The 142,075-nt window shown below is 47.2% G+C and overlaps 5 protein-coding genes and 2 pseudogenes across 8 annotated transcripts in view; 5 read left to right on the top strand and 2 right to left on the bottom strand.

The window, feature by feature from the left end:
- Positions 1-10,260, bottom strand: part of CLSTN3 (calsyntenin 3) — a 30,138-nt gene extending 19,878 nt beyond the window's left edge. The window contains exons 1-8 of the mRNA XM_040235059.1: positions 9,867-10,260; positions 7,343-7,465; positions 6,696-6,891; positions 5,063-5,271; positions 4,657-4,806; positions 4,006-4,191; positions 2,588-2,869; positions 1,684-1,796 (exon numbers count right to left, since the gene is read on the bottom strand). Coding sequence (XP_040090993.1) covers positions 1,684-1,796; positions 2,588-2,869; positions 4,006-4,191; positions 4,657-4,806; positions 5,063-5,271; positions 6,696-6,891; positions 7,343-7,465; positions 9,867-9,930 — 1,323 coding nt within the window. The 5' untranslated portion in view covers positions 9,931-10,260. The remainder of the gene's footprint in view (positions 1-1,683; positions 1,797-2,587; positions 2,870-4,005; positions 4,192-4,656; positions 4,807-5,062; positions 5,272-6,695; positions 6,892-7,342; positions 7,466-9,866) is intronic.
- Positions 10,261-11,255: 995 nt separating this feature from the next.
- Positions 11,256-16,545, top strand: RBP5 (retinol binding protein 5). The gene is made up of 5 exons (XM_040235060.1): positions 11,256-11,451; positions 11,959-12,039; positions 12,344-12,522; positions 15,618-15,719; positions 16,173-16,545. The coding sequence occupies exons 2-5, from the start codon at positions 11,967-11,969 to the stop codon at positions 16,224-16,226; spliced, it is 408 nt and encodes a 135-aa protein (XP_040090994.1). The 5' UTR covers positions 11,256-11,451; positions 11,959-11,966; the 3' UTR covers positions 16,227-16,545.
- A 17,641-nt stretch (positions 16,546-34,186) lies between these two features.
- C1RL (complement C1r subcomponent like) lies at positions 34,187-44,207 on the top strand. Its single transcript, XM_040235058.1, has 6 exons — positions 34,187-34,322; positions 35,206-35,485; positions 39,279-39,465; positions 41,011-41,136; positions 41,271-41,345; positions 42,970-44,207. The coding sequence occupies exons 1-6, from the start codon at positions 34,240-34,242 to the stop codon at positions 43,740-43,742; spliced, it is 1,524 nt and encodes a 507-aa protein (XP_040090992.1). The 5' UTR covers positions 34,187-34,239; the 3' UTR covers positions 43,743-44,207.
- A 4,887-nt stretch (positions 44,208-49,094) lies between these two features.
- C1R (complement C1r) lies at positions 49,095-94,532 on the top strand. Of its 3 annotated transcripts, none has more exons than XM_040235055.1 (11): positions 49,095-49,119; positions 84,487-84,715; positions 86,636-86,828; positions 87,159-87,305; positions 87,397-87,593; positions 88,099-88,246; positions 88,354-88,475; positions 91,068-91,146; positions 91,465-91,620; positions 93,114-93,188; positions 93,646-94,532. In XM_040235055.1, coding segments are annotated over exons 1-11 (2,118 nt in total). In that variant the 5' UTR covers positions 49,095-49,117; the 3' UTR covers positions 94,416-94,532. The 3 variants fall into 3 exon arrangements, with proteins under 3 accessions (XP_040090989.1, XP_040090988.1, XP_040090987.1); XM_040235054.1 differs by lacking the exon at positions 49,095-49,119 and adding an exon at positions 83,597-83,769; XM_040235053.1 differs by lacking the exon at positions 49,095-49,119 and adding an exon at positions 84,311-84,407.
- LOC120858487 lies at positions 51,990-55,210 on the top strand (annotated as a pseudogene).
- A 5,907-nt stretch (positions 94,533-100,439) lies between the features above and the next one.
- LOC120857781 lies at positions 100,440-101,345 on the top strand (annotated as a pseudogene).
- A 15,006-nt stretch (positions 101,346-116,351) lies between these two features.
- Positions 116,352-127,733, bottom strand: C1S (complement C1s). 2 transcript variants are annotated; one of them, XM_040235056.1, is made up of 12 exons: positions 127,533-127,733; positions 126,510-126,664; positions 126,061-126,268; positions 125,720-125,897; positions 123,795-123,920; positions 123,177-123,376; positions 122,831-122,984; positions 121,998-122,113; positions 121,518-121,596; positions 120,693-120,821; positions 119,801-119,875; positions 116,352-117,588 (listed from the first exon to the last, which is right to left on the bottom strand). In XM_040235056.1, the coding sequence occupies exons 2-12, from the start codon at positions 126,548-126,550 to the stop codon at positions 116,789-116,791; spliced, it is 2,106 nt and encodes a 701-aa protein (XP_040090990.1). In that variant the 5' UTR covers positions 126,551-126,664; positions 127,533-127,733; the 3' UTR covers positions 116,352-116,788. The 2 variants fall into 2 exon arrangements, with proteins under 2 accessions (XP_040090990.1, XP_040090991.1); XM_040235057.1 differs by having other exon boundaries at positions 126,510-126,635.
- Between the last annotated feature and the right edge of the window lie 14,342 nt (positions 127,734-142,075).

Here is a 142,075-nt window from a genome sequence, read left to right as displayed (position 1 = left end):
TGCCCAACTCGCCAGCCTCAAATCCAGTGTCTGCCCTTTTCACTGGGTCCTAACCGCCTGGCCCTCTTTCCATGCTTGGAACATGCTGGACACTTTTCTGCCTCAAGACCTTTGCATCTGCTCTTCCCTCTGCCTGGATTCTTCAGGATGAGCATACATTTCGCTTCCATCAGGCCTTCCCTGAACATCCAGTCTGAGATGACTTCCCCTCTCCTTGCCTCCTATTCTCTACCTCAGTTCCTTGCTTCTTCTTTCAGAGCATTAGCACAACTTATCTTTTTTATTATGTCTGAAAAGTAAAAGCGTTAGTTGCTCAGTCATGTCTGACTCTTTACGACCCCATGGACTGTAGCCCACCAGGCTTCCCTGTCCATAGAGTTTTCCAGGCCGGAACACAGGAGTGGGTAGCCATTCCCTTCTCCAAGGGGTCTTCCCCACCTAGGGATCGAACCTGGGTCTCCTGCATTGCAGGTGGATTCTTAACTGTCTAAGCCACCAGGGAAGCTCTTACTACATGTCTTCTTACTTTTAAAAATCTATCTCCCCAACTAAAATGTATACTCAATGAAGGCAGAGATTTCGTTCCATCTTAGATTGCATTGTATCCCCATAACCTAGCAGAATGGCAGGGTACTTGTATTTACTAAATCTTTGTTGAATAAATAAGGATAAATAAAATAAAAATAGGAAGAGGAATGTTACCAATATTAGCAATGTGGGGGAAAGATCATGAAGCAGACGGCAGACTATCTCTTTAAAAGAGTGCCACAGAAAAGAGAAACTTTTGTAGGTAGCCCTCAGTTATTGAGTTTGTGGGTTTTCATTCCCCATTCTCTCTCTTCTACTTCCTGCCTTTTTTCAGCCATTTGCTTACTCAGCCAGTCCACCAGGGCTTACAAGAAAAACAGAAGGAGATGGAAACTCAATGAGTCCCTATGGTCCCTGTGGTCAGCTTGGAGATGAATAAAGAAGAGGCTGCAACTGTTAGCTCAAGAGATTTTTCTTTTTTCTTTTTTTGCTCATTTTATTTATCCTTCATAATCATGAATAATAGTGAGAATTTATATACATATATGTGTTCAATCGCTCAGTTGTGTCTGACTCTTTGTGGCCCCATGGACTGTAGCCTGCCAGGCTCCTCTGCCCACAGAATTTTCCAGGCAAGAATATTGGAATGGGTAGCTGTTCCCTTCTCCAGGGGATCTTCCCAAACCAGGGATCAAACCCAGGTATCCTGCATTGCAGGCAGATTCTTTACCATCTGAGCCACCAGGGAAGCCAAAACCCAATCTGTGTACCCTAGGTTACCTATTTCCTTGATTACAACATGCTAACTGCTTGAAAGTTCAGAATCCACACTGCTAAGTTTCCAGATAAGAAAGAGATGAAATAAAACAAGAGGAGATGGATGGTTGGTTGATTTGGGGCTAGTAGTAATTTGTTCCCTACTTGCTTTTAACCCAGGAGTGCTTTCTGCAAGAGACAAGCTTTCAGAAAAGAGAACCAGAGAATGGAGCTGGGGCGGAGGGCAGGGGGATGTAAGAATAGTCAGGAACTGAAAGTGGAGATTGTAAAAAGGGGCACAGGGCAACCCAGAAAATGCCCAGCCCTGCCCTAGGACCTCTTACCCTGAAAACCAGTTACACCCACCCAGCTTTCCCAGGAGCCTGGCTCCAGCCTCACCTGCTCCAGCTTCCAGAGGAATTTGACTGGCCGGGCACTCTCAAGTAGAGGCCAGTAGAGGAAGGCAATTCTGCAGCCGTGGACAGTCAGTGAGTAGTGAGAGAAGCCGTCCTCTGGGGGCAGAGGATGGGGACAGGAGTCAAACACAGCACTGGAGGCAAGAACAGATTCAAAGTGCCAGAAGGGAGGGCTCCCTGGATTCTCTTTATTCCTTTATTCATTCAGGTTCTCTCTGTCTCTCTCTAATTCTTCAGGATCTGTCACTCTCTCTCCAGCTCTCTCTGAGACTCACACACATACACAGAGTCCAGTGTTGGGGTTTTCTCAGGCACTCTGATTGGCTGAGGGGAGACAGTGACCAGCCTGCTCCTACCCAGATCTTTAATGTTCCTTTGGTTAATACAAACGTCATGGGTAGTGATCCTTTCCAGATCAAGAGAAATGAGCTCCAAGAAGAGGCAGAAATGAAAGAGTAGGTCAAGGCTGAGCCCCCTGGAGAGGGACATCCTCCTGCCATAAAGGGAAGGGGGTCCTGGAGGCTGGAGCTCACGAGCCCTTATAGGAGGAGGCCAGGGTGGTAGTGGAAGGGAAAGCATTACTCAGCCTCTTCCATTCTGATAGGGGGCTTTACAGGGAGCAGACTGGGAGGGGGGGGCCGTCTACTACACAGGGGATGCAAGGCGATCGGGCAGCTACACATGAGAAGGGCGGTGAGCAGTCCCATCACGCAGAGAGCAGTAGGATCTCAGCTCGTCCTGCTTGGACTGTGAAACCCAGCACTGCTATCTTACATACGAAGGGAGAGAGAAATGACCCACCCACAGCCACCGACTGGACAGTGCCAGAGGCCGGACACGGAGCCAGTCCTCTCCACACTCAGACGGGTGCCCCGAGGAAGGCTCACCGTTCTGGACGGTGTTACACACGATGGTTTCCTCTTCCTTCTTGCCCTTGTTGGGAGTGACACCATGCTTCATCCAGAAGGACAGGGTAAAGTGGTCACTGAGGCTATCCGGGGGCCCGGAGCCCAGCCCCGAAGCGCCCCCCAGGGGCACCCGCACTGCCTGGGTGCCGTTGAACCAGTAGATGAGGCTGCTGTCCTGGCTGTAGTGCACCGAGAGGCCTGCCGTCCAGTTGGCATTGGGGCCGGGCATGGGCAGCAGATCCACCTCCCCGGGGGCCGCGCCTGCAGGAGCCCCAGAGGCACACGTGTTGGAGCCGAGAGGCGGCAGATGGGGGACGGGATGCGGGCAGGAAAAGACCCCCTACAGCTACTGTCACCACCTCCTCTGGCCTCTCAGAGATGAGAAAGGAAGGGCTAGGAATAGCTCCCCAGTGACCTCAGCTCCTCCAGCTCTTCATCACTCCCTGCCATTGTTCCGTATTTTATCTGGTGATTTTCTTGGGCCATAATCATGCATCTTTGCCAACCACATGTTTATGTGCTCTTTGGGCCACAAGAGACAACCACATGCCACAACCTCCATAAATACAGTATGTGGTATGCTAAGTCGCTTCAGTTGTATCCAACTCTTTGCAACCCCATGGACTGCAGCCCACCAGGCTCCTCTGTGCATGGGATTCTCCAGGCAAGAATACTGAAGTGGGTTGCCATGCCCTCCTCCAGGGGATCTTCCCCACCCAGGGATCGAACCTGAGTCTCTTTTATGTCTCCTGCTTCGGCAGGTGGGCTCTTTACCACTAGCGCTCCCTGGGAAGCTCTGATATATATACATCTATGGATGGGCTTCCCTAATAGCTCAGTTGGTAAAGAATCTGCCTGCAATGCAGGAGACCCCAGTTTAATTTCTGGGTCAGGAAGATCTACTGGAGAAGGGATAGGCTACCCACTCCAGTATTCTTGGGCTTCCCTTGTGGCTCAGCTGGTAAAGAATCCACCTGCCATGCAGGAGACCTGGGTTCGATCCCTGGGTTGGGAAGATCCCTGGAGAAGGGAAAGGTTACCCACTCCAGTATTCTGGCCTAGAGAATTCCATGGACTGTAAAGTCCATGGGGTTGCAAAGAGTTGGACACAATTGAGCAACTTTCACTCCAATTATGGATGGGCAAAGGAAGGTGTAAAACAGATTCTTTTTGTTTTTGGTGGCACAGCATGGCTTGCAAGATCCTAGTTCCCCAACCAGGGATTGAACCTGCACCCTCTGCAAACAAAAGCATGTAGTCGTAACCACGGCACTGCTAGGGAAGTCCCAAGACAGATTCCTAAGAGAGGTAGAGGAGGGTCAGGAAAAGGCTGGGGGAATGGGCAACGGGCACAGGCAGAGAGGATGGGGGGAGGACCACAAGGGGATCACACCCACCGCAGAGTTTCCGCAGCGCACGCTCTGAGTAGTTGTCACGGTCACAGCCCTTGGCCACATGGCTGGTCTGCAGTTCTATGGTGGCCTGAATGTTCCAGAGAGGTTCATCACAGGTCTCCAGGCGGATACCAGGGAACAGAGCCAAGCTCCCAGCGCCTGGTGCATATTCAATCCTTTTGTTCCAGCCTGCAGGGGTGAGAGGGAGCAGGCAGTGGAGCAGAGCCTGTTAAGGCAGCCCCTCCTACCCATTCTGCTGATGGTCTTGGGTTCCTATGAAAATGGCCAGCCAGGGGAGACAGCTACAAGTCCGCCCCCCAAATGCTGTCATTCAGTTGCTTAGTCGTGTCCACCCCCATGGACTGTAGCACGCCAGGCTTCCCTGTCCCTTACCATCCGCCGGAGTTTGCCCAAGTTCATATCCATTGAATCGATGATGCCATCCAACTGTCTCATCCTCTGTCGTCCCCTTCTCCTCCTACCCTCAATCTTTCCCAGCATCAGGGTCTTTTCCAATAAGTCAACTGTTCACATCAGGTGGCCCCCCAAATATCCCTCCCCAGCTCCTAGCCTGGCCCCTGTGGTTGTCAGAAGGGAGGAAGAGGGAGACCAAGGTGAAGGATGGATCATGGGCCCCAAAGCATAGCTCCTCACCTTGCCAGCTGGGTTTACAGGTGGGCTTCACCTGGATCTCCACCTCGGCATCGTCTGCCGCCCGCTTCTTCCCGCAGTCATAAGCCGTCACCGTGAACTTGTAGAGCTTCTCACCACTGTACTGTAGCTTCTCTGTGTTCTCAATGTTCCCTGGAGTGGGGGACAGAGAGGGTCAGGGGCACTAGAGGAAATCCGGGGGAAGACTCAGGAGCTAACTTTAGGGCAGGTGAATTAGGCAGCAGGAAGCAGGCAGGAAGGAATCTGGGGAAAGAAGTTCCATACCTGGGAAGTAGGGTGAGGAATAAGGAGGTGAGGGGCAGAACAAGTGGAGGGTGCAGCCCCGGGGCATCACGAGGGATGTGGGCACCCAGGACTGAGCAGCTGGGGTGGCAGGGGCTGGACTCACCGTCATTGTCGATGAGGAAGGGGGTGTTGGGCGTGAGGATCTCGTAATAGCAGATCTGGCTGTACTGGGGGGAGCAGTCGCCATCGATGGCCTCCACCCGAAGGATGCGGTCATACAGCTTCCCCTCGGTCACTGCCGCGCGGTACAGCCGCTCCACAAACACCGGGGCAAACTCGTTCACGTCATTGACCCGCACATGTACAGTGGCCCTGCAGGCACCAGAGCAGGAAGAGAAGAAGAAGGAGTCAGCCCCCGATGGGAGTCCACACCGGAAGCCAAGAAGATGGAACCAGTGTGACCCAGATCCTGGTCACGTTCATCCATCCCCCATTCAGGGGTACCAGGTACACAAAGGGAGAGGAACCTCAGGAGAAAGGGTGACTGATGTACAGGGTGAAAATGACCCTGGGGGCCATCAGTGGCTGGTTTTGATGACTTCTGTACAGAATATTAAAGGATAGGATGGCAAGATGCGTGAGACAGGATTCTGAATCCGGTAGCTTGTTTTTTCACGAAGTCAGGTCCAATCAAGGCAGATACAGAGTAAAAGCCAAAATAAAACCAACCATATTCAGGGAAGTGGCTTCCCCAGTGGCTAAGCAGTAAAGAATCTGCCTGCAATGCAAGAGAAGCAGGAGACACAGATTCAATCCCTAGGTCTGGAAGATCCCCTGGAGAAGGGCATGGCAACCCACTCCAATATTCTTGCCTGGAGAACACCATGGACAGAGAAGCCTGGGGGGCTACAGTCCATGAGGTCGCAGAGTCGGACACAACTGAGCAACTGAGCACACACACATATTCAGGGAAGTGGTTTTGTACCAGAGTCTCAAGTCATCTGATGTGTGCAGTGAGCTGTGGCCACTCCCCACTCCGGCCCCCATTGGGCAAGCAGAGGAGGTGGGGGTGGAGCTAAACCCTTCATGCTGAGCCTTGCCCCCAGCCCAGATCCAGGCACCCAAAGCCCAGAGGCAAAGGTCCTATCTCCAAATGGGAAATTGAGTCATCAAGCAAAGCAGTTTATATCCAGCACCTCATAGCGGCCCGGGAGTCCTGACCACCCACCTTCCCACGATTCTCAAGTGAGATGTGAGACAGAGGTAGGAGTCCCGGGTCCCAGCCTCCTTCCTGCCCGCTCTCACCCACTGCTGTGCACGTGCACAGTGCACGTTCTGTGTGTGAGTGTGGTGCACACAGTGCTGGGCTGTGGGAAGGAATCCGGTGTACACTGAGGTGCCATCCTTCTCCTCACTCTCTTAGCATCCTATCTCTGTGCATTGAATCCTTTCCCAGCTGGCAGGCACTGCGGTGCCTGCTTTTGACACAAACCATCTCCTTTCATCTTCACAGTGACCTGAAGAAGCAGGCATCATCATTGCTCCATTTTACAGACAAGGGAAAGCAAACCCAGAAAGTCTAAGAAGTTGTCCACAGTCAAAAGAGACGGAGCCCAGCCTAGTCCCACTGAGCTTCACCACATGCTCCTGTCCCCCTTGGCTGAAGGCTCCTAAACCCCATGAACAGAGAGGGGAGGGATAGATCGTCAAGACAGTGAGGATGGAGAGAAGTGAGGGGCCTCATCGTGGCGGGTGGACCTGCAGCAGAGGGCAGGGCAGGGGCAGGGTGTCCTCACTTGTGGGACTTCTTGGTGTTGGCCCCATCCGGGCCCTCGCCACAGTCGTAGGCCTGGATGGTGAAGGTGTGTTCCTTCTGGGCCTCGCAGTCCACCGGCTCCTTGGCCCGGATCAGCCCTTCTCCTGTCGCCTTGTCCAGGATCACGGCCTCAAAGGGCACCCCGGACCCATGGAGCCGGAAGCCACAGATCTCACCTGGCCGGGGGCAGGGGGGTGGGGGGGTGCAAGGATGAAGTTCCTGCTCCACTTCCAGGGTCTCCTTCCATCGCTCGCCGACCTCCCCTCAGGCCCTCCACTTCACTTCTCCTCCCAGACCCAGTCCTTTTTCTTGTACATGGAAAAGCATTAATTATCGAACATTCACTCCAAACCCAGTTTCCCCCAGCGACAACCTCTGAGCCACCAGCTCTGAAAGCTGGCAAAATCTGGATGTGTTAACCCCTGCCTGCCCACATCCTCCTCTGACTCCCTTTACTGTGCCACTGCTCTTCACCATCACCCGGTTCCCTCCTGGAGCCTCCTTCTTCCACTTTGCCCAAGTCCTCACTGCTCTCCCTCCCAGGATCTCCCCCCTCCTCCCTTGCCCCTGCCCTCCCGCCCACTTCTCTCTGTCCCACCCGCCCTGCCCTGCCCCAGCCCCACTTACCTGCATAGCGCAAGGGAGCATCCTTGTCCAAGGCAAAGAGCGGTGGGTTCAGCAGGACCGTGTTGTCATTCTCCATGACGATGCCTTGGTACTCTGCCTCAATCCATGGCTTGTGCTTGTTGGCTGACCCCACCCCCAGGGAGAGCAGAGGAAGCACCTGTGAGCTGGCCCTCCACAGCCTCACAACCCTTGTTGACCTAGACAGCACACTCCAGGCTCACCACCCGCTTCAGCCCCTGCAGAAGCGCCCGCAGGGGGAAGGGCTGAGGGCAAGAAATCAGCCATGAAAGGAGTCAGAGGTCACTGGATAGACAGTTTCCATGGCAACAGCCTGCCCTGTGGGGAGGAAGAGGTCCTGCCATCTCCCTGGGAAACCTGGTCAGAGGATGGAGACTTTTCTTGGGCATTTCAAGTGTTGGAGTGTGGACGCTGGGCCTCCAGGGAGCAGCAATGGGCCATTAGAGGGCCCTGGGAAAGGGAAGCGATAGATTAAGGGCAGAGTGGAGATTAGGAAAAGACGACTAGATGTTTCCTGAGGTCCTGGTTGTTGATCCTCTCCACCACCACCACCACCACCCCATTTTGGTCCTGTTCCCTTCTCTTCCTGGCTAAGCCCCATCCTCAGGTCATTCTCCCAGAGGAGAGGAAAGAGGAGAGAAGGGAGAAGGGAGATATATAGGACAGAGGGAGGGGGACAGAGAGGGGCAGGGATGGAGCCGAGGAATCAATGCCAAACGACGGTGCCCAGCAGAGCTGGCATCCTCAGGGATTATCGAACTGGCCTAGAAACTCGACAAATCCCCTCCCTGCTTCTCGCCCTCACACCCAAAAGAACACACTCATAATCATAACCAGCTGACTCCTATGTCCCCCAGAAGGCCACCAAACCCCACACGCCCTGAACCTCCTTCTTATAGAGTCATGGCTGAGTCCTAATTCTCGCCTATCCCACCCCTGTTCCCTTCAACCACCGGCCAATCCACGACAGGAGCGCAACCCACTCAGCCTCCATGTCTCCTCAACCACTACCAGACTCAACTCAGTCCCGTCTCCTCCCAGGACCAAGTGCCCACTCGCCACTGCGGGGCTCTGGGGAAGGCTCAGTGGGCTCCATCCCCCTCTACATCACCCCCAACCCCAACTTCCACTGCCTGCTCTATCGAATCCCATCAAGCCAAAGCGCCAAGCTTCCAAAGCACATCCACAAGGGCCCATCATTGAGACCTGAAGACTTATCATCAGAGAGAAACTGAATCACCCAAAGGACACTCATCCCCAGCTTGTCATGGTGAGCGAGAAATCCTGAGTTCCATTCTTTCCTCCAGTGACACCCCCAAAGCCTTCTGGTATCTGGTATGCCTGACCCTTCCTCTCTGAGGACCACCACCACCCCCTTCCCTAGGGGCAGAGGAGAAAGCCACAGATGGTGCCTAGAAGGCAGCACAGGATGTGTCAGGAGGCTAAGAAGCCCACTGAGGTCAGAGACTGAGCTGAAGGTGGAGAGGCTGCACACAGCTCACCACCGCCCCTCGCCCTGCCCCCTCTCCCTGGGTCTCCCCGCTTCCTTCCTCTTGGCCCCTGACTCTCTCCTTGTGTCCATCTCCTCTCACTGACTCTTGGACTCCCTGCCTCCTCCCTCCTGAGCTCTTCCCCTCACCCTCTCCTCACCTGTTCTTCCTGATTTCTCTCCCTTTCCTTTGCCTCCACCTTGACCCTGGTCCAGCCCCTGCTCATCCCCTCCCACACTTCACCTCCCTTCTCCTTCTCCCTTCCCCTCTCCCCACTCATTAGCACCCCGACACACACACACACACACACACACACACACACACACACACACACACCTCTGCCCTTTCCTGCTGTCTTCACCTACCTAAACCCTTGGCCCTCACCCGCTCCCTCTCTCCTGGCCCCTCTAACAGCCTCACCCAGCTAAATTTATCAGCCGTCTGCCAGAGAGGGCAGCTCTGGTAACCCTCAGCCCAGCCGTGTATGCAGGCGGAAGGGGATGGATGCAGAGGAACACGCCAACACATACGTGCTCCGAATTGCTGAACTGTGGGAACAGTTCCTCCCCGGGATGAGACGGAGAGGGACCAGATGGATGTGGCCACACACCCTCAGCGCCGACACACCCCGTGAAACGGGGACCCGCCCAGAGAGGTCCATCACCCCCCTCAGGGACAGGTCCTTCTGAGACCCGAGATCGCTCCAGCAGGGAGCAATGGTGAGGGGGGTGGGGGGTGGAGGAGAAGATACAGACCCCAGGATGGGAATGGGGACCAACCTGGCAGCAACAGAAGCACATGGGTAGAGACGGACCACAGAGGAGGGACCAGAGAGAGGTTCTGGGGATGCCAGCGAGAAGAGAGGGGGACAGGTTTGAGAAAATGGATGGAAAGGGGGATGGTGCGAAGAACCACCTGTCATGTCCCAGGAAGCCTTAAAGGGCGCCTGCCCGCCTCGACCCCCACATCGCGGGGCCTGAGACCCCCTCCCTCTGTGCCCCCACCCCCACACTCACCTTTGTTACAGGAGCTGGAGGGGAGCAGGGAGGCCACCAAGAGGGGAAACAGCAGGGGGGTCATGGCGTGGTGTAGGCAAGGCAGGGCCCCGATTGCTCGCCCCCAGAGCCTGGAGCCCTGCTTGTTCCACCTTGGGCAAGGGATGCAGGGGCTCTCCGAAGAGGGGAGGGGAGAGGGCAGAGAGCAGGGCAGAGACGGAAAGGAGCCTGCCGCCCACCCTAGTCCATAGGGCAGACCCGGGCAGACCCCAACCTGGGCGGCTGAGCAGGGGGGAACCGGCAGTGGCTGCTGCTCCTTCGTTCTGGAGCCGGGCGTCCTCACTCTCTCTCTCTCATTCCCACCCCATCCCCGCTACTGCAGGATGACGTCAGCACGGCCAGGCGAGGATTGACGGGGCCGCTGGCCAATCGAGTGGCTGGGGGGGCCAGGTGCTGCAGGGCGGGAGGGAGCCAATGGGACTGGGGAGCAGGGGCGGGAGGACGTGTTAGGGCTTTTTCCCCTGACTGCAATTTGGGGGAGCAAGGGAACTGCGGGGGCTGGGGAGGAAGCTGGAAAGCCGTAGAGGAGGTGGGGGAAAAGAGGGACAAGGGAGAGGATCGCGCAGCTAGAAGCCCGGGGGTGGGAAGAGGAGACGTCAAACGGAGATGTGAGGGAGGCGAGGAGGGACAAGTATCCACGTCACCTCACCACCACCACCACCACCACCACCAACTCTGCATTAACCTCTTTTCACAGCCCGTTCCATCAGCAGGACCCTGCTGGGTGCCTCCCGGGAACCGCCAAGTAAAACCCACAACCTGAGCCCCAGAGATGCTAGCCTTTCAGGTCCCAGCCCCGAGTCTCTGAGAAAGCCAAGGGGTGGTCAGCAAGTCGGTGGACCGAGCTCTGGGACCCGAGGAAAAGCGAGATGTCTGTGCCCCACCTGCCCCACCCACCCCCACGCACCTGTCGGGACAGTTCACCACCAGGTGGAATTTTTTCCTGCTGTCTACCCTGCCTGCCTCCCTCTCCCCAAATTTCTCATCTTAAACCATGTTGACCCAAACCAGCCTAGTTGGTTCAGAAGCCGGAAAAGTTGGTAGGTCTGAGAGGCAGAGAAGAGTGCGGTGTAGTGTGGTGGGGAGGGGGCAGGGTAGGGCTAGAGCACACCACCTCCGCCTCCAAGGGAATACATCTGGGAAGCATGGACTGTGCAAGGGCTGGGGATGAGGGTAGCTGATGGTGCCATCCACGACTCCAGAGGGAGAGGGGAAATCCCTGGGTCCCAAGCCAAAGAGAGTAGAATTCTCCAGAACAGCCAGCCAAACTCCTCCCTCACCTTCTGCTCCAGACTTTGAACTCAGCAGCTCAGACAGCCCCCTCTGCTGTTTTTCTGCTTTCCTCCTCACGGTCCTGCAGGACAGGGTCCTGAACTCCAACGTCGCGGCCCCAGCTCAGCAGAGCTGTGTGACGAAGCTGTGGGGGCCAGCGCTGGAGGATTTTCTTCACTGGGACTCCTGGCCAGCTGGCTGTCTTCACTTCTTTCCCCACCCCTTCCTCCCCTTCATACCTTTTGGGATCCCTGAGCCAGCCCCAGGATCTCAGGTGAGATATTGTTAGAACTCATCCTTGGGTGAGTCCGAAAGGTCCCTTCCCGCATCCAGTAAGGTCGGCTCCCTCCCCGGGGAGTCTGCCCCCGGGGGGCCTCGAATAGTTTCCAAGCCTTCCACACTTGGGCTGGAAGCCAGAACTGACCTTCAGAAAGGCTCAAGTGTTGCCTGACTGACAGCCCCCAGTCCTGGTCCAGGTTCCTTCCTCAGGAAAAGCCGAGGTCAGGCACAGCCTTGCCAAGTCCCCTGCCCCTCTCTGGGGCTGCGGACACCAGCCTCACGCTCATCGTGGGGGAAGGGGGGAGAAAGTCTGACAGGAACTCTTATTGCAGCAGGGCCCCCAGCGCTATAAAAACCCTGGCAGCTAGGACCTTACACAGGCAGCCTCAGTGTGTGCAGAGCCTGGCTGGGAGACTCCTAGCCCCACCTGTCAGACGACATTCCCTTCATCCTCCCGCAGTCTCTTACATTCTCCTGAAATCTTGACTTCCACCTTGGCCAGACTGGACCATGCCTCCCAACCTCACCGGCTACTATCGCTTTGTCTCCCAGAAGAACTTGGAGGACTACCTGCAAGCTCTGAGTAATGCCCTCACCCCTCTCAACCCTTTCACTCTCCTCTTCCCCTCCCCCTTCCTGCCTCCAATCCATTGAGGGAGGGATGATGCTGGGATCTGGACATCGTAGACAGGCTGGGGGTAGGGAGTGTTGGCACCTGACTTGGGCCCCTTTTCTAGCCAGGGGCATTGCTAGGAGGGAGTAAATCCACAGTCCCAGACCCGGGCAAGGGGATGCTCCCAGTCCTGGGCTGCTGATGCAGGTGGGGAAGCCCCCAGCCCACTAAAAGGACACTCGCTCAGACCCTTGCTCAGAGATGGTCCCCACAGATGTCAACATGGCTCTGCGGAAGATCGCCCTGCTGCTCAAGCCGGACAAGGAGATTGACCAGCAGGGCAACCACATGACGGTGAAGACCCTCAGCACCTTCCGGAACTACGTTCTGGAATTCGAGGTGGGAGTGGAGTTTGAGGAGGACCTGAGGATCGTGGATGGACGCAAATGCCAGGTGTCTTTTCTCAGGCCTGTGTGAAGGGGCTGTGGATGGGGATGGGGGCTCTTAACAACTGGGGGTGAAATAAAATGACCTGTCACAGCAAGAAGAAACGATGACCTCAGCAGCCTGCCCTGGGATAACAGACTGCTGATGTCACCCACCCACCCTCAACTCTCTCCAGCGTCTCCTCTGCCCACTCTGAGCAAGGCTGTGCTCACCCTCTAGCCTGTGGCCCTGTGGACACCACAGTCCCTTCTCTCAGCCTCTGTATCTCTGCTCCTGTGCAGTCCTTTCTGCTTCTTTCGTGTTCCTTTTGGCCTCTGCAGACCCTAGTTCCCCTATTAATCCCTTAAACTGAGATTTTCCCCTAGTATCCTTTTTTTAAATTAGAGGATAATTACTTTACAATATTGTGATGGTTTTTGCCATACATCAACATGAATCGACATTAGGTAAACATATGTCTCCTCCCTCTTGAGCCCCTCTCCCACCTCCCTCACCATCCCACCCCTTTAGATTGTCACAGAGCACTTGCTTTGGGTTCCCTTCATCACACATCAAACTCCCACTGGCTGTCTGTTTTACTTATGGCAATATATATATATTTCAATGCTATTCTCTCAAATCATCCTACCATCTCCTTCCCCCACTGTGTCCAAAATGTCTGTGTCTCCTTTGCTGCCTTGCAAGCAGGATCATCAGTACTATCTTTCTAGGTTCTCTATATATGCATCAATATGCAATATTTGTATTTCTCTTTCTGACTTACTTGACTCTGTGTAACAAGTTCTAGGTTCATCCACCTCATTAGAACGGACTCAAATGTGTTCCTTTTTATAGCGGAGTAATATCCCATTGTGTATATGTACCACCACTTCCCTATCCATTCATCTGTTGATGGCCATCTAGGTTTCTTCTGTTGCCTAGCTATTGCAAATAGTGCTGCAATCCCCTAATATCTTGTCTTGACTTTCTCCCTCTTGTCTATGTACTATCCATAGGCTAAAGCATATACACCCATGTGTTCAGTGAAATCTACAAACTGCTCTAAACCCAAACTCTCCAGTCAGAGGTGCCACCTGAGCTCCAGGGCCAAGTTTCAACTGCCTGCAAAACGTTTCCATCTGCATGCCCCAGGGTCAAACCCAAAGTCATTATCTTCCTACACAGACCTCTTCCTGCCTTTATATTTACTGTCTCCATCAATGGCAACAACCAGCGGGAACAAAGCCTGGGAGTCAGTTATTGCCTTATGTTCCCTTACCTCTGTGTTCCCAACACATGCGTGTACACACACACACACACACACACACACGGATGCATGCACATGTGCACCACATGTAATTAGTCAAGAAGCCTTTATAACTGCTCTGCGCTGTCCAATATGGCAGCTACTAACCATATATAGGTATTTGAAATGTAACTGGTCCAAATTTGACATGGGCTATCGGTATGAAATACACACTGGATTTTTAAGAGAATACCAAACAAGAGTGTAAGACACCTCAGAAATTGTATATTGATTACATGCTGAAATATTATAATATTTTAGGTTGAAACATATATATAATATTACATATGATAAATTATAATATTTTAGGTTGAATAAAATATAATACTAAAATTAATTTCACCTGTTTCTTTTTGCTTTTCTAATGTGGCTACTAGAAATTTTTAAAATTATATATGTGGCTAGCATTTACGACTCACTACATTTCTATTGAGCATCAGTTGTTTACATGGCTTTCATCTGTTTCTTCCTAGCTTTTCTAACACCACCTTATTTCATTTCTCATCTGGTGCCCCAAATTGTTTCCCATTCTTGACTCTCCTCTAATCCACTCTGCCTATCATAACCACAGTACTTTTAAAATGTAAAAGTGACCATGTCACTCCCTGACTTAAACCCTTTCAGACAACCTGCTATGTTCCAGGTAAGGTCCACACGTTCCACACAGCATCCAAGGGCCTCCTCACAAAAACGCTAGGTTAGGGCCCCCTCACAACTATCTACTCTTCTTCCTTACCTCTGTTTCTTTTCTTGCTAGAAAGTTCCCATTATCTCCAATCTAATTAACTCTCTTCCTTGAAGACTCAGCTCTTCCCTCTCTGCTCCCATCACCAGCAGTCTTGTTGGTATCACAGATATAATCACACCTACTGACCTCTCCTCTAACTGATCAAGATCCTGAGCTCCTTGGAAATTCCCTGGCGGTCCAGTGGTTAGGACTCAGAGCTTTCACTGCTGAGGGCCTGGGTTCCATCCATCCCTCGTTGGGGAACTAAGATCCTACAAACCATGTGGTATGGCCAAAAAAGAAAAAAAACAAACAAACACATAAGATTCTGAACTCCTGGTTTGGGTAGGGTCTATCCTGTTGGGGTTTCCCAGGTGGCACTAGTGATAAAGAATCCACCTGCCAAAGCAGGAGACACAAGAGACGGGGGTTCGATCCCTGGGTTGGGAAGATCCCCCAGAGTAGGAAATGGCAACCCACTCCAGTAGTCACGCCTGAAAAGTCCCATGGACAGAGGAGCCTGGTGGGCTACAGCCCATGGGATCACAGAGAGTCGGACATGACTGAGCAACTAAGCACACACAGAGACTATTGGGGTCCAAATAACGCTGCTTGGAATGCCTAGCTCTGGTCCACTCAGCTCTGATTTGGGGAGTTGACCCTTCATTCTCAAGGACATTGCAGCTGCCCTTAAGACTGAGAAAGAGGAGAAAAGAGATTCCCTGGTTGTCTCCCAACCAATCTCCCTTCTTTCCCAAAGTCTCCTCCAGGTCAGCCAGAAGTATCAGAGGACAAATTCTCCATTCTTCGTCACCCAACCCCCAATTTCATCTCCCCCAACCCCGGGATTATCCAGCTTCATCCCCGCTCTACCCAAACGGTCACTGCCACACAGTGTGGGGCCCCTTCCAGTGGCCTTTAGGAGTGGGAGGGGAGGGGAGTTTTGCTGAGTCACTCAGAAGGAAGGGGCTGGAGCAAGACAGCATCTGCTGTGATGCAGGGCGTGGGGCAGCCCAGCAGAGTAAGGCGATGCATTTGGGGTGCCCTGCAACACCCCCCAGTCTTACTTTACTCCTGCTTTCTCCACAGGCCATAGTCACCTGGGAGGAGGAGCAGCTGGTTTGCGTGCAGAAAGGAGAGGTCCCTAACCGGGGCTGGCGACTCTGGCTGGAGGGAGAGATGTTACATCAGGTGAGCGGTGCGGACTGGGAGAGGAGATGCATGAGGGTGTGTCTGGGAGTGGGGCCAGCTAGGACCCATTCCCTTGCCCAAATCAACTAAGTCCACTACTCCAGCCCGCCCCCCGCCAAAGAAGGCAAGTAAGGAAGGAACATGGGAGCCCTGGGAAGAGTGGAGAGGGGAAGAAGTCAAGTGGCCATGGTGGGCCCTGGCTGCAGGTCAGATGCGTGTCCATAAATCATGACCGGAGACATGGAGACTTAGCCACTTCAGCTCCCTGACCAGCTCCCTTCCTTCCTCTGGGGTGGAAAGTTGAGGGTTTGGAAAAAGGATACAGTTCCCCATATATCAAACACTCCAGCTGACATATCCTGAAGGATTCAGCGGAGGTCAAGAAACTTGAGAAAGGGGAGTGAGAAGAAGTAAGAATCTTCTCCATCCTTATTATTCCTACTCTGCCCCCAGGAAGTGACAGCACGGGATGCAGTGTGCCAGTGTGTCTTCAGGAAGGTCAAGTAGCCGGAGAGGAGCTGAGGGCCGCCCTCCCCTCCTGGACCACATGAGTCCCCAGATTCCTCTTGCCTGTGTCCCCTTCAAGCCCCAGACGGTCCCAGGTCAGCAGTCCTTGTCCCAGGCCACTTACCCTGCCTCTGCGTCCCCCCTCCCCCACCCCATGTTAATCTATAACTTGCAGCCCCCGGGCCAAAGTCCTTTCCTTCTCACATTCCACTGCTCAATAGTGACCTCATATCCAGCTCAAGGTCTGGCCTCCTGGAAGAGAGAAACACACAAAGGGAAAGGGCTTTGAGAATAACGGACTTCCACTCTCTTTCATTCATTTGGCCTCTTATTTTCCGTCTAAGAAAGCACTCAGCTTCATGCACTGGAGCATTAGTGGAGACTCCATCCTGGTGGAGCTTTTGAGAAAGTGACTGGACTCTCAAGAATCTAAAAAGGAGCTACTGGGGCTCTTGTCCAGTTCCTTGTCCTTCTTCTTGAGAAATTCCCTGGGCTCAATAGAACCAGGCCCAAGGCATGGCCCCAGCCACACAGAGTTCAACAGACATGTTGACTGACACCTAATGAGCCTTGCCAATCGTGTGCTTGCATCCTACATGTTGGGGAAGAGGATGGGTCAGGGTGAGACCTTTATCTGGTGTCAGGGGAGGCGGAAAGTTTCTAAATAGTGAGCTGGTCTCCATGTCTGCTTTGGGAAGGACAGGCAACAAGAGGGTCAAAAAGGACTGAAAAGGGAAACAGATGAAGGTGTCCACTTAATAATCACAGCCTGAAAGTTCAGAGTTATGTTTTATTTGGTGAGAATTCTTAAGACTTCAGAACCAAAAGACAGCATCTCAAGTGACCCTGAGCGAACTGTTGGGGTATGGGGGTTGTCAGGCAGGTTGTGAAGAAGTTTTGCAACAAGGGGCAGGTAGTCTGAACATCAAAAGATTATTGTTAATTAAGGAAAACCAAATATCTCAAGTTAAGGAATTTAGCGCTTTTTTATGTATGGAGAGCCAATCAGTCCATCCTAAAGGAGATCAGTCCTGGGTGTTCATTGGAAAGACTGATGCTAAAGCTGAAACTCCAATACTTTGGCCACCTCATGTGAAGAGTTGACTCATTGGAAAAGACTCTGATGCTGGGAGGGATTGGGGGCAGGAGGAGAAGGGGATGACAGAGGATGAGATGGCTGGATGGCATCACTGACTCTATGGACGTGAGTTTGAGTGAACTCTGGGAGATGGTGATGGACAGGGAGGCCTGGCATGCTGCGATTCATGGGGTCACAAAGAGTCGGACACAACTGAGCGACTGAACTGAGCTGAACTGACTGATGTATGGGAAGATGCAAGAGCCTGGGCTTACTGAAAGCATTCCTTTCATATGCTCCTCAGCTATCTGGGGGCAGCAGCCTGCAATTTGATTTGATTTTCACATCCTTAGTTCCTCAACTGATGGGCCGTAGGGAGTGGCTGCAGCCTGACAGCTGCTGGATTGCAGGCATTGTTCTTCCTGGGTGCCCTCTGGGCTCAGAAATTCACATTTGGAGGGCCGGACTCGATGTTGGCCGTGACATCCTTGTTTAATGATATGGCTGGGCTTCCCAGGTGGCATGGTAGTAAAGAATCCACCTGCCAAAGCAGCAGCTGTAGGAGACCCAGGTTCAATCCCTGGGTCAGGAAGACCCCCTGGAGATAAGAATGGCAACCACCCCAGTATTCTTCCTGGAGAATCCCCATGGACAGAGGAGCCTGGTGGGCTGCAGTCCATGGGGTGGCAAAGAGTCGGACACGACTGAGCAGGCGTGCACTACGACTCCATTTCTCAGAGGGTTCAAGGCCTAGGACCTGAAAGATGAAGGACATGAGGGTGTGAAGGCAATAGTAGGTGTGAAGGCAACAGGCCTCAAAGACCCTCTGCCTACAGTCCAGCAAGGCTGGGGACAGAAGGTAAGAAGGACAACTGAAGGCAGCATGGCTCCTCCCATAGGGGCCCAGAATCGCTGCCCTGAAAAACAGCCCAGAAGGGTAGGGCCTGTCCAGAGGCCAGGCCAGCTGCAGCCTCTGGTCACCTCCCTACCTACAGAGGCCTTGGCTCTTTCAGAATAAAAGTCCCGTGGGGCAAGAGCACAGAGAGAGGGCTCAGGTGGGGTGGGGACAGTGCCTGGCTGGGGGAGGGGAGGGGATTTCTGGAAAGTCCCTGGCCGGTGCTCACTGGATGCACACCCCTGCCTCCTCTTCCTGCAATGACTGGGTCCCTGAACATTTGAGATGGTCTCTGGGGCTCCGGCCACAAACTAGGATTGCAGCACTCAACCCCCGCACCAGCCTGGAACAAATTTGGAAAAGACAAGGACAAACTCAGGGTGGACCTGAGCCGTTTCTTCCCTGCACAGCCTCTTTGCAGGGCCCCCAACAGAGGGGGGAGGGGAGAGCCCTCCAAGAACTGGGGACCCTACCTGTCCCTTCTGGGCGCAGGGAAGCCATGGGGAAAATGCTCTGGGTGTGTGTATTCACCAGGTCCTGGCCACTCAGAGCTCACAGCGCCTGTCCAGGCCTCTATGCACAGGACTGCCCACTGTGCTCTGCATGTCGGTCCCTGGCTGGGGTCTCTCAAGAGGGCCTGACCCGGCAGCACGTTGGCCTCCCCTGTGACCACTGGACCCCAGCAGAAGCAGCCTTGTCCCCCAAGACTCCTATGATGCGAGCACCCACACCCTCCCCACCGCGGATCTGCAGCCTCCCCTGGACCCCTTCCCTCCAGGAGCCAGAATTCAACAAGAGGCCTCCAGACCCCAAAGGAACACAGAGTCGGACACAACAGAGTCCGACTGAGTATGGACTGAGCTGCCTGCCTGGAGTCCCTCCCAGTAGAAGTGGACCCACCCAGATTAGGGCTGCTATTTCCCCTGTGGGCAGCAGGGGGCGCTGCTTGCTGCAGTGGGAGCCAGTTACCCACCAAATTCAGTCCCTCCTCCAACACCCCGTTGGATAGACACTCCATCCTTGCTCTGGCCAGACAGACAGACACACACACACACACAGTCCAGTTCTCAGCCCACATGGGCTCACTATGCCAAGCCCCTACCCCTCATTCAAATCAGGCTGAACCACTCATTTTCAGATGGAGGAGTTAGTCACCAGGGCGCTGATGGGTGAGTGAAGAAAAGGCAAGGGTTGGGGTGCAGGTAAAACAGCTATGGACAAGTTGTCCCACCCCAGCCTTTCCAGGATCACAAAGTTGTGGATCCCAAGATCAGCTTTAATTTTGTTGACTAGAGTCTTAGCCCCTAGGGAAATGATCAGGGATCAAGGATGTTTATCTCCATGTGACAGAGAGTGACTGCACCCTTCTAACCCAGCCCCATGCCAGGCCCCTGACCCCTCCGCATCCACCAGGCCTGAACACAAGCAACTTTCCAGGCCTGAACCCCAAATGATTCTCTGTGCTGTGCTTAGTCATTCAGTTGTGTCTGACTCTTTGCAACCCCATGGACTATAGCCTGCCAGGCTCTCTGTCCGTGGGAATTCTCCCAGCAAGAATACTGGAGTGGGTTGCCTTGCCATCTTCCAAGGGATCTTCCTAACCCAGGGATCGAACCCAGGAATTGGGTAGCCTATCCCTTCTCCAGGGGATCTTCCTGACCCAGGAATCGAACCAGGGTCTCCTGCATTGCAAGTAGATTCTTTACCAGCTGAGTTATCCTAAGTCAGTCCAGATCCCTCTGCTCAGAAGAAACTGACCAACTGGGACAAGAGGTCAGGAGTGGGCATGTGCCCTGAAGCAGACAATGCCATGTTGCCCAAGAAATCAGACTCTACCTTCTGGTTGGGGCTCCACAGGGGGCAAGAATGACAAAGTCTAAGCTGTGTATCCCTCAAGCTGCCCCCTCACCTTAGCCACCATCTCCATGCAGCTACCCCATGTGCCCAGACTTGCAGGTTGAAAGAGCAGCAGGAAAGTCCCCACCTGCAGAACACAAAGGCATCCCAACCAGGAGCTGATCCTGTAACTCAGCGGGACCCCTACTTCATCAGGGGACCCTTAGAGGCCACTGCAAACCCTGGAGTTCCAAAAGAGCGAGCAGAGTCCTAGCCCGATTCCCTCCCCTCAAATGTTGTCCTCTGCAGGAAGGGGGCTCCAGCCATCCCTCCATTTGTGCTGGGCCTACCCAGTCCTTCTGGCAGGCAGATGAGCCACGAATATGTGTATTCCATCTCGAGGGCAGAGGCGGGGGGCGGGGGGATGGCTGCGAGGCTCTTCATTGTGGCAGGGGCTTTTCTGTATCTTCTGCATGTTTCCCTGAGGCGTGTAGGATCTTAGTTCCATGACCAGAGATCGAAACCACATCTCCTGCATTGGAAGACAGATTCTCAACAGCTGGATCACCAGGGAACTCCCATCTGTGTAGCCTGTCATCCACATTCTAGAGGATTGTTGGAAGCCAGCCCTTCTCTCTTCCATATTCTGGGCAAGACAAACCTAAAAACACGGCTTTCCAAGGTGTTGTCACTGCCTCACTGTGTGACCTTGGGCAAACTATTTCACTGCTGAGCCTTGGTCTCTTCACAGGACCTGTCCACTCAGCTTCCATGCTCTGTAACATCTACCATCCTGCCTTCCACACCCACCTCTCCCCTTGGCTTCCTCTCTCCTCCCAGCAGTTTGCAGACAGACCTTGCCCACTGCTGTCTTTGACCCACCTGTGAAGAACCTGTTGTCATTCTTAATGTGTGAGGTCCAAGATGGAGAGAGAACCCCAACAAGGGGAGGGCAGCTAGGTCACAGAGCACTCCCCCACTCCTCTAGGGAGGGCTCCCCTGCCTCTGCTGCCACTCCCTTCCTTTCTTTGTGAGCAGCATAAATGTGACAAGGGGCACTGTTTCAAATAAGGGTTTGTTAAAGTCTTGGAGAAAACAAAAGGAGCTAGAACAGAGAGTATGACGGAAGTGGATCATCTGAGGTCCAAGTGCAGCCTTGCCCACAAACTCCTTATTGTCAAAGGAAGGGATGGTGCTGGCTGCAGCAGAACCGCCTGCCCATTAGCAACCCAGGCACATACACACTATGTTTAAAGAGTCCTTCACTAAAGGACTTTATTTCAGGCTTGAGAGTCAGCACAAAGCCCCCGAGGGGGTAAGAGCTTTGGAACTGAAACCTCCAGCTTCTGAACTCGTCTCTTTGGACAATCTGCTGGCGGGGAACCGCAGTCCTAGATTCTCACTATGTTTACCCTCCCAAGGTTGGAAAGGGCGTCCTGTCTGGGGCTCCTCTTTCCTTACCCATCCCTCTCCTTTTCTTGGTGCTTTTTAACCCTTGGCTGTCTTCCCAAATCCCCACCTCTTCTCATGTTTGGTCCCCTGTAGGTCATACTTTGATCTCTGCAGTCCTTGATGGGGTGGATGAAGGAGTGTTTTGGTTGTTAGGGGTGAGGAGGAGGGGGTCAGAGCCTGCAAGGCACTCAGACTTCAGGTTGCTGCTGCTGCTGCTGCTAAGTCGTTTCAGTTGTGTCCAACTCTGTGCGACCCCATAGACAGCAGCCCACCAAGCTCACCCACCCCTGGGATTCTCCAGGCAAGAACACTGGAGTGGGTTGCCATTTCCTTCTCCAATGCATGAAAGTGAAAAATGAAGGTGAAGTCGCTGAGTCGTGTCCGATGTCAGGTTACTGCATCTAAAATACAACCATATCTAGCAAAAATGACATCCTGCTAGGTGATCCTCTGCATTTATTTTACTAAAATAAGCTGTCTACTTCTGGACTTCCCTGGTGGTCCAATGGTTGAGAATCTGCCTGCCAATGCAGGGGACACAGGTTCAATCCCTGGGCAGGGAGTATTCCACTTGCCGCAGGGCAACTAACCCCATGCTCCCCAACTACTAACACCCACACGTCGTAGAGCCCGTTCTCTGCAGCAGGAGAAGCCACTGCAAGCAGAAGCCCAAGCGTTACAAAGAAGAGTGGGCCTCTGGCACCATAACTAGAGGAAGCCCCCATGCAGCGATGAGACCCAGCACAGCCAAAGTTAATTAATTAATTAATTTTGAAAAAAGAAACAGCATAAAATAAAATAATCTGTCTACTTGTGTGATAGCCAGCCCCCAATCTGGCCCCCAAGGATCCCTGCTTCTCGGAATTCCCTTCCTGGAGTTGTCTCTTCCCACATTGTATTGGAGTTGGTCTGTGGGCCCAATATAACATGGCAACAGGGATACTCTGTTACTTCCAAGGCCAGATTATAAAAGACATTTCAGATTTTCTGTAAGACATTGTGCCTATAGCTAACCCTTGTACACTTAAAATTTTGTTAAGAGAGTACATCTAAGGTCAGAAGCTCTTCCGTAATAATTTTTTTTTTTTAATTTAAGCCATTTGGGCCCCACTTTGCTCTTTCTCAGGCTTCCCTGGTGGCTCAGTGGTAAAGAATTTGCCTGCAATGTAGGAGATTCATGTTCAGTCCCTAGATCAAGACAATCCCCTGGAGGAGGGAATGGCTACCCACCCCAGTATTCTTGCCTGAAGAATCCCATGACAGAGGAGCCTGATGTGCTGCAATCCATGGGGTCACAAAGAGTCAGACACAACTTAGCAACTGAACAACAACAATGCATGTGGCTTTGTTCTGTATTTTCCAAGTCTCCTAGGAATGTGCTCTCATACTTTCATAATTTAAAAAAAATTGTTTTTAATTTTTAAAGAATTAGGGGAAGATGATTTAGGGCAATAAAAACCTGTCCATCCACAAGAAGCTATGGCTCCATATCCATGTCATAGGCCCTTCCATCCTAGCCCTAAGCTCAGACACCTGAGCACCCAGAACCAGGGCCCGCATCTCAGTGTCCAGTCCTCAGAAGTCTAAAAAGAGTGGAGGTAGGTGGCCTGCCTGTCTAAAAAGACAGGCAGGTGGCCTCTGGTCTTCCTCTTAGAGGCCCACCTGCTGGACCACTATCTGAGAACCCACCTCTTTCTGAGGTGATTGTTACAAAGAACATCCAGCGTCTTCAGGTGACACCCCGCCCCTTTGACAGGTGTGTGGCCTTACTCCCTCTGTGGTTTCAACAGTGCGGCACAGTCCACCTTAGTAAGTCTCACGTCATTAGAAAGCGTGCCCGTCCAGAGGCAGGGAGGGGGTCTCAGCTAGAGTCACTTCTGTGCTGGTGGGGAGCTGACTGACAAATTCTGCAGAGGACAGAGAGGCAGGGACCCGAAGACCAGGAGCAATGTGGGTGGGGGTGGGGTGGGGTGGTATCCACACAGACAAGTCAGGGAAGAGCCGTACCTGCACCTGGACTCTCGGGATACCTCGCCGAGTAGGGAATCTCTGGGATCCTCCCCAGCCCCCGGGGGCCAGCACAGTGATCCTAGAGCCGGATGCTTCTTTGCTGAAAAGAGGGAGGGTGAGATGGAGAAACATGGGCAGGAGAAGACTCAAAGCAGATGCCAGTGGGTTTAACCAAATCTGATGACAGGAAAGAGGAGGCCACGAGGGAAGGTGTCTTAATGGCTCTGTGTCCCTGTATTCTCTCCAAAGGTCGGAGACTACAGGCAGCCCCCTGGCCAGACACACTGCAACTTCTGAACACTCACCAGGCCAGATCCACCACAGTGCCAGAGCCCTGCCACCAAATAAAGACCAGAGTGGATATTAGCCAGGCCACCAGGTGAGGACCTGCCAAGCCATCTCGAGGACACCATCCATCCACAAGACTGCTCTCTCTAACAAAGGGCAAGGTACCCAGCAGTGGAAGGGGAAAAGTGGAAGCTGTGACAGATTTTATTTTCTTGGGCTCCAAAATCACCACGGACCATCACTGCAGCCATGAAATTAAAGATGCTTTCTCCTTGGAAGAAAAGCTATGACAAACCTAGACAGCATATTAAAAAGCTGAGACATCACTTTGCTGACAAAGGTCCATCTAGTCAAAGCTATGGTTTTTCCAGTAGTCATGTATGGATATGAGAGTTGGACCATAAAAAAAGCTGAGCACAGAAAAATTGATGCTTTTGAACTGGAATGTTGGAGAAGACTGTTGAGAGTCCCTTGGACTGACTGCAAGGAGATCAAAGCAGTCAATCCTAAAGGAAATCAGTCCTGAATATTCATTGGAAGGACTGATGCTGAAGCTGAAGCTCCAGTTCTTTGGCTACCTGATGCAAAGAGCCAACTCACTGGAAAAGACGCTGATACTGGGAAAGGTTGAAGGCAAGAGGAGAAGCAGGCGGCAGAGGATGAGATGGTTAGATAGCATCACTGATGCAATGCACATGAATTTGAGCAAATTCTGAGAGACAGCGGAGGACAGAGGAACCTGGAGTGCTGCAGTCAATGAGGTTGCAAAGAGTTAGACACAACAACAACAACACAGCATCAAGGGGTGAGGTCACACGACAAAGGCCGGAACTCTCGCCTCGGATCACTGAAGGGCGTGGGGTTACACTGGAGGTGAGCCTCCCTCCCTCGCTGGATCAGAACAGGAAGGATGCTCAGGCACCTTCTCCCTGACCATCCGCCCCCACTGCCAAGCCCAGCTCCTGGACGCCCCTGTCTACCATCTCCCTTCCTCCCTGGGCACCTGCCTTGAAAACTCCAACACCTACCTGGCGCCTGCTCTCCCGCTCTGCCCCTCAGCAGGAGCTCACCCACATATATAGATGGTACCTCTGCGGGCCTGTAATGAAGAAGGTGCCCTGATAATGAAAGAGCTTGGTCTCCATCTTGAGGATCAGAGAGAAAAGTCATTGAAAAGTTTTAAACTGGGGAGGAGTGTAATCAGTGGATACTGTAGACAGACAGCCGACAGAATAGGGACAAGAGGGGCAAGGCTAGTGGCAGACCTGCCTTTCAGATTGTTTCATGAGTGTGTGCGTGTGTGTGTGCACAAGCGTGCTAAGTCACTTCAGTCATGTCCAAGTCTTTGCAACCCTATAGACTATAGCCCTGGAGAAGGCGATGGCACCCCACTCCAGTACTCTTGCCTGGAAAATCCCATGGACGGAGGAGCCTGGTAGGCTGCAGTCCATGGGGTCACTAAGAGTCAGACACAACTGAGGGACTTCACTTTCACTTTTCACTTTCATGCATTGGAGAAGGAAATGGCAACCCACTCCAGTATTTTTGCCTGGAGAATCCCAGGGATGGTGGGCTGCCATCTATGGGGTCGCACACAGTCGGATACGACTGAAGCGACCTAGCAGCAGCAGTAGCAGACTATAGCCCACCAGACTCCTCTGTCCATGGGATTCTCCAGGCAAGAATCCTGGAGTAGGTTGTCATGACCTCCTCCAGGGGATCTTTCTGACCCAGGGTTCAAACTCTCATTTCTTTAAGTCTTCTGCATTGGCAGGTTGGTTCTTTACCACTAGCACCACCTGGAAAGCTCTCAGATTGACTCAATCCCGCGCAAATACCCTCAGGCTATGGAAGTTAGCTTGAAACCAGAAATGACTCGGGGTAGGGGAGCAAGGACAGACCCAAATCCAACAGAGCCACTCTTTTTTAAAATGTTGTTTTTTAATTGAAGAATAATTTCTTTACAATGTTGGTTTCATTTCTGCTAATCAACATGAATTAGTGTACATATGTCTTTCTGCTTTATTGACCATGCCAAAGCCTTTGACTGTGTGGGTCACAATAAACTGTGGAAAATTCTGAAAGAGGTGGGGATACCCATCTCTTTGGGAATACCACATGACCTGCCTCTTGAGAAATCTCTATGCAGGTCAGGAAGCAACAGTTAGAACTGGACATGGAACAACAGATTGGTTCCAAACAGGGAAAGGAATACATCAAGGCTGATATTGTCACCTTGCTTATTTAACATATATGCAGAGTACATCATGAGAAATGCTGGACTGGATGAACACAAGCTGGAATCAAGATTGCCAGGAGAAATATCAATAACCTCAGATATGCAGATGACACCACCCTATGGCAGAAAGTGAAAAAGAACTAAAGAGCCTCTTGATGAAAGTGAAAGAAGAGAGTGAAAAAGTTGACTTAAAGCTCAACATTCAGAAAACTAAGATCGTGGCACCTGGTCCCATCACTTCATGGAAAATAGATGGGGAAACAGTGGAAACAGTGTCAGACTTTATTTGGGGGGGGTGGGGCTCTAAAATCACTGCAGATGGTGACTGCACCCATGAAATTAAAAGATGCTTGCTCCTTGGCAGGAAAGTTATGGCCAGCCTAGACAGCATATTAAAAAGCAGAGACATTATTTTGCCCACAAAGGTCCATCTAGTCAAGGCTATGGCTTTTTCAGTAGTCATGTATGGATGTGAAAGTTGGACTATAAAGAAAGCTGAGCACAGAGGAATTGATGCTTTTGAACTGTGGTGTTGGAGAAGACTCTTGAGAATCCCTTGGACTTCAAGGAAATCCAACCAGTCCATCATAAAGGAGATCAGTCTAAGTGTTCATTGGAAGGACTGATGTTGAAGCTGAAACTCCATTACTTTGGCCATCTGATGCAAAGAGCTGACTCATTTGAAAAGACCCTGATATTGGGAAAGATTGAGGGCAGGAGGAGAAGGGGATGACAGAGGATAGATGGTTGGATGGCATCACCAACTCAATGGACATGAGTTTGGGTAAACTCCAGGAGTTGGTGATGGACAGGGAGCCCTCTTGTGCTACAGTCCATGGGGTCACAAAGAGTTGGACACAGCTGAGCAACTGAACTGAACTGTACACATGTCCCCTCCCTTTTGGACCTACCTCTCACCTTCCACTTCCCACCCTATCCCATCCCTCTAGATTATTACAGAGCTTCGTTTAAGTTCCCTGAGTCATACAGCAAATTCCCATTGGCTATCTATGTTATACACGATAGAGTATATGCTTCCACACTGCTCTCTCCATTCATCTCATCCTCTCCTTCTTCCCCCCAACCCTTGTCCATAAATCAGTTCGCCATCTCCAGCAGAGTCACTCTTACCTCTAAATCCCTGGTCTGCCCACATCTATACTGACCATTAAGGACAGAAGCCCAGGATCCCTGACTCAGGCCTCCTTAGCCCCATTTGCCCTCCACCTCACTCCTGTGCCTCTCCTCACCTGACTCTGGGCATGGAACCTGTCCTGACCCAGGGCGAGCTGTCTAAAGAGAGGAAACTGCCCCACCCTTTCAGCCCAGGGTCTTCTGAGGTTGTTTGGAGTCCAAGAGACAGCAAACTCCTCTTTAAATTCTGAGGTCTAATGAAGGCTGCAGAAAAACCTTCCTGATCTGGAAAACCCAGGACCCCACCTCCACCTGCCACCCTGCCATCCCTGCCCCCATGGGCCCTTCCCCACACAGGATAGCAGGTGGCAGCACGAACGGGAATTGCAAAAATAAAACCAAAGGACTTCCCTGGTGGTCTAGTGGTTAGGAATCCACCTGCCAATGCAGGAGACACAGGTTCAATCCCTGATCCAGGAAGATCCCACATGCTTCGGAGCAATTAGGCCCCTGTGCCACAACTACTGAGCCTGTGCTCTAGAGCCCATGCTCTGCAACAAGAGAAGCTACTGCAAGGAGAAGCCCGTGCACTATTACAAAGAACCAGCACAGCCAAAAATGAGTAAATTTATTTATTTACTTAAAAAAATAAAAGCAAAAATAAAAATCCAAACTGAAAATGAGTCTCTGTACTTAGTGCCCTGGTAGCCATGTTCTCCCCCTGCTCTGTCTCCATCTCCCACCACAGCTTTAAAGACTGCCCCCTCCCTACCTCAGCCCTCTGCCTTCCTCAGTTAATGAGAAACACAACTCAGTAGACCCAGAAGCTGGCTCAGAAGGTGTAAGTGAGAACTGGAGATAAGGGCAGAGTAAAGACAGCAGGATACGGATTTGCCTTGAGATATAAACTCCCAGGAGCTTCCCTGGTGGTCTCAGCAATAAAGAATCTGCCTGCAATGTGGGAAACCCAGGTTCTACCCCTGGGTCTGGAAGAACTCCTGGAAGAGGGCATGGCAATCCACTCCAGGATTCTTGCCTGGAGAAATCTAGAAGAGCCTGGCAGATACAGTCCATGGGGTCGCAAAGAGTAGGACACGACTGAAGCAGCTGAGCACACCGCATGAGCTTCTGAAAGGATCTGTGTGGCCTGAGCAAGTTCTTCTCCATTAATCCCATGGATTCAAGATACCCCCAGAGCCAAGGTCTATCATTGTCTTCAGGATCCACGGCCTCATTCTTCTACTCTCATCTGGCTTAGAAAGGGCTGTCTGGTCACAATGATCATTTTTGTTGTCTAGTCGTTCAGTCATGTCGGAATCTTTGCAATCCCATGGACTACCACACTCCAGGCTTCCCTGTCCATCACCAACTCCCGCAGCTTGCTCAAACTCATGCCCATTGGGTCAGTGATGCCATCCAACCATCTCATCTTCTGTCACTCCCTTCTTCTCCTGCCCTCAATCTTTCCCAGCATCAGGGTCTTTTCCAGTGAGTCAGCTCTTCGCATCAGGTGGCCAAAGTATTGGAGCTTCAGCTTCAGCATCAGTCCTTCCATAATTACCAAGTCCTTTTGTAATTATCAAAGTCATTTAGTAACATTACAAGAATTTCACTAAACAGAGTAACATTTTTTACTATTCTCTAATATACTGTTCCTGTATATTAGAGGGTATTTATTTTAGACTGTTTCTGTGTTTTCTATTTTTGTAGACATAGTGTCCTTAGAGTTTCATTGTTTATTTTCTTTATTCAGTTCTCCTTCTGAGGGTGGGGGCCTCCACAGAGCAAATGTGCTTCTACTCTTTAGAGGCTCACATTTGACTAAGGGAAGGGAGACAGAATAGATGATTGAAAGACAAGAAGTTAATAGTCTGCCTGGGACTAAATCTGTTTTAGGATTGAAAGCCCCATGTCCCAGACAAACCAGGATGATTTCTAATAGGTCAGCCTACTAGAAGCAAGTCCTCCCAAATTAAATGGAGTTAAGAGTTCAGAATTTCATTTCAATCCATAGATTGGCCTCAGCTCTACCTCTTTGCCTTCTTTTTTTTTTAATCTTATTTTTAAATTTACTTTTAGTGATTGCTCTAGGCAACTTTCCTCAAACTCTGTACCCTTGAAAAGTACTGAGATCATTTCGTCTTTCTTCTGCATTATTCATTCTGCTATTCAGGGCCTTTAACTCAGCTTCTGTCTCGGCAAATGAATTTTCTAATTTTTCTTTACTCCTCCTTATAGTTTCTAGTTTCTTTTTGCAGTATTAGCATTCCTTGTCAATAGCCTTTCTTAATTTCTTCAGAGATTGGCACAACACTATAAATCAGCTATGCACCAACTTGCTTCAGCTGTGTCCGACTCTTCGCAACGCCATGGACTATAGCCCGCCAGGCTCCTCTGTCCGTGGAATTCTCTGGGCAAGAATACTGAAGTGAGTTGCCATTCCCTACTCCAGGGGATCCTCCCAACCCAGGGATCGAACCCAGGTCTCCCGAGTTGCAGGCTGATTCTTTACCCCCTGAGCCATCAGAGTACCGTCTCTCCTGATCTGTCCTCCGGTAGCTCACTCACCTTGATTCCTGCCCATAACCCTACAAACTGGAGCATCTCTCCTACAGCAGCTCTGCTCATGACAGAGTCTTGAAGTTTTCTTTTATCTGAAAATGCTTTCATTTCATCTTCAATCTTGAAGAATATTTTCGCTGGCAAAGTAACTCGGAGCTGAGGACTTTTTTTCTTTGGTGTTCTGAAGATGCTGCAACGCTGCTTGCTTCTATATGGTTTTTGATGAGAAAGCAGTGACATTGAGAATGTTGTTCTCTGTTTTCAGCATGTCCTTTATCTCTGTCCAGCCTCTTTCAAGATTCCCTTGTTATCTTTGGTTTTTAGCAGTTTGACTCTGATGTTCCTTTTTGTTTATTTTCAATTCTGCTTGGAGTTTATGAAGTTTCTTGAACCTGAAGATATATGCCTTTCACAAAAGCTGGAAAGTTCCAGCCATTATTCCTTTGAATATTTTTGCTGCCTCACTCTCTCTCTCTCCTCTCCTTCTGGGACTCCAAGAATACATACCTTAGAGAGTTGTTTTAATATCACCCCCCTGAGTTTCTGCTCAGTTTGAAAGATTTTTCCCTCTCTGTCCTTCAGATTGGTTAATTTCTATTTATCTATCTTCAAGGTCACTGACTCTTCTACCATCTCCATCCTTCTATTAAGCCAGTGATTTTTTTAAAATTTCATATCCTGCCTCTCTGTGGCTCTATATTTTAAGTTTCTGTTTCTCCACTTGTGTTCCTGTCTTTTTTCTTTCAAAGGAGCATAGCTTGCTACCCGATGGACTGTAGCTTTGCATCTCTGTGTGCTGAAGTCCTTGGGCTCTGACTCCACCATCTGGGTCATCTCAGGGGCTGGTCTGTTGTCTTTCTCTAGAGTGTGGTTTGTGTTTTCCTGTTTCTTCTTATTTGGAGTAATTTTGGATTATATCCTGGACATTATAAAGTCTGTGGGTTCAGTGATGTTCCTCCAAAAATTATTGATTTTTTTTTTTCAAGTAGGCAGTTATCTTGGTTCACTCAACCTGTAGACTGTCTTGAGATGAGCAATAGCCCAAATTTAAGTCATCTTCTTTTAGTCCTAGCTGGGTTGCCTGGAGTCTGCCCCCAAGCAGCCATTGTTGAGGGGAATGATGAAGAAATATCTGAGACACTCAAGTAGGTTATAGCCGGATTATGAGGCAAGAATCACACAGTGAGAGAATGATGCACTTGAGCTTGGAGCTCAGGAAGGTGGGTCAGGCTCAATGCTATGGCCCCCACCTCTTATCCTCACACGGCCTGTGCCCACATGCAGGTCGAGGTGAGCAAAAGCACCTGGTGGTGCAGAAATTAAGAAAGGCATGCTTGCTCTCCCTAAGACCTGCTCCCTTTCCCAAGGCTCCCTACCTCCCCACTCCCAGCCCTGAGGACCCTCCACGCCTAAATCTCTGCCATAATCAGTGGGGCAGCTACTTCTGCTTCTTCTGCCCAGCTTACAAACTGCAGAGCAACAGCTGCTTCTATCTCCCTGCCAGCTGGAGAGGAGGCCCCAAAGAGGGGAGGTGATCCTGAAAGCAGGACTGGGGAACTGCTGACCCCCAACAGCCCACACGGGCCTGCCTCACTAGCCCCCCTAGTCCCACAAGGGCCTGCAGTCACCAGCTGAGGCTCCTTCTCAGTCCCCAGTCCCTGGTGGCTTTCTCCCCTGACCCCAACACATACTACCGCTGTACCATCCAGGTGGGCCCTGGTCAGGTTCTCCTGTGCAAAGGGTCAGATTCACCAAAATGGGGACTGTGTCCAGGCCCTGGGCCTCTCCAGACTCCAGCTGCAGGAGGGGTCACTCCCCTTCACCCTCTTGATCCTCTGCCCTCTTTCCCACCCAGTCTCCACCCAGCACTTTACCCCCTGTCAATTTAGAGTGCCCAGTTGTCCTGGTTCATCCAGAATTTCTCCAATTTTAAAACTGAGAGCCCTACATCCCAAGAAGGCTTTTAGTCCCATGCACATTGGTGTCCTGCCCGCTTTGGGGTTTTCTTTTCAAGGGCCTCCTCCTCCTCTCCTCCAGAATGTCTCCAGGAACGATGGGCTAACCAAGGAACTCAACTAAATCCTGCTCTTAGGAAGGGAGCACAAGCTTAGGAGCAGAGTGCAAGCCAGCCCACACAGACTGCCCAAGGGGACAGGGACTGACGCTCCGAAGGAAGACTAGAGGAGGACCCCCAACCCCCATGGGAGCCTCAGCTGGTTTCCTCCCACCAGATGGGTCATGGGCCGGCACTGTTGTTCATACCTGTGGATGTCTCTGGCTTCCCAGGTGCTCCTTGTGACCCTAAGAGTTATATATCAGTAAAAGGGCAGGTTTCAGGACTTCCCTGGTCCTCCAGCAGTTAAGACTCTGAGCTTCCAACCCAGGAAGGTCGGGATTCAATCCTTGGTTGGGGAACTAAGATCTTGCATGCTGCAAAGTGAAAAAATAGAATAAAAATAAACCATCTCCAATATTTACCCCTGAGTCAGACAGCAGTAGTATCTACTCTAGAGACTTTTTTAAGGTCATGCTGACAATCACTATATTTCCAGGAACTTTCCACTGTACCTGTTCCTTGAGCCTTCCCCAGACACAGTCCCACGGCCTCATTTGGGCCAAGTCCTCACACTCTGCTTGAAGGACCCTTCTCCCACCTGAAGATGGAAAACACAATGTGTCTGATATCCATTTAATTTTCTCTTTTCCTTTGAACATGTTAAGCTGCCTTTTTTCCTCCTTTAAATACTCTATAATGAAATGCTAGTACTTGGTTTTAGAAAACAAGCCCACAAATGCTCATGAAATAAATCTCAGGAAGATGAGAGTATAATCCTTCTCATCCTGGAGTTGCAGAAAATCAGACATGATTCTTCTTCACAGAGTTGATCCTGATAAAGGGGTGAATCGAGAACATTCAGTGAAGATAGGTAATCCTGTTCTCTGTTATACTTCTGTCATCTTTGGGAGTGTAACTTGTATGGAGGAATCTTTTTAAGATATTCAGACTTCAGAGATGGTTGCTATAGGAGCAGTACAATGGCATTTATAAACTTTAAAAGGTGGCAACTCAGGAATTCTCTGGAAATCCAATGGTTAGGATGCCAAGCTTCCACTGCCTGGGATACAGGTTCAAGCCTTGGTTGGGGAACTAAGATCCTGTCTGCTGTGTAGCACAGCCCCAAAACAAACAAACAAAAGGCTGCAACTCTAGTCAGTCATTAATAACTTATTCCTCTGAAAATGATATTTAAATTAACTCCTTCAGGAATTTCCCTGGTGGTTCAGAGGTTAAGACTTCACTTTCCAATGCAGGGGGTGCACGTTCAACCCGTGATCCAGAAGCTAAGGTCCCACATACTTTGCAGCCAAAAAACCAAAACGTAAAACAGAAAAGTGAAAGTGGAAGTCACTCAGTCGTGTCCAATTCTTTGTGACCCCATGGATTATACAGTCCATGGAATTCTCCAGGCCAGAATCCCAGAGTGGGTAGCTTTCCCCTTCTCCAGGGGATCTTCACAACTCAGGGATCAAACCCAGGTCTCCTACATTGCAGGCAGATTCTTTACTAGTTGAGTCATAAACAGAAGCAATATTGTAACAAATTCAATAAAGACTTTTTAAATGGTCCATAAAATAATAGTAAATTAACTAATTAACCTCTTCCCTTTCCAGAAAGCATAAGTACTTGTGAGACTGTGGTTTATTTGTTAGACCAGACAGATACCTTTGGGACTTTCTTCTCCTTTCTAGCATAAAGGTAAAATTCCATTACCCTGCTTGACTTTTTTTCCCCCCCCCAAAGTTTTTAAGAGCTTTGGAGCCTGCAAGTACTTGAATTAACAGGAGGAATCCCTGTGCTGTGACCTACCAGGAGAGACAGGAATCAGCTTTATGGCACTCGCTGGGGGTTCAGACAGGGCAGCCCTTTGTCCACAGACCCGCCCCACCCCCAACACCTGCCTACAGAAACTTTGGCCTGAAACTGACCCTGCCCTGCGTCAGCCTGAGCCTGCCGGACAAGCAGCGTCAGGGGCCTGTGGGCGGGATTCAAGGACTGCCTGAGTGCGGCCCACAGCCATGTTTGGGGAGGCGGGAGGTATGGTGGTCACAAAGTTCGATGCGTACAAGAGGCTGGTTACAGAATGAGCAGGAGGTCCGGGAGGGAGAAGTTTTGCTGATTAAAGGCGAAAGGCTAACTCAGAAGGAGCCATCCTACCGAGTGTGAGGCACGGACACAGTGAAAATTAAACAGTGCGAAAAAGACAAGTGAGTGCACCCACCCACCCCTGATGGCCTCTCCGGGCCAGGGCGGTTGTGGAGCTGTTTTTCCTCTGCTTTGGGGTAGGTGAGCTCTTCTTGAATCAGACAGAAGGTGGCGCTCAACCCAGAGAATTAGAGAAAAGGGAACCGAGGAGGATTACTCAATTCATTTCCAGTAACTTCTCCCTCCTCCCCCACAGGGCCTTCTCCAGCCGCACTTCCTGTTCCCTGGCTCCTGCCAAGTCCTCTCAGGGCTCAAATGTCGGGTTCCAGATGCCTGGTCTCAGAGCTGTGGGAACTGTCTCTGGGGAAGCCTCACTCCACCCGCTGCCCAGGCAACATGTGAGTGTGCCTGGAGGGGCTGGAGAGGCTGGGGAGGCTGAGGAGGCTGGAGAGCCTGAGGAGGCTGGAGAGGCTGGAGAGGCTGGAGGCTGGAGAGCCTGAGGAGGCTGTGGAGGGAGAGGCTGAGGAGGCTGGAGAGGCAGAGGAGGCTGAGGAGGCTGTGGAGGGAGAGGCTGGAGAGGCAGAGGAGGCTGGAGAGGCTGAGACTGGAGAGGCAGAGGAGGCTGGAGAGGCTGAGGAGGCTGGAGAGGCAGAGGAGGCTGGAGAGGCTGAGGAGACTGGGGAGGCTGGAGAGGCAGAGGAGGCTGGAGAGGCTGAGGAGGCTGGAGAGGCTGAGGAGGCTGGAGAGGCTGAGGAGACTGGGGAGGCTGGGGAGGCTGGAGAGGCTGTGACTGGAGAGGCAGAGGAGGCTGGAGAGGCTGAAGAGGCTGGAGAGGCAGAGGAGGCTGGGGAGGCTGGAGAGGCTGAGGAGTTTGGAGACATGGGAAAGGCACCCCAGGACATGTGCACGCTCACATACACACACACACACACACACACACACACATACACACACACACACACACATAGCCTCCAGCAACCTTCCCTGAGGTGTGCTGGCTCAAGCTCCAGCCAGGACACTATCATATTTAAATGTCTCTCGCTTGTAACCTCCAGGCTCATCAGATGCCAGGGTGGGCTGGGGTTGACTGAAGCAGACAGAAAGCAACCCCTGCTTGGATGGGCCTCTCCAGGGAGGTGGGTAGTGGTGGAAAACCCACAGTCCAAGCACAGGCTGACCAGGCGGCTGAAGGAATTGGGGCAGGAGGAGCCGTAAGAATGTGGACAGAGGTGCCCAGGCCTCTCAGCTCTTAGCAACGACTGCCCCCTCATGTCTCTGCAGGCCGCAGGCCACAAGCACGCAGCCCCATCTGCCCTGGCCCACTCCCAGGTGGTGGTTCCTCCTCTGGGGAGTCCTCCAGGCTTTTCCCGTGCAGGGCTCCATGGTGCTCCTGGCCCAGTGGCTACCCCAGAAGCTGACGTCCCCTGGGTACCCGGAGCCGTACGTCAAAGGCCAGGAGAGCTGCACGGACATCGAGGCTCCAGAGGGCTATGCTGTGAGGCTCCTGTTCCAGGACTTTGACCTGGAGCCGTCCCCGGACTGTGAGCAGGACTCCGTCACAGTGAGCTGGGAGGGGTTCTGGAGGGACTCAGTGTGGGGAGGGCCCCTGCTGGAGGCCCAGGGCAGCGGGAGGGGGCCAGGGCCTGAAACTCGAGGCTTACCCAGGAGGCCGGGTCTCCCAGCTAAGGCCCCATGCTTACCTGTGCACCCAGCCATCTGGGCCCCACCAACGAGAGAGAAGGCCACAGGTCAGGAAGCCTCACCAAGGGACACACACACACTGCAAATCCCTAGAGTCGAAAGCAAGAACTCACACGTCAGTCATTAAAAGTGCATCATCAAGCATGTTGTGTGCCTGCACTGTTGGGCTCAGGAGCTGGATGTTCAGTTCAGTTAAATTGCTCAGTCACATCGGACTCTGTGACCCCATGGACTGCAGCATGCCAGGCCTCCCTGACCATCACCAACTCCCTCAGCTTGCTCAAACTCATGTCCATTGAGTCAGTGATCCCATCCAACCATCTCATCCTCTATTGTCCCCTTCTCCTCCTGCCTTCAATCTTTCCCAGAATCAGCATCTTATCCAATGAGTCAGTTCTTCACATCAGGTGGCCAAAGTATTAGAGCTTCATCATCAGTCCTTCCAATGAATATTCAGGTTTGATTTCAGTTAGGATTGACTGGTTTGATCTCCTTTCAGTCCAAGGGACTCTCAAGAGTCTTCTCCAACACCACAGTTCAAAAGCATCAATTCTTCGGTGCTCAGCCTTTCTTTACTGTCCAACTCTCACATCCATACATGACTACTGGAAAAAATCATAGCTTTGACTAGACAGATCTTTGTTGGCAAGATAATGTCTCAGCTTTTTAATATGCTGTCTAGGTTGGTCATAGCTTTTCTTCCAAGGAGCAAGCATCTTTTAATTTCACAGCTGCAGTCACCATCTGCAGCCCAAGAAAATAAAATCTGTCACTGTTTCCATTGTTTCCCCATCTATTTGCCATGAAATGGTGGGACCAGATGCCATGATCTTAGTTTTTTGAATGTTGAGTTTTAAGACAGATTTTTCACTCTCCTCTTTCACTTTCATCAAAAGGTTCTTTGTTCCTCTTCACTTTCTGCCATAAGGGTGGTGTCATCTGCATATCAGAGGTTATTGATATTTCTCCTGGCAATCTTGATTCCAGCTTGTGCTTCATCCAGCCCAGCATTTCATATGATGTACTCTTAGAAGTTAAATAAGCAGGGTGACAATATACAGCCTTGACTTACTCCTTTCCCAGTTTGGAACCAGTCCGTTGTTCTATGTCCAGTTCTAACTGTTCCTTCTTGACCTCCGTACAGGTTTCTCAGGAGGCAGGTAAGGTGGTCTGGTATTCTCATTGGTTTAAGAATGTTCCACAGTTTGTTGTGATCCACAGAGTCAAAGACTTTGGTGTAGTCAATAAAGCAGAAGTAGATGGTTTTCTGGAATTCTCTTACTTTTTCTATGATCCAACAGATGTTGGCAATTTGATCTCTGATTCCTCTGCCTTTTCTAACTCTACCTTGAACATCTGGAGGTTCTCAGTTCACATACTGTTGATGCCTCAGTTCAGTTCAGTCGCTCAGTCGTGTCTGACTCTTTGTGACCCCATGAATCGCAGCACGCCAGGCCTCCCTGTCCATCACCAACTCCCAGAGTTCACTCAGACTCACCTCCAGCCAGTCGGTGATGCCATCCAGCCATCTCATCCTCTGTCATCCCCTTCTCCTCCTGCCCCCAATCCCTCCCAGCATCAGGGTCTTTTCCAATGAGTCAACTCTTCGCATGAGGTGGCCAAAGTACTGGAGTTTCAGCTTTAGCATCAGTCCTTCCAATGAACACCCAGGACTGATCTCCTTTATGATGGACTGGTTGGATCTCCTTGCAGTCCAAGGGACTCTCAAGAGTCTTCTCCAACACCACAGTTCAAAAGCATAAGTTCTTCAGTGCTCGGCTTTGTTCACAGTCCAACTCTCACATCCATACATGACTACTGGAAAAACCATAGCCTTGACTAGAAGGACCTTTGTTGGCAAGGTAATATCTCTGCTTTTCAATATGCTATCTAGGTTGGTCATAACTTTCCTTCCAAGAAGTAAGCATCTTTTAATTTCATGGCTGCAATCACTATCTGCAGGTTTTGGAGCCCCAAAAAACAAAGTCTGCCACTGTTTCCACATCTGTTTGCCATGAAGTGATGGAACCAGATACCATGATCTTAGTTTTCTGAATGTTGACCTTTAAGCCAAATTTTTCACTCTCCTCTTTCACTTTCATCAAGAGGCTTTTTAGTTCCTCTTCACTTTCTGCCATAAGGGTGGTGTCATCTGCATATCTGAGGTTATTGATATTTCTCCTGGCAATCTTGATTCCAGCTTGTGCTTCTTCCAGCCCAGTGTTTCTCATGATGTACTCTGTATATAAGTTAAATAAGCAGGGTGACAGTATACAGCCTTGATGTACTCCTTTCCCGATTTGGAACCAGTCTGTTGTTCCATGTCCAGTTCTAACTGTTGCTGCCTGACCTGCCTATAAGTTTCTCAAGAGGCAGATCAGGTGGTCTGGTATTCCCATCTCTTTCAGAATTTTCCACAGTTTATTCTGATCCACACAGTCAAAGGCTTTGGCATAGTCAATAAAGCAGAAATAGATGTTTTTCTGGAACTCTATTGCTTTTTCCATGATCCAGCAGATGTTGGCAATTTGATCTCTGGTTCCTCTGCCTTTTCTAAAACCAGCTTGAACATCAGGAAGTTCACAGTTCACGTACTGCTGAAGCCTGGCTTGGATAATTTTGAGCATTACTTTACTAGCGTGTGAGATGAGTGCAATTGTGCAGTCGTTTGAGCATTCTTTGGCATTGCCTTTTTTTGGGATTGGAATGAAAACTGACCTTTTCCAGTCCTGTGGCCACTGCTGAGTTTTCCAAATTGGCTAGCATATTGAGTGCAGCACTTTCACAGCATCATCTTTCAGGATTTAAAATAGCTTAACTGGAATTCCATTACTTCCGCTAGCTTTGTTCATAGTGATGCTTTCTAAGGCCCACTTGACTTCACATTGCAGGATGTCTTGGTCTAGGTGAGCGATCACACCATCATGGTTATCTGGGTCATGAAGATCTTTTTTGTATATTTCTTCTTTGCATTCTTTCCACCTCATCTTAATATCTTCTGCTTCTGTTAGGTCCATACCATTTCTTTCCTTTATCGAGTTCGTCTTTCCATGAACTGTTCCCTTGGTATCTCTAATTTTCTTGAAGAAATCTCTAGTCTTTCCCATTCTATTGTTTTCCTCTATTTCTTTGCATTCTTCACTTAGGAAGGCTGTCTTATCTCTCCTTGCTATTCTTTGAAACTCTGCACTCAGATGGGTATATCTTTCCTTTTCTCCTTTGCCTTTCACGTCTCTTCTTTTCTCAGCTATTTGTAAGGCCTCCTCAGACAACCATTTTGCCTTTTTGCATTTCTTTTTCTTGGGAATGATTTTGATCACAGCCTCCGGTACAATGTTATGAACTTCCATCCATAGCATTGTACAATCCAGTTATTGAGTTTCCATTTCAATTCTTGAAATAAGGTGGGCTGTATGATGTAACTATGGCAAGCTAAAGAAATCGGCTAGGTATCTGGTCCTGGATTGAAGAAACTTGGGAATCAGAAATGGAACAGGAACTGAGTTAAGGAAGTTTCCAGGAGGTGACACAGCTTCCAAACCCCAACAGTGTGCAGAACCTTCAAGGCGGGGCTGGGGTCCACACTCTGACATGACCCTATGACCACGGGTGGTCAGGTTCACCCCACACCTGCCTACCCCCTCCCCTTGCAGATCACAGCCAGTGGGATGGATCTCGGCAAGTTCTGCGGGCAGCAGGGCTCCCTGCTGGGCAGGCCCCCTGGTCAGAGGGAGTTTGTGTCCTCGGGGAACAGTTTGCGGCTGACTTTCAGTGCACCGGCCTCTGAAGACAAGACCCCAGGCCTCCACAAGGGCTTCCTGGCCCTCTACCAAGCCGTGGGTGAGGGTGCCCCCAGGGTGCAGGGAGGGAAGTCCCCACCCACAGCCCTGGCCCCGGTATCTTTTTTTTTTTGGCCGTGCTGGGTCTTCACTGATGCATGCCAATTTTCTCTAGTTGCAGTGAGGGGGGCTACTCTCTAGTTGCGGTGCTCGGGCTTCTTGCTGCAGTGGCTTCTCTTATTGAGGAACATGGGCTCAAGAGTTGTGATGCACGGACTTAGTTGCTCCGTGGTATGTGGGATCTTCCTCGACCAGGGATCAAACTCATGTTGCCTGCATTGTAAGGCAGATTCTTAACCACTGGAACACTAGGGAAGCCCTCCCTGGTATCTTGAAGTGACCAGTGGAAGCTGAGACTGGGGGTTTGGGACACTGGGGCTTAGCCCCTTGCTGCCCAGCCTGCCCTCTGGTGAGTAGCCTGGTACCTGGGGCACCAGCTCAGCTCCACTGTTTCCATGCAGATTGACAGGCCCAGTGCTGGCAGATCATCTCATGTTTTAACAGAAGCTGAAAATTCAGATTTTTAAGTGAAATTCTAGATTTACAAATGGTAACCCCAGGCTTTTTGAAAGATAAGACATGCTCTTGAGTAAAATTTTCAATAAAAGTAATCTTCCTCTGATCTCTGGCCCTTAGTCCCTGGCTCCCTTGCCCAAAAATGACCCTGTTCTGTTTCCTGGGTATTCTTCCAAAGGAATTCTAGGCTGCTCGAATACAAATACTGTGGTGTGTGTGTGTGTGTGTTGCATACTAGTCACGATGTTTTAAATTTGCCCTTTTTCATTCAATTATATATATATATATATATGCCATACCTTGTAGCTTGCGGGATCTTAGCTCCCTGACCAGAGATCAAACTCAGGCCCTGGCAGTGAAAGTGCTGAGTCCGAGCCACTGCACCACCAGGGTTTAGGCAATTAACATTGCCTGATTGTTTTTAAAGACCATACAATATTCCTTCATTGATGCATCATAGTATATTTAATCAGTCTTTCACTGATAGATAGTTAGATCCTACAAACAGTACTGCTCTAAATACCTTCATATATACATCATTGAGTACATGCATGAGGATAAATTCCTAGAAATAAAAAATTGAAAAATGTGTGCAATTTTAATTTTTATATTGCTAAATTTCCCTACAAAAGTTTTACTAATTTACATTCCCACTAACCACATATGAAAAATGTCTGTTTCCCCTTCCTTAATTTCACAGTTATTTTCAAACTTTTTTAGCATTAACAATCTGATTGGTGAAAAACAATTCAAATAATTGAAATGTTTAAAAAAAGAAAAGACTGTGCTGGGAATCCGCTGTGGTCCAGTGGTAAGGACTCGATGCCTTCACTGTCAAGGACCTGGGTTTAATCCCTGGTCAGGGAACTAAGATCCTCCAAGGTGTGATGCAATGCCAAATAAATTAAAAAATAAAAATTTCCAAAAGACTGTGCAGGTCAAACTGAATATAGCCACAGACCAGATTCAATCCCTGGGTTGCCAGTTTGCAATTCTGTTCTCCGTACTAATGACCACTGTTTTCCTATAGCTGTGAATTATACTCAGCCCATCAACCAGGCCACTGGGGGCCCCAAGGCCATCCACAGACCTGGAGACAACCCCACTGAGATCCAGAGCTGCTGCCAGGAGCCCTATTACGAGGCCAAGCCCTCAGGTGAGTCCCCAGCTGCTGAGGATTCAGCTCCTACCTGTCTTACCCCCCCCAACCCCCGAGAGACCTGAGGCCTCTTCCAGCCCCTACCTCCCAGCTCTGAGCCTATTCTCTGCCTCCCTCATTTCACTCCTCAGGAACACTCACCTGCACTGCCCAGGTGCCCTGGAAGCAGACCCAGGAAAGGGAGGAGGCTCCCCGCTGTGTGCCTGGTGAGTAGGCACCTGTGGTGCCATGAAGACAGCCGCTTCCCAGAAGGGCCTCAGCTGCATTTGAGCCTGTGGGTGCCAGACGGCCTTAGAATAGAAAGGGGGAAGGAAAGGCAGAAAGTGAGGAAGGAAAGGGGAACCAAGAAGGCCCAGAAAAGGAGAAGCAAGAAACTCACCCTTTCTTCTTGAGGGTCAAGGGATAACCCAGAAAGGAAAAGCCATAAATAAGCTAATCAGATGGAAAATAAAAGAGGAAGAGAAACAGATGAGCTGAAATAAGAGAAAACCCTCTATTGACATGGTCTGCTTTAAGGATACACAGACAGGCTCTCTTCCCCCAAATATCTCCCTACCTTGATGCAGTAGTGCCTGAAAGCCTAGCATTGTTTTAAAGCATTTTTGTGTGTGTGTAATGTAAAGTTCATATAACAGAAAAATCACTAAAGTGCACAATTCAGTCATTTTTAGCATGTTCATGATTTGTGCAACCATTAGCACTTATTCTAGAACATTTCCATCATCCCCAAAAGAGACTCCAGCTCTACCTTCTCCCAGTCCTCTGGCCACCGCTAACCACTTTCTATCTCTGTGGACTTGCCTGTTCTGGACATGGCGTCTCAAGGGAATCCTGTCATGGCTTTTGTGCCTGGCTTCTCTCAGTTAGTGTGGTGCTTTCCAGGTTTACCCGCGCTGTAGCACGTGTCAGTACCCGTTCCTCCTCATGGCTGAATAGAATTCCACTGTGCAGACAAATCACTTTGTTTATCCATTCAGCAGTGGGTTGGCGTTTGGGTCATTTACACTTTTCTGCCTTTTATGGGTATTGCCACAGTGAGAACACCTTTAGTTCTCTTGGGTATAGGCCTAGCAGTGGCATTCCTGGCTCACACACTAACTCTGTGTTTACCTTTTTGAGGAATTGCCACACAGTCTTCCACAGCAGTTGAACCATTTTACATTCCTACTAGCAACAGAGGACGGTTCAAATCTAGCATTGTTGGCTGGTCATCTATTTTGTTTTGTTTTTAATTTTTTGACTCATTCAGCTTGTGGGATCTTAGTTCAATGACCAGGGACTGAATGGAATTACCATGGCAGTGAATGCACAGAGGCCTAACCAGTGGACCACCAGGGAATTCCCTCAGACCCACCATTTTTGAAACTCAGTCAAACATTGCCTTTCTAACCCAATCTTAGTACCTTTGTCAGGTTTTACTCCAGAGCCACAGAAAGCTGCAGGGGCAGCCTGACCTCGTGCTCCGGGAGGGGCAGATGTCAAAAATACAGAAATGACACACAAACAGACAGGAGACAGCACAGACAAATGCTGCTTGCTGCACGATACTGTTCAAAGAAGGTGGCAGGAAGTCTAAAAAAGTGGCTTAGGAAAAAAGGGGTGCAACTGGTTAAGAATCTGCACTTCCACTACAGAGAGCACGGGTTCAATCCCTGGTCAGGGAACTAAGATCCTACATGCCTGCATGGTGCAGCCAGATAAGTAAATAAGTAAAGGTGAAAATTAAAAAGCAGCTTTAAAAATGGCTGAGGAGGAAGAGGAGGTTGCAGAAGCAGGTTTTCAATAAGCATCTCTTGATACACCACTGACTTTACCCCTCCTCTCTCTCAGTCTGTGGACGGCCAGTGGTCCCCATCTCCCAGACCCGGGAGTCCCTTGGCGCCTCCAGAGCTGAGCTGGGCAGCTTCCCCTGGCAGGCCCTCACCAGCATCTATGGCAGGGGCGGCGGGGCCCTGCTGGGCGACCGCTGGGTTCTCACCGCAGCCCACACCATCCACCCCAAGGACAGCATCTTGCTTGGGAGGAACCGGAGAGCCCAGGTATTCCTGGGCTACACAGACACAGACCAGATGCTGGAGCTGGGCGGCCACCCCGTGCGCCGCGTGGTCGTGCACCCGGACTACCACCAGGATGAGCCCCACGACTTCCACGGAGACATCGCACTCCTGGAGCTGGAGCACAGCGTCCCCCTGAGCCCCCACCTCCTCCCAGTCTGCCTGCCGGACCGTGAGGCCCTGTACCGGCCCGGCCGGTGGGGCTATGTCAGCGGCTTCGGCGTGGAGATGGGCTGGCTGAGCACCAAGCTCAAGTACTCGCGGCTGCCCGTGGCCCCGAGGGCGGCCTGCGAGGCCTGGCTCCGGGAGAGGCAGAGGCCCGAGGCATTCACCAATGGCATGTTCTGCGCCGGGGACCAGACGCGGCCGCAGAGCGTCTGCCAGGGGGACAGCGGCGGCGCCTTCGTGGTGTGGGACGATCGCGCCCGGCGCTGGGTGGCCACGGGCATCGTGTCCTGGGGCGTCGGGTGTGGCGAGGGGTACGGCTTCTACACCAAAGTGCTCGACTACGTGGACTGGATCCGGCGAGTGATGGGTGAGAAGGACTGACCCCGAGGGGCTGGGCTGGGTGCCCACTGTGGAGCCCAGACGGGAGAGGACTGGGTTCAGGACTGAGCCTTGGGCGTGGGCGGGTGGAGGCAGGGAGACCTAATTAGGCCACAGAGCCAGAGAAATCCTTGCCTCCCACAGCCCCTCCTCCTCACCCTCCATCTTTCCAGGGCACTTGTGCCACACCCGGGAAGCCCCATTAACCTCTGCTCTGAACACCATCTCCTGCAGACACAGCTGCTTCTGTACTCTCTTAGGGGACAGTCGCCTTCTCACCCCCTGTTGAAGTGCTGTGAAGGAGTAGTCTCAATTCATTTCATTTCTGGAACATTCCAAAGCCCCTGTAGTCCACCTTCAAATACTCAAACTCTTGGCTTCACCAAGCACAACCCATGGCTGCATTTGGAGTCGTGGCTCTTTTTGTTGTTTTAAATCAGAGAAAAAAACGACGACGACAACCAGGCACTTCCTGTGTTACTTCACTGACTCCTCATACCAACTTTGCAAAGGTTGAGTTGTTATCCGCTGCTTTACCAAGAAGGAAACTGAAGCTCAGGGAGATAAGGGACTTTTGCAAACCCCACAGCTGATACAGGACAGCGAAGACATGTGCTTTTCAGCACACCTCAACACCTCTAGGTGTCCTGAAGACCTGCTGTATCCCCCACTCCCCAGTCCTCACATCCTTTCAGGCACTCCCTTGGTGAAGATCACAATAGGTGCTCACACCTTCCTGCTGGCCCCGCTATTGCAGACTCCTCTGTGAGCCCAGCCTGGGGTGGACATTCCTGTAGGTGTTCCCAGCGCTGCTGGACTACCTCGGCCCTGTCCCCACCATCAAGCACTGCTCCACCTGAAAAGACCAACTCTTTAATTTTAGTAAGGACTTGAGCTGATGCTTTTTTTCATCTTAAAGAGATGAGAATACCAGACAACTTGACCTGCCTCCTGAGAAATCTGTATTCAGGTCAGGAAACAACAGTTAGAACTGGACATGGAACAACAGACTGGTTCCAAATAGGAAAAGGAGTACGTCAAGGCTGTATATTGTCACCCTGCTTATTTAACTTATATGCAGAGTACATCATGAGAAATGCTGAACTGGATGAAGCACAAGCTGGAATCAAGATTGCTGGGAGAAATATCAATAATCCAGAAATGCAGATGACACCACCCTTATGGTAGAAAGCGAAGAAGAACTAAAGAGCCTCCTGATGAAAGTGAAAGAGGAGAGTGGGAAAAGTTGGCTTAAAACTCAACATTCAGAAAACTAAGACCATGGCATCTGGTCCCATCACTTCATGGCAAATAGATGGGGAAACAATGGAAACAGTGAGAGACTTTATTTTGGGGGGCTTCAAAATCACTGCAGATGGTGACTGCAGCCATGAAATTAACAGATGCTTGCTCCTTGGAAGAAAAGTTATGACCAACCTAGATAGCATATTCAAAAGCAGAGACATTACTTTGCCAACAAAGGTCCATCTAGTCAAAGCTGTGGTTTTTCCAGTAGTCCTGTATGGATGTGAGAGTTGGACTATAAAGAAAGCTGAGCGCCAAAGAATCGATGCTTTTGAACTGTGATGTTGGAGAAGACTTGAGAGTTCCTTGGACTGCAAGGAGATCCAACCAGTCCATCCTAAAGGGAATCAATCCTGAATATTCATTGGAAGGACTGATGCTGAAACTCCAATACTTTGACCACCTGATGTGAAGAACTGACTCATTGGAAAATACCCTGATGCTGGGAAAGATCGAAGGTGGGAAGAGAAGGAGACAACAGAGGATGAGATGGTTGGATGGCATCACTGACTCAATGGACATGAGTTTGAGTAAGCTCCAGGAGTTGGTGATGGTCAGGGAGGCCTGGCATGCTGCAGTCCATAGGGTCACAAAGAGTTGGACACGACTGAGCAACTGAACTGAGCTGATGCACAGTAAAAGAAGCAAATAAAATGCAGTTTTTCACATGGAAATAGAAAATGAATACTGTAAAACATAAGAGGGCAAATTTGCTAGCCTTCAAGGTCAAGTTAGCTATATGGTTAAAGGTTGAATTTATCTTTGAAAAATATCAGAATTCAGAGTTATACATACATGTGGTTAGTTCCATTTTTAAACCTATGGATAGTATAAAATATTCAAAATATTAAACTGAGTTACTTTTAGTGATTGTGGCAGTTTTGTTTTCCCTTATTCTCCACTATTTGCTAAATTTTATTTAATGAGCACATGTTACTTTTATTTATCTTACTTGTTTTTATTATTGGAAACATGATATGAGTTTTTCCCCCTACCAAGTCAATGTTAGAATATGTAGGAATATATCTTTTGCCTTGGTAGGGGGAAACTCATACCACATTTTCAATAATAAAAACAAGTAAGATAAATAAAAGTAACATGTACTCATTAAATAAAATTTAGCAAATAGTGGAGTCTATACTTCTGTATCTATATATCTATATCTAGACATATCTAGATATGTCTAGAGGTAGATATAGGTACAGGTATATAGATATAAATATACCCACAGAGGGATAACATCTATTAACTTAAGAGAGAAATGTTTTTCTCCTCAGAATCAAATCTTAAAAGGCATGATCAATATAACAATGTCTTAAGTACTGGTTCCAAAACAAGTGCCTGAGCAATCGTCATTCTTTCTGTCCAGCGTGTAAGTCAGGGGTATAACACAGAATATGAAGGAAGTGAATGTTAGTTGTTCAGTCCTGTCTGACTCTTTGCTACACTATGAACTGCAGCCTGCCAGGGTCCTCTGTCCATGGAATTCTCTGGGCAAGGATACTGGAGTGGGTTGCCATTTCCTTCTCCAGGGGATCTTCTTGACCCTGGAATAGAACCCTGGTCTCCTGCACTGTGGGCAGATTCTTTACCATTTGATCCACCAGGAAACCCCAACACTATGTATAAGTCAAGGTTGTTGTGGGTGGTTGGGCAGAGTGGGGGTCAGGCTGGGGCTGAGCTAATGAGGTCCAGTCATGCTACATGCTATCAGGACAGAACTCAGAACCTCTAGGACAGATGGGAGAGCTCCTGCCAAGACTTACCTTCTTGGACCACCTCTTCGACCAGTACGTCTTCCAGCCTACCATCATGGTAAACACACAGCACACACACAGACACACTGCCGTCCAGATACTAATGTGAAATTTACTAGACCAGATGCACCTTCTTTCTTTTTCAAGATCTTTTTTTATTTAGACCATTATTAAAGTCTATTGAATTGGTTACAATATTGCTTCTGTTTTATATTTTTATTTTTTATTTTTTCACCACAAGGCATGTGAGATTCTAGCTCCCCAACCAGGGATCAAACCCTCGCCCCCTGCATTGGAAGGCTAATTCTTAACCACTGGACCCCCAGGGAAGTCCCGAGATGCCCCTTCTTTTTGCCCTCACCCCCTCCTCCCTATCTTCTGTCCTTCCTCAGCTGACAAGGGCACAGATCATGTCGTGCGTCATGTCACGGATCAGCCCTGCCAGCAGATTCACTCCTTGGCTCTGACATACAAGCCTGCTGGGGAAACCCTCCAACCTGGATCCACCTGGCCTCTTCAGTGCTCCTGCTCTCAGACTACTTTCAGTGATGACCTGCTCACTGCCTCACAGGGAGCTGCCCCAGGGCCTGGGAATGCACCTGGCACGTTAAATAGATAGCTTCCGGGCAGGTGGAGAGATGGAGGAACTCATCCAATAGGGAGAACAAGCAGGGTAGACCACAGAGGCCTGAGAACTCAGAGGCTGCTCTGGATCTGAGCCTCCCGGGGGAACACATTGTCGTGGGGTTTCTGAGCCCTGGAGAGAAGGCTTTCCTAAAGAGCAGATGTTTAATACAGAACATGATGGCCTGAAGGATGGAAGATACAAGAGCCCTTTCTCCTTCTGGGGGCCTGACTTCTGCTGGGAAAATACCAAGTCACTGGTGGTCCACAGCCACCCTGTTTGCCCAGCCCCAGGCGCCATAACCCTCATGGGCTCACACTCTGGACCAGATGCTAAGGATAAGATGTCTCCGTCCTGTCCTCAACTGCCCTTGTTCCTCTAAGGAACAAGTTCATTGGCAGGCCTGAGTCCACTGAGGAGGGAGGAAGGGTTGTTTTGTTTTGTTTTGTTGCTCCACTGCGTGTGGGATATTAGTTCTCCAACCAGGAATCAAACCTATGCTCCTTGTATGGGAAGCTGGGAGTCCTAACACCTGGACCACCAGGGAAGTCCTGGGAGGGTCTTAAAACAGACCCTAGTGGTGCTTTGCAGTCACAGCAACCCCCACGCTCTACTTTTTAAAATTTCTTCATTAGCAGCACCACATGGCATGTGGTATCATAGTTCCCTGACCAGATATCATACCCACACACTGTGCATTGGATACATGATGTTTTAACCACTAGACCATCAGGTAAGTTCCCTCTGTGTGTCACTGATGAGGGAAGCAGGGTGGGTCCCCAGGGCAACCAAGCTTCTCTCTCCTCTGCGTCCTCCTACACTTCCCATCTCTGATCTTGATCCTGTTCCATTATTCCGGGCATTCCTGGACCAGAGCTGCTGGCTGACTAAGGACAGGGAGAACAGGTTAATGGAGACAGAAGGCCAGGAAAAAAAAAAAAAACCCTTAACTGTGATTTCTAGTGCCCTTTGGATAGGAACCCTGAACACACAGCTGCAGTCCCCAGGAAGGGCCCTGAGGAAGGGGGCATTCCCGTCAGATTTAGAAAGTGGCATCTGGGCCTCAAACCCAAGGCTTTTCTGTTCCTAAAAATGCAGAATCTGTCTGCAATGTAGGAGAGCCCACTTCGATTCCTGGGTCGGGAAGATCCACTGGAGAAGGGATAGGCTACCCGCTCCAGTATTCTTCAGCTTCCCCTGTGGCTCAGCTAGTAAAGAATCCGCCTGCAATGCAGGAGTCCTGAGTTCGATCCCTGGGTTGTGAAGATCCCCTGGAGAAGGGAAAGGCTGCCCTCTCCAGTATTCAGGCCTGGAGAATTCCATGGACTGTTTAGTCCATGGGATCCCAAAGAGGCGGACACGCCTGAGCGACTTTCACTGCTGCTACTAAAAATGGAGAACCATCTCTAGCCCTTATCCATGTGGGCCAGCAGGTGGGAGCACCATCAGATATTTCACAACCAAAACTAAATTAAACTGGAAACAGAATTTTTTTTTTCTGGTTTTGCTTATGCAAATAGCTCATTCCCTACAACCTTCCTCCTGGGAATGGTTTCCCGGAATGGTCACCACCTCCCCTCCACAGTCCCTCCCAACCCCTTCCCTCCTCTACATGACCCTGCTCTCCCTGGTCACAGAGTGGATGAAGACCTTGTCATGAGAGTTAGAGATCCAACAACAGGCCTTAAGAAATGTAAGCCTGAGGGGGACCAAGGAGGGAGGGAAACACAAAAGGGGATGATCCTGGACACGGGGGCCCCTGTGCCCAGACTTACTGAGAGAGGTGGGAGCACTCTCCCCGTCCCCATATACCATATCCCTCCAGGGTGCACACACAGGAACACACTCAAACACATGCCCCATCCCTCCTCCTGGGGAGAAAGGAGACTCAGACCCAGGAGGTGAGGCCACACTGCCTTCCTCCTCCAGCTCCTAGGGAGCAGCGACGTGGAGAGTCCCTCAGCCTGGAGGGTCAGTCTCCGTGCCTTAGACCCTCTTCCATAGGTGGTCTCTCCCAGAGGCCTTGCTGAGCATGTGGGAGCCATTTCAGAGACCATGACTGGAAACCCTCACCCTCAGTTAACTGGTCCCAAGCCACGCGATTCCTGGAAGGGAGCAGAGTGATGCAACAGGGCAGGGAGGAGGCTGGAGAGAGAGGTGGGCGGAGCGTGATGACCTCTGGAGGACACTGGCTGCGGGGAGGAGCACCCAGTGCAGCAGCTGCAGAGACCAGCCTCCCCCGTGCACCCTCTCCACCCACCCTAGGACATCTCCCTGAGGTCTAGAATGGACCGAGAGGAAAATGACCAGCGGTACGGCAATCCCACCCCTACCAGACAGCAAGGGTCTGCACCCCTCCCGCCCTACAGGCCAGACCTGGCAGGTGGCTCTTATACCTCCTGCTGCCGGTCCTGTTCTACCGGGTGGAAGGCGCCACCTCCACCCCTCAGAAGCTCTATGGGGAAGTGACATCCCCTCAGTTCCCCAGGTTTTGAGAGGACCACTGTGGTCACAGTACCCACAGGGTACAGGGTGAAACTCACTTTCTGGCAGTTTGACCTGGATCCTTCGGAAGGTTGTTTCTATGACTATGTCAATGTAGGGGGCAGTTGAGGGAGGTGGGCAGAGGGAGAACTGAGTGTCTCTGGAACCTGGGGACCCGGGTTCTGACCGGCCTGGATAGGACACCCTGCCTGGGGACACAGCCCCAAGCTGGTGAAAGCTGATGGCCAGGTGGGGCTCTGGAAGTCCAGGGGTGTTGAGGATGGGAGGCCACTGGTCTGAGAGACCCTCGTGGAGCACAGAGGGGAGAAACAGAGAGGGAGGGGACAGGCCCTGCTCTTGGGGAATGCACTGTCCACAGGAGTCAGAAAAACCTTCCCTGTCTGCTTACCTACCTGGATTTTGGAAACTTCCATGCCTCAGTTTCCCTGTTGCCATGGAGAGTGTTACTGTGGCTGCCTCCTCACCAGGAACACAGGGACGTGGGGAAGCGGCTTGTGTGTGGTGGTGGCTCAAGGGTGGTCTGCAGCCAGGACAGTGGGCTCAGTCCCCTCTCCTCTGTCACGACCGAGGCCCCATCCCAGTCCCTCTTTCTACATCCGATAAGCTGAGATTCCTGGAGCCTTCCCCAGTGGTCCAGTGGTCCAGTGGCTAAGACTCTGTGCTGCCAAGGCAGGGGGCCCAGGTTTGATTCCTGGGGAACTTAGGTGGGGAACTAGGATTCCACATGCACAGCCTAAAAATAAAATAAAAAATTTTGATTCAGGATCCAGATAGAGCCTACACACAACCCATAAATACTATTTCCAGGAGATCCCCTGCAGGGTATAAAAGAATACCGTGAAAATGCCGTATCTTCCCAGCCCAGAGGACTTGAGATGTCAGCAGTACTGGTAGGGAGGGTCCTGGTAGCAGGCAAAGTGGGGATGAGATAGGAGGAGGGATGTCTTCTGTTTTGCAAGAGTTAAGGAATCTGTGAAGGAAGAGGTAAGGAGAGCTCAGTGATGCTTGCTAAGCTGGCAGGTCCCAGATGCTCACACTCAGCTGAATATCAGGAGTCATGGCTGGACAGGAATGGGTTGACCAAAACAAGGTGGAAGGACAGGAGGTTAAGCAGACCATCCAGGCTCTAGGGATGAAGGAATGATAGAAACCAGGAAGAGGTAACCAGGATTCCAGTGGGAGATGGCCACAGGAGGAGGTGGGGGGTAAAGAAAGGTCTGACACACGTTGTTCAGTCACTAAGTCCTATCTGACTCTTTGCAAACCCATGGACTGCAGCACGCCAGGCCTCCCTGTCCTTCACTGTCTCCTAGAGTTTGCTCAAACTCATGTCCATTGAGTCGGTGATGCTATCCAACCATCATTCATCTGTCATCCCCTTCTCCTGCCCTCAATCTTTCCCAGCATCAGGGTCTTTTCCAATGAGTCAGCTCTTCGCATCAGGTGGCCAAAGTATTGGAGATTCAGCTTCAACCTGCCTTTCCAATGAATATTCAGGGTTGATTTCCTTTAGGATTGACTGGTTTGATCTATCTGTTGTCCAGGGGATTCTCAAGAGTCTTCTCCAGCATCATGATTTGAAGGCATCAATTTTTCAGCACTCAGCCTTCGTTATGGTCCAGCTCTCACATCCATACGTGAATACTGGAAACACCAAATCTCTGACTACTTTGTCAGCAAAGTGATGTCTCGGCTTTTTAATATGCTGCCTAGGTTTGTCACAGATGGGGGACATAAAAGGGAGGGCCGATGTCCCAGGCACGGGATAATGTGCAAGGTCAGCCAATAGGGATGCAGGACAGAGGAAAGGCCCATGGGGAAGTTGCAAGAGACAGAGCCCATCAGGTAGAGAGCAGTTGGAGGCTGTCCAGAAGGGGGCGGGATCACTTCTGTGGTTCAGGAGAAGTGACCCTCACTGACCTTCATAATGTTCCATGTGGGGCGTGTTCCTTCAATAGCTTGTCCCTCTGTCCCTCCCCCACAGATCTCTGCTAATAAGAAGACCCTAGGGACGTTCTGTGGGCAGCTGGGCTCTCCCCTGGGCAACCCCCTGGAAGGATGGAATTCGTGTCCCAAGGAAACAAGATGCTGCTGACCTTCCACACAGACTTCTCCAACGAGGAGAACAGCACCGACATATTCAACAAGGGCTTCCAGGCCCACTACCAAGCCGTGGGTGAGTGGCGCCTGTGCTGGGCTCCTGGCCTTGTACTGAATGGAAGACAGAATTTGGGATTCTTTAATCCGAAGAAGTGGGAAGCCTGGCCTGCGGGTTCCCACCCCTCCCACTAAAGTTCTGGTACAGTCCTTCTCAGTTCTCACAGGGCCCTGTGCTCTCTCCAAGTCAAGGACTGCGGGCGGCCCTGAAGCCTGCCCAACGGGGCCTTCAATTACACCGCCAGAGAGGAGGTGAACACCTACGAGGCCCGTATCCAGTACTGCTGCCACGAGCCCTTCTACAAGATGCACGCCAAAGACGGCACAAGCGAGTCTGAGCGAGGTAAGGACACGTGCAAACAGCTGTCTTCTCCCTCTTGTTGGGAATCTTCTGCAATTTCTTCCAACAGAGTCTCCAAGAAGGGAATATTAAGATATTTAGCCAGGGCACTGGTTTCAGGGGTGCCAAGAGGCTTCTAATAAGGTTGAAGATGGAGACACTTGAGCTGATAGAAAGAAAGACCTGAATCTCATAAACAGCTCTCTCTCATCACCACCATCACCATCACCATCAGAACCACGACCATCACTACCACTGCCATCAGCATTACCACCACCACTGGCACCATCATTACACCACTATCACAATCACCATCATGACCCCCACCCCGACCCGCACTACAGGTTTAGCAGTGGGGTTCCCTCAGCGTTCTCCCCACACCCCCTCTCAGGTTGCTCTGTTGTGACTTTTTGCATTACTAGACTACTCTCAAACTCATCTATGGTTATCTTAAAAACTTATTTTAAATAAAAGAAATCACATGCCTTGTAGGTTTGAAATGTGCAAAACAGAAAAATAATCTTATTTATATGCTGTACAGGGTATTATTTAAGAACTCGGCTTTGAAGTCAGACAATCCTCCCTTTGCATCTTTGTTCTGGCACTTAGAAGTTATATGACCTTGTGCAAAAAAAATTTAAACCCAGTTTCCTTGTCTCTAGTGTTAGTCGCTCAGTTGTGTCAGACTCTTTTCGACCCCATGGATTATAGCCCACCAGGCTCCTCTGTCCATGGAATTCTCCAGGCAAGAATACTGGAATGGGTTGCCATTTCTCCCTCCAGGGGTTCTTCCCAACCCAGGGATTGAACTGTGTCTATCATGTCTTTTGCATTGGCAGGGTTCTTTTCCACTAGCTCCACCTGGGAAGCTGAAAAGCATCACCGTGGTGCTTCAGTGACATAACACAGATAAAGTGTTGAGCATCAAGCAGGGTTCATTGTCCACAATCAGAAGACATAGCTACGGGGAATTCCCTGACAGTCCAGCAGGCAGGACTCCACATTTTCACTGCTGAGGACTCAAGTTCAGTCCGTAATTGGGGAACTAAGATCTGCACTGCTCGGCCAAACAAATTCCCCCCTCCAAACAAACAAACAAAAAATAGCTCCCGTTATCATCCACAACTCAGCACCAAGATGCAATCATTGATGAGATCTTCCTGATAAGTTCCTTCCAGTTTCTGTGTAAACTTTCAAACATAGGGATCACACTGAATATGAGTTAAGTATTCTGATTTTTCCATTTAGTATCAAAACAAAAACATACACATGGTGCCCCTTAGACTTTCAATATCCCATCTGCAGATATTTGAACCTTTCCCTTTGTTCCTCGTCTGCTGTGTTCTCGCTTTGCTGCTCTTGGTCCCTGCCCATGACCCCCAAGCCTGAGCTCAGGCCCCTCTCCCCTGTGCAGGGCTGTATACCTGCACGGCTCAGGGCATTTGGAAGAACAAGCTGGCAGGAGAGAACAGTGTTTGCCAGGTGAGTGGAAGCCCTCCACTGTCCTCTGTGGCCTTGGCAGCCATGCAGGGCCTCAGAGGAGGGGTGGCATAGACAAGAGAGAGACAGTCCAGCCTGAAGCTGAAGACAGACATGAGGCATCTGAAGAAAGGAGAGGAGATACCCCAGGAGAAGGGCGGAGGGACCCAGAGAGCCGGCCCTGTCCTGACAGTCCTGGACTTTCCACTGAGCAGAAGGGAGACCAAGATTAAATAAAAAGGGCAAGAAAAGCCCCAGGAAAGAATAAACAAGAACGAGGAAAGGTGGCTGACAATATGCCAAAGATGGTGGGTTGAGGAGGATGAAGAGAGAGGAAAGGGCCCTGAGCCAAAAGAGGGGCAAAGGGGAGGGAAAGGCCATGGAGGGAGGTGGGCAGACGGGCACTGACGTTTCTCTCCCTGAACCCATCTTCTCCTCCCCAGTGTGCGGGAAGCCAGTCCACCCTGTCGTGCAGAGGCAGCGCATCATTGGAGGCCAGAAGGCCAAGCTGGGCAACTTCCCCTGGCAGGCCTATACCAAAATCCACGGGCCCAGGGGCAGCGCGCTGCTGGGAGACCGCTGGATCCTCACGGCCGCGCACACCATCAACCCCAAGCACCTCCAGGGGCAGGGCAACGTCAGCATGGATGTATTCCTGGGCCACACAACATGGAAGAGATCATCAAGCTGTCCAACCACCTGGTCCATAGGGTCATAATCCAGCCAGACTACCGCCAGGAAGAGTCCCACAATTTCGAGGGGGACATCGCCCTCCTGGAGCTGGAAAATAGCGTCACCCTGGGCCCCAACCTCCTGCCAACTGCCTCCCAGATAACGAGACCCTCTATGACCTGGGTCTCATAGGCTGTGTCAGTGGCTTTGGGATCATGGAGGAGAGAATTTCTCACGACCTCAGGTTTGTCCGTCTGTCAGTAGCTAGGTGAGAGACTTGCGAGCGCTAGCTCCAGCAAAAAAAACAGGCATGATGTGTTTTCTGAAAACATGTTCTGTGCTAGGAGCCCAACCTTAAAGCATGACATCTGCCGTGGGGATGCCGGAGGGGTCTTTGCAGTGAGGGATAAGAAAAATGACCTCTGGGTGGCCAAAGGCATCGTGTCCTGGGGCATCGGGTGTGGTGAAGGGTATGGGTTCTACACCAATCTCCTCAACTACGTGGACTGAATCAAGAAAGAGATGGAAGTGGAAGACTGAGCTCAGGATTGCCTAGGTCAGAATCCAGAGAGCAGTGACCAGTTGTTGATAACTGCTAAGAATCCGTGTTGAAATCATTAATGCAGAAAGATACCATGTGAAATAATTTCTCTTCTCTATAATCCCACCCACGTTCTTCACCTGAAACAACTTAAAGGGTACCTTTATTTCCCCCAAGGATTGCAGAAGATACCATAATCTCTAGTTATCACTGTCCTCTTCCAGGTTTATACCATCGGGTAACTGAATTAGAACACCTTCCAGATAAAGTTTTATGAGAAAGCCCATGGTGTAAAATGAATTAAAAGCAGTGTTTAATAAATATAAATCTATTTAGTGAGTTTAGGACTTCCCTGATGGCTCAGCTCCCTGACCTGCATACAGATTTCTCAAGAGGCAGGTCAGGTGGTCTGGTATTCCCATCTCTTGAAGAATTTCCCACAGTTTATTGTGATCCACACAGTCAAAGGCTTTAGCATAGGCAATAAAGCAGAAATAGATGGTTTTCTGGAATTCTCTTGCTTTTTCCATGATCCAGTGGATGTTGGCAATTTGAACTCTGGTTCCTCTGCCTTTTCTAAAACCAGCTTGAACATCAGGAAGTTCACAGTTCACGTATTGCTGAAGCCTGGCTTGGATAATTTTGAGCATTACTTTACTAGCATGCGAGATGAGTGCAATTGTGTGGTAGTTTGAGCATTCTTTGGCATTGCCTTTCTTTGGGATTGGAATGAAAACTGACCTTTTCCAGTCCTGTGGCCACTGCTGAGTTTTCCAAATTTGCTGGCATATTGAGTGCAGCACTTTCACAGCATCATATCTCAGGATTTGAAATAGCTCTACTGGAATTCCATCACCTCCACTAGCTTTGTTCGTAGTGATGCTTTCTAAGGCCCACTTGACTTCACATTCCAGGATGTCTGGCTCTAGATGAGTGATCACACCATCGTGATTATCCAGGTCGTGAAGATCTTCTTTGTACAGTTCTTCTCCACTGGATCATGGAAAAAGCAAGAGAATTCCAGGAAAACATCTATTTCTGCTTTATTGACTATGCCAAAGCCTTTGACTGGAAACTGTGGAAAATTCTGAAAGAGATGGGAATACCAGACCACCTGACCTGCCTCTTGAGAAATCTGTATGCAGGTCAGAAAGCAACAGTTAGAACTGGACATGGAACAACAGACTGGTTCCAAATAGGAAAAGGAGTACGTCAAGGCTGTATATTGTCACCCTGCTTATTTAACTTATATGCAGAGGACATCATGAGAAACGCTGAACTGGATGAAGCACAAGCTGGAATCAAGATTGCCAGGAGAAATATCAATAACCTCAGATATGCAGATGACACCACCCTTATGGCAGAAAGTGAAAAGGAACTAAAAAGCCTCTTGATGAAAGTGAAAGAGGAGAGTGAAAAAGTTGGCTTAAAGCTCAACATTCAGAAAATGAAGATCATGGCATCTGGTCCCATCACTTCATGGGAAATAGATGGAGAAACAGTGGAAACAGTGTCAGACTTTATTTGGGGGGGCTCCAAAATCACTGCAGATGGTGACTGAGGCCATGAAATTAAAAGACGCTTACTCCTTGGAAGAAAAGTTATGACCAACCTAGATAGCATATTGAAAAGCAGAGACATTACTTTGCTGACTAAGGTCCGTCTAGTCAAGGCTATGGTTTTTCCAGTAGTCATGTATGGATGTGAGAGTTGGACTGTGAAGAAGGCTGAGTGCTGAAGAATTGATGCTTTTGAACTGTGGTGTTGGAGAAGACTCTTGAGAGTCCCTTGGACTGCAAGGAGATCCAACCAGTCCATTCTGAAGGGGATCAACCTTGGGATTTCTTTGGAAGGAATGATGCTAAAGCTGAAGCTCCAGCACTTTGGCCACCTCATGCGAAGAGTTGACTCACTGGAAAAGACTCTGATGCTGGGAGGGATTGGGGGCAGGAGGAGAAGGGGACGACCGAGGATGAGATGGCTGGATGGCATCACTGACTTGATGAACGTGAGTCTGAGTGAACTCTGGGAGTTGGTGATGGACAGGGAGGCCTGGTGTGCTGCGATTCATGGGGTTGCAAAGAGTTGGACATGACTGAGTGACTGAACTGAACTGAGCAGCATGTGGGATCTTAGTTCCCCAACCCATAATGGAACCTGCACCCCCTGGAGTGGAAGTACAGAGTCTTAACCACTAGACAGCTGGGAAAGTGCATTAACAATATTTTCAAATAATTCATATTCTTTAAGATATATTTAAAGGCCAGAGAAGGGCCCAAAGCTTGGGATAAGCATTATACGTATTTATGCCAGAATATTATCATGATATTATTGCACAACCAACTCTGCTGGACTTGTCTGAACAACTTTACTCCAGTTGACTCACACAGGCCTGAAATTAAGAATATCAAGGCAGAGTTAAAACATTCCCGAGAAATGATGGGTTTGTAAGTCCACATGTAGGTCCACGGTCCCTTATCTGACATCCTCAAGTCTACGTGCCTTTCAGTGTCCATCATTTTACAGATTTCAAAATGCAGTATACTGTCTGTGTAATGTAGTGTCAGTACATTACAGCAGCATCCAGGGCAGCACCCTGCAAGAACACAGGTAAGTGAAGTTAAGTCAGAAAGAGGAAAACAGATATCATATATTAACACACACATGTGGAATATAGAAAAATGGTACAGGGCAGGAATGGAGTCACAGACCTGGAGAATGAAACAGCCCATGTTTTTTGAGTCAAACATTGCCTTTCTAACCCAGTCTAACTGGTGTCTCAGGTTTTACTCCAGAGCCACAGATAGCTTAAAACTACATAGTATCAAGCCCTCAAAATATTAAACTGAGTTACTTTTAGTGGTAGTTTGGCTGTTTGTTTTCCTCTATTCTGCATTATTTGCTGAATTTTATTTAATGAGAATATATTAGTTTTATTTATCTTTATTTTTATGTCTAGACACACATCTAGATATATATTTTTTGCCTTGGCAGGGAGAAACATATCTTGTTTTCAATAATAAAAATAAATAAGATAAAAGTAAGAGATACTCATTAAATAAAATTTAGCAAATAGTGGAATCTATATGTCTGTATTTATATATCTAGGTATAGATAGAGGTAAAAACAGATATAGTTGCAGGTATATAGATATAAACATATCCACAGAAGGAAATTTTCCATTGCCTTAAGAGAGAGACGTTTTTCTCCCCAGAATCAAATCTTAAAAGTCATGATCAATATAACAATGTCTTTCATACTGGTTTCAAAACAAGTGTCTGAGAAATCATCACAGCCATTTCTTCTTTTTGCCCAGGATGTAAGTCAAGGGTATAACACAAACTATAAAGGAGGTGAAAGTGCTAGTCACTCAGTCATGTCCAGCTCTTTGCAATCCTATGGACTGTAGCCCTCCAGGCTCCTCTGTCCATGGAATTCTCCAGGCAAGAATGCTGGAGTGGGTTGCCATTTCCTTCTCCAGGGGATCTTCCCAACCCTGGCATAGAACCTGGGTCTTCTGCACTGCAGGCAGGTTCTTTATCCACCAGGGAAGCCCAACACTATGTATTAGTCAATGTTGTTGTGTGTGGTTGGGCAGAGTGGGGGTCAGGCTGGGGCTAAGCTAATGAGGTCCAGTCATGCTACATGCTATCAGGACAGAACTCAGAACCTCTAGGACAGATGGGAGAGCTCCTGCCAAGACTTACCTTCTTGGACCACCTGTCCTACTTGTACGCTTGCCATCCTACCTTCATGGTAGACACACATACACACATATACATATACACACACTGCCGTCCAGATACTAATGTGCAATTCGCTAGACCAGATGCTCATTCTTTCTTTTAAGATTTTTTTTTTTTGTAGACCATTTTTCAAGTCTATTGAATTTGTTACAATATTGCTTCTGTTTTATGTTTCAGATTTTTGACAGCAAGGAATATGAGATCCTAGCTCCACAAACAGGGATCAAACCCTCGTCCCCTGCATTGGAAGGTGAAGTCTTAACCACTGGACCCCCAGGGAAGTCCCAAGATGCCCCTTCTTTTTGCCCTCACCCTCTCCTCCCTATCTTCTGTCCTTCCTCAGCTGACAAGGGCACAGATCATGTCGTGCGTCATGTCACGGATCAGCCCTGCCAGCAGATTCACTCCTTGGCTCTGACATACAAGCCTGCTGGGGAAACTCTCCAACCTGGATCCCCCTGGCCTCTTCAGTGCTCCTGCTCTCAGACTACTTTCAGTGATGACCTGCTCACTGCCTCACAGGGAGCTGCCCCAGGGCCTGGGAATGCGCCTGGCACGTTAAATAGGTAGCTTCCGGGCAGGTGGAGAGATGGAGGAACTCATCCAATAGGGAAAACAAGCAGGGTAGACGACAGAGGCCTGAGAACTCAGAGGCTGCTCTGGATCTGAGCCTCCTGGGGGAACACATTGTCGTGGGGTCTCTGAGCCCTGGAGAGAAGGCTTCCCTAAAGAGCTGATGTTTAATACAGAACATGATGGCCTGGAGGAAGGGAGACAGGAGCCCTTTCTCCTCCAGGGGCCTGGCTTCTGCTCGGAAAAGATGAAGTCACCGGTGGTCCACAGCCACCCTGTTTGCCCAGCTCCTGACACTGTGACCCTCAGGGACTCACACTCTGGACCAGATGCTGAGGATAAGAGGATGTCTCCAACCCATCCTCAGCTGCCCTTATTTCCCTAAGAACAAGTTCATCAGCAGGCCTGAGTCCATTGAGGGGGGAGGAAGGGTTTGTTTGTTTTTATTTTTTGCTGGGATCTTAGTTCCCCGACCAGGGATCAAACCCATGTCCCCTACATTGGAAGCTAGGAGTCCTAACCCCTGGACCACCAAGGAAGTCCTGGGATGGTCTTGAAACAGATCCTAGTGGTACTTTGCAGTTGCAGCAGCCTCTGTTCTATGTGTCATTTTTGTAAATTTCTTTATTAGCTGTACCACATGACATGTGGGATTTTAGTTCCCTGGCCAGAGATCGAACCCACACCCCCTGCATTGGATACATGGTGGTTCAACTACTGGACCTTCAGGTTAGTTTCCTCTACATGTCATTGCTGAAGGAAGCAGGGCGGGGCCCCAGGGCAACGAAGCTTGTCTCTCCTCTGCGCCCCCCTGCACTTCCTGTCTCAAATCCTTGCTCCTGTTCCATTATTCTGGGCATTGAACCCTGGTTGTTCCTGGGACAGAGCTGCTGGCTGACTAAGGACAGGAAGAACGGGGTTAACGGAGAAGAGAAGGCCAGGAAACAACCCACCTCAACTGCAATTTCCAGTGTCCTTTGGGAAGGAACCCTGAACACACAGCCACAGTCCCCAGGAAGGCCCTGAGGAAGGGAGGATTCCTATGAGATTTAGAAAGGGACATCTGGGCCTCCAACCCAAGGCTTTTCTGTCCCCAAAAGCCCATCTCTAGCCCTTCCTGGGCTACCAGGGTGGCTCAGAGGGTAAAGAAGCCACATGCGGTAGACCGGGGTTCTATCCCGGGTTTGGGAATATCCCCTGCAGGAGGGCATGGCAGCCCACTCAAGTATACTTGCCTGCAGAACCCCCATGGACAGAGGAGCCCGGTGGGCTGCAGTCCATGAGGTTACCAAGACATGAGTGACTAAGCACAGAACAGCAGTTCCCCAGCCAGGCCAGCAGGTGGCAGCACCATCAGGGATTTCAAAACTAAATTAAACGAAACAGAATTTTTTTCGTGGGTTTTCTTTATGAAAATATTTCATTCCCTACAATCATCCTCACAGAATGGTTTGCCCATTCCCCCTCCACAGCGCCTCCCTCCTCCTTCCCTCCTCTGCATGACCCTGATCTCCCTGGACACAGAGTAGATCAAGACACTGTCATGAGAGACCCAACAACAGGCCTTGAAAAACATGAGTAAGCCTGGTGGGGACCCAGGAAGGAGGGAGACACCAGAGGAGACAACCCTGGACGCGGGCTGCCCCCTGTGCTCAGAGTCATTCAGAGAGGTGGGCGCACCCTGCCCCTCCCCCTACACCTGATCCCTCCAGTGTGCACACCCATGTACTCACAAACACAAGCCCCATCCCTCCTCCTGGGGAGAAAGGAGACTCAGACCTCAGGTGAGGCCACACTGCCTTCCTTCTCCAGCTCATACGGAGCAGCAAGGTGGGGGGTAGTCCCTCGGCCTGGAGGCTCGGCCTCTGTGCCTGAGACTCTCTTCCATAGGTGGTCTCTCCCAGAGGCCTGGATAGTTGAAGGAAGGCTTCCCCAAAGAGCAGACATTTAATACAGAACACAGTGGCCTGGAGGAAGGGAGACAGGACCCGTTCTCCTCCCAAGGCCTGGTTTCCGCTAGGAAAAGACCAAGTCGCTGGTGGTCCACAGTCATGGTGTTTGCACAGCCCCAGGTGCCGTGACCCTCATGGGCTCACACTCTGGACCAGATACTGAGGATAAGAGGATGTCTCCAATCCGTCCTCAGCTGCCCTTGTTTCCCTAATGGACAAGTTCATTGGCAGGACTGAGTCCATCGTGAGAAGGAGGAAAGTTTTCTTTTTTTTTTTTTCGGTTGCACTGCATGTGGGATTTTACTTCCCCGACAAGGGATCAAACCCATACCCCTTGCATTGGAACCTCAGAGTCTTAACCATTGATTTTTGTTCAGCCACTCAGTCGTGTCTGACTCTTCACGACCCCATGGACTGCAGCAAGCCAGGCTTCCCTGTGCTTCACCATCTCACCATCTTGCTAAAACTCATGTACATTGAGTCGCTGATGCTATCCGATCAGCTCGTCCTCTGTTGTCCGCTTTTCTCCTGTCTTTAATCTTTGCCAGCATAAGGGTCTTTTCTGATGAGTCAGGTCTTCCTCAGGTGGCCAAAGTATTGGAGCTTCAGCTTCAGCATCAGTCTTTCCAATGAATTTTCAGGACTGATTTCCTTTAGGATGGACTGGTTTCATTTAGGTCCATACCATTTCTGTCCTTTATTGTGTCCATCTTTGCATGGAATGCTCCCATGGTATCTCTAATTTTCTTGAAGAGATCTCTAGTCTTTCCCATTCTATTGTTTTCCTCTATTTCTTTGCATTGATCACTGAGAAAGGCTTTCTTATCTCTCCTTGCTGTTCTTTGGAATTCTGCATTCAGATGGGTATATCTTTCCTTTTCTTCTTTGCCTTTCACTTCTCTTCTTTTCTCAGCTATTTGTAAAGCCTCCTCAGACAACCATTTTGCCTTTTAACATTTCTTTTTCTTGGGGATGGATTTGATGTACAATGTCATGAACCTCCATCCATAGTTCTTCAGGTACTCTATCAGGTCTCATCCCTTGAATCTATTTATCACTTCCACTGTATAATCAATCATAAGAGATTTGATTTTGGTCATACCTGAAAGGCCTAGTGGTTTTCCCTACTCTCTTCAATTGAAGTCTGAATTTTACAATAAGGCATTCCTGATCTTTAGCCACACTCAGCTCCTGGTCTTGATTTGCTGACTGTATAGAGCTTCTCCATCTTCGGCTGCAAAGAATATAGTCAATCTGATTTCACTATTGACCATCTGGTGATGTCCAAGAGTCTTCTGTTGTGCTGTTGGAAGAAGGTGTTTACTAAGACCAGTGCCTTCTCTTGGCAAAACTCTGTTAACTTTTGCCCTGCTTCATTTTGTACTCCAAGGCCAAACTTGCATCTTACTCCAGATATCTCTTGACTTCCTACTTTTGCATTCCAGTACCCTACGATGAGCTGACTCATTTGAAAAAGACCCTGATGCTGGGAAAGATTGAGGGCAAGAGGAGAAGGAGACGACAGAGGATGAGATGGTTGGATGGCATCACCTACTCAATGGACATGAGTTTGGGTGGACTCCGGGAGATGGTGATGGACAGGGAGGCCTGGCATGCTGTGATTCATGGGGTCGCAAAGAGTCGGACATGACTGAGCAGCTGAACTGAACTGCATTGACCTTGATTCATGGAACTAACATTCCAGGTTCCTGTGCAATATTGTTGTTTACACCGTTGAACTTCACTTTCACCACCAGTCACATCCACAATTGGACGTTGTTTCCACTTTGGCTCTTCCTCTTATTCCTTCTGGAGCTGTTCATTGGCTCTTCTCCAGTAGCATATTGGGCACTTACCGACCTGGGAAGTCCATCTTCCCGTGTCAGGTCTTCTTGCCTTTTCATACTGGACCTCCAGGGAAGTCCTGTTTTAAGATAGACTCTAGGGGTGCTTTGGGGTCATGGCAGTCCCAGTTCTACATTTCATTATTTTTTAATTTCTTTATTAGAAGCACCACATGACATGTGGGATGTTAGTTCCCTGACCAGGGATCAAACCTGTTCCCTCTGCATCGGAAACATGGATTTTTAGCCACTATACCGCCAAGTAAGTTTCCTCAACTTGTCATTGTTGAGGGAAGCAGAGCAGGGCCCCAGGTCAACCAAGTTTCTCCCTCCTCTGCGCCCTCCTGTACTCCCCGCACTCCCCATCTCTAGCCCTTGTTCCTGTCCCATTATCCTGGGCATTGAACCCTGGTCATTCCTGGACCAGAGCAGCTGGCGGGAGAATGGGATTAAGGGAGAAGAGACTGCCATTTCCACTGCTCTTTGGGGAGGAACCCTGAACATAGCCTGAACCCTGAACACAGAGGCAGTCATCAGAAAGGGCCTTGAGGAAGGCGGGGATTCCCATCAGATTTAGAAAGGGACATCCGGGCCTCCAACCCAAGGCTTTTCTGTCCCTAAAAATGCAGAAGCATCTCTAGCGCTTCCCTCTGTGGGCCAGCAGTTGGCAGCACAATCAAGGATTTCAAAACTAAATTAAACGGGGAAATTTTTTTTTTTTTGGTTTTCTGTATGCAAATAGTTCATCTCCTACAATCTTCCTTCCAGAATGGTTCCCCCCTTCCTTCTCCAAAGTCCGTCCCTCCCCCTTCCCTCCTCTGCATGACCCTGCTCTCCCTGGATGCAGAATGGATGAAGACCTTGTCACGAGAGTCAGGGATCCAACAACAGGCCTTGAGAAATGTGAGTAAGCCTGATGGGGACCAAGGAGGGAGTGAGACACCAGAAGGGACGATCCTGGGCACGGGAGGACCACTGTGCCCATGATTACTCAGGGAGGTGGGAGCACCCTGCCCCTCCCCATACACCTTACTCCTCCAGTGTGCACACGCATGCACACTCGCAAACACTTGCCCCATCCTTTTTCCCAGGGAGAAAGGAGACTCAGACCCAGAAGGTGAGGCCACACTGCCTTCCTCCTCCAGCTCGTAGGGAGAAGCAAGGTGGGGGCAGGGGGTCCCTCGGCCTGGAGGGTCAGCCTCTGTGCCTGAGACCCTCTTCCATAGGCGGTCTCTCCCAGAGGCCTTGCTGAGCATGTGGGAGCCCTTTCAGAGACCATGACCGGAGACCCACACCCTCAGTTAACTGGTCCAAGCCAGCCCAATCCCAGAAGGGGACAGAATGAGGGGACAGACCAGGGAGGAGGCTGGGGAGAGAGGTAGGCGGAGTGTGATGACCTCTGGAATGGACACTGGCCCGGGGAGGAGCAGCGAGTGTAGCAGCTGCATGGAGCAGCCGTCCCTTCCACCCACCGCGCCCACCCTGGAACATCTCCCTGGGATCTCGATCCCAATTCAGGGCGTCCAGGTTCCATACCTGGTCAGAGAACTAGATCCCACATGCCACAACTAAGAGTTCGCATGCCACAACTGAAATATCCTGCATGCCTCAACGAAGATGGAAGACCCTGCCTGCCACAGTCAAGACCCCAAGCAGCCAAGTAAATAAATAATATACAAATAAAATAAATAGTTCTCACAAAAAAGAAAAATACACAGAATTATAAATACAAAAAGAAAGAAAGAGATGCAGGCCATCTCCGCCTTTAAAGCAAATGTAGTGGTTGGATACTGACTTACACTGAGATCCAGACTGTGTGAAATGATGCTTTTTCCTCTTCCTGAAATCCCCTCCACGTCACTACACATCTAAATTATATCCACCCACCAAGGCAAGATTCAGATACAATCCAGTGTCCTTTACCCATAACCCTTGGGTCCAGATATGCTTCAGAACTCAAGATTTTGTGGCTTTTGAAAAAACCAGTGCAGAGAATTCCTTGGCAGTGCATTGCAGGGACCCCAGGTCTCATTGCTGAGAACTCAGGTTCAATCCCTGGTTGGGGAACTAAGATTCCCCAAGCCTCAAAACATTCCCCCTCCCAAAAAAAAGACTCCCCCTAGCATAGAGACCCAGTAGCTAACATCTCCTGTGCCTCATCCCAAGGGGCTGGAATAATGCTCCATCATCAAACATTAATATCTCTTCAGCTAAACAGATTGATCCTCACAATAAGTAGAATTAAGTTACCAATTAGTTATCATTACATATTCTATTTATAAATTACTTTAAGTCAGTTTAGGTTAGGTTTTGGTGCCAAACATGGGGAAAAAACGAAAACAAAACACTTTGATTCCAGAGCCTTTTGGAATTTAGAGCTTCAGATAAGGGGACAAGGTGTGGTGGACCTGTCCATCTCATCAGAGCCTTCCCTGACTCCCCCAGCTCTCCTCTGTCCTTTGTCACTTTCTACCCCGTCTTAGGGACTGCATTCCAACGAATCTACAACTTCATCAAGTGAAAATGCCCCTTTGTTTGACATACCCCTAGGGATTTTTTAAGTTGCCGAATAAACCATCCCATATCATTGACTCCAAGATACATTCAAATTCAGAAGTGTTCTAAACAAACGATGCTGGATATTGTGGGGCCTGGCCTTCTTCAGAGCAATTTATCACATTAACATCTATTCCATAGTTATTGATATGGCAGTGAGCTGTGTTTTTTTGTTCATTTGGTTTTTTTGTTTGTTTTGCTGTGGACCACTTTTTAAGTCTTTATTGAATTTGTTACAATATTGCTTCTGTTTTATGTTTTGGGTTTTTTAGCCACAAGGCATCTGGAATCTTAGCTCCTCAACCAGGGACTGAACCTACACTCCTGCCCTGGAAGGCTAAGTCTTAACCACTGGACTGCCTGGGAAGTCCCTGGGAGAGAGTTTTTAAATATAAATGTCAGTACTTGGTGGACTGTTTGAGCTATTAAAAACAGTTTTACATTAAAATAATGGCAAGTGTAAATCTGAAAAATAGTCACGGAAATTATTCCATTCCAAACCATACAAGTGGAATGATCATAAAGGTAGGTAGGCATTTCTGTTGAGCAGCTGTGGTGACAAAAACACGAAGAGACTTACTTGCTCACCAACTCTGAAATTATTCAATTTTTAATAATGACACAATTCTTAATAATTTGTAAGTAGTATCTAAACTGAGACTTTGTTGGTGCTTTTGTTGTGCTACTTCACACTGGCGTAAAACGGTGTCATACCATATCTAGTGTCTTGGTGAGGTGATGAAAGAGAAACAATATGTGATGTGTGTAATCATTAAGTTTAGAGTCCCACTTTTTAGGGAATTCTATTTGCTTTAAAACACTGGGGACGTACATGGGACTTTCTCAGTGGTCCAGTGGTTAAGACTCATTGCTTCCACTTCAGGGGGCATGAATTCAATCCCTGGTCAAGGACATTCTGGAAAATTAAATTAAAATACTGGGGATGAAGGTGGGGTGAGTGGGGATTATCAATGAAACAAAATTGGCCATAGGTTATGAGAGTGTTAGTTAATAGCCTTTGTAGGGAGGCCAGAGGTCTCCAACAGCAGGAGGAAATAGCCCCGGATCGAATTGCTCTCCTCCAGAGGCCAAGAGTCCTGGCTTTGTTCACGGCTCATAGCAGCAACCTTTCATCTTGGGGTCTCGTCTGGTTTCAGGACAAGGTAAAGACATTCAGAGCTCTAGTTCTTTGTTCTCCTAGTAAACACGTCTTCTGCTTTACTTTGCTAACTGTACAGTGTGCCTGTGTGTGGGACTGAAAGAAGTGCACAAACAAATGTGAAGCAAGAGTTGTATCCTAATCTGCGGTTCTGCGGCAGCCTCATATGGTTTATAGCAGAAATCATTGGGGGATTATACTGACCTGCTGATGTCAAGAGGCACCCAATGACTCCTCTGAGGGAGCAGCCGGAGATGAATGAAGCGTGTGGATGGAACCCTCCTTTCTTGGTCAAACTTTCTGGTCTCTTTGACCATTTCATAACTGCCTGGGAATTAGAAGTACTAACCTAATCTGTCAGATTACAGACGTTCAAGGGACTTGTGATCCACTCTTACTAGGTACTTTTACTTAGATCCCAAGTTTGGAAGCACCTAGCCTTGCTAGGAACCATAAGATACAGGAACATATTAAGGAATGAGGCGGGATTCTAGCTCCAGGAACGTCTCTCAAGCTAGAGGTCCCTCTTTTGGCTGCCTGCCTCAAGGGCCAGTGACCTAAAAGTGAATCTCTGCCGTGGCTGTCCTTCCAGTCTATGTGGATAGAATCACTGCTGGTGATCATGAGGACACAGATCGGGAATTCCAGGGTCTGGTCAGTTTGGAAGTGCAATTTGCTTCTTCCTTTGATAGCGCTAGCTCTTAGTGGACCAGAGGAGTCTCTCTGGTGGCTTTTGTCTCAACTCCTTAAGTGTTCTTTCTGTGGAATCTGTGGAATGAACTGGAAGGATGGGCCTTAATAGCTCGAGGACAAAAATCACTTTTTCCTCGCTGTCTGGCCCATCCCCACCTCTTTTGCTATCACATATACTGATGTGGAGACACTCAGAAGGGACATCCTGGTTGTTGCTCACCCCCTTATGACTCACCACTTCTACCGCAGTCAGGGCTGCGCTCAGGAATGTGCACGGGCACACAGAGGACGGATGTTTCCCCTAGTAGTCCTCACTTGGGAGGCATTCTGGAAGGCTACTCTGGAGAAGGAAATGGCAACCCACTCCAGTATTCTTGCCCGGAGAATCTCATGGACAGAGGAGCCTGGTAGGCTACAGTCCATGGGGTCGCAAAGAGTCGGACCCGACTGAGTGACTTCATTTTCACTTTCACTCTGTTGCACACCAGGTGGCATCAAAGAAAGAAAAAAGAATCAGGCAAAGGTTTTAATGGTAAGGAACTGGACTTCTGTCTTGGGTGCCATCTACCTCTGTGCATCTCCACCCCACCTTGGTGGAAGAACCAGGAGGGACGAGGAAGGAGCCTGTCAGTAAGGGACAGACTAAATCTGACCAGGAAGGAAAGCTTCAGTGTAAAGTCTGTCTCCACCCCCATCTAGAGCAGGGAGGGACGCCTCCAGTAAAAAAAAAAAAAAGCCAAGGCTGTGGACGCCACTTTTTTCTCTCTTACAGATGGGAGCTAGCAGTTCCAGAACCACCCCCTTTAAAATGTATTTTTAAAAAACTGGAACAAATTAGATCTCCAGAGTTTAAAAAGACATGCCTTATGTTCTGTGATACTGAATGGTCACAGTATCCTTTGGAAGATGGGCGATGCTGGCCAATTGAAGGGTCTCTTAATTATAATAACTGTTTTACAGTTAGACTGGCTCTGTAAAAAAACAAGAAACCTGGGCAGAAGTGCCATATGTATTGCTCTTTCTCTCTGCAAGACATGCCAGACTTGTGTCTTAAGGGCGCAGATTTGGGTGTGAAATCTTCAGCTCCCTCCTGTCCTCTTACTTTGCCCATTTCTGGGGCTCCTAACTAAGCAAGTTGAGAGCCAGGACACCCTTCCAGGAGAGGTTGCCTCAGTCTCAGTGGAAATTCAAACAGTTCCAATCGCAGTTGAGACTGTTTAGAGGATCCAAAAAATATATAGAAGCCTTTATGGGACTAACTTTACTTTATGACCTTACTTGGAGAGACATAATATGTGTCTTGGTACAGACACTAACTCCCAACTCCAAAACTTGAGTTCTGGGGAAAAGCTGTTGCCTATGGAGATAAATGGCTTGGTAATGAATCAGCAGAAAAAGGAGAGGGCAAGACAGCCACCTTCTCTACTGGGAACCAGATGGTCCCCACAACAGAACAGAGTCAGACTGGGATTATAACATGGCTAAAGAAAGATGGGGACCAGAGTCACTTTGTCAGATGTGTTCTTGTCAGGACTCAAGTGGGTGCACGCTAAGACTTTTTGCCAAATTGACTAACACAGAACAGAGAGAGAAGGAAGTTCCTGGTAAATTCCTAGATAGACTGCAGGAAGCCCTTCACAGATTCACTGAGATTGACCCCTAAATTGCAGAGGGAGGAATGATGTTAAAAGAGAGACTTCTCACTCGGCTGGCTCCAGATATCCAGTAAGCTCCTAAAACACGCGTATGAACCAAATCAGTCTGATAACCTGTTGCAAGTGGCTCAGACAGTTTGTTATGGCAGCTAGGAGGAGGAGGAGAGGCAGGAAAAGACCAGGAGAGACTGAAGCCTGAGCAATGGCTCTCAGACCTTCTCTAAAACAGCCAGAGGAAAATGCCCAGAGGGACGCAGGGGAAAAGGGATGGACTTGCTATTACTGGGGAAAGGAGGGGCTTCTCAAGAGTGGTTGCTCTCAGGTGTCTAAGTTGCCCCAGCTCCATGTCAGGTCTTCAAAGGACCACACTGGAGAAGAGACTGCCCTCTGAGGCCTGGGCCCCAGGGGTCGGACTCGCACGACAATCAGCACCGAAGGTGCCCGGGGGGTCCCCACACAAGCTCCTATCCTAATTACACCTGAGGAACCACAGGTATTAATAACTGGGGGCCGGGGGGGGGGGGCACAAATCAGTCGATTTCCTTTTAGACACTGGGGCAACTTACTCCATGCTTACTGAAGCCCCTGGCCCACTTTCTCCCTGATCCACTACTGTAATGGGGCGGTCTGGAAGAGCCAAACAGTATTATTTCAGCTGTCCTCTAAGCTGCAACTGGAACTCTGCTATTTCCACACAAATTTTTGATTGTGCCTGAGTATCCCTCACCCCTTTGGAGAAGGATATACTGAGCAAGATCCATGCCTCTGCTTTCATGAATATGGAGCCCTCTCTTTCTCTCCCATTAATTGAACAAAATGTAAATCCTAGAGTATGGGCTGATGGAAAAACTGTGGGTCAAGCACAGGCTGCTATTCTTGTCATTGTCAAGCCCAAAGACCCTCACCTATTTCCACATCAAAAGCAGTAGTCACTGAAACCCAAGATTATGAAAGGGTTAAAACCCACCGTTGAGAATTTAAAGGAGCAGGGGCAATTAATTCCCTGTAACAGTCCATGCCACTTTTATCTTGGGTGTAAAAATATCAAATGATAAATGGAGATTAGTTCAAAATTCACAATAACAAATGAGACTGTGGTTCCTTTACACCCCGAGGTGCCTAATCTTTATACTGCATTGTCTGAAATTCCTAAATGAGCCAGATATTCTTCAGTCAGTGATTTGAAAGACGCTTTCTTTTCTAGAAGGGACGAGCACCATAGGCCCCAAGAGAATTAAGCCTATATTAATCATCAACTACCTATGACTTTAAGACAATTTAGAGTATTTGGGGCATCACAGGCTGTTGCCACATTTGGATTCTGGGTTATGGGGAACTTGTCCGCCCTTTATATAAACTTATATAAACTCAGCAGGCCCAAACCAACAAGCTGGTTTGATCTCCAGAGACTCAAAAGGCAAAGGCTCTTCAAGCTGCTCTTCTGCAGGCTCCGGCTTTGAGCTTGCCCACACGATCAGAGTTAAGTTTGTTACTGGAAAAAAAAAAAAAGGCTATGGCCACATTGCTTAAGGGTAATTGCTACTATTGTTTTGCTAATACCTAAAGCTCTTAAGTTTATTAATGGGTGAAACCTCACTGTACTGACTTCTGATGTGAATGAAATCTCGAGCTCTAAAGTTAATGTTTGGATGACAGTTCCTTTGTTCAGGATGCGAAATGGAAAACAGGTTATGCCATGGTGATAGTTGAACAGGTTTTAGAAGCAAAGTCTCTCCCCTCTCAGGGATGAATGTTCAGTCAGCGGAGCTTGTGGCTCTGACCGGAGCTCTAGAGTTAAGCAAAAGTTAGCGAGTAAATATCTACACTGATTCCGTTTGCTTATTTGACTTTACATGCTTATGCTGCAATATGGAAAAAAAGCAACAGGAAAACCTATTAAACATTTCAAAGAGATTGAAAGACTTTTGATGGCCTAAGAAAGTAGCTGTTCTGCATTGCAAAGGGCACAAATGGGGTGGAAGTAAAGTAGCCCAGGGTAATCAGCTGGCTAACTGCTGAATCCCTTTTTGAACTCCTTTATGAAGGAACCCCTTTCACTACAGATACTCTTGTTCTGGACAGGTCTGGTTGAACAGGAAGAATCTCAATATACAGAAGAAGAATTAAAAAGATAAAGAAAAGAAGACCAAAGATTACTGAAAAGGGATGGATACAGTCTGAGGATGGAAGATTAATAATTCCTGAAAATGCTCAATGAAAAATTCTTAAAGGCTTACACCCAGAGTTTTCCTAAAGCCTTGGAATTAAGTAACTATGTAACTCAACTTTTAGCTTTTCTACAGACATTACAGGAACTCTGGGAGATGACTCCTGACCCAGCCTCTGAGTCAAACAATGCTGTTTCAGCCAGGAACCAAGATTCTGATAATAAAGACTTTGGGACCTAGGGGGCAATCTCTCAAGCCCCTCTGGGAAGGCCCTTACCAGATGTGTTAGGGGAAGCACACTGATTGAAAGCACCCCCCCGGCCAGGCACCATAGTAACTATTTGCATGAGTTGTTTTATGACTGGAGATCCTGATAAGGAATATAGAACTAATGAGCCACCACCTTTTCCAGTCCTGTGGCCACTGCTGAGTTTTCCGAATTTGCTGGCATATTGAGTGCAGCACTTTCACAGCATCATCTTTCAGGATTTGAAACAGCTCAACTGGAATTCCATCACCTCCACTAGTTTTGTTCATAGTGATGCTGTCTAAGGCCCACTTGACTTCACATTCCAAGATGTCTGGCTCTAGATGAGTGATCACATCATCATGATTATCTGGGTCATGAAGATCTCTTTTGTACAGTTCTTCCGTGTATTCTTGCCACCTCTTCTTAATATCTTCTGCTTCTGTTAGGTCCATACCATTTCTGTCCTTTATCGAGCCCATCTTTGCATGAAATGTTCCCTTGGTATCTCTAATTTTCTTGAGGAGATCTCTAGTCTTTCCCATTCTATTGTTTTCCTCTATTTCTTTGCATTGATCACTGAAGAAGGCTTTCTTGCCTCTTCTTGCTATTCTTTGGAACTCTGCATTCAGATGCTTATATCTTTCCTTTTCTCCTTTGCTTTTCGCCTCTCTTTTTTTTACAGCTATTTGTAAGGCCTCCCCAGACAGCCATTTTGCTTTTTTGCATTTCTTTTCCATGGGGATGGTCTTGATCCCTGTCTCCTGTACAATGTCACAAACCTCATTCCATAGTTCATCAGGCACTCTATCTATCAGATCTAGGCCCTTAAATCTATTTCTCACTTCCACTGTATAATCATAAGGGATCTGATTGAAGTCATACCTGAATGGTCTAGCGGTTTTCCCTACTTTCTTCAATTTGAGTCTGAATTTGGTAATAAGGAGTTCATGATCTGAGCCACAGTCAGCTCCTGGTCTTGTTTTTTTTGACTGTATAGAGCTTCTCCATCTTTGGCTGCAAAGAATATAATCAATCTGATTTCAGTCTTGACCATCTGGTGATGTCCAGGACTGGAAAAGGTCAGTTTTCATTCCAATTCCAAAGAAAGGCAATGCAAAAGAATGCTCAAACTACCGCACAATTGCACTCATCTCACATGCTAGTAAAGTAATGCTCAAAATTCTCCAAGCCAGGCTTCAGCAATACGTGAACTGTGAACTCCCTGATGTTCAAGCTGGTTTTAGAAAAGGCAGAGGAACCAGAGATCAAATTGCCAACATCCACTGGATCATGGAAAAAGCAAGAGAGTTCCAGATAAACATCTATTTCTGCTTTATTGACTATGCCAGAGCCTTTGACTGTGTGGATCAGAATAAACTCTGGAAAATTCTTCAAGAGATGGGAATATCAGACCAACTAACCTGACTCTTGAGAAATCTGTATGCAGGTCAGAAAGCAACAGTTAGAACTGGACGTGGAACAACAGACTGGTCCCAAATAGGAAAAGGGGTACGTCAAGGCTGTATGTTGTCACCCTGCTTATTTAACTTATATGCAGAGTACATCATGAGAAACGCTGGACTGGAAGAAACATAAGCTGGAATCAAGATTGCCAGGAGAAATATCAATAATCTCAGATATGCAGATGACACCACCCTTATGGCAGAAAGTGAAGAGGAGCTAAAGAGCCTCTTGATGAAAGTGAAAGAGGAGAGTGAAAAAGTTGGCTTAAAGCTCAACATTCAGAAAACGAAGATCATGGTATCTGGTCCCATCACTTCATGGGAAATAGATGGGGAAACAGTAGAAACAGTGTCAGACTTTATTTGGGGGGCTCCAAAATCACTGCAGATGGTGACTGCAACCATGAAATTAAAAGGCGCTTACTCCTTGGAAGAAAAGTTATGACCAACCTAGATAGTATATTCAAAAGCAGAGACATTACTTTGCCGACTAAGGTCCGTCTAGTCAAGGCTATGGTTTTTCCTGTGGTCATGTATGAATGTGAGAGTTGGACTGTGAAGAAGGCTGAGTGCCGAAGAATTGATGCTTTTGAGCTGTGGTGTTGGAGAAGACTCTTGAGAGTTCCTTGGACTGCAAGGAGATCCAACCAGTCCATTCTGAAGGATTTCTTTGGATTTCTTTGGAAGGAATGATGCTAAAGCTAAAGCTCCAGTACTTTGGCCACCTCATGCGAAGAGTTGACTCATTGGAAAAGACTCTGATGCTGGGAGGGATTGGGGGCAGGAGGAGAAGGGGACGACCGAGGATGAGATGGCTGGATGGCATCACGGACTCAATGGACGTGAGTCTGAGTGAACTCCGGGAGATGGTGATGGACAGGGAGGCCTGGCGTGCTGTGATTCATGGGGTCGCAAAGAGTCGGACACAACTGAGAGACTGAACTGAACTGAACTGAAGCCACCACCAACAGGAAGAGTTTGGGAAAGGTCGAAAGGAGACACCGCATGTCTGTCCACTTCCCAGGAATCCCTCTCGCTAGCATTCATCTTGGCTGAGCGATGCGTGCGCCACCAGGAAAGACTTTGAAATAGAATGATTGGCCAAAGACCACCCGGAAACTAATCCCATCACCATAAAACCCGAGACCGCAAGCCAAGTGGCAGAGCAGTTCTCCTGGGTTCCCCTACCCTACTGCTCTCCACCCGGGTGCCCATTCCTGATAAAATCTCTTGCTTTGTCAGCACATGTATCTCCTCGGGCCATTCATTTCCAGGTGTTAGACAAGAACCCAGTTTTGGGCCCTGGAAGGGGTCCCCCTTCCTGCAATAGGTAGGCCTCGTAATCTATGTGGGCCTGCTTTTGCTGATCCCAAAAATCCTGAGTTTGCCATTTGACCCTCAAGACAACACCTTTCTGTCCTGGGCTCATTCCTATACCTCATTCCACAATCTGTCCAGTTGCTTGGTCTGCAGAGTGCTCCCCTCCTCATCAGTGGAAGGTTTCCCATGGTAGACATCCCCGCTTCAGGGAAAGGACTTTTTCAAGTCCACGACTACCTTTGCCAACAACAATCATATGTGATGTCTCTTCTTAATCTAATGACATCTAACAGTCCTAAAATGGACTGGTGTAACCCTTTGTACCTTTATGGACATAACGTGACTTTTAACTCTGCTGATCGTTCTGTTTTTGCTGTTTGCTCCCTACACCTGTAACTGTGCAGCTGGATTTGTTTCTAGCTGCATGAAGTTATGGTTAATCAGTCTCCTACGAGTGCCACAGCCTCCTCCAACTATTATTTTGGGTCCCTGAATCAGAGACCCTTAATAGAAGGCTTAGGAGTATCTCTGTAGTTGCTAAGTCGTGTCTGACTCTTGCAACCCCATGGACTGTAGCATGTCAGGCTCCTCTGTCCATGGGATTCTCCAGACAACAATATTGGAGTGGGTTACCATTTCCTTCTCCAGGGGATCTTCCCGACCCAGGAATCGAACCCAGGTCTGCTGCATTGCAGGCAGATTCTTTACCAACTGAGCTATGAGGGAAGCCCCATAAGAGAATATGTTGCCTCAATAATTTAGGGACAACAACCCTTACCAGCTCAGAAGCAGTTATGGAATGAGAACACCACCCCTTTCGCTTGGCAACGTAATTCTAAGAGAAAAGGTCCCCAAGTAGCAGGCAGAAATATAACTCCAAGTAGTAGACATTTTTTTTTCTTTTTTCTTCTAATCTTGTGTTGTCATGGCAACACCTGGTTCCTCTGGAACTTAACTTTATCTTAAACCTTGAGCTAAGTGAAAGTGAAAGGGAAGTCGCTCAGTTGTGTCCGACTCTGCAACCCCATGGACTGTAGCTTATCAGGCTCCTCCGTCCATGGGATTTTCCAGGCAAGAGTGCTAGAGTGGATTGCCATTTCCTTCTCCAGGGGATCTTCCCAATCCAGGATTCGAACCCCGTCTCCCGCTTTGCAGGCAGACGCTTTACCGTCTGAGTCACCTGCATTTTTCTTGTGAAAATGATTTCTTAAGCTATGTTAGTGAACTATGTATTTGCTTGGAAATCTACCTGTCTTCAAGATTCATGTCAAATGTTTTATAGCCCAGGGATGACTCACCTTGTGCCAATGCTATCTCAAAATGCATGTTGTGGGTGAGGGACCTGGTGCGACTTTCTCAGTTCTGAGGCATTTCCTTTCTCTAATTAGCAGCTTGCTAATAGGTATATAACTCCTTGCTAAAAACAAGCAAGGGGGCACTCTTTCTGTCCCTTTCTGATGCCTATGTCAGAAGCTTTCTCTATCTCTTTTATACTTTAATAAAACTTTATTACACAAAAAGTTCTGAGTGATCAGTCCTTATCACTAGCCCCAGATTGAATTCCTCCTCTCCGGAGGCCAAGAATTCCAGCATCATTCATGTCTCGTAGCAGCAACCTTTCAGTTATAATTATTGAAATGGTGGGTAGTGCGAGTTTATTATATTATTTTCTTCAGTGTATGTTTGAAAATGTGTGTGATGAAAAGTTAAAAATAAATAAAGAAGGCTGGTTCTGTTCACATTAAAAAAAAATGCAGGGGGAAAGCCACATTCCCAGGAACCAATGAATCATGATATTTGTGATCACATCTTGCTTCCAGCTGACACTGGGCCTGGAATCAGAGGACAGGCCAAGTCTCCACTCTGCCACTCACCAGCAGAGGGACCTTGGGCTCATCCTCTAACTTCTTAGCATCTTCAAGGATGAAATAGAGAGAATGTCAGTTCTGTCTACCTTACACTGCCTGTCTGTCAGAACAACCTAAGGAAACAAAGAGAGTGGGAGGGCTCAAATAACTACAAGTTGAAAGGAAGGGAATTCTGAGCCTAGGAGGTGTCTGCAGGCAGGTTCTAGGTGTGACTCACCTTTGCATGCTCCATGTCTGGCTGCTTCATTCATGCAGTTGACGTAAAAAGGACCTTTAGGTGTTCCTCTGGCTGCCCAGCATCGGAACATCTTTACCACATTTGGGGAGCTCCTCACCGTGAGACTTAGGAACAGAGCCCATCTCCCAGGAGAGAAGGTGCACGTGGAGGAAGCAGGTCCCTCAGCAGTCTGTCAGCTCTGGAGGAAGCCATACCTCATGCTCTATTCATCAGAGGCCTTGTCTAGACTTTGAATCCAGAAGCAGTAATGCCAAGAAGCAGGCCCTACAGAACCTCTGGGGACAGTGGTAGCCACCCTAAGATGTAAATCAATTATACATCAGTAAAATAATATTTTTTAGATAAAAGAAGTTCTGTGAGTATCTGAGGAATGAATGACTACATGAGTGCACCAGTGAATTCAGACCGTTTACTAGCTGCTTCTAGCTGTGTGACTTTTGGAAAGTTATTTAACCTCTCTGAGGGTCTCACATCCTTCCCTGTTCTCTATTTCCTGGGTATTCTTCCTAAGACATTCAAGGCCACGAGAATATAAATACTGTGGGGGGTGTGTGTTGCATAATAGTCACAATGTTTTAAATTTGACATTTTTCATTCAATTAAAAATCTATAAATTATATATATATATATTGGCCACAGCATGTAGCTTGTGGGATCTTAGTTTCCTGATCAGAAGGGCCTCAGCTGCGAATGGGCCTGTGGGTGCCAGGTGGCCTTAGAATAGAAAGAGGGAAGGAGAGGGAGAAAGTGAGGAAGGAAAGGGGAACCAAGAAGGCCCAGAAAAGGAGAAGCAAGAAGCTCACCCCCTCTTCTTGAGGGTCAAGGGATAACCCAGAAAGGAAAAGCCAGAGGGAAGTTAACCAGATGGAAAATGAAGAAAGAAAAGGAACAGATGATCTGAAATAAGAGAAAACCCTCTATTGACATGGTCTGCTTTAAGGATACACAGACAGGCTCTCTTCCCCCAGATATCTCCCTACCTTGATGCTATAGTGCCTGAAAGTCTAGCACTGTTGTAAAGTGTTTTGTGTGTGTGTGTAATGTAAAGCTCATATAACATAAAAATCACTAAAGTGCAATTCGGTCATTTTTAGCATGTTTACGATTTGTGCAACCTTTAGCACTTATTCTAGAACATTTCCATCATCCCCCAAAGAGACTCCAGCTCTACCTTCTCCCAGTCCTCTGGCCACCACTGACCACCTTCTATCTCTGTGGACTTGCCTGTTCTGGACATGGCGTCTCAAGGGAATCCTGTCATGGGTTTTGTGCTTGGCTTCTCTCAGTTAGTGTGGTCTTTTCCAGGTTCACCCGCGCTGTAATACCTGTCAGTACTCCACTTCTTTCCACGTCGGAACAGAATTCCACTGTGTGGGTAAAATACATTTTGTTTACGCGTTCAGCGATGGGTTGATATTTGGGTCATTTTCACTATTTGCTTTTTATGGATATTGCTGCAGTGAGCATTCCTGTACAAATTTCTGTTTTAAGAGTCTTCAGTTCTCTACTGGGATTGCTGGTTCACATCCCCAGTAGTTCAGCAGTAAAGAGTCCATCTGCAGTGCCAGAGACACAGGAAACAAGGATGCGTCTATGAGACGGGGAGATCCCCTGAAGGAGGAAATGGCAACTCACTCCAGTATTCTTGCCTGGAGAATTGCATGGACAGAGGAGCCTGGGGCACTACAGTCCATGGGGCCGCAAAGGGTCGGACATGACTGAGCGCACGTGCGCGCGCACACACACACACACACACACACGTCCTAACTCTCTGTGACTCTTTGAGGCACTGCCACGCTGTTTCCCACGGTGACTACACCGTTTTACACTCCCACCAGCAACAGATGAGGGTTCAGGTCCACCATTTGGGATCTTTGGTTGTTTTGCCTTTTCAGTTTTTTTGGCTGAGTCACAAAGTTTGGGATCTTAGCTCCCCAACCAAGGATTGAACCCAGGTCCATGGCATTGAAGGCCCAGAGTCCTAACCACTGGACCACCAGGGAATTCCCTCAGGTCCATCATTTTTGAAACCCAGTTTTTCTAGTCAAATATGGCCTTTCTAACCTAGTCTTAGTCATTTCTTAGGTTTTACTCCAGAGCCACAGAGAGCTGAAACCTATACATAGTACCAAATGCTCAAAATAGTAAACTGAGTTACCTTTAGTGTTATTTTGTCTGTTTTGTTTCCCCCTATTCTCCACTATTTGCTAAACTGTATTTAATGAGGATATATTAATTTTATTTATCTTATTTATTTTTATATCTAGCTATATATATTTTTGCTTTGGCAGGGAGAAACTTGTATCATTTTTTCAATCATCAAAATAGATGAATAAAACTAATACATACTCTTAATAAAATTTAGCAAACAGTGGAATCTATATGCCTGTGTTGATATATTTTGATCTAGACATATCTAGATATAGATAGTGGTAGATACAGATATAGGTACAGGTATATAGTTAAATCTAAACAGCATATTAAAAGATTAAAAAGCAGAGACATTAAAAGCAAAGCATATTAAAAAGCAAAGATACTACTTTGCCAACAAAGGTCCATCTAGTCAAAGCTATGATTTTTCCAGTAGTCATGTATGGATGTGAGTATTGGACTATAAAGAAAGCTGAGTGCAGAAGAATTGAAGCTTTTGAACTGTTGTGTTGGAGAAGACTTTTGAGAGTCCCTTGGACTTCAAGGAGATCCAACCAGTCAATCCTAAAGGAAATCAGTCCTGAATATTCATTGGAAGGACTGATGCTGAGGCTGAAACTCCAATACTTTGACCACCTGATGTGAAGAACTGACTCATTGGAAAAGACCCTGATGCTGGGAAAGATTGAAGGCAGGAGGAGAAGGGGACGACAGAGGAAGGGATGGTTGGATGGCATCACCAATTCGATGGACATGAGTTTGAGCAAGCTCCAGGAGTTGGTGATGGACAGGGAAGGCTGGCATGCTGCAGTCCATGGGGTTGCAAAGAGTCGGACATGACTGAGAGACTGAACTGAACTGATATAGTTACATGGATATAAATATATCCTCAGAGGAAAAACTTACATTACCTTAAGAAACTTTTTTCTCCCCAGAATCAAATCATAAAAGGCATGATCAATATAACAATACTGGTCTTCAATACTGGTTTCAAAACAGGTTCATGAGCAATTTTCACATGGCCATTTCTTCTTTCTGCCCAGGGTATAAGTCAAGGGTATAACACAACATATGAAGGAACTAAAAGTGTTAAGTCATTCAGTCACGTCCAGCTGTTTGCGACACTATGAACTGCAGCCCACCGGGCTCCTCTGTCCACGTAATTCTCCAGGCAGGAAAATTGAGTGGGTTGCCATTGCATCCTCCAAACCAAACTAGGTATTGAACTCGGGTCTCCTACAAGGGGCAGATTCTTTACAGCTGATCCACCAGGAAAGCCTAACACTAGGTATAAGTCAAGGTTGTTGTGTGTGGTTGGGCAGAGTGAGGGTCAGGCTGGGGCTGAGCTAACGAGGCCCAGTCATGCTACATGCTATCAGGACAGAACTCAGAACCACGAGGACAGATGGGAGAGCTTCTGCCAAGACTTACCTTCTTGGACCACCTCTTCTACCTGCACATCTGCCATCCTGCCCTCTCGGTGAGACACAGCACACACACACACTGCTGTCCAGATATTAATTTGCATTTGCTAGACAAGATGCCAATTCTTTCTTTTTAAAGATTTTTTTGTGTGGACCATTTTTAAAGTTTTTATTGACTTTGTTACAATATTGCTTCTGTTTTATGTTTTGGGTTTTTTTTTTACCACAAGGCATGTGAGATCCTAGCTCCCCAACCACGGTTCAAACCCTTGCCCCCTTCTGCTGGAAGGTGAAGTCTTAACCACTGGACTGCCAGGTAAGTCCCTAGATGCCCCCTCTTTCTTCCCCCTGATCTGGCCCTCACCCTCTCCCCTACCTTTTGTCCTTCGTCACCTGACAGGGCACAGACCGTGTGTGGGTCATGTCATGGGTCAGCCGTGCCAGCACATCCACTCCTCAGCTCCAACAAACACGCCTGCTGGAGAAACCCTCCAACCAGGGTCCACCTGGCTTCTTCTGTGTGCCTGCTCTCAGATGACATTTAGTGGTGACCTTCAGTTCATTTCAATCGTTGAGTCACGTCTGACTCTTTGGGACTCTAAGCTACCCCATGGACTACATGGACAACTCTCACATCCATACATGACTACTGGAAAAACCATAGCATTGACTGGATGGGCTTCCACGCTAGCTCAGTTGGTAAAGAATCAGCCTGCAATTTGGAAGACCTGGGTTCGATCCCTGGGTTAGGAAGATCCCCTGGAGAAGGGAAAGGCTACCCACTCTAGTATTCTGGCCTGGAGAATTTCATGAAGTCGCAAAGAGTGGAAAACGACTGAGCGACTTTCATTTGACAAGATGGACCTTTGTCGGCAAAGTAACGTCTTTGCTTTTTAATATGCTATCTAGGTTGGCCATGGCTTTTCTTCAAAGGAGCTAGTGTCTTTTAATTTCATGGCTTCAGTCACCATCTGCAGTGATTTTGCAGCCCAAGAAAATAAAATCTGTCACTGTTTCCATTGTTTCCCCATCTATTTGCCATGAAGTGATGGGACCAGATGCCATGATTTTAGTTGTTTGAATGTTGACTTTTAAGCCAGCTTTTTCACTCTCCTCTTTCACTTTCATCAAGAGGCTCTTCAGTTCTTCTTTGCTTTCTGCCATAAGGGTGGTGTCATCTGCATATCTGAGGTTACTGATATTTCTCCCAGCAGTCTTGATTCCACCTTGTGCTTCATCCAGCCCAAAATGAAATGTACTTCATTTCACATGATGTACTCTGCATATAAGTTAAATAAGTAAGCAGGGTGATAATATACAGCCTTGACATACTCCTTTCCCAATTTGGAACCAGTTTGTTTCATGTCCAGTTCTAACTGTTGCTTCCTGACCTGCATACAGATTTCTCAAGAGGCAGGTCAGGTGTTCTGGTATTCCCATCTCTTTCAGAATTTTCCACAGTTTATTGTGATCCACCCAGTCAAAGGCTTTGGCACAGTCAATAAAGCACATTTGGATGTTTTTCTGGAACTCTCTTGCTTTTTCCATAATCCAGCAGATGTTGGCAATTTGATCTCTGGTTCCTCTGCCTTTTCTAAATCCAGCTTGAACATCTAGAAGTTTTTGGTTCACATACTGTTGCAGTGAGCATGGAATTTTCAAAATTACTTTGCTAGCATGTAAGATGAGTGCAAGTGTACAGTAGTTTGAACATTCTTTGGTATTGCCTTTCTTTGGGATTGGAATGAAAACTAACCTTTTCCAGTCCTGTGGCCACTGTTGAGTTTTCCAAATTTGCTGGCATATTGCTTGCAGCACTTTCACAGCATCATCTTTTAGGATTTGAAAGAGCTCAGCTGGAATTCCATCACTTCCACTAGCTTTGTTTATAGTAATGCTTCCTAAGGCCCACTTGACTTCCCATTCCAGATTGTCTGGCTCTAGGTGAGTGATTGCACCATCGTGGTTATCCGGGTCATGAAGATCTTTTTTTGTATAGTTCTTCTGTGTATTCTTGCCACCTCGTCTTAATATCTTCTGCTTGTTAGGGTCATACCATATTCTTTATTGTGCCCATTTTTACGTGAAATGTTCCCTGGGTATCTCTAATTTTCTTGAAGAGATCTCTAGTCTTTCCCATTCTATTGTTTTCCTCTATTTCTTTGCATTCTGTCGTTTTTTGAGATTGCACCCAAGTACTGCATTTGGGGCTCTTTTGTTGACTATGAGAGCTACTCTAATTCTTCTAAGGGAATCTTGCCCCTGTTGTAGATATAATGGTCATCTAACCTACTCTTCCTCCTACTCTCCCATTCCTGTCCATTTTAGTTCACTGATTCCTAAAATGTCAGTGTTCACTCTTGCCATCTCCTGTTTGACCATTTCCAATTTACCTTGATTCTGAACCTAACATTCCAGGTTCCTATGCAATATTGTTCTTTACAGCATCAGACTTTACTTCCATTACCAGTCACATCCACAACTGGTGGTCCACAGCCAGCCTGTTTGCCCAGCCCCTGGCGCCATGACCCTCAGGGGCTCACACTCTGGACCAGATGCTGAGAATATCTCCATCCCATCCTCAGCTGCCCTTGTCTCCCTAAGGGACAAGCTCATTAGCAGGCCTGAGTCCGTTGAGAGGGGAGGAAGGGCCTTTTTCTTTTTTTTTTGCTGGGATCTTAGTACGCTGACCAGGGATCAAAGCCATGCTGCTTGCTTGAGAAGCTGGGTGTCTTAATCCCTGGACTACCAGGGAAGTCCAAGGAGGGTCTTAAAACAGACCCTAGTGGTGCTTTGGGGTCACAGCAGTCCCTGTTCTACGTGTCATTTTTTAAAATTTCTTTATTAGCTGCACTACATGGCATGTGGGATCTTAGTTCCCTGACCAAGAATTGGAAACACAGAGTTTTAACCACTAGAACTTCAGGTAAGTTCCCTCTAAGTGTCATTGCTGAGGGAAGCAGGGCGGGACCCTAGGTCAAGCAAGCTTCTCTCTCCTCTGCACCCTCCTGCACTCCCCATCTCTAATCATTGCTCCTGTCCCATTATCCTGGGCATTGACCCCTGGTCATTCCTGTACCAGAGCTTCTGGCTAACTAAGGACAGGGAGCATGGGGTTAAAGGAGAAGAGAGGGTCACAAAAGACCCCCCTCAACTGTGATTTCCACTGTTCTTTGGGTAGGAACCCTGAACACTCAGCCGCAGTCACCAAAAAGGGCCTTGAGGAAGGGGGGCGGGATTCCCATCAGATTTAGAAAGGGACATCTGGACCTCCAACCCAAGGCTTTTCTGTCCCTAAAAATGCAGAACCTTCTCCAGCCCTTACCCTGAAGGCCAGCAGGTGGCAGCACCATCAGGCATTTCACGACCAAAACTAAACCGAAACAGAATTGTTTTTTTTTTCTTTTTTGGTTTTGTTTATGCAAATAGTTCATTCCGTACAACCTTCATCCCGGAATGGTCACCCCTTCCCCCTCCATAGTCCCTCCCTCCCCCTTCCCTCCTCTGCGTGACCCTGCTCTCTCTGCACCCAGAGTGCATGAAGACGCTGTCACGAGAGTCAGGGATCCAACAACAGGCCTTGAGAAATGTGAGTAAGCCTGGTGGGGACCAAGGAGGGAGGGAGACACCAGAGGGGATGATCCTGGGCACAGGGTGCCCCCTGTCCCAGACTTACTCAGGGAGGTGGGAGCACCCTGACCCTCCCCATACACCTGATTCCTCCAGTATGCCCACACATGCACGCTCAAAAATGCATGCCCCATCTCTCCTCCCGAGGAGAAAGGAGACTCAGACCCAGGAGGTGAGGCCACACTGCCTTCCTCCTCCAGCTCCTAGGGAGCAGCGAGGTGGGGGTGGGGGAGCGGGTCCCTCGGCCTAGACAGTCAGCCTCTGTGCCTGAGACCCTCTTCCACAGGCGGTCTCTCCCAGAGGCCTTGCTAAGCATGTGGGAGCCCTTTCAGAGACCATGACTGGAAACCCTCACCCTTAGTTTACTGGTCCAAGCCAGCCCAATTCCTGGAAGGGGAGCAGAGTGATGCAATAGGGCAGGGAGGAGGCTGGGGAGAGAGGTGGGGGGAGCGTGATGACCTCTGGACTGGACACTGGCCCCGGGGAGGAGCACCCAGTGCAGCAGCTGCAGAGACCAGCCTCCCCCGTGCACCCTCCCCACCCACCCTAGGACATCTCCCTGAGATCTAGAATGGACCGAGAGGAAAATGCCCAGCGGTACGGCAATCCCACCCCCTACCAGACAGCAAGGGTCTGCACCCCTCCCGCCCTACAGACACCTTTTTCCTTTTGGCAGGTGGCTCTTATACCTCCTGCTGCCAGTCCTGTTCTACGGGGTTGGAGGCACCATCCACACCCCTCAGAGGCTCTACGGGGAGGTGACATCCCCTCTGTTCCCCAAGCCTTACCCTAACAATTTTGAGAGGACCACTGTGATCACAGTACCCACAGGGTACAGGGTGAAGCTTGTCTTCTGGCAATTTGACCTGGAACCTTCGGAAGGTTGTTTCTATGACTATGTCAAGGTAAGGGGCAGATTAGAGGGATGGGCAGAGGAAGAACTGAATGTCTCTTGAACCAGGGGACCCGTGTTCTGACCAGCCTGGATAGGATACCCTGCCTGGGGACACAGCCCCAAGCTGGTGAAAGCTGATGGCCAGGTGGGGCTCTGGAAGTCCAGGGGTGTTGAGGATGGGAGGCCACTGGTCTGAGAGACCCTCGTGGAGCACAGAGGGGAGAAACAGAGAGGGAGGGGACAGGCCCTGCTCTTGGGGAATGCACTGTCCACAGGAGTCAAAAAAACCTTCCCTGTCTGCTTACCTACCCGGAGGATTTTGGAAACTTCCATGCCTCGGTTTCCCTGTTGCCATGGAGAGTGTTACCGTGGCTGCCTCCTCACCAGGAACACAGGGACGTGGGGAAGCGGCTTGTGTGTGGTGGTGGCTCAAGGGTGGTCTGCAGCCAGGACAGTGGGCTCAGTCCCCTCTCCTCTGTCACGACCGAGGCCCCGTCCCAGTCCCTCTTTCTACATCCGATAAGCTGAGATTCCTGGAGCCTTCCCCAGTGGTCCAGTGGTCCAGTGGCTAAGACTCTGTGCTCCCAAGGCAGGAGGCCAGGTTTGATTCCTGGGGAACTTAGGTGGGGAACTAGGATTCCACATGCTGCACAACACAGCCTAAAAATAAAATTAAAGTTTTTAAAATGAGGTTCTTGATTCAGGATCCAGATAGAGCCTACACACAGTCCATAAATACTATTTCCAGGAGATCCCCTGCAGGGTATAAAAGAATACCATGAAAATGCCATATCTTCCCAGCCCAGAGGACTTGTGATGTCAGCAGTGCTCATAGGGAGGGTCCTGGTGGTAGGCAAAGTGGGGATGAGATAGGAGGAGGGATGTCTTCTGCTTTGCAGGAGTTAAGGAATCTGTGAAGGAAGAGGTAAGGAGAGCTCAGTGATGCTTGCTAAGCTGGCAGGTCCCAGATGCTCACATTCAGCTGAATATCAGGAGTCATGGCTGGACAGGAATGGGTTGACCAAGACAAGGTGGAAGGACAGGACAGAGGGTAAAGCAGACCATCCAGGCTCTAGGGATGAAGGAATGATAGAAACCAGGTAAAGGCAACCAGTGGGAGGCGGACACAGGAAGACATGGGGGTAAAGAAAGTTCTGACACATGTTGTTCAGTCACTAAGTCGTGTCAGACTCTTTGCAAACCCATGGACTGCAGCACGCCAGGCTTCCCTGTCCTTCAGCATGTCTGAGTTTGCTTGAATTCATCCATTGAGTCAGTGATGCCGCCCAACCATCTCATCCTCTGTCATCCCCTTCTCCTGCCTTCTATCTTTCCCAGCATCAGAGTCATTTCCATGAATCAGCTCTTTATATCAGGTACCAAAATATTGGAGCTTCAGCTTCAGCATGAGTCCTTCTAGTGAATAATCAGAGTTGATTTCCTTTAGGATTGACTGGTTTGATCAATTTGCTCTCCAAGGGACTCTCAAGAGTCTTCTCCAGCACCACAATTTGAAAGCGTTGGTTTTTCAGCACTCAACCTTCTTTATGGTCCAACTCTCACATCCATACATGACTCTTGGAAACATCATAGCTTTGACTAGACGTACCTTTCTAGCAAAGTGATGTCTGCTTTCTAATATGCTGTCTAGGTTTGTCATAGCTGGGGGTCATAAAAAGGGAGGGCCAAGTCCCAGACACGGGATAACGAGCAAGGTCAGTCGGTGGGGATGCAGGACAGAGGAAAGGCCTCTGGGGAAGTTGGAACAGCCAGAGCCCAGCAGGTAGAGAGCAGCTAGAGACCATCCAGGGGGCAGGGGGAGTGGGGTGGGGCGGGATCCCCTCTCTGGGACAAGAGAAGGATGACCTTCATAACCTTCCATGTGGGACATGTCCCCTCAACAGCTTGTCTGCCTGTCCCTCCTCCATAGATTTCTGCTGATAAGAAGACCATGGGGAGGTTCTGTGGGCAGCTGGGTTCTCCCCTGGGCAACCCCCCAGGAAGGAAGGAATTCATGTCCCAAGGGAACAAGATGCTGCTGACCTTCCACTCGGACTTCTCCAACGAGGACAACGGCACCATCGTGTTCTACAAAGGCTTCCTGGCATACTACCAAGCCGTGGGTGAGTGGCGCCTGTGCTGGGCTCCTGGGCTCACACTGAACGGGGGCCAGAAAAGGGGATTCTTGAATCCAAAGAGTCGGGAAGCCAGGCCTTCTCGGTTTTTCCCAAGAGAGTTTTTTCTAGGAGAGAACTATCCACCAGGGCCCTGTCCCCACTGAGCAGGTCCCAGAAATAGTCAGAGGGGCCGGGAGTTCCAGGTGGCCTGAGATAACCTTGTCCTTAGGCTTCTGATGAGTGACCTCGCTGAGACCAGCGCCTCCACAGGTCCCTCCCCCACCCCCCACCCTGGCTTTTGTGGAATTGAATCTTTCCTTCTGGAATCTTTTCCAGACCTGGACGAATGTGCCTTGCAGCTCAACTCGGTTGAGGAGGACCCCCCGCCCCGGTGCCAGCACCTGTGCCACAACTACGTCGGCGGCTATTTCTGCTCCTGCCGTTCAGGCTATGAGCTCCAGCAGGATGGGCGTTCCTGCCAGGGTGAGGTCTTGCCTGGGTGGTCTCAGAGGAGGCAGGGACTGAGCAAGGTGGGGCTCTCTGGGTGACCCGCGCTCTCGCTCTGCTCTCCCAGCCGAATGCAGCAGCGAGCTGTTCACGGAGCCCTCAGGCTACATCTCCAGCTTGGAGTACCCCCGACCCTACCCCCCTGACCTGCGCTGCAACTACAGTATCCGAGTAGAGCGGGGCCACACCCTCCACCTCCAATTCCTGGAGCCTTTTGAAATCGATGACCACCAGCAAATACACTGTCCCTATGACCAGCTGCAGGTACAGCCAACCCACCCCCAGAGAGAAATCCTTTCGTCCCCATCCCCACACGTCTCCTCTCATCCCTCCTCCTCACTGGACCATCTGGCCAATAGGCACAGAAATGGCCAATGTCCCACATGAGTTGTCCTACACACCTGGCTTCCAGGCGGCTCTAGTGGTAAAGAACCCATCTGCCAGTGCAGAAGATGTAAGAGATTCAGGTTCAATCCCTGGGTCAGGAAAATCCCCTGGAGGAGGTCATGGCAACCCACTCCAGTATTCTTGCCTGGAGAATTCCATGGACAGAGGAGCCTGGCGGGCTACAGTCCATAAGGTCGTAAAGAGTTGGACTCGACTGAGCGACTTAGTGCACACTCCTAGCCGGTGGGTCCTCTGGAGACTTTATCCCCTCCAGCTGAAAACATACACCAAGCAGGAACCACACCACTGGCACCACCGCCCTAGCCCTGTGTCTGAATTGGAGACATGACCCTCCCTCCGTCCACCCCCACCACCACCGCAGATCTATGTCAGCGGGAGGAACATTGGTGAGTTCTGTGGAAAGCAAAGGCCCGAGCGCATTGATGCCCAAAGCAACTCGGTGGACCTGCTCTTCTTCACGGACGAGTCAGGGGACAGCCGGGGCTGGAAGCTGTACTACACCAGTGAAGGTAAGGCTGCCCGGGGCCCCTCACAGGCCAGAAAGAGGGCAGGATGAGGCAGGTAGAAAGGAGGCCAGTGGCTCTGAAATAAATGTGCCCTCTGGTCTCCCTAACAGTCATCAAGTGCCCCCAGCCCAAGACCCTGGACGCATTCACCATCATTCAGGACCTGCAGCCTCAATACCAGTACCGGGACTATTTCATCGCTACGTGCAAAAAAGGCTATGAGCTTGTGGAGGTAAGAGCCAGGGCCGAGGGGAGGGAGCTAACCCAGAGTCCGGCGTAATTCACACGGAAGATGGAGGCTCAGCCCCACATGGAAACATAAGCATGTTTGAGCTGGAAGGGTTACCTGGCCTGCTCCAACTTGACTGCACACTGGAAACAGGATTTCTTTTCTTTTTTTTTTTTTTTGGAAACAGGATTTCAAAATTCTGATGTCCAGTGCTCTGCTAGAGACTAGTCCATGGGTCTGAAGGGGAGCATGCGTGTCAGGATTACCTATAGTTACTCGGTAATTCTAATGCCCAGCCAAGTCTAAGAACTACAGTTCCTCGCCCTATAACTCACTATGCAGTGAGGAACCAAACAGTCAGGGGTGGAGTTGAAGTGTGAGGCCTCACTCACTCAGCCTCACTGGGATTGTGTACAGCAGGGACTGGCAACAAATGCCCTGCCTCTTGCTCCAGGGCTCTCAGTTTTTGTTTTTAAAACCTACCTGGCTTTACTCGATGATTCATGAATCGGGCAGCATTCCATCGAACAATCAGAAGAGGCTCCGTTTATGTCTACTGGTGGTTTTACCCCAGACCCACCACCCTGTCCAGAGCTTTGCAGACCCAGGAAAGAATGAAGTTTGCTCCACTGGTCAATCTCACAAAAGCTGGGAAACTAAAATGCTCCTCTCGGGACTGCCTGGTGTCCAATGGTTAAGAATCCACCTTCCAGTGCAGGGGGCGAGGGTTTGATCCCTGGTTGAGGAACTGTGATCCCATGTGTCTCAGGGCAACTAAGCCCATGCGCCACAACTACAGAAAGCAGTGAGGAACCAGTGAAGGCAATTAATAATATTAATTAATTAATTAATGCTATTTTTTATAAACCATACAATTGGAGTTACCTTGGCCAGGGACCTGGGACTGGACATCCCATCTTTGTCCAGTAGGTCCCCTCGGAAGACCCACCCTGAATCAGAGAAGAGACCTTCGGTTTGTTGTGGTGAATTCACCCAACATTTTAAGTGTTGATTCAGTGACAGGCAGTGTTCTGGATGTGGGAGGTACAGTGAAAGAAACACACATGTTCACACAGGTTTCGTGGAACTTCCCTTTGAATAGAGATGAGTCAGCCAGATCACTGCTCGTTAGTCCAGGAAGGACTAGGGGTCCTGGGCACACCGCCCACTCCTGTTCAGGTTGCAACCCGTCCCGTCTATGCCCCCAGCACCCTTACCTTGTCATCATTGACATCATCAACTTTAAACCTAGTCACACAGTTTATCTCACATTATTTACTTTTTATTTGACTCAGCAGTAAAGATTCCACCTGCAATGCAAGAGACATGAGTTCAATCCCTGGGTGGGGAAGATTCCCCTGCAGAAGCATATGGCAACCCACCCCAGTATTCTTGCCTGGAAAAGTCCATGGACAGAGGAACCTGACGGTCTGCAGTCCATGGGGTTGCAAAACAGTCGGGACATGACAAAGCGACTACATGATAATTTACATTTTGCTCAGATATCCTAGTTGTTATGCACATTCTCTTGCAGTCTGATCCAGGGCTAGCAATCTGAGATGATTGTTGGTGTTAATAAAACTCATTCGTGTTGTCCAATTACTTTTCGTTTCAGAGGGTGCTGTCTCCTGGCCTGTCCCTGCCATCTGCTGGCCTAAGACAGTGCTTAGCATATGTCAGCATCTTGAGCCCCCTTGAAAGTGGCTGGGCTGTGCTGGCATTTTAGGAAAGGCCCTTAGCCTTGAGAAGACTGCAGTCTGGGGGTGATGGGGTGATACAGGGCTTACCTGGCAGGGCAGTCCAGAGGGAAGAAACACGGCCCTACGTCAGGGCAGAGACTTTTGTTTCAATGCAGAGAAAGTGCAACTGTACTTGTGGCTTGTTTTCTTTTTAATTTAAAACTGTGAAGTTCAGGGACTTCACTGGTATTCCAGTGTCTGAGATTCTGCACTCCCAATGCAGGGGGCCTGGGTTCGATTCCTAGTCGGGAAACCTGACCCCACATACCTCAACTAAAGATCCCACCATGAAGATTAAAGATCCTGAGTGCCACAACTAAAACCCAAAGCAGCCAAAATAAATAATAATAAATAAATATTTTTTAAAATAAAATTATGGGGTTCAACTGGACCTCAGTGGAAACTCTTGAAATCCCCTCAAGAGTCTAGAGAGGGGATTATTGGATATAACAACTAGCCCTAGCTAACTATTTATTTATTTACTTATTTGGCTGTGTCAGTATGTGGGCTCAGTAGTTGTGGCATTCGAGCTTAGTTGCTCCCCAGCAAGTGGGATCTTAGTTCCCTGAACAGGGATCGAACCCAGGTCCCCTACATTGGAGGACAGATTCTTAACTACTAGACCACCAGGCAAGTCCCCCACTCTGACTTCCTGCTGTGTGGCTCAGTGAGCCCAGCTGTCAGTCTGGTACGAGAGGACCGGCTGGGAAGAAGGGCCCAGGAGCCACATCCACAGGTGTTGAGGTTCAAGGGCTGAGAGCTGACTTTGCCTCCTTACTGCTCCCTTGTGGGCAAGGGCAGGAGGGAGCCTCAGGGCCTCCTTGTACTAATGGCTGTTCCACCTCTGCTCCAACAGGGGAACAAGGCACTCCTGTCCTTCACAGCTGTCTGCCAGGATGATGGCACATGGCACCGTGCCATGCCCAGGTGCAGGAGTAAGTTGCAACTCAAGCATGTGTCTCCCCCCAGGAGAAGGGAAGAGGGTTGGGCCTAAGCATCACCCCCAAAAGCCATTCCCCTGGCTTGTCCTTTGAAGGCTCCAGCCCACCGGGAAACAGTTGGCCTTCATCTCTGCAGATGAGGGGCTCTGCCCAGAACTGAGTTTTATCCCATCCAATTATCATGCCTCACAAGAGCCCCCAATGACTATATTTCCCGAAGGCTCTCAGCATGTTCTGCGGGTTCCCACCCCTCCCATTGAAGTTCCGGTACAGTCCTTCTCGTTTCTCACACGGCCCTGTGCTCTCTCCAAGTCAAGGACTGCGGGCGGCCCCGAAGCCTGCTCAATGGGGCCTTCAATTACACCACCAGAGAGGGGGTGAACACCTACGAGGCCCGTATCCAGTACTACTGCCACGAGCCCTTCTACAAGATGCACACCAAAGTCGGCACAAGCGAGTCTGAGCGAGGTAGGGACAAGTGCAAACGGCTGTCTTCTCCTTCTTGTTGGGAATCCTCTGCAGTTTCTTTCAACAGAGTCTCCAGGGAGGGAATATTAAGATATTTATCCCGGGCACTGGCTTCAGGGGTGCCAAGAGGCTTCTAATAAGGTTGAAAGAGCAAACATTTGAGCTGATAGGATGAAAGACTCAAATCTCTCATAAACAGCTCTCTCTCACCCCTACCCCCACCATCACCACCCCCACCCTCAGCAGCACCCCCACCAGCACCCCCACTACAGGTTTATCAGTGGGGTTTCCAAGGCATTCTCCCCACATCCCGTCTCAGGTTGCTGTGTTGTGCCCTTTTACATTACTAAATTACTTTCAGACTCATTAATGGGTATCTTGAAAGCTTTTTGATGAAAGAAATCACGTGATTTGTAGGTTTAAAACATGCCAAAAAAAGAAATAAATATCTTATTTATAGGCAATTGTTGTTGCTGTTAGTCACTCAGTCACGTCCGGCTCTTTGTGACCCTATGGACTGTAGCCTGCCAGGCTCCTCTGTCCATGGGATTCTCCAGGCAAGAATACTGGAGTGGGCTACCATGTCCTTCTCCATGTTTACAGGCTATATTATAGTATTATTTAAGAGCTGGACTTTGAAGTAAGACAACTCTCCATTTGCATCTTGGTTCTGGCACTTAGAAGTTATATGACCTTGTATAAATTATTTAAACCCAGTTTCCTCAACTCTAGTGTTAGTCCAACTCTGAGACCTCATGGACTGTAGGCTGCCTGGCTCCTCTGTCCATGGAATTCTCCAAGCAAGAATACTGGAATGGGTAGCCTTCCCCTTCTCCAGGGTACTTCCTGACCCAGAGGTCAAACCCTGGTCTCCTGCACTGCAGGCTGGCTCTTTACTGTCTGAGCCACAAGGGAAGCCCTCCTTGTGTCTAGGAGGAGGGTAATGATGCATATCTGAAAGCATCACCGAGGTGCTTCAATGAGATAAAATGTTGAGGTCAAGCAAGGTACACTGTCCCCAATCAGAAAACATAGCTATGGGTAATTCCCTGATGGTCCAGCAATTAGGACTCCATGCTTTCACTGCTGAGGGTTCGGGTTCAATCCATGGTTGGGAAACCAAGATTTGCACAGCAGAGCCAAATAAACACCCTCAAAGAACAAAACAATAAAACATAACTCCCATTATCACCCACTACCCAGCACCAAGATGCAATAATGATAAGATCTTCTTAAGTTCCTTCCAGTTTTTGTGTCAACTTCCACACATAGCGATCACACTGAATATGAGTTAAGTATTCTGATTTTTCCATTTAGCATCAAAACAAAAACATACACATGAAGCTTTTCAAAACACACACTTTCAGTATCCCACCCACAGATATTCCAACCTTTCCCTTTGTTCTTCCTCCATTCTGTCCTCACTTTGGTACTCTTGGTCCCTGCCCACACCCGCCCCCCAGCCTGAGCTCAGCCCCCTCTCCCCTGTGCAGGGCTGTACACCTGCACGGCTCAGGGCATTTGGAAGAACGAGCTGGCAGGAGAGAAGATGCCTCGGTGTTTGCCAGGTGAGTGGAAGCCCTCCACTGTCCTCTGTGGCCTTGGCAGCCATGCAGGGCCTCAGAGGAGGGGTGGCATAGACAAGAGAGAGACAGTCCAGCCTGAAGCTGAAGACAGACATGAGGCATCTGAAGAAAGGAGAGGAGATGCCCCAGGAGAAGGGCGGAGGGACCCAGAGAGCTGGCCCTGTCCTGACAGTCCTGGACTTTCCACTGAGCAGATGGGAGGCCAAGATTAAATAAAAAGGGCAAGAAAAGCCCCAGGAAAGAATAAACAAGAATGAGGAGAGGTGGCTGACAATATGCCAAAGACCAGGGGTGAGGAGAGGGGTGGGGTGGGAAGGTGGGGACAGAGGAAAGGGCCCTGAGCCAAAAAGAGGGACAAAGCGGAGGGGGCAGGCCATGGAGGGAGGTGGGCGGACGGGCACTGACGTTTCTCTCCCTGAACCCATCTCCTCCTCCCCAGTGTGCGGGAAGCCAGTCCACCCTGTCGAGCAGAGGCAGCGCATCATTGGAGGCCAGAAGGCCAAGCTGGGCAACTTCCCCTGGCAGGCCTACACCAACATCCATGGGCCCGGGGGCGGCGCACTGCTGGGGGACCGCTGGATCCTCACGGCGGCGCACACCATCAACCCCAAGGACCACGAGGCACAGGGGACCCCCAACTTAGATGTGTTCCTGGGCCACATCAATGTGGAAGATATCACCAAGCTGTCCAACCACCCGGTCCGTAGGGTCATAATCCACCCAGACTACCGCCAGGAAGAGTCCCACAATTTCGAGGGGGACATCGCCCTCCTGGAGCTGGAAAATAGCGTCACCCTGGGCCCCAACCTCCTGCCGATCTGCCTCCCAGACAATGAGACCTTCTATGACCCGGGTCTCATGGGCTATGTCAGTGGCTTTGGGATCATGGAGGAGAGAATTTCTCACAACCTCAGATTTGTCCGTCTGCCAGTAGCTAGGCGAGAGCTTTGCGAGCGCTGGCTCCAGCAAAAAAACAGGCATGATGTGTTTTCCGAAAACATGTTCTGTGCTGGGAACCCAGCCAAAAGGCAAGATTCCTGCCAAGGGGATAGTGGAGGGGTCTTTGCAGTGAGTGACAAGAAAAATGACCGCTGGGTGGCCACGGGCATCGTGTCCTGGGGCATCGGGTGTGGTGAAGGGTACGGGTTCTACACCAATCTCCTCAACTATGTAGACTGGATCAAGAAAGTGATGGAAGTGGAAGACTGAGCTCAGGATTGCCTAGGTCAGAATCCAGACAGCAGTGTATTAAAAAAAATTTTTTTATCTGACCAGTTGTTGATAACTTCTAAGAATCCATATTAAAATCACTAATGCAGAAAGACACCATGTGAAATAAATTCTCTTCTCTATAGTCCCATCCACGTTCTTCACCTGAAACAACCCAAAGGTCACCTTTATTTCCCCCAAGAATTGCACAAGATATATTCCACCATATCTAGGTATCATTGTCCTCTTCCATTTTTATACCATGGTGTAACTGAATATAGAATGTCTTCCAACTAAAATTTTATGGGAAAGCCCATTGTGTAAAATGAATTAAAAGCAGTATTTAATAAATATAAATATATTTAGTGACATCAGGGCTTCCTTGGCGGCTCTGCCATAGAGTCTGCCTGCCAATGCAGGAGACAATTTTGATCCCTGCTCTGGGAAAATCCCACACGCCTCAGAGCAACTAAGCCCATGCACCTGGGCTCCACAACCTTCCAGACGCAACTACTAAAGCCAGTGTACTCTAGAGCCCGTGCTGGGCAATAGGAGAAGCCCACGCAACAGTGAAGACCCAGCACAGCCAAAAAGATTAATTGATTTTTAAAAATATTTAGTGAAATCATATGTAAAATATTTTCATAGGAAGGCAATGGGAATAGTTAAGTTGCTGCACACATTTATCATTAGAGTTGTAGATACTTTATCTCTGTCTTTTGTTTTGATTATACACTACAAAGAAAATCCTTATTTTCCCACATAAACAGCTGCAGATACAAGATCTTTTTTAACAGGTCAGTTTCCAATCTCTAAATATTCCTTAAGAGAAGAGTGGTATGAAATTTTTGTTCCCAAATTGAGTCACTAACAGTACTTTTTCTAATCATTTATTTACATATGTATTTACTTTTTGGCTACACCTCCCAGCATGTGGGGTCTTAGTTCCTGGACCAAAAATGGAACCTGTACCCCTGTAGAGGAAGTGCAGAGTCTTAGCCACTGGACAACCAAGGAAATCCCATTAACAATATTTCCAAATAATTTATATTATTAAGATATGTTTAAAGGCCAGAGAAGGACTGAAAACTTGGGATAAACATTATAAGCATTTACACCAGAATATTATCATGATATTATTGCAGGTATATTGTCACCCTGCTTATTTAACTAATATGCAGAGGACATCATGAGAAATGCTGGGCTGGATGAAGCACAAGCTGGAATCAAGATTGCTGGGAGAAATATCAATAACCTCAGGTATGCAGATGACACCACCTTTAGGGCAGAAAGCGAAGAAGAACTAAAGAGCCTCTTGATGAAAGTGAAAGAGGAGCATTAAAAAGTTGGCTTAAAGCTCAACATTCAGAAAACTAAGATCATGGCATCCAGTCCCATCACTTCATGACAAATAGATGGGGAAACAATGGAAACAGTGACAGACTTTATTTGGGGGGGGGCTCCAAAATCACTGCAGATGGTGACTGCAGCCATGAATTTAAAAGATGCTTGCTCCTTAGAAGAAAAGCTATGACCAACCTAGACAACATATTCAAAAGCAGAGACATTACTTTGCCAACAAAGGTCCGTCTAGTCAAAGCTATGGTTTTTTCAGTAGACATGTATGGATATGAGAGTTGGACTAAAAGAAAGCTGAGCACCGAAGAATTGATGCTTTTGAACTGTGGTATTGAAGAAGACTCTTGAGAGTCCCTTGGACAGCAAGGAGATCAAATCAGTCAATCCTAAAGAAAATCAGTCCAGAATATTCATTGGAAAGACTGATGTTGAAACTGAAACTCCAATACTTTGGCCACCTGATGTGAAGAACTGACTCCTGAGAAAAGACCCTGATGCTGGGAAAGATTGAAGAAAGGAGGAGAAGGGATGAGATGGTGGGATGGCATCACTGACTCAATGGACATGAGTTTGAGAAAGCTCCAGGAGTTGGTGATGGACAGGGAAACCTGTTGTGCTGCAGTCCATGGGGTCACAAACAGTCGGACTCAACTGAGCAACTGAACTGAACTGAACTGATTATTGCACAAATGACTCTGCTGGACTTGTCTGAACAACCTTACTTGAGCTGACTCACACACTCCTGAATTAAAGAAGATCAAGGCAGAATTAAAACATTCCTGAGTAATGACGAGTTTGTAAGTCTAAATGCAGGTTCACAATCCCTTACCTGACACCCTCAAGTCCTTTCAATGTTCAACATCTTACAGATTTCAGAAATGCAACATACCATCTGTGTCATGTAATACCATATTACAGCAGTGTCCAGGGAAGCACCTTGCAAGAACACAGATAAGTGAGGTAAGTCAGAAAGAGAAAAACAGATCTTATATATTCTCACATACATGTGGAATCTAGAAAAATGGTACTGATGAACCTATTTGCAGGGCAGGAGAGGCAACACAGATGCAGGGAACAGCCACATGGACACGACAGATGGCAGGGTGAGAAAGGGGGTGTGGGGTGAACTGGGAGATTGACGTGTACACTATTAATATTATGTATAAAATACATAACTAATGAGAACCTATTGTACAGCACAGGAACCTCTACTCAGTGCTCTGTGGTGACCTGAATGAGAAGAAAATTCAAAAAGGAGGGGATATATGTATACATATAGCTGATTCACTTTGCTATACAGCAGAAATTAGCACAACATTGCAAACAACTATACTCCAGTTTTTTAAAAAGAACTCTTCTGAAAAAACATTTGAATAGTCATAGTAAGTGTGATAAACACTCTGGATAGCTACCTATCAGTTACTGTCAGGTTTTGCCACTAAATAAGTGTTGGTGTCAAACTTATTAAAACACTTCCCATTTTTAAGAGCATTTTAAATGTCAGGATTGGGGATTTCAGGATTGTGGACTTCTATAGGCGAAAATGAAAAGAAAACGTTTTCTCATGGAGTCTACGTGAAAGCATACACAAGTGGTGTGGGCTACGTTTGAAGAGTATATGCTGGTTGCAGTTTTTTTAATGTTTAGAAATGTTTTTAGAAGTGAAACACTTTCAGGATTCTGGTGGAGATAGGAGTGGAGTGGGTGGAGATGAAAATGGTGAAAACTAAAACTAGATCTAAAAAATTTAAGTTGTATGTTATTTCTAAGATTCTTGGCAAATTTAAGATTCTGAGTCCTTGGTCCTTATTGTAATTATCTTGGACCTTATTGTATGGTCCAACTATCCTTATTGGACCTCAGGAGAATTCAGTGACTGCTCTGACCTTCCTGGTTCCCACTCTCTTCCCCCAAAGTCATGTCCATCTTATTCTTCAAGTGCACTGAATAGAAACATAAGGACAAGACCAATATTCTGTGACTAGGCAATTAATAGAAAAAAATACAAATTGCTTTTGGACTTTTGGGATTAACCTAACTCATAAAAAGGAATATATTTAAATTAAGATGCCACTTTTTTTACCAATAAGATTTACCAGTAATATATTATATTGGTGAAGACATAGAGAAGACAGTCACTCATGCATTGTTTTGGTTTTGGGGGGTTTTTTGGTTTTGTTTGGAATGTAAATTGGTACAAACTCTGTACAGAGCAATTTGCTAACATGCAATCAAAGTTACAAAGGCACATTCCTTTGACCCCATAATTCCACTTCCATGAATTTTTCCCACAGATATTCTCATATATGAGATAAATGACCTATGTACAAGGGTGCACACTCCAGCATTGTTGGTTATAGCGAAGTATTAGAATCCTGAATTCTGAAAATTCTAGTACCAAAGTTTCAAGTAAATTATGGAATATCCAAATAATAGAATACAACATAGTAATTCAATCTCTAAGACAGATAAATGAAAAAAGTAAGAAGCAGAACAGTGTAACAAAATACTACCATTTGTATTTTTAAAAGACTAGTTATATATTAGTTATATATTACTTTTACATGTATAAAGTATCACTGGAAGGTTAAATAAGAAACAATGGTGGTTTCTGGGGGAAGATAGGAGAGAAAAGAAAAGTTACCACTGTATTCTCTTTTGATCTTCCCAATTGTGAGCCACGTAGATGTTTTACCCAAGCTTCCCAGGTGACTCCGTGGTAAAGAACCTACCAGCCAATGCAGGTGGTGTGGGTTCCATCCCTGGGTCGGGAAGGTCTCCTGGAAAAGGATATAGCAACCAACTCCAGTATTCTTGCCTGGAAAATCCCATGGACAGAGGAGCCTGGCAGGCTACCGTTCATGGAGCTGTAAAGAGTTGGACCTGACTTAGTGACTAAACAACAACAGGAAGACGTTCCAAAAGGAAAGACAGAGCTGCATTCAGTTCAGTTCACTGCTCCCTCGTCTCCAGCTCTTTGTGACCCCATGGACTGCAGCACGGCTTCCCTGTCCATCACCAGCTCCTGGAGCTTTCTCAAACTCATGTCCATTGAGTCGGTGATGCCATCCCACCATCCCTTCTCCTCCTTTCTTCAATCTTTCCCAGCATCAGGGTCTTTTCTAAGGAGTCAGTTCTTCGCATCAGGTAGCCAAATTATTGGAGCTTCAGCTTCAGCATCAGTCTTTCCAATGATATTCTGGACTGATTTTCTTTAGGATTGACTGGTTTGATCTCCCTGCTGTCCCAGGGACTCTCAAGAGTCTTCTCCCACACCACAGGTCAAAAGGATCAATTCTTCAGAGCTCAGCTTTGTTTATGCTCCAACTCTCAGAGCTATATTAAAATATTTTTAATTTTTGAAAGGTTTAAGGAAATAACCTCATTGAGAAAGCTTATATTTAGCAAAGATTGAAAAAATTCAGATATTCAGAGACTTCAAGTGCTAAGGTTGCTGAGTCACTTCAGTCGTGTCCGACTCTGCGCCCACCAGGCCCCTCTGTCCAAGGGATTTTCCTGGCAAGAATACTGGAGTGGGTTGCCATTTCCTTCTCCAAGGGATCCTCCTGACCCAGGGATGGAACCCTTGTCCTTTACACCTCTTGCACTGGCAGGCAGGTTCTTCACCACTAGCGCCACCTGGGAAGCCTTAGGGGAAAAACATTCAGGAAGAGGGAACAGCCAGTGCAAAGGCCCCAAGGCAAGAACATGCTGGCTCCTTTAGGGACTTACAAAGACAGCCAAAACAGAGCTCACTGATACAAACTTATAGTTCAAAAGGCTTATTCTGGCTTCTGGATTGTGGCCAGAGTATATATGGGGGTGGGGGTGACGGGAAGCATGAAAGCAACCAATTAGAAGTAACTGGCTACCAATTATGGTTACCCCAGCAAGAACTGATGGTAACTCAGACCAGGTAGATTTAGTGGAAGTGATACAAAGTAGTCAAAATTTGCAGAGAGCCAAAATATTTCCTGATGGAGTAAATATTGGAGAGAGAAGGATGAGAATAGGAAAGAAGTCAACTAGATGCAGAAGACTACAAAGGGAGGAGATTTTATTAAAAAACATGAATCCTCTTTTGAACATGCTGAGTGTGTGTCTGTGTGTGCTCAGTCGTGTCCATATGCTCAGTCGTGTCTGCCTCTTCGTGACCTCATGGACTGTAGCCCACCAGGTTCCTCTGTCCATGAAAATTTCCAGGCAACAATACTGGAGTGGGTTGCCAGTTCCTCCTCCAGGGCATCCTCTCTACCCAGAAACTGAACCCACATCTCTTGCATCTCCTACATTTGCAGGTGTATTCTTTACCACTGTGCCACCTGGGAAGACCATAAAGTTTTTAATAAATGCCTATTAGAGAGGGCTTCCCGGGTGGCACTAGTGGTGAAGAACCTGCCTGCCAGTGCAGGAGATGTAAAGGACATGGGTTCCATCCCTGGGTCAGGAGGATCCCCTGGAAAAGGAAATGGCAACCCACTCCAGTATTCTTGCCAGGAAAATCCATTGGATAGAGGAGCCTGGTAGTCGCAAGGAGTTGGACACAACTGAAGCAACTTAGCACCCCTAGCAGCCTAGAAAGATGGAGTAACAGAGATCAGATGGACCCTCCCTCCTGAACCAGACAAACCATAGCAGCAACAAAAACATCAAATATGTGAAACAATGGTGTCTGAGACATTGGCCCTCAGGTACTGAAGACAATGATTCCCGAGAGACTGAATCCTATGGTTGTCCCAGCTTAACTGCCTTGAGAGAGATTCAAAGCTGAGGTGCTGGAAGAAACCCAGGTAGGGCTCAGCAGACTCCTTGAGTTGAAGATACAGAGCCACAAGCGCACAGAACTTAGTGTCAGAGAGGAGTCAGCCACACAGAGAGAACTCCCGAAGATCCCTACAAATACTCACTCACAGGCGAGGAAATTACTGAAGGATGGAGAAAAAAGCCTTCTGAGATGATTAGAGGTAATAGCACCCTGAATGTGTGTGTGCTAAGTCGCTCAGTCGGGTCCAGCTCTTTGTGATACTATGGACTGTAGCCCACCAGGCTCCTCTATCCATGGGATTCTCCAGGCAAGAAGGATGGAGTGGGTTGTCACACCCTCCTCCAGGTGATCTTTCCCACCCAGGGATTGAACCCAGGTCTCCCACACTGCAGAAAGATACTTTACTGTCTGAGCCACCAGGGAAGACCCAATAATAACCTACCAAAAAGCACATGAAAAGATATTCAACATCACTAATTATTAGAGCAATGAAACTCAACACTACAATGAGATATCGCTTCACGTTGGTCAGAAGGGCCACCACCAAAAAAATCTCCAAACAATAGCTCTCCGGCCAATCACCATCATGCTGCCACCACAGACACAAGCTGTGTGCAGCCCGTTAAGTTTGCCAGGGTCACCAAGGTACTGGGCAGGACTGGTTTGCAGAGACAGTCAAGTTGGTGCATGTAGAATTCATGGACCATGTGAGCAACTCCATCATTCAAAGTATGAAAGGCCCCGTGCATTAAGGCAACGTGCTCACTCTACTGGAGTCGGAGCAAGAGGCTCAGAGGCTGCGCTGAACTTGTGGCTCCGTTCTGGATGTCTGGTTGACCACTTAGCCCCTGAGGATGATCTGCTGTTAATAAATCATTTATATTGTATGTTAAAAAAAATCCACAAACAATAAATGCTGAAGAAGGTGTGGGAAAAAGGGAACTCTCCTACACTGTTGGTGGCAGTGTAAAATGATACAGTCACTATGAAGAACAGAATGGAGGTTCCTTTAAAAACTAAAATTAGAGCCAACATGCATGCATGCCGAGTCACTTCAGTCATATTCAACTCTTTGCGACCCTATGGACTATAGCCAGCCAGGTCCCTCTGTCCAGGGGATTCTGCAGGCAAGAATGCTGGAGCAGGGTGCCATGCCCTCCTCCAGGGGATCTTCCCCACCCAAGGATCAAACCCATATCTTTTACGTCTCCTGCACTGGCAGGCAGGTTCATTACCCCTAGCGCCACCTGGGAAACCCAACCAAACTGGAAAACCTCCAAACGTACGGGGTATTAGGTAGGGTGGGTCAGTTCAGTCACTCAGTCATGTCTGAATCTTTGTGACCCCATGGACTGCAGCATGCCAGGCCTTCCTGTCCATCACCAACTACCAGAGTTTACTCAAATTCATGCCCATTGAGTTGGTGAGACCATCCAACCATCTCATCCTCTGTCATCCCCTTCTCCTGCCTTCAGTCTTTCCCAGCATCAGGGTCTTTTCAAATAAGTCAGCTCTTCGCATCAGATTGCCAAAGTATTGAAGCTTCAGCTTCAACATCAGTCCTTCCAATGAATATTCAGGACTAATTTCCTTTAGGATGGACTGATTTGATCTCCCTGAAGTCCAAGGGACTCTCAAGAGTCTTCTCCAATGTCACAGTTCAAAAGCATCAATTCTTCAGTGCTCAGCTTTCTTTATAGTACAACTCTCACATCTATACTTGACTACTGGGAAAACCATAGCTTTGATCAGATGGAACTTTATCGGCAAAGTAATGTCTCTGCTTTTGAATATGCTGTCTAGGTTGGTCATAACTTTTCTTCCAAGGAGTAAGCATCTTTTAATTTCATGGCTGCAGTCACCATCTGCAGTGATTTTGGAGATCAAAAAAATAGTCTCTCACTGTTTCCATTGCTTACCCATCTATTTGCCATGAAGTGATGGGACCGGATGCCATGATCTTCATTTTCTGAATGTTGAGCTTAAAGCCAACTTTTTCACTCTCCTCTTTCACTTTCATCAAGAGGCTCTTTAGTTCCTCTTCACTTTCTGCCATAAGGGTGGTGTCATCTGCATATCTGAGGTGATTGATATTTCTCCTGGCAGTGTTGATACCAGCTTGTGCTTCATCCAGTCCAGCATTTCTCATGATGTACTCTGCATATAAGTTAAATAAGCAGGGTGACAATATACAGCCTTGACCTACTCCTTTCCCAATTTGGAATCAGTCTGTTGTTCCATGTCCAGTTCTAACTGTTGCTTCTTGACCTGCATACAGATTTCTCAGAAGACAGGTAAGGTGGTCTGGTATTCCCATCTCTTTAAGAATTTTCCAGTTTATTGTGATCCAGAGTCAAAGGCTTTGGCATAGTCAATAAAGCAGATTTGGATGTTTTTATGGAACTCTCTGGCTTTCTTGATGATCCAACAGATGTTGGCATTTTGATCTCTGGTTCCTTTGCCTTTTCTAAATCCAGCTTGAACATCTGGACCTTTTTGGGTCACGTACTGTTGAAGCTTGGCTTGGAGAATTTTGAGCATTACTTCACTAGTGTGTGATATGACTGCGAGTGTGCGGTATTTTGAACATTCTTTGGCATTGCCTTTTTTTAGGATTGGAATGAAAACTGACCTTTTCCAGTCCTGTTGCCACTGCTGAGTTTTCCAAATTTGCTGACATATTGAGTGCAGCACTTTCACAACGTCATCTTTTAGGATTTGGAAGAGTTTAGCTGGAATTCCATTACCTCCACTAGTTTTGTTCATAGTAATGTTTCCTAAGGCCCACTTGACTTCAAATTCCAGGATGTCTGGCTCTAGGTGAGTGAGCACACCATCGTGGTTATCTAGGTCATGAAGATCTTTTTTGCATAGTTCTTTTGTGTATTCTTGCCACCTCTTCTTAATATCTTCTGCTTCTTTTAGGTTCATGCCATTTCTGTCCTTTATTGTGCCCATCTTTGCATGAAGTATTCCCTTGGTATCTCTAATTTTCTTGAAGAGATCTCTAGTCTTTCCCATTTTATTGTTTTCCTCTAGTAGAAGGGTCTTGTCTCAGTAGCAGGGAAAAATGGGCCGTAGATTAAATGCTGCTCTGGTCCCAGGTAATAAATGTTAAAAGCAAGACTCAAAGGATCAAAATGTTTCCAAGTAACTTAACTGAGTCCGAGAACAAAGCTCAAAAATATTTATAGAATTACAAAAATATCCCACACTCAACAAGATAAAATTCACAGTCTGACAGCCAAAGAATATGAAATATTTAAAAAAAAACAGGAAAATATGATCCATAACAAGGGGAAAAATCCACCAAAACCAAGCCAGAACTGATACAGATGTAAGAATAAAATGATTGTTCTAATGATATGATTATAACTGTCAAAAAGTTACAAACATGTCTATGAGACTCCCTAGGAGAAATGTTAAGTCGGCTGATGTGTAGATTTGGAGTTGACACAAAAGGTCTGAGCTAAAAATGTAAACTTCAGAGTCATTGGTAGGTATATGGATGGGTGTTTAAAGCCACAGCATGGATCAGGCCACCAAGTGAGTGAAGCAGGATAGAGAAGAGAAAAAGATCAAGATCAATGAGTATGCCCTGAGACATACCATCAAAAGTCTGGGAGAACAGGAAAAATCAGCCAAGCATGCTCAGAAATAGCAGCTGTTATGGAGTGAGTCTGTCTCTCCTTCAAAATTTATATGTTGAAGCCTTAACTTCTAACATCATGGTATTTGGAGGTAATACAACCCAAAAAGGAAACCGGCTGCTCAAAAGCCAATAAAGAGGCCAGGTTGGTGATGGAAAGGAAAGTTTGCTTTATTTTGGATACCAGCAACTAGTGGGGATAAGATGCTTGGATGGCATTACCACTCAATGAACATGAGTTTGAGCAAACTCTGGGAGATACTGAAGGACAGGGAAGCCTGGCATGCTGCAGTCTATGGGGTTGCAAAGAGTCAGACATGACTGAGTGACTGAACCATCAGTGGGGATTGTCCAAAGGACAGGAGTTGGCCTTTGGACAGGCTGGCAATCAGTGGGCTAGAGCTTGTACAGGCTGAGGGAGGGGGCAACGTGCAGAAACAGCACAGTCAGCTCTGACAGTCATCAGGAAATTAGTCATTGATGATCTGAGCAGCATCACCTCGATTATGTACACTTATTTTTCAATTCCAGGGTCAGTTTGTTCTCATTTCCTTAAGGCCAATTCTTTTGAATTGTGGCAGTTTATATCATGGCTACAGTCTGGTCATCCTGTAGTTAACTTCTCCACCTGGGGTTTCAGTATCTATAAAGCAGCTCACAGGATATGGCTCAGAATATTATCTATAGCCCTTGAGAAGGAACTAGAGGTCCTTGACCATGTCTAAACTCTTTAGTTAATGTCTAAACTCTTATTATTTGGCCTCCTTTGACTGTTTTCCTTTGTTTCTGCATGTTCTCACTTCTCTGGTTAAACTTATTCTTTGGCTAAAGTTTTTCCACAGACAGAAGGCAAACTAAGCCTAAGTTTCTTCTTCTATAAAATGGGGGTAATAATAAAAGTAACTCATACAAGTCTTATACAACAGTATCTTTTGCAATCTCATATGAATATTAAAGAATCACAAGCATAAAGAAAGAATGAAATAATGCCATTTGCAGCAACATGGATGGTCCTAGAGATTGTCATACTCAGTGAAGTAAGTCAGAAAAAGACAAATACCATGATGTCACTTATATGTGGACTCTAATATATGACACGAGTGAACTTAGCTATGAAACAGGAACAGACTCACAGACATAGAGAACAGACTTGCGCTTGCCAAGGGGTCAGGGTGTGGGAGAGGGAAGGACTGGGAGCTTGGGATTAGCAGATACAAACTATTAAATATATAGGATGGGTAAACAACAAGGTCCCACTGTACAGCACAGGGAACTGTATTCAATGTCCTGTGATAGACTATAATGGAAAGGAATATGAAAAAGAATACATATGTGCATAACTGAATCACTTGGCTGTACAGAGTATGCCAATACATTATTTAATCAGTATTAAAGAGTTAAATGAGATAATACAAGAGATGGGCTTAAGGCAGCATCAGGCACACTGTGAGCTGTACTGGGGAGGGGTCCTATAGTGTCTCACTGCCTTGATATACACAATCGGAAAGCAGGATCCTTCTTCGTGACTATGATCTTAGAATCACACTTTTTCAGTCAGTCTGGTGGAATGCAACATAGATTACTACTATCATTAAAGCCATTTCTAGAGAGTTGGAGCATAAAGACAGCTGAGCTCTGAAGAACTGATCCTTTTGACCTGTGGTGTGGGAGAAGACTCTTGAGAGTAACTTCAATGCAAGGAGATCAAACCAGTCAATCCTAAAGGAAATCAGTCCTGAATATTCATTGGAAGGGCTGATGTTGAAGCTGAAGCTCCAATACTTTGGCCACCTGATGAGAAGAACTGACTCACTGAAAAAGACCCTGATGCTGGGAAAGATTGAAGAAAGGAGGAGAAGGGATGAGATGGCTGGACGGCATCACTGACTCAATGGACATGAGTTTGAGCAAGCTCCAGGAGTTGGTGTTGGACAGGGAAGCCTGGTGTGCTGCAGTCCATGGGGTCACAAAGAGTCAGTCATAACTGAGCAACTGAACTGAACTGAAGGCAATTTTACATCCCCACTCTCAAGTAATCTCTCCATCTCTGCTCATCAAGATGAGTTCAGTGCAGTTCAGTTCAGTCACTCAGTTGTGTCCGACTCTTTGCAACCCCATGAATCGCAGCACGCCAGGCCTCCCTGTCCATCACCAACTCACAGAGTTCACTCAGACTCACGTCCATTGAGTCCGTGATGCCATCCAGCCATCTCATCCTTGGTCGTCCCCTTCTCCTCCTGCCCCCAATCCCTCCCAGCATCAGAGTCTTTTCCAATAAGTCAACTCTTCGCATGAGGTGGCCAAAGTACTGAAGTTTCAGCTTTAGCATCATTCCTTCCAAAGAAATCCCAGGGTTGATCCCCTTCAGAATGGACTGGTTGGATCTCATTTCAGTCTAAGGGACTCTCAAGAGTCTTCTCCAACACCACAGCTCAAAAGTATCAATACTTCAGTGCTCAGCCTTCTTCACAGTCCAACTCTCACATCCATACATGACCACAGGAAAAACCATAGCCTTGACTAGACGGACCTTAGTCAGCAAAGTAATGTCTCTGCTTCTGAATATGCTATCTAGGTTGGTCATAACTTTTCTTCCAAGGAGTAATTGTCTTTTAATTTCATGGCTGCAGTCACCATCTGCAATGATTTTGGAGCCCCAAAAAATAAAGTCTGACACTGTTTCCACTGTTTCCCCATCTATTTCCCATGAAGTGATGGGACCAGATGCCATGATCTTCGTTTTCTGAATGTTGAGCTTTAAGCTAACTTTTTCACTCTCCTCTTTTACTTTCATCAAGAGCCTTTTTAGTTCCTCTTCACTTTCTGCCATAAGGCTGGTGTCATCTGCATATCTGAGGATACTGATATTTCTCCTGGTAATCTTGATTCCAGCTTGTGCTTCTTCCAGTCCAGCGTTTCTCATGATGTACTCTGCATATAAGTTAAATAAGCAGGGTGACAATATACAGCCTTGACGTACTGCTTTTCCTACTTGGAACCAGTCCGTTGTTCCATGTCCAGTTCTAACTGTTGCTTCCTGGCCTGCATACAGATTTCTCAAGAGGCAGGTCAGGTGGTCTGGTATTCCCATCTCTTTCAGAATTTTCCTCAGTTTATTGTGATCCACACAGTCAAAGGCTCTGGCATAGTCAATAAAGCAAAAATAGATGTTTTTCTGGAACTCTCTTGCTTTTCCCATGATCCAGCGGATGTTGGCAATTTGATCTCTGGTTCCTCTGCCTTTTCTAAAACCAGCTTGAAGATCAGGAAGTTCTCAGTTCACGTATTGCTGAAGCCTGGCTTGGAGAGTTTTGAGCATTACTTCACTAGCATGTGAGATGAGTGCAATTGTGCGGTAGTTTGAACATTCTTTTGCATTGCCTTTCTTTGGGATTGAAATGAAAACTGACCTTTTCCAGTCCTGTGGCCACTGCTGAGTTTTCCAAATTTGCTGGCATATTGAATGCAGTACTTTCACAGCATCATCTTTCAGGATTTGAAATAGCTCAACTGGAATTCCATCACCTCCACTAGTTTTGTTTGTAGTGATGCTTTCTAAGGCCCACTTGACATCACATTCCAGGACGTCTGGCTCTAAGGGAGTGATCACACCATCGTGATTAGCCGGGTCGTGAAGATCTTTTTTGTACAGTTCTGTGTATTCTTGCCACCACCATATCTATTCACACTGAAGGATAAAAGATGATAATGAGAACAGCATAGGATGCCAAAGCAAGCAGCCAAGTACAAGAAAAGGAGACTGGAAAGGGTCAGGACCATCTAAGACACACTGAGACAATTTCATAAATTTCTGGGGGGAAATTCTACATTAAATTATGTCACAAGTATTAATACACACACACACACACACATACACACACACACACACGCCCAAGCAGATATAAAGTTCACCTAGGTCCAACCCGTGTGATCAATCGCTCTGTCGTGTCCAACACTTTGCAACTCTTTAGACTGTAGCTGTGCAGGTGCTCCTCTTGTCCATTCAGGCAAGAATAATGGAGTGGGTTGCCATTTCCTCTGCCAGGGGATCTTCCCAACCCAGGGACTGAATCTGCGTCTCCTGTGTCTCCCAAACTGTAGGCAGATATTTTACCTCTGAGCCATTGGGGAAGCCCAGGTCCAACTTAGTTAATTAAGTTTTCCAAAATCTCAATCAGAATACCTCTGTCCAGCCTCTTGGGTTCAGCCCTTTTCCATTCTCACCACCTCTGCTTGGCTCCATGTAAAGACCAGATTCTCTCTCTTTGCTTCCAGTGATCTCAGAATTGTATTTATTTTATCCTGAGTTTGTCTCCACTGTTTACTTAGGCACCTTTTTTGCTTTTATCCCTGGCTCCTGTGAATTTTTATTCTAACCAACCTCTTTTTTTTTCCATTGGAAACCTTAGGTTCTTCTTGCTTCCTGTGCAAGAGAGATGAAGAAAACATTTTCATTTTACCCATGAGTAGAGAGTACCCAGACAAACCTGAACATGATGTGCCAAAAATATATCAAAGTCTGTCCCAAGCAGAGAAGACAAAAGAGAATGCTAAACATAAAGGAAGACAGATTGCAAACAGCCTATTTGGAGGTCAGACAGAATACAGTGGTTAAAATTAGGATTAGCGCCTTGCTGGGCTGTTGTTGGTATTCTATGTCATTTGTATTCCTCTGTAGTACAAGAGGCTTTTCAAACAGAAGCTGCACCCCCAAGAAAGAAGACCACTAGGCAACAAAAGCAAAAATAAACAAGTGGGACTACATCAAACTAAAAAGCTTCTGCTCAGTAAGGAAACCATCTTCAAAATGAAAAGGCAACCAACATGATGGGAGAAAATAATCTGAAACTGCTTCTCTGACGATCGGTCAATATCCAACATACACAAGGAACTCATATGACTCAACAGCCAATAACCCAGTTCAAAAACGAGCAAAGCAATCCCACTGCTGGGCATACACACCGAGGAAACCAGAATTGAAAGAGACACATGTACCCCAATGTTCATCGCAGCACTGTTTATAATAGCCAGGACATGGAAGCAACCTAGATGTCCATCAGCACACGAATGGATAAGAAAGTTGTGGTACATATACACAATGGAGTATTACTCAGCCGTTAAAAAGAATACATTTGAATCAGTTCTGATGAGATGGGTGAAACTGGAGCCGATTATACAGAGTGAAGTAAGCCAGAAAGAAAAACACCAGTACAGTATACTAACACATATATATGGAATTTAGAAAGATGGCAATGATGACCCTGTATGCAAGACAGCAAAAAAGATACAGATGTGTATAGCAGACTTTTGGACTCAGAGGGAGAGGGAAAGGGTGAGATGATTTGGGAGAATGGCATTGAAACATGTATAATATTATGTAAGAATCGAATTGCCAGTCTATGTCCAATGCAGGATACGGCATGCTTGGGGCTGGTACACGGGGATGACGCAGAGAGATGTTGTGGGGAGGGGGGTGGGAGGGGGGTTCATGTTTGGGAACACATGTACACCTGTGGTGGATTCATGTCAATCTATGCCAAAACCAATACAGAATTGTAAAGTAAAAATTAAAAATAAATAAATTAATTAAAAAAAAATTAATACCTGTGCCTGAGAAATTTAGCCATGGAAATGAAGAAAAATTCAAGACTCAGAATGTCCTCTAAGCCAAGAGTTCCTTCTGAGAAAGCTCCTTGGAATAGCCAGTTCCTCACTGAGAGAGACACAGAGCAGCGCTGAGCCTGGCTGAAATGTTAACAAACCATCTCAAGGACAAGGCACAACCAGCCTCTTCTTCCTTAGCGTCTCATGGTCACCGATATGGGCTTCCACCTGCACCTAGTGGCTCATATGTCCCTCTCTACCTGCCAGACTATGAGCAACGAAGTCAGGACCTAAGCCTGAGCTCCATATGTTTCCAAGACTTCACACACTGCTTAGCACATAGCAGATGCTCAGGAAATGTTTTCTGCTTGAATAAATGAATGAATGACCTTTAAAAAAAAAAAAGAGTCTATGTTTACTGTGATGTAAAGATATATAATCATGGCCTCAAATTTTATAACACAAAGGAAGAATGCATCTATTTGTCCTGGAGAAAAAGAAAACCAAAACAAATTAACTGTAACAAAATAGCCTCTCCACTTTTAAACAATGACAATTAAGTAAATTGACAACCTGGCTTAAAAGTCTAGTATTCAATTAACTGGACTAATGAGCAATTTGTTATCACAAAACTATTAGCCATTATAGTAAAAGGTTGGACCATTTTAACAGTAGTGACTTTGGTTTGTATGCAATTCTTCTTGGTCTTCTTCCTAGCTACTACAAAATGTCAAGACCAGTGATCAAACAAGGCAGTTCTTGATTGAAACCAACATTTGTGAACTTGAAAGTTTATATTTTTGATGGAAGCAAGAGGACATCCAAAATTGGTATCAAATAATGCACAGATTTAAAGAAATAGACACTGTAGGATTTGGGTTTCATGTGGGTCTCTCTGGAATCTCAGGCCAGGAGCCCATCTCTCATGACTGCAGAGTAATGAGGGTGGAGGGCAACTTGGGATAACAGTTCTTTGGTGGTTGTATTGTAGTTTCTTTAGGTCTTGGACTAAAGAAGTAAACTCCTGTATAGCAATGAAAAAAAAAATAATAAAAATAAAATAAAATAAAATTTTGTTACAATATTGAAAAAAAAAATGAGCAAAGGACCTGAACAGACCTTCCCCAAGGAAGCTGCATGACAGTGGCCAATGGGTACATGAAAAATTGCTCACCATCACTAATAATCAGGGAGATACAAATCGAAGCCACAGTGAGGGAACTCCCTGGTGGTCCAGTGGTTAGCACTCTACGCTTTCACTGCCAAGGACATAAGTTCAATCCCTGGTCAGAGAACTAAGATCCCACAAGCCTCGCGGCACATCCAAAAGAAAAATGCATACACACACAAAATGAAATATCACTTCATATCTGTTAGGATGGGTATTATCAAAACCACAAGAGATATCAAATACTGACAAGGATATGGAGAAAAGGGAATCCTCGTACATTGTTTCTGAGAATGTAAATTGATACAGCTGCTATTCAAACAGTATGAAGGTTTCTCAAGAAATCAAAAATAGATCTACTGTGGGATCCATCAATCCCACTTCTGGGTGTTTTTCCAAAAGGAATGAGATGATTATCCCAAAAAGACATCTGTATCTCCATATTCATTGCAGCATTTTTCACAATAGCCAAGACTTGGAAATAACCTAAGTGTCAATCAACAGATGGATGGATCAAGAAAAAATAGTGTGTGAGTGTGTGTGTGTGTGTATACACAATATATATAATATTATTCAGCCTTAAAAAAAAAGAGGAGAGGGGGAAATCCTGTCATTTGCAACAATATGGGGGAAACTGGAGGAGGTTACCTTAAGTGAAATAAGCCAGAGAAAGGCAATACTGCATGATATCACATGTGTGTCAAATCTTTTTGAAAAAGTTAAACTCATAGGAAGAGAAAGTAAAAAAGTTGTCACCCTGGGTTGAGGCATAGGGGAAATAGAGAGTGATCAATACAAGGGTATAAATTATAGTTATAAGATAAATAAGGTCTGAGGATATAATGTGTAACATGGTGACTATAATTGATAACAATATATTGTATCACTGAAATTTGCCAAGAGAGTAGAACTTCAATGTTCCCACACACACAAAAAAATTAAGGATAAATACGTGAGCTGAGGGCTTCCCTGGTGGCTCAGACAGTAAAGAACACGCCAGTGCAGCAGATGCAAGAGATGCCGGTTCGATCCCTGGGTCAGGAAGATCCCCTGGAGAAGGGAATGGCAACCTACTCTAGTATTCTTGCCTGGAAAATCTCATGGACAGAGGGGCCTGGTGGGCTATAGTCCATGAGGTCACAAAGAAATAGACACAACTGAGCGAGTAATACACACACACACGTGAGGTGAGAGGTGTGCAAATTAACTGGATAGAAGATATCCTTTCACAATACATATGCAGGTCGAATCATCACATTGTACACTTTAATTATCTTACAATTTATTTGTGAGTTACACCTGAAAATAGCTGAAAAGAAGTTTTCTCGTATTTTTAAATCTAAAAAAAAAAAGAATGCATATTCAAAAAGTTAAAAAGTCACATTTTCACAGAATTTTTTCTGATAGAAATAAAAGTAAAAGCAATTTATAGAATCCCAAAATCCCACCCGCTCCTTCTGGTCCAATTTCAACCAGGGTCTTTCCCAGAGAGTCCTCTTGGCCTCTGGTTGACATCTTTTTTCCCAGGCGTGAGGCTCGGACCCACCAGTCCTTTTTCTTTTCTTCTGACCAAAGAAATGTGACGGTTCACCTGCTTTTTGAAAAGTTGTCTTTCCTTGAGTTTCAGATGAAGCACACACGTTCCCAAGTGACTTGCAAGGCTGTATGACTGATTTAAACCACAGTGAACAATTTTCCAGCCCTTCTAGGCCTTGGCAAGGAGCCCTTCCCAGCTCTAAAGTCTCTCTGATGATGACTCACTTAGAACCCTTCCCTGCCACTCACCAGGGAAATTATCTGATAATACAGCTAATGATGAGAAAAACAACCCATCTTGTTGTCTGAGGCAGCAGCAACAAGCAAATTTTCACCAATATCTCAGCCAATCAGTGACAACAGAACCCAGATAGACTGAAGACTCTCGCTGGCAGAGATAGACTTCTTTTCTCTGTTATTTGTCAGATTCCAGGTTAATTTTTTTTTTCTATTCCTCCAGTTATTAAAAAGAAGGAAAATGTCTACATCACAAGCATATTTCTTAATCTTAATATTTTTGTGACTCTTTTTTTTTTTTCCTGGAAGATTCTCCCTTCTCCTGTCCAAAGCACTGTAGTCCAGGGTTCACAGCCAACTCCACGGCACATGGAATGCCAGGTGGTGGTCGGGGGGAAAGGTAGTTGGCAGGGATACAGTTAAGGAGTAACATAAATGGCTTTATGCTCCATGCTTACTTGGATAAGATCCTTCCAGATGCTTCCTATCATAACTTCCCTTTGGTTCTTCAGACCTTTCAATTAGCGTTCTATTTACTTCACTATGTTTTAATACAGTCTAAGGTCAGCTGTGGAATTTGGCCCTTTTGGTCTGTGGGAGATCGAAGTCCTTTCTTGACAAGCCACATATACACCCCCTTTGGCTTCTGATTAAAAAAAAAAAACAAACAACTGGATTCCTGAAAGCCACGTGTCACATCAAACAGACCAGAGTCCCCCTGAACTCTTAATCGCAGGCCATAGCTTTTGTAAGACACCTCATCTGGGGCAATGGCCACCCCAAGATAGCCCTCCTGTCCTCAGTTTAAAAACTACTGATCTCTGGGTAGAAAAGCTTATGGTTACTGAAAGGGGGAAGGGGTGGGAGGAATAAATGAGGAGTTTGGGATTAGCAGATTCCAAACTTTTATATACAGGCTAGATATAAAAAACAAGTTCCCACTATATAGCACAGGGAACTATATTCAATATCCTATAATAAACTGTAATGGGAAACAGTATTGTGGAAAAGTTGGCTTAAAACTCAACATTCAGAAAATTAAGATAATGGCATCTGGTCCCATCACTTCATGACAAATAGATAGGGAAACAGTGGAAACAGTCAGACTTTATTTTGGGGAGGCTCCAAAATCTCTGCAGATGGTGACTGCAACCATGAAATTAAAAGACACTTGCTCCTTGGAAGAAAAGTTATGACCAACTTAGACAACATATTAAAAAGCAGAGACACTACTTTGCCAATAAAGGTCCGTCTAGTCAAAGCTATGGTGTTTCCAGTGGTCATGTATGGATATGAGTTCAGTTCAGTTCAGTTCTGTCGCTCAGTGCTGTCTGACTCTTTGTGACCCCATGGACTGCAGCATGCCAGGCCTCCCTGTCCATCACCAACTACTGGAGTTTACTCAAATTCATGCCCATTGAGTTAGTGAGACCATCCAACCATCTCATCCTCTGTTGTCCCCTTCTCCTCCCACCTTCAGTCTTTCCCAGATTCAGGGTCTTTTCAAATGAGTCAGCTCCTTGCATCACGTGGCCAAAGTATTGAAGTTTCAGCTTCAACATCAGTCCTTCCAATGAATATTCAGGACTGATTTCCTTTAGGATGGACTGGCTGGATCTCCTTGCAGTCCAAGGGACTCTTGAGAGTCTTCTCCAACACCACAGTTCAAAAGCATCAATTCTTTGGCGCTCAGCTTTCTTCGCAGTCCAACTCTCACATCCATACATGACCACTGGAAAAACCATAGCCTTGACTAGACGGACCTTTGTTGGCAAAGTAATGTCTCTGCTTTTTAATATGCTATCTAGTTTGGTCATAGCTTTTCTTCCAAGGAGCAAGCATCTTTTAATTTCATGGCTGCAATCACCATCAGCAGTGATTTTGGAGCCCCAAAAAATAAAGTCTGACACTGTTTCCACTGTTTCCCCATCTGCCATAGTGATGAGACTGGATGCCATGATCTTCGGTTTCTGAATGTTGAGCTTTAAGCCAGCTTTTTCACTCTCCTCTCTCACCGTCATCAAAAGACTCTTTAGTTCTTCTTCACTTCCTACCATAACAGTGGTGTTATCTGCATATCTGAGGTTATTGGTATTTCTCCTGGCAATCTTGATTCCAGTTTGTGCCTCATCCAGCCCAGTGTTTCTCATGATGTGCTCTACATACAAGTTAAATAAGCAGGGTGACAATATACAGACTTGACATACTCCTTTTTCTATTTGGAACCAGTCTGTTGTTACACGTCCAGTTCTAACTGTTGGATGTGAAAGTTGGACTATAAAGAAAGCTGAGTGCTGAAGAATTGATGCTTTTGAACTGTGATGTTGGAGAAGACTCTTGAGAGTCTCTTGGACTACAAAGAGATCCAACCAGTCCATCCTAAAGGGAATCAATCCTGAATATTCATTGGAAGGAATGATGCTGAAGCTGAAAGTCCAATACTTTGGCCACCTGAGCTGACTCATTTGAAAAGACTCTGATGCTGGGAAAGATTGAAGGCGGGAGGAGAAGGGGATGACAGAGGATAAGATTGTTGGATGGCATCACCAACTCAATGGACATGAGTTCGAGCAAGCTCCAGGAGTTGATGATGGACAGGGAAGCCTGGCATGCTGCAGTCCATGGGATCGCAAAGAGTCGGACACAACTGAGGGATTGAACTGAACTGAACTGAACTGATATATGTGTGTGTGCTCAGTCACTCCAGTCGTGTCTGACTCTTAGTGATCCCATGGACTGTAGCCTGCCAGGCTCCTCTGTCCTTGGGATTCTGCAAGCAAGAATACTGGAGTGGGTTGCCCTGCCCTCCTCCAGGGGATCTTCCTGACCCAGGGATGGAACCCACATCTTCTGCAGCTCCTGCATTGCAGGCAGATTCCTTATTGCTGAGCCACCGGGGAAGTATATATATATATACTTATATATATATTTAGAACATTGTAAATCAACTGTACTTCAATTAAAAGAAAATACTAGTCTCTATTGTCCAGTCCTTCTTCACCACTGATCATTTTGTGGAAAATGAGGAGTTCTTTGTTTGCTTGCCTGCTTGTTTTTCTGTTTCCTTGGAAAAGAGTAGAAGGGAGATTTTGGTCCCTCCTCACCAGAATAACCTGTAACATCTCAGTGCAGCATTCAATCCAGAGAAGACATTGTTGCCTAACTGACAAATTAACCAAAACCACCAGGGAAGCAGATGAGAGCATGCAGAATTTATTTTGTTTTTCTTTTTCATTAGGTCATAATTTTGTATTAAACAAATGCTCACAAAAGGAAAACTCACTTTCAGGAGACATACTGAAGCAATTTTTACCTTGAAGTTTTAGACTCTAAGATCTTAAACAGCCAATTCTAACTGCTGTATGTGGACTTCTGACTGAGGTTCAGGTATGTTTGATGAGTTTCTAAAGCGGAACATGGTACCTCGCGTTGACGTTATGCTAATCCACAATGCTCAGTTACTCTCCCTTGGAAAAGAGGAAAGAAGCTGATTCCCTGTTTTCATGATATTTAAATATGAGCTGTGAGGGCCCTGAGTTTCCAGGACACAACAGCCCATTAAACTCCCTTTCTATGGTGCTGAGGTCTTGATGTGGAATAAGACAAGTCAGCCAGCACTGGGTTATAAAAATGCTTTATTACAAGTAGATAGCAGAAACGAAATAGTCAACTGAACAGGTAAAAGGGAAACAAAAAAAAATCAAGAGAATGCCCCACAGCAAATTTCAGAGTCAGAACTGGAACAGGAGTGGGTCATCCAGAAAGAGGACCGCCCATGAACAGAGAAAGAAATGGGTCCCCTTGCACACTGAAGTCCACAGGATGGGCTCAGGGGAGAGGACCCCACATAGTTAGTCCAACTATACTGAAAGACCAACACAACCACAGGAGTAGAACTCTACCTCCAACCAGGTATCCCGACAACCAAGTCCTAGCAACAGCTCAATCTCACTCCCCTGTCCTCTCTCAGTCATGGTGAAATAAGGGGACTATTGTGAGGAACAGGAAGTCCGGAGGGGCCACAGCCCTTAGAGAGGCTGGTGGGACCTGTATGGTTAGTCTTCACTGGGGGCACTGTATTCCTGCATTGTCTTCCTTATCCAGTCAACGTAGTTCTTGACTCGCGTGTAGATCCCGTAGGTCCCACACTGGGGGCCCCAGGACACCAAGCCAGCAACATAGAATTTGGGGCTGTTTTCCTTAGGGTCCTGTACAGCAAAGGCCCCCCCACTGTCGCCCTCACAGCTATCAACGCCTTTGTCATTACCGGCACAGATCATGTTCTCAGTGAAAACAAAAGAACTGATATCTATTCCAGGATTGACCCCCTTCACCTTCCTGCATTTGGATAAGGGAGCAACGGGTAGCTTTGCCCCTCTGAGCTTAATAACGTGACTTTTGGCATTTGTTCGACCCCAGCCTGAGATCAGCCCCAGGACGTTCTCCGGGGGGTCGTATTCTGAGGAGGTGCCTGGTAGGCAGATAGGGGAGACCTTGGGTCCCATTTTCACTGGGTCTGTCAGCCGCACCAGCGCAATGTCATTGTCAAAATTCTTTCGTGTTATCGAAGGATCCAGGACCTCCCATCCTGGATGGATAAACACTCTCTCGGCAGTGAGCATCTGAGCATTTGACAATTGTGAGGTGACCACTGAGGAGGACCCAACATACATCACTGGGATATCATTTCCCTCCACGACATGGGCAGCAGTCAGCACCCAGTATTCATCAATGAGAGCCCCACCAGCCCATGGGTTCGAGAAGAAGACTTGCCAGGGGAAATTTTCAATCTTCGCAATGGAGCCTCCAAATATTCTTTGTGTTGATATAAAAGGCTCGCTGGGGGTGCCACAGACTAGAAAGGAAAAAGAACAAGGTGGGCAGTCGCTGGCCCCCAGCAATCCCCCAGCCACTCAAACACCTGCTGGGCTTCATTATTCTCAGCACAACACAGCCAACGTTATACAGGAAATCCCCTACACCAACCTTCCAGTTGTAAACTTTCAAAGATGTGAATATGCGCTTGCACATCCAATCACATAAGTAAGTTCAGGTGTCCGGGGTACACTGTCCTGGGCACGCATCCTCTACAGGTGGCTGTGCGTTTGTGAACTTACTGTACAGTGGTGTAAAGTACAGTAGTATAGCATCTCTACTTCAAGCCCAGGATGTCTGGAAGCCAGGGTAAAAACAGCAGTGATATGGCTGGTACTCTTAAGAAGCTCCAGCTGTTGAACGATACTACTGTACTTTTCAAGGTCCCCTACTGTAAGATTTAAAGTGTTTTCTTGGGATTTCTCAGGTGGCCCAGGGGCTAAGGTGCTGTGCACTCAAACCAAGGAGCCTGGGTTCCATCCCTGGGTTCCATCTGGAGAACTAGATCCCACATGCTGCAACTAAGACACAGCAAAGCCAAATAAGTAAATAAAGATTTTTTGAAGAAAATGTTTTCTTTATTTTTTGTATTGTTTTGTATTTTGTATGTATTATTTGTGTGAAAGTATTATAAACCCTTTGTGTGAAAAGTATTATAAACCATTATTATACTATAAGGTGTTATAGTACAGTACAGTTATGTTCGTTGGGTACCTAAGCTTATGTTGTTGGACTTATGAACATGCTCTTGGAACAGAACTCATTCATATGTAGGGGACTTACTGTATTTGGTCAACCAACTCAGTGTCTGACTTATCTGAACTCATCTAAGGATCAAATATCCCACATTGCCAGTGCCAAGAGCAGGGGGAGAAGACTGGCTAAACAGAGCCCATGTATAAGGTAATGAACCTAAATGAGCCTCACACTATGGACAGCTTAACTCACAGTCCTACAGGAGGCACATGTCACCTCAGTCTCAATACATCTGGTCAGGGACCCAACCAGGAGCCTGAGCTGGGAGTCTCTATTCTCACACATGTAGTGGGAAGGCAAGCCTTCTGTCTGCCTCTGATGCCCAGGTTCAACACTTATCACCTTCTTCACTCAAGTCCTAACTGAAGCCAAGTCCCTCCTAGTAACTGGATGTAGGGCAAAGAGAGGGTTCTCTTTTCCCATCTTTCATCTCATCCTCCAATGACCCAGGTAAGGTTGCTTTGCCATTACCCAATGCAACTAAAACTGAATTGTATTTCAGATCAAGTTGGCTTACCTAAATCCCACATTAGTCAGCCCAAATAGACTCTGAGTTGAGCATAACAGACAGATGTAGGCTTAAAGCCTATCCCATCCCTTCCTGAACTGTGAACTCAAAATGAATTCACTCAACTGTAAAGCAGGACCAATAACACCTCGTCCAGAGGGTTATTGCAAAGACTTGATTGAATGAGATAATAAATTCAATTAGTTAGCTGAGTCCCTAGCTCTCAATTACAATGTTGTTACTACGAGCATCATTATTATATTCTTGGCTTTGCCTGGGAGTCTTCTTCCACTCAACTCTAATCTCTATAATGATGGTCTGAGTGTTAGTTGCTCAGTCATGTCCGACTCTTTCTGACCCCATGGACTAGCTCACCAGGCTCCTTGGTCCATGGAATTCTTCAAGAAAGAATAGTGAAGTAGGTTGCATTTTCCTACTCAAGAGGATCTTCCCAACCCAGGGATTGAACCCAAATTGCAGGTAGATTCTTTACCATCTAAGCCACCAGGAGAAGCTGTCTAATCTCTATATAACCCCTTATTTCTTTCATTCTTCTGTATCTTTTTGCCAGATAAGCTTTTAATATAATAACTAGGATATTCAACTAAGCTTGTTTCTAAGTGTTGGTTGCTCACTCTCAATTTTCAGACCCTGTTTTTAGCAATCCTAGATCCTCTTCCCGCACCAACATTACCAAATCTAACCACCCCAGACTCTGACACCAACCATCACTGGTTGACTTTTCTCTGTAGGGTCAGTCACCCCTTGGCAGATCCATGCCCAGATTTGTCTCCACCTCACTGAGCTAGGCTCTGGCAGGCCCAGACCATCAAGTCCCTTCCCAAGAGGATTACAACTCCTTTTAGAAGGTGAGCCCTATGTGCACACCTGAAGACACGCTCTCTCCCCAAGTCCAAGCCCTGATTACCTGCAATGCATTTCGGCAGCTCTGTGCCCAGCACCTTGTTCACCCAGCTCCCATTGCCACTGCAGTGATACACCTCTGAAACAGCACAGAAAGAAGGAACACACTCACCATCACATCTTCTTACTTATCTTCTGCCTTCCATTCAGAGCCTCAGCGCCTCTGGGATTTTAGGAGGCAATGGGATCAAACCTACCATAAAATAATCTTGAGAACATCCTCCAAACAATCCCTTTGGCCCCAAACAATCCACTTGCCCAGGGATTAGAAGGAACATTCTCCAAAGCAGAAGGAAGAGGATTAAGGTGGAGGCTGGGAAAGTGCTTCAAGTAGGAAATTAAATTGAAAGCAATGAACTGGGACATATCATGAGCCATCCAGCCCTTCAGCCAGCACCACCACGGTCTTTCCATCAAGAAAGTCAGTTGTGGGACTTCCCTGGTGGTCCAGCGGTTAAGACTCTGTGCTCCCACTGCAGGGGGCACTGGTTTGAACCCTGATTGGGAACTAAGATTCTGCATGCCACATGGTGTGGGAAAAAAAAAAAAGTCATCATAGAATAGAGACTTCAAGCTGGAAGCATTACTCCTGTGGGCTCTACATTACATAGTTGATCAAAAGCTGGATGACCACATGAAAATGGATATTTTAGGAGGAGTTCCTGAAGCTGAGCTAGGTGACCTCTATGATACTCTACAGGTGATCCTGTACAACCCATGCCCCCAACCCCATCCTGTGTGAAAATTGTATCTTTTGACTAAACAAAGAGGATGAACAAAGCCCAGCCCATCTCCCTCATTCTCTCCAAACTCTCTCCAACCCAGAAAGATTGGAGTATTCACCCTCCAACACTCTCACTCTTTCTTTCTCTTTTCTTTAGTCAAAGGAACCTTACCGCTCCCTTCATATTCCATGCTGTAGTACGGCACCTCACAAGAGTAGCGAGTGACGGAACCAAACAGAGTGCTTTCCGGATCCTCGACTCGGCCATGCCGAATGGGTTCAGGAGTGCCACAGTCCACGGCTACAGGAGGAAGGCAGGAGAGAGATGATCAGGATAGACACTTTCTCCCAGAAAGAGTCTCCGGGCCAGTCCATCTCCCCAGCAGTGTTCCTCACTCCTTCCCTGCCTCCCCATCCATAAGCACATCTGGGATGAATCCCCCACATCAGCCTCTCTGTGGCCATGCTCATCTCTCCAGCCCACTGAGTCCTGACACTCAGATGGCCCCTTGAAAGCGGCAAGAATGAACCTGGTTCCCAGTGGTTGGTGAGGCCTCTGTAGAAATGGACCCATAGAATGCTATTAACTCTACTAATCTCATAGACCCTCTCTTTGTAAGAAACCTGCTAGTTTGGCCGGCCTGGGGTCAAATCAGGACTAGGATTCTACGACTGACTTCCCTTCAAAACCCAATCCACTATCTCACAAGCCTAAGAAGAAACCATGTATTTGTATCTCAGTGCCTTAATCTTTCCATTTCCTTTATTCTTAAGGGAAAGAAGGTTTATTCAGGAAGATACACAGTCCATAGACAGACTGTGGGCTATCTCAGAAGGTGAGAGGCACCAGGATTGTGAGTTTTCATAAGACTGAGTAATTTCATAGGCTAATGAGTAGAATTATTCCAACTATTTTGGGGAATGAGTGGGGATTTCCAAGAATTGGGCCACTGCCCACTTTTTGACAAAAGTAGTCCCATTTTAAAGAGATGCATACGTTGACACCGCAACTTGGAATTACTCCACTTTCCATTGCTTTGACAAGTTGAGTAGAAAGATGGGGAACCAACACTTCCCTGGAAAATAATAAACCTCAATATTAGTTTATAAAAGAGATACAGGGAATCAAAAGCCAAAAATGGAATTGATCTCTGGCCTTGGATCAGTGAGAAGTATTTACCACAAGAAGCCTGGGGACATCTTAGTAGAATGACCCAAAGCATCCAGGAGCTGGAGCTAAAAGAACTTTGCCCCAGCATACCAGTCCCCTTCCCCAGGAAAACTGAAGCCAAGAGGAGAGTGTGAAGATGTCCAAGGATCTTCATGGCTGAGAAGACAACTAGAGATTCTGAGGGGTTCTCTTGATGGAGAAGGTGCTAGACCTCACTCAAACAAAAACATCTGGTAACTGATCAGATGATTCCAGTGTACTCATCCTGACCTAGGGACGAGAGAGGAGCCCCTGACAGTGCTTTACCTGCACAACTTCAAACCCATCCACACAGGTTATCTTCACCACATCTCTGAACACATATTTTGCTCTCTCAGGCTCCCAGAAGGAATTGGCAGTGACTTCTTTAGGACAAGGGATTGCTTGAAAAGGATAGGAAAAGAAATTTACCAAACCATTGGAGAATCATTATTACATATAATCATTCTCACATTTGTTGGTTTTCCCTGGTGGTTCAGTGGCAAAGAATCCACCTGCCAATGCAGGAGATGCGTGTTTGATCCCTGGGTCGGGAAGATCCCCGGAGAAGGAAATTTCAACCCACTCCAGTATTCTTGCCTGGGAAATCCCATGGACAGAGAAGCCTGGACGGCTGCAATCCATGGGGTCACAAAAGAGTCAGACACAGCTTACCAACTAAATAACAACATATTTTCTACAGTTGTTGACTCATCCTCAGTCCTGAAACCCAGCATTCCAACACGGAGGTGGTTAAAATAATATGGCAGGGAATTCCCTGGTGATCCTGTGCTTGGGAATCAGCGTTCTCACTGCTGAGGGCACAGGTTTGATCCCTAGTCAAGGAACTAAAATCTCGCAAGTCTGACAGTGAAATGAAATTAAATAAAATGGAATAATGACATTACTAACTACCCACCCCCAGGCCATCTGCATTTGAAAATCCAGTTGAAGGATTTCTAAAAGTTGAAGGTTCCTCACAACCACTGACGGGTTTCCATGGTGCTGAGGAGCTGCTGTGTTCTCAGGATATCCATCCGTACAACAATCTACTGTTTTGATTTTACCTTGGGCAAGGACTCTGGTCCCACCAACCAAAGGACAGCTTCTAGGTTACTCACGATCTCCATGGTAACGAAATTTCCATCCCTTTCTTTGTTCGGATCCATCAGTTTGGAAGATGATATTCAGAGCACTGCTCTGGGTTTCAATTGTTAGTGGCCCAGGAAAGCCATTCCCACAGTAAGGACCAAAATGCTGATCTCCTGTCACAAACTGAAGAGAATCAAAATGGGGAAATCAGAAGAGAGAAAGAACTAAAAGAAAAAGGTAACACGGAAGGGATAAAAGTAAAATAAAATAAGAAGGAGAGAAAGAAAAAAAGAAGAGACAGAAAGCTAGATAATGTGTCTTCAGGGAGAACTCTCTCTGAGTGAGTTGGAAGAAAACTGATCACCCATCACGCACAAGTAAGCTGTCAGGACAGTGGCCCTCAGAGTCAGCTGGTTCCACATCAAAGTCTTCTCTCCTCATAGTCACCACCACTCGGAACCCCTCCTCCAGCTGGATCTGATAGTCACACCTTGAGCTCTCTGGGTATGGACTGGGGTAATTAGGACTTTCAACCTCCCCAGTCATTGTGGTGAATACACTCCCACTGCAATTGACTAAGGAAGGAAAAGAGAAAAGGAGAATCAAATACAGGGTCAGGCCAATGAGTCCCAGCTCTTTTCTATGATCCTTCTCATGAACTGAAGCCCATGTGCCACAATTACACACCAATGCATAACAGTAGAGATACCTAATATGTATTGGGTTTCCATCGCATCACTTATGTGGAGCTTTTCTTGTTTATGAAGAGGCCCAAGTTGACACCTATCTCTCTTCTCCAATTAATTAACTTGACCCTGTAGGCTTATCTTCCTCCACTCTTGTGGCTCCCTTTCTGTTTATGAGTAACTAAAAACTGATGCCAAGTCAAGGCCATGGCTAATCAAAATCGAAAAGGGTAGACAGACACCTGACTGAAGGCTCCAGCCAACCCAAATCCCAGGGAACATTCGCCTCTCTTGATGCCAAGCTCACCTCCACAGTTCTTCCTATCTTCATGGAGGAAGTATTCTGGAGGGCAGGAGCAGAAGTAACCACCAATGAAGTTATTGCAGAAGTGGCTGCAAGGAGCATCTGCAAAGGCTGTGCACTCGTTTACATCTGCAAAGAGCAGAGAAAGACGGTGATCAAGGACAAAGACCTAGAAGGAGGAATGAAGTTAAGCCCAAAACTGCAAGTGTAAGAAAAGTAGGAAGGGTCTGTTGCTTAGAGACATTCAATGAATCACATTTCAGGACACTATTACTCTATACTGTGTTGAGTCACTTCAGTCGTGTCCAACTCTTTGTGACCCTATGGACTGTAGCCCACCAGGCTCCTCTGTCCACGGGATACTCCAGGCAAGAACACTGGAGTGGGTTGCCATGGCCTCCTCCACTTATTCTATGTTGCTGCTACTGCTGCTAAGTCACTTCAGTCGTGTCCGACTCTGTGTGACCCCATAGACAGCAGCCCACCAAGCTCCCCCGTCCCTGGGATTCTCCAGGCAAGAACACTGGAGTGGATTGCCATTTCCTTCTCCAGTACATGAAAGTGAAAAGTGAAAGTGAAGTCGCTCAGTCGTGTCCAACCCTCAGCGACCCTGTGGACTGCAGCCTACCAGGCTCCTCCATCCATGGGATTTTCCAGGCAGGAGTACTGGAGTGGGGTGCCGTTACTTTCTCCGTATTCTATGTTACTCTCCTGAAATATGATTCTAGAGTTGTGCTCTACCATTGTGCATCTATAGTGGGAGCTGTCAACACCAAAGACCCTTGACCTTTTTCATAAACAGAGCATTTCCGCTCCAGGGATAGCACTCTGCAAGCTTAACATAATATGTCTTCTGTAAGGAGGAACAACTAATACATGTATTACCTTACATGATGCTGGCACTTCTGTCAAATCTAAACAAGGCTTTGGCTTTATGAGATGTTCTAACATCATGATACCCTGAAGATAGTTATGGGCGCACATAGACTGTGAAAGTTTGTTTGCTATATGTTAAATGGGTTTGAATACCACACATTCCTTGTGTGAGCCTTGGCAAGTTATTTAACTTCCTTAATCTTTACTTTTCCTATCTTTAAGTAGAGATAATAACACCTACTTTCAGAAGTGAGATAGGACTTCCCTAGAGGTCCAGTGGTTAAGAATTTGCCTGACAATGCAGGGGACACAGGTTCGATCACTAGTCCAGGAAGATTTCACGTGCCTCAGGGCAACTAAGCTCTTGCACTCTAACTACTGAATCCACATGCCACCACTGCTGAAGCCCACATGGCCTAGACCCATGCTCTGCAACAAGAGAAGCCAAAGCTACAGTGAAGAGAAGCCCATGCACTCTGACTAGAGAGTAGCACCCGAGAGAGCAAGGAGAGACAGCCTGTGTGCAGCAGCAACAACCAAGTGCAACCATAAGTAAATAAATATAATTTGAGTGAGTGCTAAGTTGCTTCTGTCCAAATCTTTGCAACCCCATGGACTGTAGCCCACCAGGCTCCTCTGTCCACAGCATTCTCCAGGCAAGAATACTGGAGTGGGTTTCCATTCCCTTCTCCAGGGGGGTCTTCTCGAACCAGGGATTGAACCCGTGACTCTGCGTCCCCTGCATTGGCACGTGGGTTCTTTACCATTAGTGCCACTTGTGAAGCTCTTCAAATTATATAATTTAGGTAAAGATTTAATTAATATAAGTACGGTTCTTAACACAATACCCAGCTCATAGTGGTTCTCAATAAATTACTGGGGTGTTTTTTTAACACATTTGACTTTCACAAAGGCAATTCATGGAGTGATCCAAGCCAAGTCAATACTTCATAAGAGTTTCAAATGGAATCCTCACTCCCTGCATTGCTCAATGTTTGCCCTGCTTCCAGTCTCATGCCTGGATCAATGAGGCACAGAGAGGTGAGCCTTACCCTCGGCAACATAGTACGCAGCAAACCCAGTGAAACGCTCCTCGTTGGAGAAGTCCGACCGGAAGATCACCTGGAGTTTATTGTATGGGATGTGGAACTCTTTCACCACTGGGGAGTTGGAATTCTTGCTGGTCCTCCGTCCACAGAGTTTCCCTTCTTCATGGCCTCCCGACATTATCTAAGAGAAGAGTCAAAAGAACCCAGGAAAGGGTAATATTTTGGAATGGAGGGCAGAGAGATAGACCACTTCCCACCTTAGGACCATGTGGCCCAGCTCACTGTGTGCTCACGCTCTCAGTCCACCACCCCAGCCCCATCCTTCCGCGCCCATCACAGTGTACCTGTACTGAGTCATAGGAGCAGTTCTCGGACAACTCTATGTCCAGGTGGGTGAAGTAAAGGTAGATCCCGTACCCTTCAGGGACTTCTATGTCCCAAGACTTCTCGACCTCATTGGGGTATGCCTGAGGGTAGTTGGGGGATAGAACCTCCCCATACATAGTAGGCTCGGCATAAACCCAGGCCACAAGGGAAAACAGGACAATGCACCTAAAAAATAATAATAATAAAAGCAATTGGAGAGGTGGGTGACCCAGGTATGAGTGGACTAGGGCAGGGAGAAGGGAGGGGAGAGGCGAAGGGCACCAGCACATGGAATAGAATCTTGGGCTGGAATGAAGCAGAAAGGCCGAGGGCAAAGCCAAACCCAGGCTTAGGATCTGAGCTGCTCTCTTGAGAGGATGAAGCGAATGCGTTCCGTGTGCATCTCTCTAGACCTGGGATCACTCACCACATCTCTGGCAATTTGTTCATCCCTGGTGAGCAGCTCATCTCTTGGTCCTGGCTCTCTGCACCTCTGACTTTGGAGCTAAAGGGGTGGCAGGCCTGGCAGTATTTGTCTAACAAACACAGGCACCTGTTTCGGTGGTAAGGGGTCAGTGTCACCTTGGGAAGAATAACACAGAGGTCAAACAGAGCTGTATCGTTAAGCAACAATGTATGACACCCATCCTCTCACGCTGGCTCTCGTTCTAGGCTGAAACTAAACCTTATCCTTCTCCCATGGCTTCTCAGGACCTTCTCCCAGTTTTCTTCCAAAATCATGAGACTTTTTCCTAGTGCTTTGCTTCCTCTGTTCTCCTTCTTCATCCCCAACCTCCACCCTGCCCCCGCTCTGTCAGCCTCTCTTCTCCCCTCACAGAACAGTACCCCGTCTCCACTTGGGGTTTCAGGAGTTTGTCCGCATCATGACCAGGGAGGACAGGTCTCCCTCTTCTTTTGACAAGGAGCCCCCTTATCACTTCAAACCAACTCTCTTGCCTGTGTATTATTGCATGTATTTCTCTTACTGCTCCCAAAGACCACTGATGGAGGAATGGATTTGCTTCCCTAGGGGAAGGCAGTGACCTTGGGAGAAGTGGTCTCAGAGTTATGTGGGGGGAGAAGAAAAGGGGCAGCTGAATGAACATAAAAGGAGACAAAAGCTATTTCTTCAATTTCCTACCTTAATTTTCCAGATCTTTTTTCCTTTTCTTTTTTACCTTTACTAAAAAGATAAGACATCTCCTCATAGTTCCTAGAAAAGTGTTGCCAAATATGCTTCTAACCCTGAACACTGTTTTGGGGGTGGGGGGAGGGCGGTGACATGGGGTGAATGGGGTCAACCTAAGAGAAATAGATGGTCTATAGTCTCCCCCCTTTGGATTCTGCTCATCTCAGCCCTCCATCTCTGCCCGAAACTTCCCTATGTACAGTTTTCTGCCTTCCTTTTTCCCTCCATCAAAGCTCTGCTCTTCAAGTTTAAGGATTTTACCTTCAGAAGATGATGGGAACAAGTGGGTCAGTCCCGTCCCTCTTGCCAGTGGGCAGGCAGGGCAACTCTGCCCGCTCCCAGGAAGAGCGGCTCAGAGCTGGGCGCTCCCTCTGCAGGAACCTCCGCTGGCCTCCCTGGATCTGGTTCTCTGGTTCCTTCCCAGTGATCCTCACCCCAGGGTGCATGTCTGAAATTCCCTGATCCAAACAAAGAGGGGGCTGGGAGACCATGGCTTAGGGAAAGTGGAGCTCAGCTTTGGTCTTGGAGCTCCCTCTGCTTTTGAAACAAGAACTGCATCCTTTTTCCAGCCTGACACTCCTCTGTCCCGGGCTGCAGGCACGAAAAGAGGGATTGGGGAATTTCACTGATTGCCTAACACTCTTTTTTAGCCAAAGGGTGTGTTAGAGTTTTCTGGGAAGTCAGGTGATTTGTGGGAAAAGGAGGGGATTAATACTATAAGGAAAAGCAAAACACAGGAAGTCCAGCCCTCCAACTGCATATGAAACACAAATTAAAAGAGAGAGGAGTTATCAGAAATGCCACTTAAGGACTTGCTTGGTGGTTCAGTGGCTAAGACTCCCTGCTACCAACTCAGGAGGCCCAAGGTTCAGTCCCTGGTACGGAAACTATATCCCACATGCCACAACTAAGAGCTTGCATGCCACGGCTAAAAGACCCTGCATGGCCGAACTAAGACCAGGTGCAGCCAAATAAATAATAAATAAATAACTTTTAAAAAAAGAACAGTACACAGAGTGTATAAATATTTACAAAAAAGGAAGAAATGCAGGTCATCTCTGTCTCTAAGGCAAATGTAATGGTTGGATACTGACTTACACTTAAACCCAAGCTGATGTGTTATTGTTGTTCAGCGGCTAAGTTGAGTCTGACTGCCACCCTATGGACTGCAGCAGGCCAGGCTCCCCCGTCCTTCACCGTCTCCCAGAGTTTGTTCAAACTCATGTCCATTGAGTCAATGATGCCACCCAACCATCTCATCCTCTGTCGCCACGTGAGATGATACTTTTTCCTCTTCTTAAAATCCCTCCATGTCTCCACATATCTAAATTATATCCAGCCATCAAGGATTTCCCTCGTGGTCCAGTGGTTAAGAATCCAGCTGCCAAAAGAGGGGACACAGGTTGGATTCCTGGTCCAGGACAATTCCACAGTGTGACAGGGCAACTAAGCCCACACACCACAACTACTGAGCCCTCGCCCTAGAGCCCTCGAGCTGAAACTACTGAAGCCCACACACCTATAGCCTGTGCTCTGCAACGAGAGAAGCCACCGCAGTGAGAAGCCCAAGAACCGCAACTAGAGGAAGCCCACACACAGCAACCAAGACCCAGCAGAGCCAAAAATAAATAAGTCAAAATAAATTCCTATATCAAAGGACAGAAAGAAGAAGTATAAAACACTTTTTAAAAAAAAATAAAATATAAAGGCAGTACAGGGAATTCCCTGGCAGTCCAGTAGCTGGGACTCTGTGATTTCACTGCTGAGGGCCCAGGTTCTATCCCTGGTTGGGAAACCAAAAGCCCACAAGCTTCAAAAAACAACCAGAAAAAAAAAAAAAGTAGGTAACATCTCTTGTTGTCCTTCCCCGTGAGGGACTGGGATAATGCTCCATCAACAAACAATATTTCTGCAGCTAAACAGATTGATTGTCACAGTGACTAGAATAAAGTTATCATTATAGATTATGTTTAAAAATTACTTTGCATTAGTTCAGGTTAGGTTTTGGTGCCAAATTTGGAAGAAGAAAACAAATAAACACTCATATTCCAGAACCATTTGGAATTTAGAGCTTCAGATAAGGGACCAAGGGTGGAAGGCTTTCTCATCAGAGCCTTCCCTGACCTCCCCCCCACCACAAGCTCTCCTCCTGTCCCTTGTCACTTTCTACCCCTGTCTTAGTGACTGCATTCCAATGAATCTACACTTTCTTCAAGTGAAGTGCCCCCTTATTTGACATCAGTTCCATCGCTCAGTCATGTCTGACTCTTTGTGAACCCGTGAACCGCAGCACGCCAGGCCTCCTTGTCCATCACCAACTCCCGGAGTTTACCCAAACTCATGTCCATTGAGTCAGTGATGCCATCTAACCATCTCATCCTCTGTCGTCCCCTTCTCCTCCTGCCTTCAATCTTTCCCAACATCAGGGTCTTTTCAAATGAGTCAGCTCTTCGCATCAGGTGGCCAAAATCCTGGAGTTTCAGCTTTAACATCAGTCCTTTCAATGAACACCCAGGACCGATTTCCCTTAGGATGGACTGGTTGGATCTACTTGCCATCCAAGGGGCTCTAAAGAGTCTTCTCCAACACCACAGTTCAAAAGTATAAATTCTTCAGCGCTCAGCCCTCTTTATAGTCCAACTCTCACATCCATACATGACCACTGGAAAAACCATAGCCTTGACTAGACAGACCTTTGATGGCAAAGTAATGTCTCTGCTTTATACGCTATCTAGATTGATCATAACTTTCCTTCCAAGGAGTAAGCATCTTTTAATTTCATGGCTGCAATCACCATCTGCAGTGATTTTGGAGCCCCGAAAAATAAAGTCAGCCACTGTTTCCCCATCTGTCATGAAGTGATGGGACTAGATGCCATGATCTTAGTTTTCTGAATGTTGAGCTTTAAGCCAACTTCTGCACTCTCCTCTTTCACTTTCATCAAGAGGCTCTTTAGTTCTTCTTCACTTTCTGCCATAAGGGTGGTGTCATCTGCATATCTGAGGTTATTGATATTTCTCCCGGCAATTTTGATTCCAGCTTGGGCTTCATCCAGCCCAGCATTTCTCATGATGTACTCTATATATAAGTTAAATAAGAAGGGTGACAGGAATTGTTAAGTTGCCAATTAAACTGTGCCATATCATTGATTCCAAGATGCATCGAATTCAGAAGTGTTCTAAACAATGCCAGATGTTGTGGGGCCTGGCCTTCTTCAGAGCAATTTATCACATTAACTTCTACTCCAGAGCTACTGATATGGCTGTGAGTTGTGTTTGTTTGTTTTTTGTTTTGATGTGGACCACTTTTTAAGTCTTTATTGAATTTGTTACAATATTGTTTCTGTTTTATGTTTTGGTTTTTGGCCACAAGGCATCTGGAATCTTAGCTCCCCAGTTTGGGATTGAACTCACACTCCTGCCCTGAAAGGCAAAGTCTTAACTATTGGACCCCTAGGGAAGTCCCCAGAAGAGAGTTTTAAACATAAATGTCAGCACTTCATGGCATTGTTTGAGCTATTAAAAACAGTTTTACATTAAAATAATGGCAAGCATTAATCTGAAAAATAGTCACGATAATTATTCCATTCTAAAGTCACGATAATTATTCCATTCTAAACCATACAAGTGGAGTGATCATGAAGGTAGGTAGGCATTTCTGTTAAGCAACTGTGGTGACAAAAACATGACAGACTTACTAGCCTACCAACTCTGAAATTATTTAATTTTTAATAATTACACAATTTCTGGTATTAAAAAAAAAATAACTTGTAATCAGCATCTAAAATGAGACTTTGTTGATACTTTTGTTGTGCTACTTCAAACTGGCATAAAGTGGTACCATACCATATCTAGTGTCTTGGTGAGGTGATGAAAGAGAAACAGACATGTGACGTGTGTAATCACTAAGTTTAAAGCCTCAGTTTTTAGGGAAACCTATTTACTTTAAAAAAAAAAAAAACACTGAGGGGTGGGACTTGCCCAGTGGTTAAGACTTCATGCTTCCACTTCAGGTGGCATGAGTTCAATCTCTAGTCAGGGGAGTTCTGGAAAATAAAATTAAAATTCTGGGGGTAGAGGTGGGGGTGAGTGGGGATTATAGATGAAACAAAATTGGCCTTAGGTTATCATTATTGAAATGATGGGTAATGGGAATTTATTATGTTATTTTCTTTTAGTGTATGATTGAAAATGTCTGTGATAAAAAGTTAAAAATAAAGAAGGCTGATTTTGTTCACATAAAAAAAAAAAATTTCAGGGGAAAACCACATGCCTAGGAATTGATGCAACATGATATTTGTGATTATGTCTTGCTTCTGGCTGACACCAGGCCTGGACTCAGACAGCCCAAGTCTCTGCTCTGCCACTCACCAGCAGGGGGACCTTGGGCTCATCATCTAACTTCTTAGCTTCTTCAAGGATGAAATAGAATATCTATTTTGTCTACCTACCCCAGTGGCTCAGAGGATAAAGCGTCTGTCTGCAATGCAGGAGACCCGGGTTCGATCCCTGGGTTGGGAAGATCCCTTGGAGAAGGAAATGGCAACCCATTCCAGTATTCTTGCCTGGAGAATCCGATGGACAGAGGAGCCTGGCAGGCTACAGTCCATGGGGTTCCAAAGAGTTGGACACGACTGAGCAAATTCACTTCTTCTTCACTTCTTCTGTCTACCTTGCACAGCTGTCTGTCCAAATGATCTAAGGAAACAGTGAGAAGAGAGGGCTTTGAAAACTGTGGTGTCAAATAAATGCACACTTTGGAAGGAAGGGAATTCTGAGTCGATGAGGTGTCTGCAGGCAGGTTCTAGGTGTGACTCACCTTTGCATGCTCCATGTCTGGCTGCTTCATATATGCAGTCAATGTAAAGAGGACCTTTAGGTGTTCCTCTCGCTGCCCAGCATCGGAATATCTTTCCCACATTTGGGGAGCTCCTCACTGTGAGTCTTGGGAACAGAGCCCATCTCCCAGGAGAGTAGATGCATATGCAGGAAGCGTGTCTCTTAGCAGTTTATCAGCTCTGGAGCAAACTGTATACTCACAATCCATTCATCAGAGGCACTGTCTAGATTTTGAATCCAGAAGCAGTAATGCCAAGAAGCAGGCCGTACAGAACCTCTGGGGACAGTGGTAGCCACCCTAAAATGGAGGAGGAGCTGGGGCTTGCAGGCAGCACCCAGCAGGTGAGCCTCGCAAGGTGAAGTGACCAGGACATGGCAGGGGCAGTGGCAGCCACACTGTGACCACTGCTCCTGCTGGGACGTGTCCACAGCCGATCCCCAGCTCTCCTGGCACTTCTAAAAGCATTCCAGGACCCCTTTAATAAATTCCTCTTCTGCTACAATCTACCAGAGCTGGTTTCTATTTCTTGCAATTAAGAACAATGCTCAGTGGATAAACAACAAGGTCCTACTGTATAGCTCAGGGAATTATATTCAATATCCTGTCATAAAGTGTAATGGAAAAGAATTGAAAAAGAATATATATACACACATAACTGAATTACTGTGCTGTACATAAAAAATTAATACAACATTGCATATCAACTTTATTTCAATAGAATAATTTTGGAAAAAAAAAAAAAAAGAGCTAAGCTCAGTGAGTACCTGAGAAATGAATGACTACATGAGTGCACCCGTGAGTTCAGACCATTTAGTAGCTGCTTTTAGCTGCGTGACTTTTGAAAAGTTTTTTAACCTCTCTGAGCTTTATCATGTGTGGAATGGGAATAACATCACCTACCTCAAAAACAGCTGGAATAATATCACTAGCTCAAAACCAGCTGTCATTGTAAGGGCCTGTTATGACCATGATTAAATGAGATCATGTATGCTAGGCATTCAGCATATATTCAGCACTCAGTAAGCCCTTAATAAGGCTTCCCCGATGCCTCATAGGGTAAAGAATCTACTTGCCAGTGCAGGAGACACAGGAGGCAAGGGTTCAATCCCTGGGTCAGGAAGATGCCCTGGCAAAGAAAATGGCAACCCACTCCAGTACTCTTGCCTGAAAAATTCCATGGACAGAGGAGCCTGGGAGACTACAGCCCATGGGGTCACAAGAGTTGGACACGACTGAGTGACTAAGCATTCAAGCCCTTAATAAATAAACAGCAATAACTTCATCTCTAAACACGAGCAGAAGGAAAAAAAAAACATGCCACCAAATTGCCCATGATTCCTTCTCCTCACTCTATGGAATTCAACACTCAGCAAAAAGTTGGTGACTCTGACACACACCGTGTTTCGTCCTCTCTTTTTCAGTTTTGCCACACAAGTGAAACATTTTCGTTTTCTAACTCTCAAGGAGACAGCAAATCACACGTGCAATGTTACGTGATCGGAAGAAATCATCTTGAGAAGGGTTCATCTGGGCATTCTGTACTTCGCATGTGGGGGTGGGGGCACTCCTATGCATTTCCCCTCTGGAGACCCAAGCTTCTGGCTCTCAGGGCTGCACTGGCAGGTGAGCGCTGCCCAGGAATTCAGCCTCCAGGCTGCAAAGAGGGCAGACGTCTTCAACCCTGGGCCTCTGTGTCTTTCGCCTCTGTAGTCACTGAGATGGGAAAAGCCTTTCTTCTAGGTGTGACTCTCCCTTCAAATCCATGCTTATTTCAGCTGGAAAAAAAACGCCCTCAGTGGATTCTTGAACTGAGGCCCTGACTCTTTCGAAGGCTGTGAGCCTCGTTAAGGAATAGTACCTCTGTCAGATGCCCTGACACTAGTCTTTCTTCCACTTTTTAATTTCAGTAACAAATCAGGGTGACTTCAGGGTACAGGCAATGCCAGCAAGCTCACCTACAATAAGTATATCACGTGGAAACCCACTCAGTAATTTTTTGAGAATTTTCTACTCTCAAACCTTTGAACAAACCACTTGAATTCAAGGTCAGACTTTCCAATTTCCTCCTTGGCCCTGAATGAGGGATGGAGTAGGCCAATTTAGCACTCTCGACCTTAGCCAGGCCCTTGCAGATTAAAGCTGAAGTCTCCCCTGTGCCCTGCGGCACTTGCAGAGCTTCACTTCCCTGCAGGAAGTATTTCTAGAAGGAAACATTGGGATTAAGGAGAATCCTAGTTCCACAACATTCAGGGGATCTGGACCAGGGTCAAATAGAAGCCATGCTTGCCAAAATTCCAATTCATGTACTGTTCAGGAACACTAAAAGAGGATTGTTTATTGATGTACTTCTTTCATGTAGAAAAATCACTTTTAAAAAAGAAGTGTAGCTACATCCTAACACCAATAAGAAGGCCCAGTTCCTTCAAGGAACTTTCTAGTAACGGAAAGAAAATTGTGTGAAATTCCTACAATAATAATTGTAGTAGCTTTTATTTCTATCTTTTTAATTTTTATTTTATACTATAGTTGATTAACAATGTTGTGTTAGTTTCAGGTTTACAACAAAAGTGATTCGGTTATATGTGTATCTATTCTTTTTTAAGTTCTTTTCCCATTTGGGTTGTTACATAATATTGGGCAGAATTCCATGTTCAATAGGTCCTTTTTGGTAATTTATTTTAAATATAGCAGAGTGTACATGTCCATCCCAAACTCCCTAACTATCCCTTCCCCTCACCCTTCCCCCCCGGTAACCATAAGCCTGTGTGAGTCTGTTTTGTCAATAAGTTTATCTGTATCACTTCAATTCCACAATTTTTCTTAGATATAGGTGATATCATATGGTATTAGTCTTTCTCCATCTGACTTATTTCACTTAGTATGGTACTCTCCAGGTTCATCCATGTTGCTGCAAGTGACAATGTTTTGTTCTTTTTCATAGCTGAGTGTATTCCATAGTATATATGTACTTCATCTTCTTTATCCATTCTTCCATGGATGGAAATTTAGGTTGCTTCCACGTCCCTGCTATTGTAAACAATACTGCAGTAAACACTGGGATGTATGTACCCTTTTGAACCATGTTTTTCTCCAGATATATGCCCAGGAGTGTTTTATTTTTAGTTTTTTTGCTTTGTGGGGATTTTGTGGGGGTGGGGGGTTGTTTTTCATTTGTTTGTTTTTTGACCATATTGTGTGGCTTGCAGGAACTTAGTAATAGTTTCCCTACCAGGAATTGAACCTAGGCCCCATCCTTGTACTCACGGGACACTCACTCTTGGAACCCATATGCCATGCTGTGGGGAAGCCCAGGCCATGTGGATGTGTTGGCTGAACCCACCGAACTTAGAGCTGTCAATCAACATTAATCTCAACACCAGGTTTGTGAGTGAGGAAGCGCTCACAAAATGAGTCCATCCCCATCTGACTGCAACTACAGGAAACCCATAAGTAAGAGTCACCTAGCTGAACCCAGTGAGTGTCCTGAACCATGAGAGATAATGAAGAAATAATAAGACACTTCCCTGGTGGTCCAGTGGTAAGGACTCCACCTCATTTCAACTGAAGTGGCACAGTTTCCATCCCTTGTTGGGGAACAAGATCTCATTCGCCAGAGAAAAGGAAATAATAACAATAAGTATTGCCATTAAGTTTTGGGTAACTTCATTATTTAGGGCCTCCCTGGTGGCTCAGATGGTAAAGAATCTATCTGAAATTCAGGAGACCCGGGTTCAATCCCTGGGTCGGGAAGCTCCCCTGGAGAAGGAAATGGCAATGCACTCCCGTATTCTTGCCTGGAAGATTCCATGGACAGAGGAGCCTGGAGGGCTACAGTCCATGGGGTTACAAAGAGTCGGACACGACTGAGCGATTGAGTACACACACACGTTATTTAACAATAAATAACTGGAACTGAACTGCAGCTAAGACCCAATGCAGCCAAATAAATAAACATTAAAAACAAAAACAACAAGTTTTTCAAAAGTCAGCAGAACAGCAAAGGCCTTCCATCTTCCACACATTACTTCCAGGGCCACTGTAAGAAAAGAACATAGTGGATCGGAGAGTGGGAGATTCTATGGGCCAGGGCTAGGTGTGGTACACATAAGTCCTATTCACATTCCATTGGCTAGAAGTCAACCACAGTTCACATCCAACTGTGAGCATGTGCCCAGAAAGAAGAGGATTTGGTTAGCAGCTTTTAGTGTCTGCCACAACCTCTAAATGTAACCTATGTTTCTCCAAGCTGTGGATACAAATAAGACCCCTTAAATATTTCTTGGGCTTTTCTACTTGGGGGAGGGAAAAAACTTTCCTCTACCCTTTTAGGTTCTTCTGGCTGATCTCAGAATTAAATTGACACAATAGGGACTTCCCTGGTGGTCCAGTGGATAAGAATCTGCTTGCCAACGCAGGGGACACGAGTTCGATCCCTGGTACAGGAAGATTGCACACCTTATGGAGCAACTAAGCCATTGCACCATAATGAATGAAGCCGACACTTTAGGGCCTTCAAGCTACAACCACTGGCAACTCCTGAGCCTGAGTGCCAAGAGCCTGTGCTCTGCAGAAGAGAAACCACTGCAATGAGAAACCAGCATACCACAACTACAGGGTAGCCCTGGATGGCTGCAACTAGAAAAAGCCTGAGCACAGCAATGAAGACCCAGCACAGCCAAAAAGGTTAATTAATTAATTAATTTTTTAAAAAATTTTGAAAAGAATGTGGGGTCCAAGTTAGGCAACTGAGGCTTATATGCCATCTGAAAGTAAAGGGGGTGGGAAATTTGAACTTCAGCGGAGAAGAAGGCAACTCATGTGGATATGGAATAACAAATGCTTGCTAGACAGACATTTGCTGGGCCGTGCAGAGAATGAGACACAGGGAAGACTGATCTCGGCCCCACCAGACACGTAGCCCCTCCTCCCCGTAGACATCTCTGGTAAGAGTGCTCTTCCTGGACCAAGCTCTTCATTCAGATTCTATTTTTGGTATCTATTTATTTGGCTATGCGAGGTCTTAGTTGCAGCACACAGGATCTTCAATATTCATGGGAACACTTAGTTGCGGCATGTGAAATCTAGCTCCCTGACCAGGGATCAAACCAGGGCCCCCTGCATTAGAAGCACAGAGTCTTAGCCACTGGACCCCCAAGGAGTTCCCACCTTTATTTAAATTCCTAGGGACTTTGAGATTGACGTGTACACACTGCTATATTTTTAAATGCATAATGAACAAGGATCTACTGTATAGCACAGGGAACTCTGCCCAATGTCATGTGGCAGCCTGGACGGGAAGGAAGTTAGGGGAGAATGGATACATGTATATGTATGACTGAGTCACCCTACTGTTCACCTGAAACTATCACATTGTTGCTGCTGCTGCTGCTAAGTCGCTTCAGTCGCGTCCAACCCTGTGTGACCCCAGAGATGGCAGCCCACCAGGCTCCGCCATCCCTGGGATTCTCCAGGCAAGAACACTGGAGTGGGTTGCCATTTCCTTCTCCAGTGCAGGAAAGTGAAAAGTGAAATAAGTCGTTCAGTCGTGTCCGACTCTTTAACCAGCTATAATCCAATATACAATTCAAAATCTTTTCAAATAAAAAGAAAACTCTTTTAGGCAGAGAAAGTAAAGGAATAACTTTCTAAGTCTTCTATTTCTTACAAATAACCAACCTAAAAAAATCCTCATGCCAAAGAGATTCACTCTAGGGTGGCAAATTTTGCTTCCTGTACCCTCTCCCCACTTACACAAGATCCTTGTGTTCATAAACACTCTGACCTGACAATTTCCTCACCAGGCTGTGGGGACTATAGCAACCCAGCAGTGCCATCTCCTGGAAGGGAGCTCCTGCTATTGCTTGGAAGCCCTTCACAGGCTAAAGCTGCACCATAGGTAACATAGAAGCAAACAGTGCCTTCTTGCCTTATGTTTTTATTTTAATGAGTTTGAAATTTCAAAGAAGGCTTCTTAGAGCACGATACTTAGGAGCTTAATTTTTTAAACTTTAAATATATATATTTATATGAATACATGTATTTCATAATATTTACATTTATAAAATGTTTCTATGAAATATAAATATGTTATGATAAATATAAATTATAAATAAATTAAATTGTATATATAGCATATATATGCTAAGTCACTTCAGTCATGTCCAACTGTTTGCGACCTATGGACTGTAGCCTGCCAGGTTCCTCTGTCCATGGGATCCTCCAGGCAAGAATAGTGGAGTGGGTTGCCATGCTCTCCTCCAGAGGATCTTCCCAATCCAGGGATCTTATATCTCCTGCACTGAAGGCAGGTTCTTTACCACTAGCGCCACCTGGGAAGCCTATATATATAGGCAGAAGGAGAAGAGAGTGTCAGAGGGTGAGATGGCTGGATGGCATCACTGATGCAAAGAGCATGAACCTGGGCAAACTCTGGGAGATGGTAAGGGACAGGGAGGCCTGGCATGCTGCAGTCCAATGGGGTCACGAAGAGTCAGACAAGACTGAGTGACTGATATATATATATATATATAGGCTATGCCCTGTGGCTTGTGGGAGCTTAGATCCCCAACCAGGAATTGAACCTGTGCCCTCTGCCATGGAAGCACAGAGTCTTAACCTCTGGACCCCCAGGGAAATCCCCCTTCTTGCTTTTTGGTTATTTCTTTTAGGAAGTACCAGGGCAGCACGTCGGGGCTCCAGGGTCTTGTGGAGTTTTCAGTGACGTGGTTCTTGCATTGTTTACACACAGTCTCGTGGGTCCAGATAGGAACTGATCAGGGCTGATGTGAAAAATGACTTGAGTGACACGCACTGGGCAGTAATAAGAATGCTGTCAGTCAGTCAGTCAGCCAGCACTTACTATCTGCTGCGTGCCAGGCTCCGCTAAGCTCTGCTTGCACAGTGTAAACCCATGCCATCGCCCTTGCCCTCACAGGAGTCACAGTCCAGTGTGGGGAGTCTCACATGAGTGCTGACTCAGAGATTTTGTCACTGAACTGAGCATATCAGAACAGATTCCTCCTTGCCTTTGGTCAAGTTCTCTCCTGGGGGCAGGCTCCTCAGACAAACAGGTTTCTGATACACTCACCTGGCCCATTCCCCAGAGAGAGCCAGATAGCTAAGAATCTTAAGTCAGGCTGCACCACCATCCTCTGCCTCTCATTACACAGGTGAACTGATCAGAGAGGATAAGGCTGCTGAAAGAAAATATGCCAAACCTAGCCAACAAATGTGTTTGATTTGCTTTGTCTAGTATTGGCTTCTTGGTGTATCAAATGATAAAGAATCTACCTGGAATGCAGGAGATCCAGGTTTGATCCCTGGGTCAGGAAGATGCCCTGGAGAAGGGAAGGGCAACCCACTCCAGTATTCTTTCCTGGAGAATTCCATGGACTGGGGAGACTGGAGGGCTACAGTCCTTGTTATCACAGAGTCAGACACAACTGAGGAACTAACACTTTCATTTTTCAGTATTGGCCTACACAGCACTTTTAAAACTTTTTAATTAGTCACCAAGATTAAAAAACAGATTAGAGACATGTATCCCAGTGTTCATTGCAGCACTGTTTAATAACCAGGACATGGAAACAACCTAAATGCTCATCAACAGAGGAATGGATGAAGATGTGGTGCACACACAACGGAATATTACTCAGCCATACAAAGAAATTAAAGTGGGTCATTTGTAGAAATGCGGGTGCTTTCAAATTGTGCTGGAGAAGTCTCTTCAGAGTCCCTTGGACTGCAAGGGGATCAAACCAGTCAATCCTAAAGGAAATCAATCCTGAATAGTCATTGGAAGGACTGATGCTGAAGCTGAAGCTCCAGTACTTTGGCCACATGATGCAAAGAGCCGACTCACTGGAAAAGACCCTGAGGCAGGGAAAGATTGAAGGCAAAATGCAAAGGAGGTGGCAAAGGATCAGATAGATAGATAGCATCACCGACTCAATGGACATGAGTCTGAGCAAACTCTAGGAGATAGTAGAGGACATAGGAGGTTGGCGTGCTGCAATCTATGGGGTCACAAAGTCAGACACGACTTAGTGACTGAACAATCAGTTCAGTTCAGTCGCTCAGTCATGTCTGACTCTTTGTGATCCCATGAATTGCAGCACACCAGACCTCCCTGTCCATCACTAACTCCCGGAGTTCACTCAGACTCGCGTCCATCGAGTCAGTGATGCCATCCAGCCATCTCATCCTCGGTCGTCCTCTTCTCCTCCTGCCCTCAATCCCTCCCAGCATCAGAGGCTTTTCCAATGAGTCAACTCTTCACATGAGGTGGTCAAAGTACTGGAGTTTCAGCTTTAGCATCATTCCTTCCAAAGAAATCCCAGAGCTGATCTCCTTCAGAATGGACAGGTTGGATTTCCTTGCAGTCCAAGGAACTCTCAAGAGTCTTCTCCAACACCACAGTTCAAAAGGATTAATTCTTTGGCGCTCAGCTTTCTTCACAGTCCAACTATCACAGCCATACATGACCACTGCGAAAACCATAGCCTTGACTAGACAGACCTTTGTTGGCAAAGTAATGTCTCTGCTTTTCAATATGCTGTCTAGGTTGGTCATAACTTTCCTTCCAAGGAGCAAGCATCTTTTAATTTCATGGCTGCAGTCACCATCTGCAGTGATTTTGGAGCCCAAAAAAATAAAGTCTGACACTGTTTCCACTGTTTCCCCATCTATTTCCTATGAAGGGATGGGACCAGATGCCATGATCTTCGTTTCTGAATGTTGAGCTTTAAGCCAACTTTTTCACTCTCCTCTTTTACTTTCATCAAGAGGCTTTTTAGTTCCTCTTCACTTTATGCCATAAGGGCGGTATCATCTGCATATCTGAGGTTATTGATATTTCTCCCGGCAATCTTGATTCCAGCTTGTGCTTCAACCAGCCCAGCGTTTCTCACGATGTACTCTGCATATAAGTTAAATAAGCAGGGTGACAATATACAGCCTTGATGTACTCCTTTTCCTATTTGAAACCAGTCTGTTGTTCCACGTCCAGTTCTAACTGTTGCTTCCTGACCTGCATATAGGTTTCTCAAGAGGCAGGTCAGGTGGTCTGGTATTCCCATCTCTTTCAGAATTTTCCACAATTTATTGTGATCCACACAGTCAAGGCTCTGGCATAGTCAATAAAGCAGAAATAGATGTTTTTCTGGAACTTTCTTGCTTTTTCAATGATCCAGCAGATGTTGGCAATTTGACTGTAAAATAATTAACAACAATTTCATAGACTAACGAGTGGGAGGATTATTCCAACTATTTTGGAGAAGGGATAGAGATTCCCAGGTATTGAGCCACTGCCCACTTTTTGGCCTTTTATGGTTAGCCTGGGAGCTGCCATGGTGCCTGTGGGTGTGTCATTTAGATGCTGATGTATTACAGTGAATGTAAACGTGAACCGTGAACTCCCTGATGTTCAAGCTGGTTTTAGAAAAGGCAGAGGAACCAGAGATCAAATTACCAACATCCGCTGGATCATCGAAAAGGCAAGAGAGTTCCAGAAAAACATCTATTTCTGCTTTATTGACTATGCCAAAGCCTTTGACTGTGTGGATCACAATAAACTCTGGAAAATTCTGAAAGAGATGGGAATACCAGACCACCTGATCTGCCTCTTGAGAAACCTATATGCAGGTCAGGAAGCAACAGCTAGAACTGGACGTGGAACAACAGACTGGTTCCAAATAGGAAAAGGAGGAGGTCAAGGCTGTATATTGTCACCCTGCTTATTTAACTTATATGCAGAGTACATCATGAGAAATGCTGGACTGGAAGAAACACAAGCTGGAATCAAGATTGCCGGGAGAAATATCAATCACCTCAGATATGCAGATGACACCACCCTTACGGCAGAAAGTGAAGAAGAGCTAAAAAGCCTCTTGATGAAAGTGAAAGTGGAGAGTGAAAAAGTTGGCTTAAAGCTCAACATTCAGAAAACAAAGATCATGGCATCCGGT

Source organism: Oryx dammah, unplaced genomic scaffold, assembly GCF_014754425.2.
Source record: "Oryx dammah isolate SB20612 unplaced genomic scaffold, SCBI_Odam_1.1 HiC_scaffold_29, whole genome shotgun sequence".
Classification (NCBI taxonomy): Eukaryota; Metazoa; Chordata; class Mammalia; order Artiodactyla; family Bovidae; genus Oryx; species Oryx dammah.
Note: the sequence above shows the minus strand (reverse complement) of the source record. Positions and strands in the feature narration are given on the sequence as shown.

Excerpts from the sequence above, each read along its gene's own strand:
- C1S (XM_040235056.1), bottom strand. The coding sequence starts at position 126,550 with ATGAGCTGCTCACCAGGGATGAACAAATTGCCAGAGATGTG. Across the intron at positions 126,269-126,509 it reads AACAAATTGCCAGAGATGTG|GTGCATTGTCCTGTTTTCCC; the intron begins GTGAGTGATCCC and ends ATTATTTTTTAG. Across the intron at positions 117,589-119,800 it reads GCTGCCGAAATGCATTGCAG|TCTGTGGCACCCCCAGCGAG; the intron begins GTAATCAGGGCT and ends TTTCCTTTCTAG.
- C1RL (XM_040235058.1), top strand. The coding sequence starts at position 34,240 with ATGTCGGGTTCCAGATGCCTGGTCTCAGAGCTGTGGGAACTGTCTCTG. Across the intron at positions 35,486-39,278 it reads GTGAGCAGGACTCCGTCACA|ATCACAGCCAGTGGGATGGA; the intron begins GTGAGCTGGGAG and ends CTCCCCTTGCAG. Across the intron at positions 41,137-41,270 it reads TTACGAGGCCAAGCCCTCAG|GAACACTCACCTGCACTGCC; the intron begins GTGAGTCCCCAG and ends TTCACTCCTCAG.
- C1R (XM_040235053.1), top strand. The coding sequence starts at position 84,382 with ATGGACCGAGAGGAAAATGCCCAGCG. Across the intron at positions 84,716-86,635 it reads GTTTCTATGACTATGTCAAG|ATTTCTGCTGATAAGAAGAC; the intron begins GTAAGGGGCAGA and ends CCTCCTCCATAG. Across the intron at positions 88,247-88,353 it reads GCTGTACTACACCAGTGAAG|TCATCAAGTGCCCCCAGCCC; the intron begins GTAAGGCTGCCC and ends TCTCCCTAACAG.
- RBP5 (XM_040235060.1), top strand. The coding sequence starts at position 11,967 with ATGCCTCCCAACCTCACCGGCTACTATCGCTTTGTCTCCCAGAAGAAC. Across the intron at positions 12,040-12,343 it reads GGACTACCTGCAAGCTCTGA|ATGTCAACATGGCTCTGCGG; the intron begins GTAATGCCCTCA and ends TGGTCCCCACAG. Across the intron at positions 15,720-16,172 it reads AGGGAGAGATGTTACATCAG|GAAGTGACAGCACGGGATGC; the intron begins GTGAGCGGTGCG and ends CTCTGCCCCCAG.